The sequence below is a fragment of the Somniosus microcephalus genome, chromosome 1 (genome assembly GCF_052327205.1).
Source record: "Somniosus microcephalus isolate GS21.2 chromosome 1, FLI_Smic_1.0, whole genome shotgun sequence".
In the NCBI taxonomy this organism is placed as follows: domain Eukaryota; kingdom Metazoa; phylum Chordata; class Chondrichthyes; order Squaliformes; family Somniosidae; genus Somniosus; species Somniosus microcephalus.
Genome location: NC_140987.1, coordinates 136,363,459 through 136,495,820, shown reverse-complemented (window position 1 = coordinate 136,495,820; position 132,362 = coordinate 136,363,459). Strand labels below are relative to the sequence as shown.

Genomic DNA, 132,362 nt, shown 5'->3' with positions numbered 1-132,362 from the left:
AAACTCAAGAGCCACTAAAAGGTGTCAACAAACCATTAACTTAAGCAAGAATTGGCAAACACATGTTCAAAGGAAAGCCAATCAAGAACTAACTAGAGACAATAGAAACATAGAAGATAGGAGCAGGAGTAGGCTATTCAGCCCTTTGAGCCTGCTCCGCCATTCAATGAGATCATGGCTGATCATCCAAATTCAGTACCCTGTCCCTGCCTTCTCCCCATATCCCTTGATCCCTTTTGTGGTGTATGTAACTTGTTCCACCTTAAGAGAACTTAAACCTGTTCCACCTTAAGAGATGTACTACTTTCTCTGGCTGCTGTATACGGTAATACCGGTGGTGACCACACCGGTATATAAGTGCTGTGTAGTAATTTGCTGGGTAGTTCAGCCCTGACCTTCGACTAGTAAAGACCTGTGAAAGTTATTCTTGTGGTCTGTGTGCAGTGATTCATATTAACCATAACTGGAACACACAGACTTAACAGTGGCGACGAGTACGATCTCACCCTGCGGCAGAGATACATCCAAGGCAGTTTAACGGGCGTCGAGAAGAGGCATCCGCCCTCATCATCCTGCTGAGAAAAGACTCGGGTCTGAAGAGCAAAGGAAGAATCCTGACACGAAGCCTTCCATCAGCGACAGGCAGTGATCATCCCTTCTACCACGGTGGTGGGTAAGCCGATCAGCGACGAGCAGCAAGTCGGCCACGTTGGCTGTGGAGTAGGGGAGGGAAAATGGAGGATATAAGGGTGGAGAACTCGACCACGGCCGGGGAAAAGAGCCGGACAGAAGTCGGGGCCAGAGGCGCTGAGACTGGGGCAGCGTAAGGCACGGGAGCCGCGGTGAATGCAAACGCAGCCGGTGTAAAAGACCGGGCTGCAAGCGGGCTGGGAGACGCAACAGCGTCGAGAGAGCTCGACCGCGACCAGTGAAAAAGGCCGGGCAGCTACCGAGGCCACGAGGTGCAGCGACCGGGACAGCGTAAGGCGCGGGAGAAAATAAAAAAAACCGCGGAGAACTCAGCCGCAGCCGGTGGAAAGGACCGGACTGCAAGAGGGGCTGGGAGGCACGAATTGAGAACCGCTGGGGAGGCGCGAACGGCAGCAATACGGCAATCGCCATTACAGCCAGTGGGGGAGAAAGGCAAACACGGGAAGCCGCCATTTTTGTAGGCGGGGGAAGAAGACAAGCGCGGGAAACCGCCATTTTAAAATAAAAGAACATTTTTTTTGTTTCTCAAGAAGATTGCAAGGATGCCTAAGCGTGGTAACATCAACGAATTCGATGCCGACGTTGAAGATTGGGACACGTATGTAGAACGCATAGAAGTTTATTGTAAAGCAAATAAGATATCAGATGAGGATAAAGCACTAACCTTACTAAACTCAATGGGTGCAAAGACATACGGGCTATTGAAGCATCTTCTATCACCAGCTAAACCGGCGGATCAGACTTTCGTGAATATTGTTGCTGTCCTAAAGAATCATTTGAACCCCACACCGCTGAGGTTAGCGGAACGATTTAAATTTTATGCTAGAACGCAACTGAAAGAGGAAAGCAACGCGGAGTATTTAATTGAACTGCGTAAGCTAGCGAAGTACTGTCAGTTTGGGGAAAGACTAACAGAGGCGCTGAGAGACAAATTCGTGTGTGGATCGTCGAAAGAAGGAACACAAAAGCGGCTGCTTGAAGAGAATGATCTTACACTGGATAAGGCTGTCACTATTGCAGCATCACACGAAGCCGCAGCGAGAGACACTGCAGAAATGCAGCTGAAGTCATCGGTACTCAGCGCAGACCAAATGGCTTCGGGTACAGTGAAATGTTATCGTTGTGGAAAGACAACACACAATCAGAACCAATGCTGGTTTAAAAATCAGGAATGCAGAAAATGTGGCAAGCTTGGTCACATAGCTAAAGTATGCAGGTCAGGAAAGAAGACCAGCAACAAAAAGTCACCGCAGGAAAAGTGCAGAAAGGTACATAAGGTGGCTGAGAAGAATTCGGATTCAGACTCCAACAGCAAGGAACTGGGTAGTCTAAGAATTCACAATGTGAGTAATGAAGCTGACCTACAAACTATCTGGGTCACACTTCAGATAGCAGGAGTCCAAGTGAAGATGGAATTGGACACTGGATCGGCATTGACGGTCATGAATAAGAAAGATTACAAAAGGTTATTCCAACATATTCCCCTACGGGACACGGAGATTGTATTGAAAACATACACGGGGCAAAGAGTATACCCCATCGGAAAGATAGAGGTAAAGGTGGTCCACAAGGGCAAAGAAAGCCGAGGAATGGAGTTATATGTGCTACCTGAAGGAGGTCCACCACTACTGGGACGAGAGTGGATTAGAAAAATGAATATGGACTGGCATTCCTTAAAAGCACTAACGGTAGATGCCAGGGAAACAGATGTCAAACCTAAATGATTGTCCAGAATATTGGACGATGCTAAAGAGGTGTTCCAGCAGGGACTGGGAACACTGAGAGGAATTACGGCAAACATCAAGATTGAAGAACATGCACAACCAAAATTTTTCAAAGCCAGACCGGTACCCTATGCGATACGACCTGCTGTGGAAGCGGAGCTGGAAGCGCTAGAACGTTCAGGAGTACTGTCTAAGGTAGACTGGAGTGAGTGGGCTACGCCCATTGTTCCCGTGATGAAACGTCCTTCGAGCAACAAGCCGGGAGAACCAGGGAAGGTTCGCATCTGTGGAGATTTCAAGATCACTGTTAATCCGGTGCTTCACATGGTGCAGTATCCGCTTCCGCGGATTGAGGATATCTTCGCTTCATTGTCGGGCGGGAAACACTTCACCAAGATAGACCTGGCGCAGGCGTACTTACAGATGGAAGTTGAGGAAGAGTCACGCCAGTACCTCACGATCAACACGCATAGAGGCTTGTACCGGTATAATAGACTGGTTTTTGGAGTGGCATCGGCTCCAGCAATTTGGCAGAGGGCCATGGAGCAGGTATTACAGGGAATTCCAGGCACACAATGTTACCTGGACGATATTCTGATTACAGGAGATGGTGACGAGGAACACCTCGCAAATTTGGAACTGGTGCTCATCAGATTGAAAGAATATGAACTTCGAGTTAATCGGCAGAAATGTGAGTTCTTTCAGAAGCGGATCTCGTACTGTGGCCATGTCATTGACCAGGAGGGACTTCATAAGTCTCCTGACAAGATCGAAGCGGTTGTGAAGGCTCCCGCTCCGGTTAATGTATCTCAGTTGAGGTCGTTCCTAGGATTGATTAACTATTACCATAAGTTTCTGCCAAATTTATCCACGGTACTACACCCGCTGAACGCTCTTTTGCAGAAGGGAGTACCATGGGAGTGGAGCGAGGACTGTAAGAAGGCCTTTCGCAAAAGCAAGGAATTGATAACCTCAGAGGAAGTGTTGGCTCACTTCAACCCAACACTGCCTATTCGTTTGGCTTGTGATGCTTCTCCATATGGTATTGGGGCAGTACTCTCACACAAGTTGCCAAATGGCACGGAGAGGCCAGTCACGTTCGCATCCAGATCATTGACCTCCGCTGAGCGCAACTATGCTCAGATAGATAGGAAGGCTCTCAGCCTTGTGTGGGGAGTAAAGAAGTTTAATCATTACCTGCAGGGCCAAAAGTTTACACTTCTGACAGACCATCAGCCGTTGGTATCCATTTTTAACCCTAAGAAGGGTGTGTCGGTGATGACAGCACAGAGACTCCAGAGATGGTCCCTTTTCCTAGGGGCACATCAATATCAGATAGAATTCAAAGGTACAAAGCAGCATGGTAATGCTGATGGGCTGTCGCGCCTGCCACTACCTGAAGAAGAGGAGACAACGAAGGTTGACCCTGTTGAGTTATTTCGCTCGACCATCATCGAGTGTTTACCAGTCACCAATGCAAGTATTGAAAGAGAAACCAGGAACGACCCGACACTGTCCCGAGTCTACAAGGTGACAGTGAAGGGATGGCCAGCACATGGTGATTCTCTGTTACCGGCATTCTCGGCAAGACGAGACCAGCTGTCCGTCTGTCAAGGAACATTGATGTATGGAACGAGAGTGATTATTCCTCCTAAGTTAAGGGAAAGAGTTCTAAAGGAACTGCATGAAGGTCATCTGGCGGGAGTCAAGATGAAAAGCCTTGCTAGGGCTTATGTGTGGTGGCCGGGTATTGACCAACAGATAGAGGAGCTGACGAAAAGCTGCTCAGGGTGCCAAAAAGTGCAAAATGCACCTCCGATTGCACCGCTGCATCCATGGGAATGGCCTTCAGCCCCATGGCAACGCGTACATATTGACTTTGCTGGTCCATTCATGGACTCCATGTTTCTAATTGCGGTGGACGCACATTCTAAATGGCCAGAAGTGATCAAGATGACTACCACTACTTCAGAAAAGACAATTGCGGTGTTAAGAACGATATTCGCAAGGAACGGATTGCCAGAACAAATATGTTCTGACAACGGACCACAGTTCGTGTCAGAAGAATTCCAAAAATTCTTAAAGAAGAATGGGGTGAAACATTATACCTCTGCCCCATATCATCCGGCTACAAATGGGTTGGCCAAGAGATTTGTACAAACATTCAAAAAGGCAATAAAGGCCATGAGCGAAGATCAGATTCCACTACAACATAAGGTGGACAAGTTTCTACTGGCATATCGAAACGCCGCTCATGCAGTGACAAACCAAAGTCCTGCCATGATGTTTTATAACAGGAGGTTGCGGTCCAGGTTGGACTTGTTAAAACCAAATGTGCGGAGGGAAGTTGAAAACAAACAGTTCCAGCATATAAATAACAAGACCACTCGGAGTTTTGAGGTAGGACAACCAGTGTTGGCCAGGGACTATGGAAACGAGAAATGGCAATCCGGAACAATTCGGGCCAGACAAGGACCCCTGATGTACACGATAGATGTTGGTAAAAATGTAATACGGCGTCATGCTGACCAACTGGTAGAATCGAGAACAAGGGTCGAACCCATGGTTACGACAGAGACAACCGTGGAAGAAGTTAGTGAACCTGAAGCATCTACCTCGGCAGTGAATGTACCTGATGATGATGCCCAAGACATAAGAGACCAACTAGAGGAGTCACCTCAGCAACAAGAATCAGAGACCCCTGAAAGGCGTTATCCAACTCGAATCAGGAGGCCTCCTGAGAGACTGAACCTTTGAACTGTTTCTACATGAAGTTGTATATGTATATATGTTATTATGTTATGTTAAGTGGGGATATAACTGTTAAGCTAAAAAGGGAGGATTGTGGTGTATGTAACTTGTTCCACCTTAAGAGATGTACTACTTTCTCTGGCTGCTGTATACGGTAATACCGGTGGTGACCACACCAGTATATAAGTGTTGTGTAGTAATTTGCTGGGTAGTTCAGCCCTGACCTTCGACTAGTAAAGACCTGTGAAAGTTATTCTTGTGGTCTGTGTGCAGTGATTCATATTAACCATAACTGGAACACACAGACTTAACACCTTTAGCCATAAGAAATATATCCAACTCTTTCTTGAATATATTTAATGAACTGGCCTCCACCGTCCTCTGTGGCAGAGAATTCCACAGGTTCACCACTCTCTGGGTGAAGAAATTCCTCCTAATTTCAGTCCTAAATGGCTTACCCCTTATCCTTAGACTATGACCCCTGGTTCTGGACTCCCCAGCCATCAGAAACATCCTTCTTGCATCTAGTCTGTCCAGGCCTGACAGAATTTAATAGGTTTCGATGAGATCCCCTCTCAATCTTCTAAACTCCAGTGAGTATAAGCCTAATTGACACAATCTCTCCTCATACGTCATTCCTGCCATCCCAGGTATCAGCCTGGTGAATCTTCGCTGCACTCCTTCCATGGCAAGAACGTCCTTCCTCAGGTAAGGCGACCAAAACTGCACACAATACTCAAGGTGCGGTCTCACCAAGGCCCTGTACAACTGTAGCAAGACATCCTTGTTCCTGTACTCGAACCCTCTTGCTACGAAGGCCAACATACCATTTGCCTTCTTAACCGCCTGCTGCACCTGCATGCTTACCTTCAGCGACTTGTGCACAAGAACACCCAGGTCTCTTTGCACTTCCCCTTCTCCCAATCTATTGCCATTCAAATAATAATCTGCCTTCCTGTTTCTGCCACCAAAGTGGATAACCTCACATTTATCCACATTATAGTGCATTTGCCATGTTTCTGCCCAATCACCCAACCTGTCCAAATCGTACTGGAGTTTCACGACATCCTCCTCACAGCATACCCTCCCACCCAGCTTTGTGTCATCTGCAAATTTGGAGATATTACATCCAATTCCCTCATCCAGATCATTAATATATATTGTGAACAGCTGGGGTCCTAGACCGATCCTTGCGGTACCCCACTATTCACTGCCTGCCACTCAGAAAACGACCCGTTTATTCCAACTCTTTGCTTTCTGTCCGCCAACCAGTTCTCTATCCAAGTCAATACCTTGCCCCCAATCCCATGTGCCTTAATTTTGCATGCTAATCTCTTATGTGGGACCTTATCGAAAGCTTTCCGAAAGTCCAAATCCATTACACCCACTGGTTCTCCCTTATCTATTTTACCAGTTACATCCTCAAAAAATTCCAGTAGATTAGTCAAGCATGATTTACCTTTTGTAAATCCATGTTGACTTTTCCGATCCTGTCACTGCTTTCCAAGTGCTCTGCTATTACATCTTTTATAATGGACTCTAGCATTTTCCCCACTACCGATGTCAGGCTTACCGGTCTATAATTCCCCGCTTTTTCTCTACCACCTTTTTTGAATAGTGGGGTAACATTAGCTACCCTCCAATCCATGGGTACAGTTCCAGAGTCTATCGAGTTCTGGAAGATGGCCAGCAATGCATCTACTATTTCTAGGGCCACTTCCTTAAGTACCCTGGGATGTAGATTATCAGGCCCTGGGGATTTATCGGCCTTCAGTCCCATCAATTTTCCTAACACCATTTCCCTACAAATACTGATTTATTTCAGTTCCACCCTTTCATCAGACCCTATGTTCCCTGGCATCTCTGGGAGGTTATTTGTGTCCTCCTTTGTGAAGACAGAACCAAAATATGTATTTAGTTGGTCTGCCATTTCTTTGTTCCCCATTATAAATTCCCCTGATTCTGACTGCAAGGGACCTACGCTTGACTTCACCAATCTTTTTCTCTTCACATATCTATAAAAGCTTTAACAGTCAGTTTTTATGTTCCCTGCAAGCTTACTCTCATATTCTATTTTCCCTTTCTTAATTAATCCCTTTGTCCTCCTTTGTTGAATCCTAAACTGCTCCCAATCCTCAGGATTATTGCTTTTTCTGGCCAATTTATATGTCCTCTCCTTGGATCTTATGCTATCTCTAATTTCCCTTGTTAGCCACAGTTGAGTCACCTTTTTTGTTTTATTTTTATGCCAAACTGGGATGAACAAATTCTGTATGGACTTAAAAAGTTATAAAACAAAGAACCCAAAGGCTCTCTCTCTCTCTCTCTCTGGACGACCACGCGGAAGAACAAGAAGCCCTCCCTCTACAGACCAGACCAAGAAGCAAGGAACTCTACAGACCAGACCAAGAAGCAAGGAACTCTACAGACCAGACCAAGAAGCAAGGAACTCTACAGACCAGACCAAGAAGCAAGGAATTCTCCAGACCAGACCAAGAAGCAAGGAAAAAGGCCGCGTGCATTGCTTGACTCAGGGAGGTGCCAGTCTGTGTAAATTACCTTACATGTTGTAATCGAGTAGAGTCCATAAATACCAGTGGGCTGTTGTTTTGATGTGCATGAGTGTGTGTGTTTAATAAACTTATTCCAAATTGTTTCAAAAGAATTGGCCTTGCTGTCAATTTAATGCCAGTCAAAATAAAAAGCTTACAAAACTGGGGGCTCGTCCGGGATCTGGCGAGACAGCTTTAGATCATTCTTTTAAAGAATTGGAAATTTCGGGAGTTGCGATTCTAACCTGTGGTGTGAAGTTTAAAAGTAAATTCAAAAGACATAGGATGACGGGATCGGGGGCATACAAAAAGCCAGCAAAAGACGTAGCTGTAGCCTACCATGAAAAAATATATGAATAGGTCTCCATAAGGGACTTACAAGAGTTACGGGCCCGATACATCTGTAAGGGCCAACATGCGTCCTTTGGAGAGCTCGTGGCATTTATCCAGGAGAGGGTAGATGAGGGAAAGCTAAGGCCCAAACAGGCAAACGGTCTCTTGGCATTCGGGGCACATTACTGTGTTCGGAGAGATGAGGAATTAATGAGGCAGGATGCAAAAGAGATTCGAGATTTAAAGGGAGAGATACAAGATTTAAAAGAACTAAAAGCCAAAGAGATTCAACTAAAAGAAAAGATTCAAAGTATGAAAGAATAGAAAGAAGAAGGCATCCAGCTTGTTAGGCAGTTAAAGGAGGGAGAAATCCAGCATTTAAGACAAGAAATCGATCGATTAGGCCACAGTATCAGGCAACTAGAAAGAGGAGCCGAACAGGCAGCTTCATTGCTACAGCAACAAAGCCTCTCAAATTTAAATGCAAGAGCAGCAGTCGCAGCAGCAAATTAAATGACATTAGGGGGGCATTAAGGGAAGCAATTAAGGAGCCACATAGGGAGGCAGACCACTCCCAGTGCCACCTAGAAATAGCACGGCTAAAGAGTAAATTAGGGCAGCAACAGGCTCTAGTATCCGCAGTAACACGGGGAGCCATAACAAAGACAACAGAAGAGAATGAGGGGGAGACAGATTGGGAAGAGGAAGGCCGTCAGTATAATCCCCAGGAGGGCGGTGAAGGATGGAATACATTGCAGACACAAGGGCCAACTGTAGCAGTAGTGACCACCTCTTTACGGTGTAATGTGCATGGTCACATCACTAGTAGCCATACCAACTCACGGCCCATATATGGTGCTGACGCCATGGCGTGTAGCCACGAGTTGGGGCCCATTAATGATGGGGATGACCCACTGGTAGTTAATAGGAGGTGGGCAGATTTCAGGAGGGGTCACCCCGAGTTAGAAGAGGGAGACTTAACACGAGTCCTCCTCTTGGCCTGTTCCACTTCTTTAAAGAATTTGCCAGACGTGATCCTCCAGCGTGGCACAGCGATCGAAGCAGTCGTGACTGAGATCCTAAACCATTTAGGAATCCAAAACTTAAATTTAGTGGCTATGCTTAATCAGACCAAACAGCACCCAGATGAGACCCCTAGAGCCTTCAGTAATCACCTGTACGATATCTATGAGCATACCCAGAACCAGGCACCCGCAAATGCTGCAGAAGGAAAGAATCAGGAATAATTCAAAACGATGTTCCTGACCCAACTCCACTCTTTAGTTAAAACCACCTGAGGCCCACCGATCAGTGGACAGATATAGAGATTAACATTCAAAGAGCCTGGGAGATGGTAAAAGACCAGTTAAAGGTGAAGCCTCCACCCACCGCAAAGAAACCAGGGTCAGCGGTGGAGGGATCTAGGTACTACCCCTTTAGGGGACAGTGCTTTAAGTGTAAGAAGGAAGGTCACCTAGCAAAACACTGCAGGAGACCCAGACAGGCACCAGACCACGTTGCAACGCATAGATACCTCCCGAGGGATGAACCCAAACCCTCTGGGATGGAACAACAATTGGCTCAGTTAGTTACCCTTCTAAAAAAAGGACGAATCCAAGTCGTCTGGGACGGATCAACAATTGAACCAGTTCATAACCCTCATGAAAGCCCAAATTGTCACGGGGGAGATGCAAAATTATTTACCGGTGCATGTAATCGCCAATGCACACCCATTGGGAATGCAAAATCCTATTGTCAATGCACACCTATTGGAGGGAACCCTCCAAGGATCCATCCTATGACAGGGTTTGGCCCCCAAAGATTGGTTGGAAGTGGGGTTCCGACGTGATGGTAGTGGGAGACCAGTAGTCCTTGTTGTCTTAAAAGGGGGCCGGCAGCAGACTATGCTTATAGACACTGGCTCAGCCGTTACGGTCATCCACACCCCATACCTTGAATGCCATGCAGCGACGGGCAAGAGTTGTACGGCCCTTAAAGGGTTTAATGGTGATACAACCACCGCGTATGCAGGGAAGGCCTCTGAACTTCAGTTGGGAGACCTCACTTGTAAGGTCCCAGCGCTGATGCTGATGACCACACCCGACAGAAGGGGAATTTTAGGGACTGATGTGTTAGATCAGTATGGCACGGTAATAGATTACAATTGGGACTGTGTTCGGATGGGATTGAGAAATAATGCAAAAGTGATAGAAATTTCAGATGCTCACTCTGTTTTTGCTATTAAATAGCCATCCGACTATGACCCGCCGGGGAGCGAAAATGAAGCTGTGGCAAAACGAATTCAGGAACACCACGTGCAAGCATGATTGTGGAAAAATGGCAGGCGAAGAATCTATTGAGGGAACCCCCCACTCATTCACTAAACAGTATCCCATCCCAAGGGAGAGCCACCCTTACATCCGAGACACCATAAAATCCCTAGTCGAGCAGGGTGTTGTTAAGACAGGCACTTTCACAACCAATTCACCCACCTGGCCGGTTAAAAAGCCTGATAGCAGCTGGCAACTGATTATTGATTACAGAAAGTTAAATTCTGTAACGCCAGCCTGCACACCGGTAGTAAGAGAAGCTCCCACCATATTATCTCAAATTCCTGCTGGTTCCAAGTACTTCTCGACCCTCGACATCGCCAATGGATTCTGGAGTATCCCTGTTAAAAGGGAGGACCAGTACAAATACGCGTTCACATTTGAGGACCAGAGCTACACCTGGACATGCCTGCCTCAGGGATTCCACAATGCCCCCACGATCTCCCACAAAAGAATGGCTGCAGTTTTAAAAGACTTTTCCTGCCCTACCTGCTTGCTACAGTATGTAGACAATCTTCTGCTGGCAACCGATAGCATGGGGGAGCATCTGTCCCTTTTGCATGAACAGTTGACATTGTTGGCTCAGGCGGGACTAAAGGTGAATCCCCGTAAGGCTCAGTTGGTAAAGGAACGGGTCATCTTTCTGGGAGTGTCCATTTCTCCAGAGGGATTGTCCCCCGACTCCCACATGGTGGAGATAATACAGAGACTACCATTACCCACTTCCAAAACAGCCCTACAATCATTCTTGGGTTTGGTGGGGTACCAAAGGAACTTTATCCCAGGCTTTGCAGAGTGCGCAAAGCCCCTGTATGATTTGATAAAACTGCAGGGTGATGACATACGCCCGGCATGGACTGATGCTCACACCCAATCCGTGGCCAAATTAAAAACTGCAGTGATACAGGCCGCATGTCTGATTCCTTCGGATCCCACGCAGCCCTTCCATTTGGAGGTCGGGGCCATAGAACAAAGCCTTGCCGCAGTTCTGTGCCAAACGCGAGCTGATCGACTACAGCCCATTGCATGTGCATCTCGAATCCTGCCGGGGGCAGAGAAGACATATACAGGAAACTTTTTTATCCAGCACCGACGGGACCAGCGTGGTGCCGGTTGATCAAAAAGTCCGGATTACAGAGAGTTATAGTTAAAAGGTACGAGAGCTCCGTACACAGCAACAAATCCAGGCTTCCCTGTTGCTTAGCAACAGCTGCAGGAACCCCGGCTACAGACCAAGCATTCCTGTTGCTGCAGAAACCCCCGATTACACAGCCACAGATCCAGGAACGGCCACTAATATGAAGAAAAACTTAACTGAATCTACTCCTGAATTTTGCCGGTTAACCGAGTATTCCGGTTGTTTGGATGCCGGTAAATTGAGAGTTTCCTGTACTGCATGCGAGTGCCACCTGCTGGCCGTCTTCTGGGTGGTACATCATTTTACCTTTATTTCTGGGCTACAAGCGGCCATCCTTCACAGCGCTCACACGTCTCTAAACCTACTGATGAAACCTGGAGATTCACTAGTTTCCTCGCAGCACCTCAGCAAATGAACATTGGAATTTATGGAAAGAGACATTGGTATCATTTCCAAACCCACCACATTGCTGCCACAATTTCTGGTTTATGAGGGGGAGCTGCATGAATGTCCGCTACCCCTGATTAACTTTGAGACCCATCCTGTGCAGAAAGAGCCCATACAGGGAGCCACAGATGTCTACATCGATGGGTCCTCATATCACACCGAGGGATCCCCCACACCGGGTATGCTATGGTATTGCCAGAGAGAACCATCCAGCAACGATGCAACCGACAGTCCTCACAATATGCAGAAATCGTCGCACTTCTAACCGCCGTGAAAGAAACCTCAGATAGACCTGTGAATATTTGGTCTGATAGTGCGTATGCTATAAACACCATGCTCGCCTTGCCCCATACCACAAAAATGACTACCGTACAATAGACAGTAAGGCCCTGGTCCATGGGCCCTGGTCATGCCTGCTCTGGTCATACCTTAAACAGCGATCCCAGCCCTGCTTCATAGGAAAGATAGCAGCCCATAGAAAAGGGGGTCAACATAGTGAGGGAAATTCCAGAGCAGACAGAGCAGCCAAGGACGCTGTGATTAATGGGTAGATAGCGGATATAGTTGTTGAGCCCTGCAATGCTGTTAGCAAGGGCTCCCCAACAGATCACCTAGATTTAAAATCCCTGCAGCAGCAATACTGGCCATACGCCGTTGTAAGCGCCTGGCATGAGGAAAGCAGACCCCTTCCTCAACCGACAGCCTGGGCCCCCAATACCACACTAGCCACTGCCCCTGACTCAGCAGAGCAGTTGCTGAGGTTCAAAAGAAAGCCATACGCTGCTCGGTGGTGTGTGTTCCACCAGAATGGGTCAGGAACTGCTCTCCCTCTTTCACTTCCACCCCACGGCAGGGCACTATTCGGCCCTGGTAACCTTCTATAAGGTAGCATCCACAGTTTGGTGGCCTTCCATGAGGGAAACAATCAACCTATATGTGGCACAGTGCCTACCGTGCCTGCAGCACAATCCTCCCATGTGCACTAACCGAGTCTTGCTTCAAAGCGCGCCCCCACCTCAAGGGCCATGGACTCACCTCCAGATAGACTTCATTGGGCCACTTCCACAGGCACAAGGCAATTTTCAGCATGCCCTAGTGGTGGTGGATTAATTCACTAAATGGACCGAAGTATTCCCCTGCCACTCCAACACCGCAATCATGGCAGCCAAATCATGTGTTTTGTAGGTGGGCAGTACCGGTACAAATGGACAGTGATCAAGGTTCACACTTTACCGTGATCAAGGTTCACACTTTACCGGTAAGATTTTTACCCACCTGTAGGAAATGTTGAGGATAAAACACAAACTACATATTGCTCACCACCCCCAGTCATCCGGAGGGGTCGAAAGGGGGAACAGGACCCTCAAGTTAATGTTTAAAAAATTGTGTGCGGACCACCCCACTCAATGGGCTAACATACTGCCAATGTGCTTAATGGCAATGAAGTCCACACCTCATAAAACAACAGGAGTCTCCCCATATCAGGCCATGACAGGGAGACTCATGAGAACACCAGGTCAGCTAACACTAATGGGGATGAGCTCCTTGACAATGGAACCATGTAGTTCCAAGTGGTTGGAACAAGTGGTAGATCACAACGATCAGATGAATCGATTTGTGGCCACAAAATTGGGGAAGTCAAAAAGACAAATTAAAAGGTACTTTGACAAGAAAGTATATCCCTTTGAGTATCAGGTGGGGAACACCGTAATGATTCCAAATTATGGGAAAAAAGAAGCATGCCTTTGAGCCCAGGTGGTGGGGACCACATACGATTATAGACCGATTGAACCCCGTGGTTTATTTGATTCAGTTACCGGGGGAAAAGGGTGTTAAGTACAAGAAATGGTATCATATTAATCAGTTAAAAACTGCCAAAGAGTAAATGCTACACTGATCTTGTTTCCCATAGGACCATGATATGGATACAGATGACACAGTACAATGCCATAAACAGCAGAGCTATACAAAAGCTAGGAGTCAGCCCATGGTGGGAAACAATGTATAATGTAGGACAACACCCCTGGCTCAGAACCTTCTCAATGCTTATGATACTGGCACAAGCCATAATTGTAGTGGTGGGGATCATCATGATCTGCTACCTGAGAAAACTCCTTAGGAAACCATATGTGAGCCTTGAGGAGATAAACCACATGAGGGGTCAATAAGGATTTTCCCCCCTCAAGGCGGGGAATCTGTAAGAATAAAAATATATGTTTTGTATGTATGATGGACTTGAGACTATTAATATAAAATGTATGTAATAATAAAGATAAATTTGATGTGTACAGATCTCCCCTGGGTAAGGCAATGGTGCGAAACTTAACAAAGGAAACCTGCATAACAGGATAACCCCCCACAGAGACACCATCGAAACTCAAGAGCCACTAAAAGGTGTCAACAAACCATTAACTTAAGCAAGAAATGGCACCAGCCACTGCAGAAAGACACAAGTTCAAAGGAAAGCCAATCAAGAACTAACTAGAGACAATGGACTTAAAAAGATATAAAACAAAGAACCCAAAGGCTCTCTTTCTCTCTCTCTCTCTGGACAACCACGCGGAAGAACAAGAAGCCCTCCCTCTACAGAACAGACCAAGAAGCAAGGAAAAAGGCCGCATGCATTGCTTGACTCAGGGAGGTGCCAGTCTGTGTAAATTACCTAACATTTTGTAATCGAGTAGAGTCCATAAATACCAGTGGGCTGTTGTTTTGATGTGCATGAGTGTGTGTGTTTAATAAACTTGCATGAGTTTGTGTGTTTAATAAACTTATTCCAAATTGTTTCAAAAGAATTGGTCTTGCTGCCAATTTAATGCCAGTCGAAATAAAAAGCTTACAAAAGTTTCTGGTAAAGCATTTTCAGATGCAGTAATATAGTTTTTGTAAATATCTTTGACCTGTTAGGGATTTAATAAAGCCACTAATGAGGTTTATAAACCAAAAATAGCAACTCATGATTTCTTACCAAATCTTGTGATTTTTAAGAGTTTGTCTCCTGATTTATGAGACGGTGGGGTTGGCATTACTGTAACATGCAAAAAAAATCAATTTGGAACAAGACTCAAAAACTGCAAAATTCAGCCAGCACAATCACTAACATAAACACAGTTTGTCCCAACCAGCTGATATTGGCCCAGAAATTCCAGAACGGGACTTGCAGCGCGTGCAAGCCCCGTATTTACACTTACCCCGCGCTACTGCCGATCAGCTCCAGGGACGCCTGGAATTGGTGTTTCCAGAAGAAGAATCCCGGGCAGCGTATGACGTCACGCCGCCCAGGAGTGCAGCCAGCGCGAAGCCAGGAGCGTGCAGTGCAAGTGAGACACGCCCCTTGAGGTCTCAGTTTCACTGGACACGCCCCCAATGTTTCTGTCAAGCTGCTAACCATTTTTACATGCAAAGCAGCAGTTTAAATAGGTTTTTGGAAGTTTTTTGAAGATTTTGGTAACTTTTATAAACTTTTTAAAATGTTTACATTATTTTGAGTAATCTGAAGTAGTTTTAAACAGAATTAAAGCAATTTAAAGACTTTTAAAAGCCCTAAAATAATTTTTTAAATTCCATTTATTTATTTAGCAATGTCGTCGTCATACGTGTCTTCACACTGTTCCCTTTGGGGAACTGTATGAAGTGGTGGAAGGATTTATGGCCATGATTAATGCTCATTCCGTGACCGTAACCATCTTTGAACCAGGCATTAGGGCGGTTAGTCCTATGGCGGGGGGGTTTTACGGGCTCCCACAAGCTATACAAGGAGGGGGGGCCACCCACACCCACGGACGCAAATATCCCACTGGATGTCAACCCAGAATTTAGAGCCGGAGCTCCGACTCCACTTGCTGGGACTGTCTGGAGCGGGGTTCGAAACCCTACCCTGATCTGGCCCAGCGGCGGGGATCCTACCGCTATGACAAAGGCCCAATCCGATTAGCAACGTGAAATGGCAGCATAGGGCTCCAGTCACGGGGAGGGAAAAGGCGCAGGAAACGTATGGGTGTCACCTTTTGTGCGGAGTGGGCCTTTTGCGTAGCAGTAAGCATCCCCGCCGCTAGGCCAGAAGGAGTAGGGTTTTGAACCCCACTCCAGACAGTCCCGGCAAGTGGAGTCGGAGCTCCAACTTTAAATTCTGGGTGGACATCCAGCGGGATACTTTCGTCCGTGGGTGTTGGTGGCCCCCCCCCCTCAGATGGGTTGTGGGAGCCCGTAAAACCCTCCCGCCATAGGACTAACCACCCTAATGGCTGGTTCAAAGATGGTTACGGTCACGGAATGAGCGTTAATCACGGCCATAAATCCTTCCACCACTTCATACAGTTCCCCAAAGGGAACAGTGTGAGGATACGTACGATGATGACCTCTTGCGCAATGCACCTCCTTGGACCCTCAGTCGCAGATGCGAGGGGGCAAGTCGTGCAATTGTTAAATTTTTCATTTTATTGACATGTAAAATGTTGGCCCAGTAATTCCCTTCCAAATGCGCGAGTACGGTCGGGGTACTTACGCATCTGGCTGGATGAAATGCCGGTTTTCAGCATGCACAGTGCATGTGGGGAAAACCGGCATTTCCTGTCCTCTGAACGAAGGGGTTCAGAGGCAGAACGCGTGCGACTGCACAGGCAGCGCGTGCGCAGTATAATTCGCCGCTTTCATTAATGCTTTCAGTGAGGTCAAGTCATTACAACTTACACATGAAAAAAGCATGGGTACAGTTGCTCCAGAGGCTGCGGAGGAAGATATTTATTATCGTAGAGCTTCTGAAAGCATGTATGTCTGTATATATTCCTTTGCGTGTTATGTATATATTCCTTTACTTATGTGTATGAATGTATTATTTAATTATGACTTTCAGAGAAAGTAACTTATTGGAAAATCATAATTAAAAACATACATTCATACACATTAGTAAAGGAATATAAAACATACATACATATACGTAAAGGAATATATGTGGACATACATACATAACTCATTCTCACATTCCATTCACACAGCCACAATTGCTCCTTCTACCTACCGTTCTGAAAACCCTTAAAAAAAAAAAAATTTTAACTTTAAAACTTACTTAAAATTTCTTAAAATAACTTCCCTCCCTTTCCCAAACAAAAATATTGCATTTCAGAAGCTCCACGATAAAATGTTTCTTCCTCCGCAGCCAATGAACCGCTTTACACTTGCTTTTTTCAAGTGTAAATTCTGAGGACTTACCCTCACGGATTTCATGAATGAAATCTACGAAGTTCACTGCGCAAGCGCTGCCTGTGCAGTCGCACGCGCTCGAGGTCTGGAAATGTCGGCGGTCCCCGCATGCGCTGTTCATGCTGAACGCCGGCATTTCCAACGGCCAGATGCGTGAGTACCCTGAGCGCACTCACGCCTTTGGCCGCGAATTTCTGGCCCATTAAAACGCTGACGAAGTTCTGACGAAGGGTCATCGACCTGAAACGTTAACTCTGTTTCTCTCTTCACAGATGCTGCCTGACCTGCTGAGTTTCTCCAGCATTTTCTGTTTTTATTTCAGATTTCCAGCATCTGCAGTATTTTGCTTTTGATATTAAAACTCTATTGTGATTACTGGACCCAGGCAAAAAATGTTGACCAATTTTAGTGTAATTCTGGATTAGTTGTTCTCATTGTCATCCACTACTGGGTAAAATGCAAAATCAAGTTTCATTGTATATTTTGTAAGTTCCGAAATGTGGACTCTGCTGACTCATCCTCATCAACGAAAGTTGGCTTCCTCTTTAAGGACTGTGATACCGCATCTTGTCTCCACTATAACTGCACTTACAGACGTTGCTATGAGGAGTTTTAGCGAATTAGGGGGCGCCCAACTACTCTCCACACGTGTTCAGTGGAGCATCAGCAAGCGCAGCTAGCAGTGAACTGGAAAGCGAGAAGGAGAAATGTCCTCGCTCACTGCCTATTGAGCACCATTAGTCAGCTCCAGTTCAACCAGCAGCCACCTGGGGTACAGGAGACAACTGCAAGGAGAGCCCAGCGAAGGGAACAAAGCACAAGAACAGAAAGAGCACCGCAGAAGAAACGTATCGTCGGCGTCAGTTTCCTCCATTCTGCCAGCGGGTCAGTACATTTCACAGCCGCGGATTGTCTCTTTCACTGAGCGCTCTCACCAGCCGCCTTACTTACCTAAGGAGCCAAAAGGAACAAAATGAACCTCTTGCCCCCTCGATCTGGCCGCGAAGACGCGGTGAGCCCCAAACCTACCCGGGCGTTTATTTGATTGTAAGTTAACAGTTTCATCTTTCAGCTCGGTTTTTAAACTTTCAGTGTTGTTATAGTAATTTCAGCTGCAAATTTTCTGTGACAAATTTTGCATTTAATACAGTCTAATTTATTTGTGCAATCTTCGCATCGAAGTAGCGTGGTTAAATCTTTCACAGAATACACAGGCATATATTTTCCCTGTTTTATTGTACAGTTTCTAGGAGCTACAGATGTGTTCAGCCCTTCATTCATTATTTGGAGTTTAAATGGTCGCTTTTTTGACATTGGCTTTTTATGGTCAATAGAAAATAGTTCACTTATATGTCCAGTCTATTTCCCGCAATGCTGCTGAGCGGCTCTTCCTCTTTGACCTAAAGGGTAGTGAGTATGGGGCGCAGACTACCGGCACGGGTGGTGGAACAAGAAACATTAATGGGTTTTAAGAAGGAACTAGACAGGTTCTTGTCAACAAATAGGATTCCTGGTTATCAGAAATGTTCCACGGGAATACTGTGGATAGGTGGGTTAGATGGATGAACTCTTTGTCTGCCTGTAACTTACTATGTTTGAAGGAAAATTGCAATATTCTAGTATAGCATGAACTGTAATCTTTCCCAGAATTTGCTGGAGTGGGACATCTCGGTGTGCCCCTTTTAGTTAGGCTTTTTCCCTTGCCCTTCAGCTCACAATGTTTTTGCCCTGTAAGTTGCTGGAGGTGCGAGCTGATAATGTTGCGGTGAGGGCAATAGGGCATCTGGGACCTCAGTGAATGGCGGGACCAATAGTTTATCTCCTTAACCAATGAGTTTTAAGGATTGAGAAGGAAGGTGAATTAGAGTCAAATCAGGTACATAAAGTGAAACAATAAAGAAAGATTGAATTAAGAGAGAGAGAAAAAAGAGACAGAAAGGAAAAGTAAGATTTTTTCTTTGATTAACATTTAGAAAAGGTCTCAACAATTTATGACCTGAAGGAATGAGACTCCATAGTTTAAATTGTTCCATTGCTGGGCTGGAGAGGTTGATGGCATTGCAGGAACATAAATATCCTTATTTTAAAACAAAAAGTACTTGCGCTGTTAGGTACTAGCCCTAACTTTCTGCGGCAAGTTTAATGGGCAATTAATGTGCAAATACAGCAACTTCATGAAACTCGTGGGGGTTGAAGGCGAGCTGCCGTTTTCACAAGACTAATGGTGGAGCAGTGTAAATCGTCCAGTAACTTGTTTCACGTGTTATCTCTTCCTCACCGCAAGTTGCTGGATGATTTATACATTAATAACGGTAAGTGCCATTAATTCTGGGCCAAGGTGTGTTGCTACTTAAGCATGTTATACATTTAATAGGTAGCAACTATCACTGCAGAATATGTGTTCACATTTCTGTCCAATGCTTGGCTTGTGTTTGTCTATCCATTGGATGAATCGAACATCGCAACAGGAGTGAGTCATTCAGCCTCTTGAGCCTGTTCCTCCAGTCAATTAGATCATGGTTGGTCTGTACCTCCGCCTCATATGCCTGCCTTTGACCCATATCCCTTGAAACCTTTACCTAATAAAAAATCTATCGATCTCAGTCTTGAAAGTTTCAATTGACCTCCCATTCAGAGCCTTCTGGGAGAGCGAGTTCCAGGTTTCTACTATCCTTTATGTGAAGAAGTGCTTCCTGATTTCAGTCCAAAATGGCCTAGCTCTAATTTTAAGATTATACCCTCCTTATTCCGGATTCCTCCACCAGAGGAAATAGATTCTCTTTATCTACCCTATCCTTTTATCATTTGAAATACCTCAATTAGATCACCCATCAATCTTCTATACTCGAAGGAATTCAAGTGAAGTTTATGCAAGCTGCCCTCTAAATTTTAACCCCTTAAGGCCCAATATCATTCTGATAGGTGTTCCGGCTGACTGCTACTTTTGCATCCATGTGAAGTGATTGTGGGCGCATATCTACACAAAAGTGACAGCATAATTTTGGAGTCAGGCCTTGATCTCATTTGGAATGCACCACCTCCAGAGGGGTCATTATATACCTTTTGGGCTTGGCAATAGGTGCAGTATAAGAACATAAGAACATAAGAAGTAGGAACAGGAATAGGCCACTTGGCCCCTCGAGCCTGCTCCGCCATTCAATAAGATCGTGGCTGATCTTGGGCTCAAAGCCGCTTCCCTGCCCAGTCCCCATAACCCTTCACTCCCTTATCTTGCAAAAATCTGTCTACCTCCACCTTAAATGTATTTAATGACCCAGCCTCCACAGCTCTCTGAGGCAGAGAATTCCACAGATTTGCAACCCTCTGAGAGAAGAAATTCCTCCTCATCTCAGTTCTAAAAGGGCGACCCTTTATTCTGAAACTATGCCCTGGCGTTCTAGATTTCCCCACGAGGGAAAACATCTTCTCTGCATCTACCTTGTCGAGCCCCCTCAGTATCTTCTATGTTTCAATAAGATCACCTCTCATTCTTCTAAATTCCAATGATTATAGGCCCAACCTAGATAAGGGAGAACCAGTGGATGTGATGTATTTGGACATTCAGAAGGCTTTCGATAAGGTCCCGGATAAGAGATTAGCGTGTAAAGTTAAAGCACATGGGATTGGGGGTAAGGTACTGACCTGGATAGAGAACAGGAAGCAAAGAGTTGGAATAAACGGGTCTTTTTCCGAGTGGCAGGCAGTGACTAGTGGGGTACTGCAGGGATCAGTGCTAGGACCCCAGCTATTCACAATATATATAAATGATCTAGACGAGGGAACTAGATGTAATATCTCCAAGTTTGCAGACGACACAAAGCTGGGTGGGTGTGGGTGCTATGAGGAGGATGCCGAGAAACTCCAGTATGATTTGGACAGGTTGGGTGATTGAAACACAGAAACATAGAAGATAGGAGCAGGAGTAGGTCATTCGGCCCCTCAAGCCTGCTCCGCCATTCAATGCGATCATGGCTGATCATCCAAATTCAGTACCCGGTCCCTGCTTTCTCCCCATACCCCTTGATCCCTTTAGCATTAAGAAATATATCCAACTCCTTCTTGAATATATATAATGAACTGGCCTCCACCGCCTTCTGTGGTAGAGAGTTCCACAGGTTCACCACTCTCTGGGTGAAGAAATTCCTCCTTATTTCTGTCCTAAATGGCCTACCCTTTATCCTTAGGCTGTGTCCCCTGGTTCTGGACTCCTCGACCATCGGGAACATCCTTCCTGCATCTAGTCTGTCCTGTCCAGTCCTGTCAGAATTTTATAAGTTTCAATGAGATCCCCTCTCATTCTTCTAAACTCCAGCGAATACAAGTCCAATCGACCCAATCTCTCTTCATACGTCATTCCTGCCATCCCAGGTATCAGCCTGGTGAATCTTCGCTGAACTCCTTCCATGGCAAGAACATCCTTCCTCAGATAAGGTGACCAAAACTGCACACAATACTCAAGATGTGGTCTCACCAAGGCCCTGCACAACTGCAGCAAGACATCCTTGTTCCTGTATTCAAACCCTCTCGCTACGAAGGCCAACATACCATTTGCCTTCTTAACCGCCTACTGCACCTGCATGCTTACCTTCAGCAACTGGTGCACAAGAACACCCAGGTCTCGTTGCACTTCCCCTTCTCCCAATCTATTGCCATTTTAGATAATCTGCCTTCCTGTTTTTGCCACCAAAGTGGATAACCTCACATTTATCCACGTTATATTGCATCTGCCATGTTTCTGCCCAATCACCCAACATGTCCAAATCATCCTGGAGTTTCTCAACATCCTCCTCACAGCACACACGCCCACCCAGCTTTGTGTCGTCTGCAAATTTGGAGATATTACATCTAGTTCCCTTGTCCAGAACATTTATATATATATTGTGAATAGCTGGGGTCCAAGGACTGATCCCTGTGGTACCCCACTAGTCACTGCCTGCCATTCGGAAAAAGACCTGTTTATTCCAACTCTTTGCTTTCTGTCTGCTAACCAGTTCTCTATCCAAGTCAATACCTTGCCTCCAATCCCATGTGCCTTAACTTTACACACTAATCTCTTATGCGGGACCTTATCGAAGGCCTTCTGAAAGTCCAGATACACCACATCCACTGGTTCTCCCTTATCTATTTTACCAGTTACATCCTCAAAAAATTCCAGTAGATTAGTCAAGCACGATTTACCTTTTGTGAATCCATGTTGACTTTGTCCAATCCTGTCACTGTTTTCCAAGTGCTCTGCTATTACATCTTTTATAATGGACTCTAGCATTTTCCCCACTACCGATGTCAGGCTTACCGGTCTGTAATTCCCTGTTTTCTCTCTACCACCTTTTTTGAATAGTGGGGTAACATTAGCTACCCTCCAATCCATGGGTACTGTTCCAGATTCCATCGAATGTTGGAAGATGATCAGCAATGCATCTACTATTTCTAGGGCCACTTCCTTAAGTACCCTAGGATGTAGATTATCAGACCCTGGGGATTTATCGGCCTTCAGTCCCATCAATTTCCCTAACGCCATTCCCCTATAAATACTGATTTCTTTCAGTTCCACCCTTTCATCAGACCCTATGTTCCCTGCCATCTCTGGGAGGTTATTTGTGTCCTCCTTTGTGAAGACAGAACCAAAATATGTATTTAGTTTGTCAGCCATTTCTTTGTTCCCCATTATAAATTCCCCTGATTCTGACTGCAAGGGATCTATGCTTGACTTCACCAATCTTTTTCTCTTCACATATCTATAAAAGCTTTTACAGTCAGTTTTTATGTTCCCTGCAAGCTTACACTCATATATTTTATTTTCTCCTTCTTAATTAATCCCTATGTCCTCCTTTGTTGAATCCTAAACTGCTCCCAATCCTCAGGATTATTGCTTTTTCTGGCCAATTTATATGTCCTCTCCTTGGATATTATGCTATCCCTAATTTCCCTTGTTAGCCACGGTTGAGTCACCTTTTTTGTTTTATTTTTATGCCAAACTGGGATGAACAAATTCTGTAGCTCATCCATGCAGTCTTTGAATGTTTGCCATTGCCTATCCACCATCAACCCTTTTGAGTGACATTCCCCAATCAATCCTACCCAACTCGCGCCTCAGACCATCGTAGTTTCCTTTATTTAAATTTAGGACCCTAGATATGAGTGATGTATAAGTCCCGAGCTATGTGAAACTGGGTACTGGGCACTTCATATATTTAATTGTGCAGATGCATGGCAGATGCAGTATAATGTGGATAAATGTGAGGTTATCCACTGGTGGCAAAAACAGGAAGGCAGATTATTATCTGAACGGCAATAGATTGGGAGAAGGGGAAGTGCAACGAGACCATAAGAAGGCAAATGGTATGTTGGCCTTCATAGCGAGAGGATTCGAGTACAGGAGCAAGGATGTCTTGCTGCAGTTGTACAGGACCTTGGTGAGACCACACCTTGAGTATTGTGTGCAGTTTTGGTCACCTTACCTGAGGAAGGATGTTCTTGCCATGGAGGGAGTGCAGCAAAGATTCACCAGACTGATACCTGGGATGGCAGGAATGACGTATGAGGAGAGATTGGGTCGATTGTGCTTATATTCGCTGGAGTTTAGAAGAATGAGAGGGGATCTCATTGAAACTTATAAAATTCTAACAGGACTAGACAGACTAGATGCAGGAAGGATGTTCCCGCTGGTGGGTGAGTCCAGAACCAGGGGTCACAGTCTAAAGATAAGGGGTAAGCCATTTAGGACTGAGATGAGGAGGAATTTCTTCACCCAGTGAGTGGTGAACCTGTGGAATTCTCTACCACAAAAGGCAGTTGAGGCCAATTCATTAAATTTATTCAAGAAGGAGTTAGATATATTTCTTAAGGCCAAAACACAGTAAAATTTGTGCAATAAAAATGGAATTTTGCTTATTTGATCACCTTTAAAACTGTAACATTAATAATTTCCCTGTGGGGGGGAAAAAATCATAAAACCGATTATCAAGAAAAACAGAACCATTTTTTCCTCTATCAAAGAAAATCATCATTATATAGGAACAGGAGTTCCTAGTGAAAAAACTGAGTTCTGCTCAGGAATTTACCAAAGAACTTTAATGGAAAAACTTATTTTAACAGTAAACTACAGGAGACATCAAGTGTAGGTCTTTTCTCTTCAGAGGTTCCACGAGGACTGATTAGGAAACCCCGTAGCTGACGTCATGACGTCCTCCCGCCATGCGGTGATCACGTGACACACGGCATAACGTCATCACGTTTTGTCCGGGCTGTTAAAGCAACCGCGCTCTGTTAAGTTAAAGGTACAAATAATGTTACAGACAAGGTTGTGGCTAACAATCTGTTAAAGGCATTATGTAAAGACGGTCTGAGTCCGTTGTGGGCTCCACCACAATTATCATCAATCAATTATTCCCATTACGCAACAAAAGAAAAGAATAAATGCAAATCACTCATCTTCTCCTCCCCCGCCCCCCCCCCCCCCCCCACCACCACCAAAAGAAATCACAAAAATAAACCAAAAATCAGTGAGCTGTGCGTGTGAGATTATATACCACATTAGGTAATTATGAACCACCATTCATGCAATATGTGATCCAGTCAAATATTTACAATTGACATTCACCCAGATTTTTGGCATGCATGAACTGGAACTGGTTTTGCCCAAGAAAACTGTAGGCCGGGAAATTGGACCTGTTTGCACTGGCCGTTGAGGCCAGTTTGGAAGAAAAAGTGGTGATTGCCTCGATCCGCCTACATCTGGCGTAGAATGCAGTGGCCGCCATTTTGGGCAGGTCGGCAGCACTGCTGTTGTCTGCGCTCGCTCCAGTTATTTAGATGAGCCACATCATGGCGCCAATCAGTGTGCAACGCTGAATTGACGCACCATCTGGTATTTTGGACATTAGATTCAGGAGGTGGTTCTGTGATAGTGGATTGGCGGTTAGGATCAGATCAGCCATGATCTTATTGAATGGCGGAGCAGGCTCGAGGGGCCGATTGGCCTACTCCTGCTCCTATTTCTTATGTTCTTGTGCCACTCCTATTAATGCCCTCTCCAAAGCACGCACGGCAGAACATGCATGCAGCAGTATAACGGCCCCCCTACCAGCGCTTCTTAAAAGGACACATGCAACTTAGAATCATAGTATCATAGAATGGTTACAACATAGAAGGAGGCCATTCTGCCCATCGAGCCCGTGCTGGCTCTCTGCAAGAGCACTTCAGCTAGTCCCACTCCCCTGCCCTTTCCCCATAGCTCTGCAAATTTTTTTCCTTCGGGTACTTATCCAATTCCCCTTTGAAAGCCACGATTGAGTCTGCCTCCACCACTCTTTCAGACAGTGCATTCCAGATCCTCACCACTCGCTGTGTAAAAAAGTTTCCCCTCAGGTCGCCTTTGGTTATTTTGCTAATCACCTTGAATCTGTGTCCTCTGGTTCTCGACCCTTCTGCCAATGGGAACAGTTTCTCACTATCTACTCTGTCTAGACCCATCATGGTTTTGAACACCTCTATCAAATCTTCGCTCCACCTTCTCTGCTCCAAGAACAACAACCTCGGCTTCTCCAGTCTATCCATGTAACTGAAGTCCCTCATCCCTGGGACCATTTTTGTAAATCTTTTCTGCACTCTCTCTCTAAGGCCTTCACATCCTTCCTAAAGTGCGCTGCCCAGAATTGGACACAATACTCCAGTTGAGGCCGAATCGGTGTTTTATAAAGGTTCAGCATAACTTCCTTGCTTTTGTACGCTATGGCCCCGATTTTCTGCCAGCCGTCGGGTGGCTTTTCAGGCGGGTGGGGGGCCGAAAATCGGCAAAATAGGGGGTCGCGACCACCCCCCCCCCCCCCCCCCGCCTGATTCCCCACCCCATCCGACTTTCGGACAGCCGTTTCTCCACGAGCCGATTCAGTCCCGCCTGCCGCTGGCGGGACTGGCTGTCAGGACCCTAATGACCAATTATTGGCATGTTTAATGCCATTTTAGGGTGCCCTTGCAATTTTCAGGGGTTCCCCACGCTAAACACGCCTGCGGGGAACCCCGCTGATGAAACCTGGTGTGAAGCTTGCCGGCTTGCTTGCTCTCAGCTGCAGGTCATTCGGGAAAGCTGCGATTTAAAGGGACAGCATTTGTATGTTGAAGGACCTTGTTGTTGCAGGGTTGGGGCTACTTCTTCAAGGCTTAGGCACAGCTGTGGAAGGTTGGAGCCTCACACACTTCTCCAATGTGATCTCCTGGGAAGCCCCTCTCGCCACCCTCACTCAGCGCTTCCTCAGCGGAGACATCTACTAGAAGCATGGGTCACCTTTTTTTCCTTCCCTTCTTGCCATTAGAGAATCTCCAGCAGCAGCAGAACTAGGAACAGGAGGATGCGCACCAGGCTGCTGCTCACTCACCTGAAGCTGCACAGGCCAGAAGGGGCCAGCGCTTGGAAGTGGCTTGAGAGCACCTTGCTGCGCTTTAGGGGGCCATGGGGACCCGTATCTGCACTGGCAGTCCTACTCAGAAGGACTTCCATGAAGGTCTGGTTCTCTGTTCAATAGATGGCCAACGTTCCTCAAGAGATGTAATTCTCCTATGAGCACTCACCATGTTTTCCATACCCTGGCGAGTTATCTCCTCCATGGAGGTTGCCAACCTTTCCATGGTGATGCGTTCCTGCGCCAATGACTCCACAAAGGCTCTGCTCATGGTCGCTATGGACTCCTCCATTCGCTCCACACTCGCAGTGACCCTGGAGACAAAACCTGCCAGAGACTCCTGCATCTGTGCATGGAGATCCATCACCTCTTCTCTTGCGGATGGACCCAGAGGCAGAGGGTCGACATGCAGCGCAGCTGAGCTGAGCTGGCAGAGTCCTGCACCCTCCGACGAGGACTCTCCACTGCTGTCCCTGTCTCCAGAATCTGCTGAAGCTCACTTGTGAGCTGTGAAACACCAGGTGACAACACTACTCTATGTCCCGAAGGTCCCCCCGAAGTGTGAGTGTCTGCGCTGGTGCTGGGTGCGCTTACTTCTGCTGACGCTGTGCCCTCAGAGGTTGGAGCTTCCTCTGAGGAGTCTGGCTGCACAGCCTCTTCCTCCTCCACAGTGGGGACGGGGGCTCTGGATGGTCATGTGGGGGAGTAGAGGAAGGAGTTAGAGATGTGATGCCAAGGTTACATGCACATTCGAGTTGACATCTGCTGACACCTGCATCCATGCAGCCTTGGTCTCAGTGGGAGGCCTCTTCCTGCCTGACCTAGGGAAGAAGACCTCCCTGTGGGCCCTAACCCCATCCAATAATGCCTGCAGTGAAGCTTCATCGAATTTGGAGGCAGCTCGTGGTCTGGCACTGGCCACAGCTGCTGCAGGCTCCTCTGCCACCCTGTATGGTTCATTTGGAAGCCAACAGAGGAAGCAATGCTTGCTGTGGACCTTGAAAGCCTTAATTAATCCACACTTGTCCAAGTGATTGTTAATTTTGTCCCTGATTATCACTTCTAAAAGTTTCCCCACTACCGAGGTTAAACTAACTGGCCTGTATTTGCTGGGTTTATCCTTGCACCCTTTTTCAAACAAGGATGTAACATTTGCAATTTTCCAGTATTCTGGCACCACTACTGTATCTAAGAAGGATTGGAAGATTATGGCCAGTACTTCAGCAACTTCTACTTTAACTTCCCTCGGCATCCTAGGATGCATCCCATCTGGTCCTGTTGACTTATCTACTTTTAAGTACCACCAGCCTTTCTAGTACCTCTTTATTAATTTTTATCCCATCCAATATCTCCACTACCTCCTCTTTCACCATGACTTTGTCAGCATTTTCTTCCTTGGTGAAGACAGATACAAATACTCATTTAGTACCTCAGCCATGCCCTCTGCCTCCATGCATAGGTCTGCTTTTTAGTCCCTAATCGGCCCCACCCCTCCTCTTCCTACCTGTTTACTATTTACATGCCTATAGAAGACTTTTAAATTCCCTTTTTATGTTCGCTGCCAATCTATTCTCATACTCTCTCTTTACCCCTCTTATTTTCTTTTTCACTTCCCCTTTGAACTTGTTATATTCAGCCTGATTCTCACTTGTATTCTCAACCTGACACCTGTCATACACGCTCTTTTTCTGCTTCATCTTACTCTCTATCTCTTTCATCATCTGACTTTGGTTGCTCTATATTTCCCCCTCGTGGTAATGTACCTTGACTACCTGAACCATCTCCTTTTTAAAGGCAGCCCATTGTTCGGTTACAGTTTGCCTGCCAATCTGTTGGAATTCTGAAGGTTTCAGACTAGATACCAATTGGCTACAGTAAATCTTTTATTAGTATATACAGCAGAGATCAATACCTCTGTGTATGATGGCAATAATTTACAGTTCTGTGGTTATTACCCATTGAGTTGCTGGACAGAGTAGCGTGCATCATCTTCTTTAGCTAGGTAGGTGTTGGGCAGCATTACGTCCATCTGCACAAGCTCCATATCCCTCATGGATCTTCTATCTCTGTGCTTGAATGTTCGCAAACCCTCTCTTATTCCCCAAAGTTCTGATCGTATGACTTAAAAAGTCCAATTGTGTTTGTCCACATAATGTTTAAACTATTTTTAAATTGCTTATCAAGCAATTTCCACACATCTTGAGTTCAGTTGCAGCAGACTCCATTAATTGTCAATCATCTTTGCACAGATGTTAGTTTTAGTTAATAACGGGATGCATTCAAGGTCAAAGCTCGTTCTTGCTCAAAAATACTGCTCATTCAGCAAATAGCTATTAACTCTTTAAATTCTTACAAATCTTTGATTTCAATTTACCTGGGCCAGATCTGTTGTCAACCCACTGAAATTGGCCTTCCTCCAATTAAGTCTTTTTAGATAGCTCCCTGTCCTTTTCCATAGCTAATCTAAACCTTATGATACTATGATCACTGTTCCCTAAATGTGCCCCTATTGACACTTGCTCCACTTGACCCACCTCATTCCCCAGAACCAGATCCAGCAATGCCTCCTTCCTTGTTGGGCTGGAAACGTACTGATCAAGAATGTTCTCCTGAACACACTTCAGAAATTCTTCCCCCTCTCTGCCCTTTACACTATTACTAGCCCAGTTTATATTAGGATACTTGAAGTCTCCCATTATTACTACTCTATAGTTCTTGCATCTCTCTCTAATTTCTCTGCAAATTTGCTCCTCCATATTTTACCCACTAGTTGGTGGCCTATAGAATGCACCTAGTAGTGTAATGACACCTATTATTTCTTAACTCTAGCCATATAGATTCTGTCCTTGACCCCTCCAGTTTTCTTGAACACCGTTCTAATGGTATATCCTGGTGCCCATCCCCCTACCAAATTAACTTTCAGGTAAGTTTAGATTTTTACTTTGTACTGGTTTCTTTACATTTTATTGGAGTAGTGGCTTAGTGTAATACATTTTAAAAAGTTGTTAAAGGGAGTGCAGGGACTGCTGCTGGGCATTTGCAAGGCTTTGGCTCTTAAAGGAAGGCCTCTGAGAACACCACTTGCTCCCAGTCCTGGGAGCTCTAGTTGCAGTCCCCTTGGGCTGCAGCATGACTTGGCGATAGAGCAGAGGTGGCAAAGGGGACAAGCTGCTCAGAGGAAGAGGAGGAAGCAGAAGGAAGGAAGTAACCCAGGCAGCCCCTTTCTAGCTGGGATATCCAGGATCGAATCATCTGTCTGCAGTACTGGTGAACAAAACGCCAATTTCCCTTTCAACATTTGTCCCACACCTTACCTTCCCTCTGTTGCTGACCATCACAGTATCCTCTTGACCACAATGCTAAAATAAAAGCCACCATGAAGCAAACTTTCCCATCAAACTTTATCTATATATGCATCCAATATTGCATCAAAAAATCAACTAATCACCCTTGTGCATTCTCTTTTAGTGAGTGTTTTGCGTGTACGTTTGTCTATCCAAGTGCTCTTGCACAGTGCTATCCCAGTGGCTGCAGCATGGCTGGTGGAAGGCTGCTGACTTTCAGTGGGGGACACTGTAGATGGCCTTGCAGGACGACCTCGAGGAGCTGGTGGCTGGGAGTGTGAAATCGAGTGACGGTGTTTATTATTCTTCACTCTCCTCTCCCTCCTCTTGGTCAACCACTGGCTGGGCAGGCTGGATTTCTTGGGTGGCTGAAATGAGGAAGGCACAAGGGTAGGGTTGTGGTGAGGGGAGGGGGGTAAAACAAGAGGTGCAGCTTACTCCATGTGCAACTTGTAAATCAGAAGGGATGAGGGGGAAGTGAGATGTGAGAAGGAGGATAATGTAAGAGTATACCAGTATCTTGTATTTTTTTTCTACAAGGACAAGATGGCTCCTGGGCTGGCAGCTCCTTTCTGAGCTGCTCTTTTTAACTGCATCTGTGGTCATCCTTTGCCCTTTCTTCCCCCCAATCTCCTTTCTTCCATTGCTTAAGATATCCTGCCTCTGATAGTGAAGGCATTTCAACCCAAACTACAAGTTCAAACTACAAGTTTAAAGCTACCCTTGCAGTGTCCACTGCCCATCCCCTGTCTTTGTTCTCACTGAGCTCTTTCATCTGCCGGAACTCTGCTGAAACTTGACTTACATCATTGGTTCCTTGTGAAAAGAACTTTGTTGCTCCACTGACTACATGGTTTCACTCAGCAGCTGTGGCTTGTAAGATTTGAATCACAGGTCACACACACATTACCCAAAGGGTCTTACGAGTCATAGGTCATTTTATTGAGCGGCAGTTCAAATATAATCAAATACAACGGGCAATCAGGATAGACATAGTAGACATACAACCCGTAACAGATGAGAACGGTTTACCGGCCCCGGAACGGATGGACAAGCGGACCGAGGTTGAGACAGAATGGTGCTCTCGGATCCCTGCAGCCTGTGGCAGTGGCCTCTTCCTCTTTGGTCATCTCCTGAGGCTGGCGGAGGTGTTAAGCCAAAGCTAACATGAATCCACCCTGGGGAAGCCCTTCCCCTCTTTGCCTATTTTTCCCCTTTGTCTGTCCCTAGTTTCTCCTCCTTTGAGCATCTTGCCTTATTCCACCCCTCTTGCCTCTCATTTAAAATTCTCATTCTCTACCACCCACCCAAGTATAATAAAAATGTTATAATCAAGATATCTTCACCGAACGACTTCTCATCCTTGGTGATTTCAACCTCCATCTCAATTCATCGTGCTCACTCTCCTCTGAGTTCACTAACCTCCTACCCTCCGTTAATCTCTTCTTCCAAGTAAACACCCCAACCTATATTCACGGCCACCTCCTCGACCTTGCCATCTCTCATGGCCTCGCTACTCCCATCGTGTCAATCGCAGATAAGGCCATCTCTGACCACTTCCTCATATCACTCTCCACCCACACCCCCTTCCACCGCCCCAAACTCTACTTCCTTCTGTGTCCACCCCTGGAAAAAAAATGCTCTTACAACTGCACTTCTGAAATCCCAACTCTCCAGCCTTTGGCCCTTCATTCACCATGACATTTCTGCAGCTACCGATCTGCTCAACCACACCCTCACCACCACCTTTGATGCCCTAGTCCCTACTAAAACCATTACTCTCTCTCACCCTGGCCATTCCCCCTGGTACAGCCCACATCTTCACTCCCTTAAGTCCAAGGGACGCAGACTCAAACGGATATGGTGGACAACTGGTTTAGCCATTCACCACCAGATCTGGCTGGACCACATAAAGCACTATTGGGTCCTGGTCTCGTCTGCCAAAATTGCTCACTATTCCAGAATCATTCTGGAATGCAAAGATAAACCCCGGCTTCTATTCGTCACTGCTAACCGTCTTCTTAAACCCCTCTCCCCTGTCTCCTCCGACAACAAGTGTGAGGAGCTCATAGACTTTGTTTCTAAGATTGAGACCATCCGTTCAGCTGCCTCTGCCACTTCCTTTCCTTCCCCTAGCCCGCTGGGCCAAAGTTCCTCTAAGGTTCCCCCCTGCCCCAGCCCTGAACTCGCATCTTTCTCCAGTTTCTCTCAGATCTCCCCTCATGACCTCTCCGCACTCATCTTGTCCATGAGACCCACTTCCTGCTCTCTCAACCCTATTCCCACCAAACTGCTGACCACGCAACTTCCTTTTCTGGCTCCACGTTAGCTGACATTGTTAACGGTTCTCCTCAAGTACTGTTCCCCGCCTCCCTCAAATCTGCCGTCATCACCCCTCTGCTCAGAAAACCAACCCTTGACTCCTCCGTCCTTGCAAACTACTGCCCCATCTCCAACCTCCCTTTCCTCTCAAGTCCTTGAATGTGTTGTTGCCCCCCCCCCCCCCCCCAAATCCGTGCCCATCTTTCCTGTAACTCCATGTTTGAATCCCTCCAATCGGGTTTCCGCCCTTGCCACAGTACCGAAACGGCTCTCATCAAAGTCACAAATGACATCCTTTGTGACTGTAACAAAGGTAAACTATCCCTCCTCGTCCTTCTTGACTTGTCTGCAGCCTTTGACACGGTTGACCACTCCATCCTTCTCCACTGTCGTCCAGCTGGGTGGGACTGCGCTTGTCTGGTTCCATTCTTATTTATCTAATCGTAGCCAGAGAATCACCTGCAATGGCTTCTCTTCCCACTCCTACATCATTACCTCTGGTGTCCCCCAAGGATCTATCCTTGTCCCCCGACTATTCCTCATCTACATGTTGCCCCTTGGTGACATCATCTGAAAACACCGCGTCAGTTTCCACATATACACTGACGACATCCAGCTCTACCTCACTACCACTTCTCTTGACCCCTCCACGGTGTCTAAATTGTCAGACTGCTTGTCCGACATCCAGTTCTGGGTGAGCAAAAATTTTCTCCAATTAAATATTGGGATGACCAAAGCCATTGTTTTCAGTCCCCGCCACAGACTCCATTTCCTAGCCACTGACTCTATCCCTCTCCCTAATATCTGTCTGAGGCTGAACCACACTGTTTGCAACCTTGGTGCCATATTTGACCATGAAATGAGCTTCCGACCACATATCCGCGGCATAACTAAGACCGTCTACTTCCACCTCCGTAACACCGCCCGTCTCTGCCCTTGCCTCAGCTAATCTGCTGCTGAAACCTTCATCCATGCCTTTGCTATCTCTAGACTTGACTATTCCAACGCACTCCTGACTGGCCTCCCACATTCTACCCTATGTAAACGTAAGGTGATCCAAACCTTGGCTGCCCGTGTCCTAACTCGCACCAAGTCCTGTTCACCCATCACTCCTGTGCTCGCTGACCTACATTGGCTCCCGGTTAAGCAACGCCTCAATTTCAAAATTCTCATCCTTGTTTTCAAATCCCTCCATGGGCTTGCTGCTCCCTATGTCTGTAATCTCCTTCAGCCCCACAACCCCCCCAAGATATCTGCGTTCCTCTAATTCTGGCCTCTTGACCATCCCTGATTATAATCGCTCAACCATTGGTGGCTGTGCCTTCTGTTGCCTAGGCCCTAAGCTTTGGAATTCTCTTTCCTCCTTTAAGACGCTCCTTAAAACCTACCTCTTTGACCAAGCTTTTGGTCGTCTGCCCTAACTTCTTCTAATGTGGCTCGGTATCAAATTTTTTTGTCTTATAATACTCCTGTGAAGTGCCTTGGGACGTTTTACTATGTTAAAGGTGCCATATAAATACAAGTTTTTTCAGCCAAGCCGCTGGCCAAGGACTCAGCCATGCCCCAGCAAGAATGGCCAGCACCGTCTCCTCCAAGGGGGTGAGGTGAAGCTAGGAATGTGAGGTGTGCCTCGTGTTTGGTAGAGATTGTTAGTAGGTGAGTGATGGGGGTGGTTGTGCATTGAGCAGTGTGTGAGGCTAGCGGTGCAGTTGGTAGGAGGTTGAAGATGCATTCACTGACCTTGATCACTTAGAGTCATAGAGTCATAGAGTTATACAGCACGGATAGAGGCCCATCGTGTCCGCGCCGGCCATCACGCCCTGTCTAATCTAATCCCATATTCCAGCATTTGGTCCGTAGCCTTGTATGCTATGGCATTTCAAGTGCTCATCCAAATGCGTCTTGAATGTTGTGAGGGTTCCAGCCTCCACAACCCTTCCGGGCAGTGAGTTCCAGACTCCAACCACCCTCTGGGTGAAAAAGTTCTTTCTCAAATCCCCTCTAAACCTCCCGCCCTTTACCTTGAATCTGTGCCCCCTAGTTATTGACCCTTCTACTAAGGGAAAAAGCTCCTTAGTATCCATCCTATCTATGCCCCTCATAATTTTGTACACCTCAATCATGTCCCCCCTCAGCCTCCTCTGCTCCAAGGAAAACAAACCCAATCTGCTCAGTCTCTCTTCATAGCTGAAGCGTTCCAGCCCTGGTAGCATCCTGGTGAATCTCCTCTGCACCCTCTCCAAAGCTATCACATCCTTCCTGTAGTGTGGCGACCAGAACTGCACACAGTATTCCAGCTGTGGCCTAACCAGTGTTTTATACAGCTCCATCATAACCTCCTTGCTCTTATATTCTATGCCTCGGCTAATGAAGGCAAGTATCCCATATGCCTTTTTTACCACCTTATCCACCTGTTTCGCCGCCTTCAGGGATCTGTGTACTTGCACACCCAGATCCCTCTGACCCTCCGTCTTGCCTAGGGTCTTGCCATTCATTGTGTATTCCCTTGCCTTGTTAGTCCCCCCAAAGTGCATCACCTCGCACTTTTCCGGGTTAAATTCCATTTGCCACTGTTCCGCCCATCTGACCAACCCATCGATATCGTCCTGCAGACTGAGACTACCCTCCTCGCTATTTACCACCCTACCAATTTTTGTATCATCCGCGAACTTACTGATCATACCTTTTACATTCATATCCAAGTCATTAATATAGACCACAAACAGCAAGGGACCCAGCACCGATCCCTGTGGTACCCCACTGGCCACAGGCTTCCAGTCACAAAAACAACCTTCGACCATCACCCTCTGCCTTCTGCCACTAAGCCAGTTTTGTATCCAACGTGCCAAGGCACCCTGGATTCCATGGGCTCTTACCTTCTTGACCAGTCTCCTGTGCGGGACTTTATCGAAGGCCTTACTGAAATCCATGTATACCACATCCACTGCGTTACCCTCATCCACACACCTAGTCACCCCCTCAAAAAATTCAATCAAATTAGTCAGACATGATCTTCCCTTGACAAAGCCATGTTGACTATCCCTGATTAATCCTTGCCTCTCCAAGTGGAGACTGATTGATTTTGTCCCTCAGAATTTTTTCCAATAATTTTCCCACCACTGATGTTAGGCTCACTGGCCTGTAGTTCCCCGGTTTTTCCCTACTCCCCTTCTTGAATAATGGAACTACATTAGCGGTTCTCCAGTCCTCTGGCACATCCCCTGTGGCCAGAGAGGTTCTGAATATGTGTGTTAGAGCCCCCGCAATCTCTTCCTTTGCCTCACACAGCAGCCTGGGATACATTTCATCCGGGCCTGGGGATTTATCCATTTTTAGGCCTGCTAAAACCGCCAATACCTCTTCCCTCTCGATGTTAATGTGTTCGCGCATATCACAGTCCCCCCCGCCCTATTTCTATGTCTACATCGTCCCTCTCCATAGTGAAAACAGATGCAAAAAATTTATTTAGAACCCCTCCTACATCTTCCGGCTCCACACGCAGATTGCCACTTTTGTCCCTAATGGGCCCTATTTTTTCCCTAGTTATCCTCTTACCCTTAATATACTTATAAAACATCTTAGGATTTTCCTTTATTTTGCTCGCCAGTGTTATTTCATGGCCCCTCCTTGATCTCCTAATTTCTTTTTTAAGTATCCCCCTGCACTTTTTGTACTCCTCTAGGGCTTCCTCTGTCTTTAGCCTTTTGTATCTGCCAAAAGCCCTCCTTTTTTTTTCTAATCCATTCTCGTATATCCCCTGACATCCATGGTTCCCTGTGGTTTTTGGAACCACCCTTGACCTTTACGGGAACATGTTGCCATTGTATGATCTCAATCTCCCTTCTGAAAGCCTCCCATTGCTCCGATGCGGATTTTCCTACCAGTAGCTGATCCCAGTCCATTTTGGCCAGATCCTGCCTTATCCTATTAAAATCGGCCTTCCCCCAATTTAGAACCTTTATTTCCGGCCCATCCCTGTCCTTTTCCATGACCACCTTAAATCTCACCATATTATGGTCACTGTCACCAAAGTGCTCACCTACTAGCACTTCTTCCACTTGGCCGGCCACATTCCCTAGAATTAGGTCCAGTACCGCCCCCTCTCTTGTAGGACCTTCTACATGCTGGCTCAAAAAGCTCTCCTGGATGCACTTTACAAATTCTACACCCTCTGTGCCTTTCACACTCTGACTATCCCAGTTAATATTGGGGAAGTTGAAATCCCCCATTATTATTACCCTATTATTTGCACATTTCTCTGAGATTTGCCTACATATCTGTTCCTCTATCTCCCCCTGACTGTTTGGAGGCCTATAGTACACTCCCAGCAAAGTGCTTGCCCCCTTCTTGTTTTTAAGCTCCACCCATATGGCCTCATTAGAGGAACCTGCTAATATGTCATCCCTCCTTACTGCAGTAATTAACTCCTTAATTAATATTGCTACACCCCCTCCTCTTATACCCCCCCCCCCCCCCTCTGTCTCGCCTGAAGATTCTGTACTTGTCTGAGAACATGAAACTTCTTTGGGCACTGGAGCCAGGTCCTGGGAGTAGTGGCCTCTGCGAACTAGTCCCACATCCATCCTTCTTTCTTGAAGGCCTCCTGACCCCCTGTGGGTAGAGGACCTCTCTTCCAGTGTTGACCCCCTACGCAAAGCCCGAGTGCTGTGTCTGAGACCCTGTGTGCCCTTTCCCTGGCCTGTTGAGCCATTTGGGTTAGCGCTGAAGCACTTTTTACCATTTTTGATCAGCAGAAGACAGCTCACCTTTAGGAGATGTAAACTGCCTTTTCAGAGGAGCAACCTGGCTTTAAGTAAAGCTAGCCTCGCTCGAGCAACATGAACTTCGGTCCCCTGCTAAGTGCACAGCCTGTCAGCAGCGCATTCAGCACTGGTCTATACGCTGCAATCATAATTAGCAGGCAGTACAAAGTTGACATGCTGCTTGTGTTCTAGGTGTGGCCGTATCTCGCATTGTGGTGCCGCGCCCATTTTTTAGCGCTATCCAATTTCTAGGATGTAATGTTTAATCACAGTTCATAATTTACAGAATATGTTAAAAATACACAAAGTCCACCAGCATCTGTAAAGAGAAAAGACAAGTTACCATATTGGGTGTAAATCCTTTTGTCGAAATTGAAAGATAAGCAATTGTTTTAGTAAAAAGTGAAGTGGGGTGTGTGTGCTGAAGGAAGACACCGAAGGGGAGGAAGTTAATTGCTTGGTAGAAAAACAGGAAACTTAGATGCGATAAAAAAATCATCGCTAGTGAGGCAATTAAAATTCATTGACTCTGAATTTGTGGTCGGAGACGTACCAGATGACTACGCTTCCGAACTGAAAAAAAAAAAACCGCACGTACTTGGTGTCTCCGGAGCTTTAGACTCTTTGGGTCCTGGACCTGCAGGCGTAATAAATAAGTAAGTCCCCAAATAGATAAGTCACACCACTTAAATAAAAATAAATGATCGCATGTTCAAAATTAATTAAAAGACCCATTAATTAAGCATTTAAAATAAAAATTTAATTTTTTGAAAAATAAATGTAAACATTTTAAAATGGGCCAAAATTTACCTAAACTAATTTTTAAATTTATATTTTTTAATCATTTAAAAATTTTAATTTTAACATTTATTTTAACTCTTGTGCTGGTAAAAGAAGGCTTTACGCCTGCTTTTACCAGGTGTAAGGGTTTCATGGGCATTCGCCAGGCAGTAGTTAGGCAAATAGATCAACTCTGCGCCAGCATGTTCTTGCAGCAGATGTGAAGGATCTGTCAATGCAAAACTTGACAGATCGCAAGTTCCTGGTTTTCGTGCATGCGTAGCGCATGTGGAAACCCAGAACTTGCGGGGCCCTTTGAGCACTTGTGATAGCGTACGCCAAAATCGGCCACGTAAAATCTGGGCCATTAGGCGAGCATGTAAACAGCTAAGATGGTGCAAAAGACATGGGAAAGGCCCACACAAAGGGGATGAGTGTGATAAATGAGGAAGGGGAGGAGGGAAACCCTACGGGCTGGATTTTCTCAGTGGTGTTGGGATGGTGGTGGGAGAGCTGGCTGTCTGATTCCGAGCACCGATACAAAGCAGCTTCAGGCGGGCATCAACAAAAGTGTCAGTTTAACTCCGGAGTCAGATCTTGATCTGGCTCTCAGTGAAGCCAGAAGGTGAGAGACCACCTCTAGCAAAGGGCCCTGTACAATTTTAATATCGCCTTTCAATTTATAGATTTTTATACTTTTTGCTTTGCTATAATTGGAGGTGCTGTAGTTCAAATGAGGTTCAGCCTGTTCCTTTTGTTGAGGTGGATGTTAAAGACTCCATGGTATTATTTGAAGATGAGAAAGGAGTTCTCCTGCTGTCCTGGCAAAATGCTCCTTCCTCAATCAACAAGGAAAAAAATTGTTTAACTGATCATTCGTTCTATAGGTGTTTATAAGAGGTTGCTGGTGCAGAATTGTTGCCAAGTCTGCCTACTAAACAAAAGCTACTGCACTTCAAAAAGTATTTCATTATGTGAAGCTAAATTAAAACTAGTTAATCACTTTCCACTAATTCCCTGCCCCGCCAAAACTATAATCCTGTAGGACCACCTTACATACGAACAATGATGGACAGGCGAAGACCCTCTAGTCTATCAAGCCTGTCCCACACAATTGCAATACCATGTGTATCACAATATGTACTCTCCACCCCACCCGAAACCATGTGATCTCCTGGGAGAGCAGAAAAACCAGATTTAAAAAAAACCCAGGCCAATTTGGGGGGGGAAAAATCTGGGCAATTCCTCTGCGACCCATCTAGGCGATCGGAACTAGTCCAGGAGATTACACTATCCCTGAATTCCCTAAAGTACCTATCTTCTGTAAGAGGTGATCCCCGCCCTAGCCAGAAGCAGGACCAGCTCTCGCTTGAAGGAATTCAGTGAATCAGCATCCACCGCACGAGATGGCAGTCTGTCCCAGAGGTCCACTTTTCTCTGGGGGGGGGAAAAAACCACCTCCTGACATCTAGGCCCCGATTTTTCCTGGAGCCGTTGGGCGGGGTTTCAGGTGGGCGGGGGCTGAAAAATCGCAGAAATAGGGGGTCGCGACCCCCCCCCCCCCCCGCCCGACTTTCGCCCCGGTGTTTCAGCGCGACCCGAATCAGTCCCACCCACAGCCGGCGGGACTGGTCGTCTGGAGCCTAATGAGCAATAATTGGCAGCTGTAATCCAATTTTAAGGGGCCCTTGCAATTTTCAGCCTTTCCCCACGTAAACCACGCCTGGTGGGAACACCGCTGATGAAACCTGGCGTGAACAGGTTTGCTTACTTTCAGCTGCAGGTCAATCAGGAATGAAGAGATTTAATCAGACCGCATTGGTAGGCTGCAGGGCATTGTTGCTCCAGGTTTGGGGCAACTTGTTGAAGGCTTAGGCACAGCTGTGGAAGGTTGGAGCCTCACACGCTTCTCCAATGTGAGCTCCTGGGAAGCCCCTCTCACCACCCTCACTCAGCACTTCCTCAACGGAGGCATCTGCCAGAAGCATGGGAGGCCTTTTGTTCCTTCCCTTCTTGGCATTAGCGGATCTCCAGCAGCAGAGGAGGCTGGAGCAGATCCAGCAGCACCAGCAGGAGCGACAGGCTGCGGCTCAGCCACCTGAGGCAGCACAGGCCAGAAGGGGCCAGCGCATGGAAGGCCGTCGGCGCAGGAGATACCCCCCAAACAGGGTCTACAGACACAGGGTGAGCTAGCTCAACATGACTGAGCAGCAGTGCCAAAGGCGGTTCCGACTTACACGAGAGGTAGTGACTGACGTGCGCAATGCTACAGCAAGACCTGGAGCCCAGAGCACCAGGTTGACCCTCCTTACCAGTGGCCATCAAAGTCACCACCGCACTCAACTTTTATGCCTCAGGCTCCTTCCAGGGATCAGCAGCAGACATCAGCGGCATCTCCCAGGCGGCCGCACACACTTGCATCAAACAGGTCACCGATGCCCTCTTTGCCCTCGCGCACAATCACACCCATTTCACCAGGGATCGCGCAAGTGTGAGGGCGCGAGCGCTTGGATTAGCTCAGCTGGCAGACTTTCCAAGGGTGCAGGGCATCATTGACTGCACACGTGCATGTTTGTGCCAAGTACCCTGGCAGCTGCCATGACTCCCTCATACAGCGCCAGTCTACTGTGCCTCCGCTATTCAGACCACCAGACGAACTTCAGGGATGGCTACTTGGAGACGAGGGATATCCCCTGCGGTCTTGGCTAACGATGTCGTTGAGGAGACCAGCCAACGAAGCTGAGGAGCACTACAACTCCAGCCACATTTCCACCAGATGCATTATCAAGCAAGCCATCGGATTGCTAAAGATGCGCTTCAGATGCCTCGATAGATCAGGTGGAGCCCTACAGTACTCATCAGCCAGGGTCTCCAAAATCGTCGTGGTATGCTGTGTGCTTCACAACATGGCACAGCGTCGTGGCTTGGCGATTCCGCAGGACCAAGAGGCTCCTCACAGAGCCGCCTCGGATGAGGATGATGAGGAGGAGGAGGAGGAGGAGAAGGACGGAAACGAGCATCCTGCAGAGGCCCATCAACCAGCGGCACCAGAGTGCGAGAACATTGATGGGCGGAATGCAAGGAACGCACTCCTCCTGGACAGATTTGAGTAGCCTGGTACATCAAACACTGTAGCCTCGCTGCTTCTTAACTGACCATGGACAGTGGCCCATGCCTGTGCATTTCTACCTATTTGACCAGCTTGCTGACATCTGCAAGTAATCCTAAGGCCTCAATGTGATATCCCCATTTGCCAAATGACAGACACCACAACTGCAGCAGTTGCCACCAGATTTTTAATGTACAGGAAACTGATGGCATTAAAACTATATGCAAGACTTTTCACCCAAGTGACTACCCTTGTGATTAGTGGTGCTTTATTTTTCTCTTACGTGTGCTCCTATGTAGTGGTACTCCTGTGGCTTCATAGATGTGGAGGCCCCTTGCTCACTTTCCTGCTGCTCCTGTCTCGACACCTTTGGCGGGCGTCCTATGCCGGTGACGAGCCTGTGAGGGCTCGCCAGCCGTCTGCTGCTCCTGCGGCTGTGCAGGGGTTGAGACTCCTATCTCACTTGGGTGTGGACTCTGGCGGGGCTCTGACCGAGGGCTCTGAAGTGGCATGGAAGTGTGAGCGCATGGAGAGGAGCCCCCACTTCCTTGAGGTGTGCCAACAACCTCCCTCTCATGGGTCAGCTCCCCCTCAGCCCCTGCAAGTGGCTGGAGAGCACCTTGCTGCACATCAGGGGGGTCATGGGGACCTGTCTCTGCACTGGAAGTCCTGCTCAGAGGGACTTCCATGAAGGTCTGGTTTCGGTGCTCAATAGATGCCCATCGCTCCTCGAGATGTCATTCTATTCTGAGCACTCACCATGTTTTCGATACCCTGGTGACTAAGCTCCTCCATGGCCGCAGCCTCCCTCTCCTCGGCCGCAGCCCTCCTCTCCTCGGCCGCAGCGAGCCTTACCATGGAGGTAGCCATCCTTTCCGTGGTGATGCTTTCATGTGCCAATGACTCCAATAAGGCTGTGCTCATGCTCGCCATGGACTCCATTCGCTCCACACTCGCAGCGACCCTGGAGACAAAACCTGCCAGAGACTCCTGCATCTGTGCATGGAGATCCATCCCCTCCTGTCTTGTCTTGTGGGTGGACCCAGAGGCATAGGGTCGACATGCAGCTGAGCTGAGCTGGCAGAGGCCTGTGCCCTCCGACGAGGACTCTCCACTGCTGTTCCTGTCTCCACAATCTGCTGATGCTCACTTGTCAGCTGTGAAACACCAGGTGACAACACTATTCTATGTCCCGAAGGCTCCCCCCCCCCCCCCCCCCCCCCCGAGGTGAGTGTCTGCGCTGGTGCTGGGTGCGCTTACTTCTGCTGACGCTGCGCCCTCAGAGGCTGGAGCTTCCTCTGAGGAGTCTGGCTGCAAAGCCTCTTCCTCCTCGGCAGTGGCGACGGGGGCTCCAGATGGTCCTGTGGGGGAGTAAAGGAAAGAGTTAGAGATGTGATGCCAAGGCTACTTGCACATTGGATTTGGCAGATGCTCAAGTCCAAATGATGTAGCTTCAGAATCATATCAGCGACTCATGCTATGTCAATGAGAGAAATGGGAAACTATTCTGTCACCAGCTTGCGGGCTTGCTCCTGTCTCTCCTGCCCCAGCTTCCGCAGCCACGTCAGCCCCATCTCCATCACTGCTTCCTCCCAGGGGGTCAGGTGGGCGATTGAGGGTGGTCCTCCTCCAGTCCTCACTTGCGCTCTCCTATTATGAGCTCTCTCTTCCTGCAATGAGGGAGACAAGTGGAGTTTGAGTGAGAGTGCAGGAGTGAGTGTAGAGATTGCATAGCATAGATACTTAGAAGGAGACAAAGATGGTGTGAGGCTGCAAGACCAAGGGCCCTCCCTGTGTGTTGTCAATTGTATTCCAAGCATCAGAGTGAGAGGCAGTGTGAGGGCTGCATGGTGGAATAGTTATGTGAATGTGAGCATAGAGAGAGAGGGAATGGGTAAGGGTGCATGGATGTGACTCTGGAGGAAGTGATTGCTGAAGCTGAGTGCCTTTCCCCAACAGCAATGGGGATCAGGTTGAGGGTGATGGAAACTTCATACTTACTTTTCCTGTACGGTGAAGGTCATGGAAGCACTTCCTGCACTGCATCCAGGTCCGATGGGTGACTCCGAGAGTTGACCTCTGCAGCCACCTCCATCCATGCAGCCCTGGTCTCTTTGGGAGGCCTCTTCCTCCCTGAGCTAGGGAAGAGGACCTCCCTGTGGGCCCTAACCCCATCCACCAATGTCTGCAATGAGGTCTCATCAAATTTGTCGGCAGCTCGGGCTCTGCCGCTGGCAGCAGCTGGTGCAGGCTCCTCTGCCATTCTGTACGACTGGTTGGGAAGCCTGCAGAGGTTGAGAAGCTTGCTGGAGACTTTAAAAGCACCACGAATGATGACATCATACTGTGGGGCTTTCTGACTGGAAATGGACACTTAGCAAGGGTGCCCACATGCCGGAAATAAATTGGCCAATTGAGGGAAAATTGCGTGCAGCTGGCTGACCCATTTAGATTCGGGTCGGAAGCCGACATTCAGGGAACCCGACAATTCCCCACACCTTCGGGAAAATCGGGGCCCTAAACTAGATCTAGCCTTATACAACTTAAATTTGTGACCCCTGGTCCTCCCTAACCTATTTAATTGGAACAAACTGTCACTGGGACACAATCTATTCTCTTCATTATCTTTTAAACCTCAATCAGATCACCTCTAAGTCTACGTTTCTCTAAAGTGTGGAGTCCCAACTCCTTTAGCCTATCTTGATAACTAAGATGCTTTAAACTGTGAATTAGTCTCGTGGCCCTCCTCTGCACCCTTTCCAAAGCCTCAATATCACCCACCATGTGAGGAGACCAAAACTGGACACAATATTCCAAGTGAGGCCTGACCATGGTCTTGTACAAGGACAAAATAGTATGCCTCATCTTGTACTCAATTGTCCCAACACCCTATTTACTTGAGCTATCACTTCACGGCATTGCTCATATACCTTTAGAGATATATGCACTAGAATGCCCAAATCTCTTTCTATCTGCTGTCTTTACCCTGAAAGGTGTTTGAATGTTGAGCATTTGCCCTGCCCACATGCATAACACTGCACTTATCCAAGTTATACATCATTTGCCAGTCATGAGCCCAATCTCCCAACACATTAAGATCTGCCTGAAGCAGACAAGCACCGTCTACAGTCCTAACACTCCCACAGATCTTAGTATTATCTGTAAATTTGCAGATCGTGTGCCCAACACCTACATCCAAATCATTAAGAAAAATAGAAAACAGCAACGGTCCCAACACTGATCCCTGCTGGACACCACTGGTGGCTGGTCTCCAAACAGATCCAAATCCATCTAGAACTACTTTTTACCTACATCCCGCCAGCCAGTTCTCAATCCAGCTCAGTATATTACCACTAATAATTACTTCGATCTTATAGAGAAGCCTCTTGTGCAGTACCTTATCAAAAGCTTTTTGGAAGTCTTAAGTAGACAATGTCTACTGGGCTTCCTTCATCTACCAACTTTGTAACCTCTTCAAAAATTACATTAGTTTTGTAAGACATTAACTTTTTATGAAGCCATGTTGGGTGTACCTTCGTCTCTTCTTGGGGAGTCCATCGGAACTGAGGATGACTTGCTTCCACACTAAAAATGAGTTCTCAGGTGACTGATGAGTCCAATGTGGGAACTACAGTCTCTCTCACAGGTGGGGCAGACGGTGGTTGAAGGGGTGGGCAGGTGAGTGGGGTGCTTGGGTTGACGTGCGCTCCTTCTGCTGTTTGCGCTTGGCTTCCGCTTGCTCCCGGCGAAGAGACTTGAGGTGTTCGGCGCCTTCCTGGATGCTTCTCCTTCACTTTGTGCGGTCTTGGGCCAGGGATTCCCAGGTGTCGGTGGGGATGTTGCACTTTTTCAAGGAGGTTTTGAGGGTGTCCTTGAAGTGTTTCCTCTGCCCACCTGGGGTTCTCTTGCCGTGTCGGAGCTCCGAGTAGAGCGCTTTTTTTGGGAGTCTCGTATCGGGCATGCGGACGATGTGGTCCATCCATCAGAGCTGAACGAGCGTGGTCAAAGCTTCAATGCTGGGGATGTTGGCCTGAGCGAGAACACTGATGTTGGTGTGCCTATCCTGCCAATGGATTTGCAGGATCTTGCGGAGGCAGCGTTGGTGGTACCTCTCCAGTGCTTTGAGGTGCCTGCTGTACATGGTCCATGTCTCTGAAGCATACAGGAGGGAGGGTATCACTACTGCTCTGTAGACCAAGAGCCTGGTGCTGGGTTTGAGGTCCTGGTCTTCAAACACACTCTTCCGAAGGCTGCACTGGCACACTGTAGGCGGTGTTGGACCGCCATCGATATCTGTCCTTGTTGACAGTAGGTTCCCGAGGTATGGAAAGTGGTCCACATTGTCCAAGGCCTCGTCATAGATTTTGATAATCGGGGAGCAGTACTGTGTGGCGGGGGTAGGTTGGTAGAGGACCTTTGTCTTGCGGATGTTTAGTGTAAGGCCCATGCTCTCGTACGCTTCGGTGAAGGTGTTGACGATGGTTTTGAGTTCGACCTCGGAGTGTGCACTGACACAAGCGTCGTCTGCATACTGTAATTTGATGACAGAGGATGGGACGACCTTGAATCTGGACTGGAGGCAACGGAGGTTGAACAGTTCCCCGTTTGTTCTGTAGATTAGCTCCACTCCAGCAGGGAGCTTACTGAGGGTGAGATGGAGCATTGCAGCCACCCAGCATCTGTTCTTTAGGTCGCAGTTTTTTGTTGGACCTCAGCCTTCAGGCTTATGTAGAGCTGCTTTCTTGCTCTCGAGTTCTGTTGCTGTTTCCAGATCAGGAATGCCTTGCGCTTGCAGCTTATTAGCTCCTCGATCTTCTGGTCGTTCTCATCGAGCCAGTCTTGGTGTTTCCTGGTTGAGTGACCGAGCGTCTCTTCACAGGTGCTGATTATGCAGGCCTTGAGTGCAGACCAGGCCCTGTGGACACTCTGTGCCTCTGAATCACTGGGAGTCGCCAGGTTGGTTGTGAGGCGCAGGCTGAATAGGGCTTTCTTAGCAGGGGCTTTGAGTGCTCCAGCATTGGTTTTCCTGCGGCATTACTTCTGTTGCCGCCGCTGTTTTGGGGCTACATTGATGGAGATGACCGAGCACTGGAGAGATACCACCAACGTTGCCTCTGCAAGATCCTATATCAGAAATTCATGGGGGTGAATTTCCATGGGAGTTTTCCCACTCATCTGATGTAACTTCGGCAGAAGAGCTGTGACAACTCTGGAAAATGGCATAAACGGTGTTTATGCTTTGCACACACAAGGCTGGATTTTCTCAGCAGTGTCGGGATGAACATACGAATTAGGAGCAGGAGTAGGCCCCTCAAGCCTGCTCCACCATTCAATAAGATCATGGCTGACTATTGTTTGGAAGAAACACTCATTCAACTATTCTCGAATTTTTGAAATACTTATTACACAAGAGAATAGATTGACTGACTGTGAAAACATGAATTTTGAGCAGCACAAAAGACAATATCAACGAAACTACTTTTTGAGTCCTAGTTATGTAGCTAAAATAAGCAAACTCTTTGTTTTGTTAAAGCTTAATTCATCTAAGTTGTTGGACCTGTTTTGAAGAACTCCAGTGCTTGAGTTAAGAATTTATAGACAAGAAGATGTCTTTGTTTGTCATAGTGTAGTTTCAGTACATCGGCAGACATTTTGGCAATGGGTATAGCTTAAGAATTAAAGCACATACTGTGCTTAAACTTAAGTAAACACTGCACCTTGAAGGCCTGCAGTTATGGGTTACATACATGCCAACCTATAAAACTAGTAGCTTCAAAACAAGCATTTTTTAGGGGCTGCATTAGCTTCAAAAAACTAATATGGCCCATAAAACACTGGCTGTGAATATAGGCCTAAAGATTGATGAAGGCAATGAATTAAACTGAGTTCAGTGAGATCTGAATTTGTCATAAAACTAATTTGTAGATACTGTATACAGCATTTGATTTTTTTTTTATTGGTGGGGAGGAGGAATCCAAAGTGCAGTTTACAGCTATGGTGGGTTTAAAAATAAATAGTGACTGTTGAAGATGAGATTAATTTCCTAGCAAGGTTGGGGCCATACTTGAAATTTTAAATATTTTTCACACGCTACTTATTTATTTGGTGCATCTTTTGGCATTTTAATGCCTACTTTAATTCTGCCGTTAAAGCCAAAAATAATTATCCTGGAAAGATTAGATATTTATTTTAAGGATTAAATTAATTGAGGACTTGAATGAAACTTTCTTGGGACCAGTTCCTTTCATGGAGAATGTGTCTGTTCTCCTCTCTATCAAAACAGGCACAGCTTCAAACAAACTTTATGTAAAATACGTGAATAAATAGTATATACCTCCCAGAGTAAGACCAAAGCACAACTTTCTAATTCTTTGAACATTGGCTTACCTCCTCTAGCTAAGCTACCTGACTTAAACTTTAAAAAAAAAAGTAGATCGGTTCTTGCTGCAGCTGTGAGCCCATAGCTCACCTGATTTGAAGGGGAGAGAAAACTCTCCTCAAATCAGTGATTGGTGCTCCAGGTAATATTGGCAACAGATTATAGGACACATCTTCCTCTCTCGGTGTTGTCCAGGATCAATGTAGGTGCAACGCACCTGCAGTATAAACTTTGAGTCAGGCGTCATTAAAATAAAACTACATACGGGGGCGGACTATTGACGGTGCTTCAGGAATGAAATAGAAAGTCTGTCTGCTTTGTGACTTCAGTTCATGGACTGAGTGAGTTACAACATACAATTATCCTTCACCTCTTTTCCAATTTTCTTGTTTCAGTTTAGTTGTTTACTGCTGCTGGTGTTTCCTTACCACCATTAACAACTGTAGTTTTGTGCCTTGGGGCAGGAAAAGAGTTTATTTAAAAAAAAAAAAAAAATGATTTTAGGATCTATGGAACAGTGACTTTTAAAACAGTCGGCTGTTGATGAAATTTGGAGAGTCTGGAAATCCATTTTAACCAGCCAGAAGCTGTAACTTGCATTTCTGTGGTCTACATGTTTATTTAAATGTGTCACACTTTGTGAACGTGTGCATGCTGCTATGCCATGACTGGGATGGCAACAGCATCATGAGTAGGTGAAGGAACAGTGAAAATTCTAGAGGTATAGAATTCAAAAGTAGGGAAGTTATGCTAAACCTGTCTCGAACCTTGGTTAGACCACACTTAGAGTACTGCGTACAGTTCTGGTCGCCATATTATATAAAGGATATAGAGGCACTGGGGAGGGTGCAGAGAAGATTTACAAGGATGACAACAGAAATGCGAGGGTATATATATCAGGAAAGGATGAACAGGCTGGGTCTCTTTTCTCTTTGAAAAAAGAAGGCTGAGGGGTGATCTAATAGAGGTCTTTAAAATTATGAAAGGTTTTTGTTGGATCCGTGACTCAGTGGCTTTGCTATTATTAAATAATCACACGGATGCTGTACATTAACAAATAACAGGCCTTTATTGGAGGAGGGTAGTCTCTGGACTGGGGGTACAGAGGCATGCGCAAAGCTAATATACCGGTGTGGTCACTGCCGGTACTACAGTATACAGGAGCTGTAAAAGTAGTTCTGCCTGAAAGGCACATACACTACAATTCCTCCCCTTTTAGATTAGTAATACCCCTAATATTCAAATAACAATTAACATTTCAACATGTACATTAAACAACAAAAGTCCATTTATAGATTCAGTCTTTGGGGCGGCTTCCTGACCCTTCCGGGATAGTGCCTTTCCAGAGGTTCTTGTTCTTGGTGCAGAGGCGATTCTGACCCCTTTTCATCGGGTAGTTCATCGGGTTCCACTGCTACTGGGTCTGAAGTAGATGCTACCGGTATGTTGGGTTCATCCCCAGGTACGCGAGACATGGGGTTGACGCGTTCCTGTGACGCTAAGATCTGATCGACGTGGCGTCTCACAATGTTCTCCCCGACATCCACTGTGTACATTAATGGCCCCTGCCTTGTACATATCGTTCCGAGTTGCCACGTCTCTGTTCGATAGTCACGGGCCAAGACTGGTTGCCCTACATTGAAGCTCCTTGTCGGCTTCTCATTGGTGTGCTGGAATTGTTTGTCCTCCACATTTCTTCGCACATTTGGCCTGAGCAAGTCCAGACGAGATCTCAACCTTCGGTTAAAGAACATCATGGCCGTGGTCTGGTTGGTAACTGCATGTGTCGCGTTTCGGTAGGCTAATAAGAAATTGTCCATCTTATGCTGTAGTGGAATTTCATCGTCGCACATGGCCTTTATCGCCGCCTTAAAGGTTTGTATGAACCTCTCAGCCAATCCATTTGTGGCTGGATGATACGGGGCAGATGTGTAATGCCTTACCCCATTCCTTTTCATGAATTTTTGGAACTTGGACACAAACTGTGGTCCATTATCAGAGCAAATCTGCTCTGGCAAACCGTTTCTGGCAAATATGGTCTGTAGGACTGCAATCGTTTTCTCTGTAGTGGTTGAAGACATTTTTATCACCTCAGGCCACTTTGAATGAGCATCCACTGCTATTAAGAACATTGAGTCCATGAATGGACCAGCAAAATCAATATTCACCCGTTGCCATGGAGAGGAGGGCCACTCCCATGGGTGTAGAGGGGCATGTGGTGGTGCATTTTGGACCTTCTGGCATCCTAAGCAGCTCTTAGTTAGGTCTTCGATTTGTTGATCGATTCCCGGCCACCCCACAAGCCCTAGCAAGGCTTTTCATTTTCACTTCCCCCCCCCCCCCCCCCCCCCCCAGATGACCTTCCTGTAGCTCATTTAGCACTCTCTCCTTAACTTGGGTGGAATCACCACTCTGGATACACACATCACTGTCCCCTGGCATACTGACAGCTGTTCTCTTCTGGATGAGAATGCTGGCAACAGTGAGTCGCCATGTGTTGGCCATCCCCTCACAGTCAATTCATATACCCGTGACAGCGTCGGATCATTGCGGGTCTCTATATATGCGTTTGTTACTGGCAATCGTTCAATTATTGATGAATAAAATATCTCGATAGGGTCCACTGCTGGTGCTTCCTCCACAGTAGGCAGTGGCAGGCGTGATAGCCCATCAGCGTTCCCATGCTGTTTCGTGCCTTAATATTCTATTTCATATTGATTCGCCCCTAGAAACAGGGACCATCTTTGTAACCGCTGTGCAGTCATCACTAGAACGCCCTTCTTAGGATTAAAGATGGAGACAAGTGGTTGGTGGTCAGTCAGCAAGGTGAACTTCTGCCCATGCAGATAGTGGTTGAATTTTTTTACTCCCCATACTAGGCTGAGGGCCTCCCTGTCAATCTGGGCGTAGTTGCGCTCGGCTGAGGTTAGTGACCGAGACGCAAAGGCTACTGGCCTCTCCAACCCGTCTGGGAATTTGTGCGACAGCACCGCTCCAATACCGTAGGGTGATGCATCACATGCCAAACGAATTGGTAGTGCTGGGTTGAAATGGGCCAACACCTCTTTTGATGTGATCAATTCTTTACACTTCTGGAAAGCTCGTCTACGTTCGTCATCCCACTTCCATGGTACCCCTGTTTGCAGTAGGGTGTTCAGCGGGTGTAATACCGTAGACAAATTTGGTAAGAACTTGTGGTAGTAGTTTACCAGCCTGAGGAACGACCTCCGTTGCGACACATTTTCCCGTGCTGGAGCCTTGACTACTGCCTCAATCTTGTTAGGGGACTAATGTAACCCCCCTTCATCGATGACGTGGCCACAATACGAGATCTGCTTCTGGAAAAACTCGCACTTGTGGCGATTAGCTCGTAGCCCATATTCCTTTTAATCTGGTGAGCACCTTCTCCAAGTTGGCGAGGTGATCACCGTCATTTTCGCCCGTGACCAAGATGTCGTCCAAATAACACTGGGTCCCTGGAATCCCTTGCAGGACCTGATCCATCGCCCTTTGCCAGATAGCCGGAGCCGAGGCTACTCCAAACACCAGCCGGTTGTATTGATAGAGACCTTTATGAGTGTTGATCGTAAGGTAATGTTTCGAAGCATCTTCTACCTCCATTTGTAAGTACGCCTGGGCTAGATCAATTTTGGTGACGTGTTTACCTCCAGATAGCGAGGCGAAAATATCCTCAATTCGTGGAAGCGGATTTTTTTTTTTTTTTTTAATTCATTGATGGGATGTGGGCGTTGCTGGCTAGGCCTGCATTTAGTGCCCATCCCTAATTGCCCTTGAGAAGATGGTGGTGAGCCGCCGCCTTGAACCGCTGCAGTCCATATGGTGTAGGTACACCCACAATGCTGTTAGGAAGGGAGTTCTAGGATTTTGGCCCAGCGACAGTGAAGGATCGGCGATACAGGTCCAAGTCAGGATGGTGTGTGGCTTGGAGGGGAACTTGTAGGTGGTGATGTTCCCATGCGTCTGCTGCCCTTGTCCTTCTAAGTGGTAGAGGTCGTGGGTTTGGAAGGTGCTGTTGAAGGAGCTTTGACGAGTTGCTGCAGTGCTCTCCGTGTGAAGGACTGTCACCTTAAAATCCCCACAGATGCGGACCTTCTTTGGTTCCCCAGGCGTATTACTCAACGACCTCTTCATTACAGGAACGATGGGTGTAGCCCACTCGCTCCATTCCACTTTGGACAGTACTCCTGAACGTTCTAACCCTTCCAGCTCTGCTTCAAAAGCTGGTCTGGCCGTCAGAAACTTTGGGCTTGCATTTTCCTCTATTTTAATCGTTGCTGTTATTCCATTTAGTGTTCCTAGTCCCTCCTGGAACACTTCTTTTGCGTCAGTTAGCATTTTTGACAATCGTCCAGGTGTGACGTCGTCATCCTTTTTGGCCTCAACCTTCAGTGCCTGTATGGAATGCCAATCTAATTGTATCTTCCGGATCCATTCACGTCCTAGCAGTGGTGGTCCTCCATTTGGCAATACATATATATCCATTTTAGGTATTTCCTGGCCTTTATATGTCACTTTCACCCTTATTTTTCCTTTGGGGTAGACTTTTTGCCCCGTATACGTCTTCAAGACAATCTCTGTAGCCTTCAAGGGTATGTGTGAAAATAGCCGCTTGTAGTCTCTTTGATTTATGACTGTTAGCGCTGACCCTGTGTCCAATTCCATTTCCACTTGGACTCCGTCTATCTTGAGTGTAACCCAGATAGTCTGGTGATCCTCCATTTCGGTTACTTTATGTAGTTTCAGACAACCCAGCTCCTTGCTTCTGGAGTCTGTGTCACTTTTCTGTTCGTCTGAACCACTGTCCATCACCTGGTGTACCTTTTTGTACTTCTCCTGTGGAGATTTCTTACTGTTGGTTTTCTTCCCAGACCTGCAGACTCTTGCTATGTGTCCTGCTTTCCCACACTGCACACTTGGTCCTTGAACCAACAATCTTTCTGGTCATGTGTTGTTCTGCCGCAGCGATAGCACTTCCCTGTTCCATAGGACATTTCGTTGGTGCCATATTCTTGCGGTCTCTGTTGTATCTCTGCAGCGCCCCTTGCAGCTGCTTCGTGTGATACTGCCATACTGAAAGCTTTGTCCAGCGTAAGGTCCTTTTCTGATGGAACCCAGAAATGGCTTCTTTCACTTTGTACCCCACACACAAACTTGTCCCTTAACGTGTCTGCTAGTCCCGCTCCAAACTGGCAGTGTTTCAATAGCTTGCGCAGTTCCCTTAGGTACTCAGCTTTGCTTTCGTCTTTGTGTTGGTTCATTTTATGGAACTTAAATCGTTCTGCTCTCAGCAGAGGGGTGGGGTTTAAGTGGTCCTGTAGGATTTCTACTATGCTTTCAAAATTCTTGTTTACCGGCTTCTCTGGGGTTATTAGATTTTGCAGTAACCCATAAGTTTTTGCACCCATGGAATTTAACAGAACCAGTGCTTTATTAGCATCTGCTTCATTCACCCTGCAGTACCCCTCAATACGTTCCACATATGTCGCCCAATCTTCGACTTCATTGTCGAACGTAGAGATACTGCCACTCTTCTGCATCCTTGGGTGTGCGTTAACTATCACCAATGGCGCCTTCCGCGCTTCCCCTTCTTCTCCGCTGGCACAAAATGGCGTCTCCCGCGCTTTCCTTCCTTCCCGCGCTCGCCCTTCTTCTCCGCTGCGGCTTCTCAAAATGGCGTCTCCCACGCTCTTCCTTCTCCGCGGCTCAATGGCGTCTCCCGCGCTCTCCCTGCTTCTCCGCGGCTCAATGGCGCCTCCCCTTCGCCCAGCGGACCCTGTTCAGCCCGTGATCCCTGGCTGTGCTCTGCGCATTATCTTGATATTTGTCGATGCCGCTCAGTCTAGAACCCGGCTGTTTCTTAACCTCTCTCTCCCCGGTTTGTTTTATTTTCCTCGACGCCGCTCGGTGTTCAACCCCCGGCTGCGCCCTGCGCTCTTCACCCTCTGTCTTACCCCGTCGACGCTGCTCGGCTCTCTCTCCGCCATCAGTCGGCTCCAGCCGCCGCTGCTCGGGAAGGGTCTGCGCTGGACCGGTCGTCGGTCTCTTACTGCTCGTTGTGTCTGGGGATCCAAGCCCGGCTCTCCACAGCCTCCCCTGCGAAGTTGGATCTCTGCCTGCCTGCTGGGCGGTTGCTCGTGGTCGACGCCAGTGTTCCTCGAGGTCACTCTGTCGCTAATGAGCGGATAATGAGATGCTAATGAGCGGAATGTTAAGGTTTTTGGGATACCGCGGGTGCGATTTTAGCCCGGCTGAAACGTAAATATGCTTAAAACCGTCTCGGAAGCGTAAGCTTTCTTTGGAGGTAACGCGCGCGTAGGTACGCCCTGTAACTTTCGAGCGCATACCCGACAGACGCACACGCGATGACAGACAGACAGAATGACAGACAGACAGAAGTACCGATTTATATATATAATAAAGATGTTACTGTATAACTTTTATGTTCATTGTAAAATGAATAAAATAGCAATAACAAAGCCAACATATAAAAGCTAGTTGTCAACGTTTTTCTGATGTGGGGTTTGATAAGTTAAGACTTCCTCTTTAAATTACACACTGTGTGCACACTGCTGCAGTTGGGCGGTTATCTTCCCCTCCCATGCTTTGCAATATCAGAAAGAGCTTGGTTTCCATTCATGACTCACATTAGACCCACCAGCTTCACTTGAAAAGCTGTAGTAAAGTGCTGTGGCATTTATGATAATATCAGTGAGCACCTGCGGCTCTATGATTGCACTAATTTTACCATGTCAAATCATTTTCATGTTGCAGTTAATGCTCACAGCAAACAGTTACTATCAAAAGGGCTGGAACTGGGTAGTCAGGTGTTTTGCAAAGAAGCTAATCAACCACTCTCCAAATGTTAACAGTTTCCCTTATTAGTAAAGATAAGGCCAATCAGGGCTTCAACAGAAACAGTTTTAATTAGTTTAAGTTTCTTATAGGTTAGTTGTAATATGGTTGCTAAGGAAGCATTTATTGCTTTGCCTGAGACTGCTTGTGCAAATGAACAGAAAACTACGGTTGGATTTTAAACATTTAATACGTCTGCAATATCCACATAAAGAATCAGGATAGTTCCATACATTTCTCTGTAAATCAGGTTTCTGCCTCTTTTCCTTGACCTCTGCATTTAAGGAACTGGACATTTCTGGAGGAAAAGATCCGATAACCCACCTTCACATTTTGGCTGCGATTTCGCCGACCGAGCAGACCGGGGTCGGTAGCATGGCCCCAGCCCGCTGCCTGCTCCAGCCCGCTCTCTGCAAGTGATTTACATTGATTGGACTTGTTAAGCACGCCCTGTGAAGTTCCCAGCCAATTAAAAGGAAGCAGGTCAGATGACGTCATTTGTTGATGCGCCTTCAGCCGGTTTCCTTAAAGGGGCCAGGTCAAATTGATTGACAGTTGTGCTGTCAGTGTTCTACAGCATTGAGGTGCTGCAAACACTGACCAGCACTGCAGAGGTGCACTGCTGTACCCAAGCTCTCCAATGACTCCCCCCATATGCTTATGGAGGGAGTCACAGCACGCAAGGAGGTCCTCTTCCCTTCTATTTGGGCTGAAGAGACCTCCCCAGAGACCAACGCAGCCTGGTTGCACATTGCACAGGAGGTCACAAGCAGGGATGTGATCAGGAGTCCCTGGGTGCAGTGGCGTAAACCTTTCAATGATCTCAGTAGATCACGAAATGTTACTGCCAAGCCACACTCAACTAGGGGAGGCGGTGGCGTAATGGTTCTGTCACTAGACTAGTAAGCCAGAGGTTCAGTCAAATGCTCCGAGGATATGGGTTCAAATCCCACCACGGCAGCTGGTGGAATTTAAATTCAATTCAATTCTATTCTGGAATTAAATGTTAGTCTTAATAATGGCGACCATGGTACCATTGTCGATTGTTGCAAAAAAAAACATCTGGTTCACTAATGTCCTTTAGGGAAGGAAATCTGCCGTCCTTACCTGGTCTGGCCTACATGTGACTCCAGACCCACAGCAATGTGGTTGACTCTTAATGCCCTCTGAAATGGCCTAGCAAGCCACTCAGTTGTAAACAACTGCTACGAAAAACAAGAAGAATAAAACCGGTCGGACCACCCGGCATCGACCTCGGCACCGGAAATGACAACGACAACGGCAAACCCAGCCCTGTCGACCCTGCAAAGTCCTCCTTACCAACATCTGGGGACTTGTGCCAAAATTGGGTGAGCTGTCCCACAGACTAGTCAAGCAACAACCTGACATTGTCATAATTACCGAATCATACCTTACAACCAATGTCCCAGACACCACCATCACGATCCCTGGGTATGTCCTGTCCCACCGGCAGGACAGACCCACCAGAGGTGGTGGCACCGTGGTATACAGTCGGGAGGGAGTAGCCCTAGGAGTCCTCAACATTGACTCAGGACCCCATGAGGTCTCATGGCATCAAGTCAAACATGAGCAAGGAAACCTCCTGCTAATTACCACCTACCGCCCTCCCTCAGCTGATGAATCAGTACTCCTTCATGTTGAACACCAATTGGAAGAAGCACTGAGAGTAGCAAGGGCACAAAATGTCCTCTGGGTGGGAGACTTCAATGTCCATCACCAAGAGTGGCTCGGTAGCACCACAACTGACCGAGCTGGCTGCGTCCTAAAGGACATAGCTGCCAGTCTGGGTCTGCGACAGGTGGTGAGGGAACCAACAAGAGGGAAAAACCTACTTGATTTTGTCCTCACCAATCTACCTGCTGCAGATGCATCTGTCCATGACAGCATTGGTGGAAGTGACCACCGCACAGTCCTTGTGGAGAAGAAGTCCCGTCTTCATGTTGAGGATACCCTCCACCGTGTTGTGTGGCACTACCACCGTGCTAAATGGGACAGATTTCGAACAGATCTGGCAACTCAAAACTGGGCACCCATGAAGCACTGTGGGCCATCAGCAACAGCAGAATTGTATTCAACCACAATCTGTAACCTCATGGCACGGCATATCCCTCACTCTACCATTACCATCAAACCGGGAGATCAACCCTGGTTTAACGAAGAGTGCAGGAGAGCATGCCGGGAACAGCACCAGGCACACTGAAAAATGAGGTGTCAACCTGGTGAGGCTACAACACAGGACTACTTGCATGCCAAACAACAGAAGCAACATGCGATAGACAGAGCTAAGCGATGTCACAACCATCGGATCAAATCAAAGCGCTGCAGTCCTGCCACATCCAGTCGTGAGTGGTGGTGGACAATTAAACCAGTTAACAGGAGGAGGAGGCTCCAAAAATATCCCCATCCTCAATGATGGTGGAGCCCAGCACGTGAGTGCAAAAGACAAGGCTGAAGCATTTGCAACTATCTTCAGCCAGAAGTGCGAGTGGATGATCCATCTCGGCCTCCTCCTGAGGTCCCCAGCATCACAGATGCCAGTCTTCAGCCCATTCAATTCACTCCACGTGATGTCAAGAAACGGCTGAAGACACTGGATACTGCAAAGGCTATGGGCCCTGACAACATTCTGGCAATAGTACTGAAGGCTTGTGCTCCAGAACTAGCTGCGCCCCTAGCCAAGCTGTTCCAGTACAGCTACAACACTGGCATCTACTCGGCAATGTGGAAAATTGCCCAAGTATGTCCTGTCTACAAAAAGCAGGACAAATCCGACCCGGCCAATTACCATCCCATCAGTCTACTCTCAATCATCAGCAAAGTGATGGAAGGTGTCGTCGACAGTGCTATCAAGCGGCACTTACTCAGCAATAACCTGCTAACTGACGCCCAGTTTGGGTTCCGCCAGGGCCACTCAGCTCCTGACCTCATTACAGCCTTGGTCCAAACATGGACAAAAGAGCTGAACTCAAGAGGTGAGGTGAGAATGACTGCCCTTGACATCAAGGCAGCATTTGATCGAGTGTGGCATCAAGGAGCCCTAGCAAAACTGAAGTCAATGGGAATCAAGGGGAAAACACTCCATTGGTTGGAATCATACCTAGCACAAAGGAAGTTGGCTGTGGTTGTTGGAGGTCTTTCATCTCAATCACATGACATCACTGCAGGAGTTCCTCAGGGCAGTGTCCTAGACCCAACCATCTTCAGCTGTTTCATCAATGACCTTCCCTCCATCATAAGGTCAGAAGTGGGGATGTTCGCTTATGATTGCACACTGTTCAGCACCATTCGAGACTCGTCAGATACTGACGCAGTCCGTGTCCATATGCAGCAAGACCTGGACAACATTCAGACTTGGGCTGACGAGTGGCAAGTAACATTCGCACCACACAAGTGCCAGGCAATGACCATCTCCAACAAGCGAGACTCTAACCATCTCCCCTTGACATTCAATGGCATTACCAATCGCTGAATCCCCCACTATCAACATCCTGGGGGTTACCATTGATCAGAAACTGAACTGGACCAGCCATATAAATACTGTGGCTACAAGAGCAGGTCAGAGGCTGGGAATTCTGCAGCGAGTGCCTCACCTCCTGACTCCCCAAAGCCTTTCCACCATCTACAAGGCACAAGTCAGGAGTGTGATGGAATACTCTCCACTTGCCTGGATGAGTGCAGCTCCAACAACACTCAAGAAGCTCGACACCATTCAGGATAAAGCAGCCCGCTTGATTGGCACTCCATCCACCACCTTCAACATTCACTCCCTCCACCACCGGCGCACTGTGGCTGCAGTGTGTACCATCTACAAGATGCACTGCAGCAACTCGCCAAAGCTCCTTCAACAGCACCTTCCAAACCCGCGACCTCTACCACTTAGAAGGACAAGGGCAGCAGACGCATGGGAACATCACCACCTACAAGTTCCCCTCCAAGCCACACTCCATCCTGACTTGGACCTGTATCGCCGTTCCTTCACTGTCGCTGGGCCAAAATCCTGCAACTCCCTTCCCAACAGCATCGTGGGTGTACCTACACCATATGGACTGCAACGGTTCAAGGCGGCGGCTCACCACCATCTTCTCAAGGGCAATTAGGGATGGGCACTAAATGCAGGCCTAGCCAGCGATGCCCACATCCCATCAATGAATAATTTAAAAAAAACCTCATCCTGTTGTGCCACTCATCACATCCCCATCACTGTCTTCCCTACCCTGCTCCTGCACATCTTTACTCACACCAACTTACCTTGCACCTCCACCCATCCCTCTCTATCTACGTTATCACTTCCCCATCTCACTAGCCACCCCCTCACACTCACCCTCATCCTACTGCAAGCATACCAACTAACAACACACAAGGGTAGGCACTTGTGTATTTTAGCCAATGTTAATGTGAAGTCTCTGGTAATGTGCTGTCAAACATTGAAATCTTTATTTTCAACACTTTGCATTCTTGGACAGATTTGTGTGCACCTTTGGAAGTATCTTAATGAGTTCCAGTGAATGTTGAGACATAACTAACTTCCCCCCCCCCCCCCCCCCAAAAAATGGTGATGAGTGTGAAAGGAATGGCTTGGACATTGTAGGGATGCTTTATGGTGCTGGTGTGGGGTGGTGCCGACCTGGCGCATCATGTGGCAGCTGGGGTGTAAAATGTTAAGTGAAGCAACTCTGGACATGGTGAGGCCATTGCTGGTGTCCTGTGCAGCATTGATTGCAGAGAAGGTTGGTGTGGATGTTGATGCTGCTGGTGTGCCCGGTGATGCTGGTGTTGGGGCTGATCGTGGTGGGATTCTGAGGACCAAGGTGGGATATTTTCAAGGGCTCCTATACTGATGGAATAGATGGTAGCTGAACTTGAGATGGTAGAAGCGATGTCAATGGTGAGAGAGGTTGTTCCAATGAGGTGACAATGGATAGAGAGTTTGCTCCAATCACTTGCTAACTGCATAAAGCTCAATCTGTTTTCCAAATGCAGTAAGCAACAGCTTCTAACCTTGGAAAGTGAAGACCTATGAAATGGGAGCTTTCCTAGACCATTTGCAGCTGTCGGGTTAGTAAATCATTCCATGCTGACACAACACCTGACCTACTTACCTGACGTGATCCCTGCATGCTGGGAAACTCGTGGAAAAGCTGGTAAAATGGTAAGTACATGGGGAAATGGTGCTTAACTACCTTTTAAGTATCTAAATTGGCTGACCCGCCGCTTGGTGTTGGGTCTGTTCAGGGATGACAGACCCGACACTTGGGAAACTGACGAGGAGGTGGGTTGACAGCGGGATACTGACCCGCTCTCAATCTTTGATTTTGACAGCAGACCTGCCTCCGAACCCGCACGCCGAGCGCTGGTAAAATTCCAGCCTTTGAGTTTTTGTTCATTTAATAGTCTATTTTTTAAACTGGGAAATTGCCTGTTGCCAAGTGGATTCTACAGATCTTGGTAAGATATACAAGAGATAGAGCACAAAACATTGGTACTGTACCATCTGGATATAATTTAAATGCTAAATATTAAATTATAAACACCAATTAAAAATGTATACAGCAAGCTATATTAATATTGTGCTGAATTTTACAGGCTTCAATGTCACACAGGGATGGAGTATGCACTGCTTTTCTGAAAATTTATAGAACTAGCAACAAGAGTCCTACTTAACCAGACTAAAATTTGTACCAGAGCCACTGTTTTACATGCGAGCATCCTCCTCATCCAATCTCACAGACAGCTAATTGACTTATCTACAAGATTGTAAGAATGTTGACTGTGCCTGTTGACTACCTCACTTGTTGATCCAGGTGATACAGAATAATAGTTCAAGATATGAGTACCAGGTTGGCTTAGCTTATAACCCTCCTTCCTCTGGGTGAGAAGGTTGTGACATTGCACTCCACTACAAAGCTGAAGTACATAGACTTACGGTTATTTGCAAAATCCGGGCCAATCAGCGCTCATCATTATTAAAATGTAACTTGGACAGCAACTCCGGCAACCACAGATGTGCAGTTAAACGCATAAATCAGGAAGTTGCTGTCCGAGTTGCCCTGCTCCTCCAGAAAATGCGCTATGTATCTCACCGAGAGACTAGACATTGAAAAACATGGAATGATGTAAAATTGCTGTACTCACGGGATAGATGCACACTAAACTCGCCAAAATAAGTTTGGGCTTGTCTATTCCAGCGTAAGTAAATAATTATTGGTGCGATAAGTCTTAATTAGTGCCAAACAACCTCTCCGACACTGAAAATTAGCATTTACAAGTGTGGAGTCTTGTTCCTTCAGATTTTAATTACTGTTGGAGCATTAAAAAAATAAATTTTTTCCACTTTTTCTTTGTCTCTCATCGCTCTCTCTCTCTCTTAATCCTATCTTTCTTTCCCTCTTTATTTCGCTTTCTGTACATGATTTGGCATTGAATTAACTATTCGGCGCTGGAGCTGCGAATGGACTCACTCTGGAGCATACGCGATGCTGAGGATGTTGTGGATAGCACATTCAGTGAGTTGGTCACACCGCAGGTAAAGGCTAGCTCAGACAGTAAATGGGTGACCAAAAGGCAGGGTAAAGGCAGGAAGGTAGTGCAGGAGTCACCTGTGGTCATCTCCCTCCAAAACAGGTTTACCGTTTTGGGTACTGTTGGGGGAGATGACTTACCAGGGGAAGGCACCAGCAGCCAGGTTCAGGGCACCATGATTGGCTCTGCTGCACAGAAGGGAGGGAAAAAGAGGGATAGGGCTATAGTGATAGGGGATTCAATTGTAAGGGGGATAGATAGGAGTTTCTGTGGCCGAGACCGAGACTCCAAGATGGTATGTTGCCTCCCTGGTGCAAGGGTCAAGGATGTCTCGGAGCGGGTGCAGAGCATTCTGAAGGGGGAGGGGGATCAGCCAGTTGTCGTGGTACATGTAGGTACCAACGATGTAGGTAAAAAGAGGGAGGAGGTCCTACAAGCTGAATTTAGGGAGTTAGGAGCTAAATTGAAAAGTAGGACTTCAAAGGTAGTAATCTCTGGATTGCTACCAGTGCCACGAGCTAATAAGATTAGAGAGAGTAAGATAGATAAGCTAAATACGTGGCTTGAGCAGTGGTGCAAGGGAGAGGGATTTAAATTCTTGAGGCATTGGAACCAGTTCTTGGGGAGGAGTGACCTGTACCAAGGGGACGGTCTACACCTGAACTGTGAGGGAGCCGATGTCCTCGGGGTAATATTTTCTAGGACGGTTCGGGAGGATTTAAACTAATTTGGCAGGGGGATGGGAACCTAGGTAGTGGAAAAGAGGGAAGTCATATGAAGTCAGAAATAGATGGTAGAAAGGTGAGAAGCAATAAGCAAAGGAGAGAAACACAAAGGGCCAAACTAATTCATAATGAGAGTGTGAAAAAAGCAAGCCTGAAGGCTTTGTATCTTAATGCTAGAAGCATTAGGAACAAGGTGGATGAATTAGTTGTGGAAATAGAGGTAAACAAGTATGATTTGATTGGGATTACAGAAACGTGGCTGCAGGGTGGGCAAGGCTGGGAACTTAACATCCAGGGATATACAATATTTAGGAAGGATCGGCAAAAAGGTAGGGGAGGTGGGGTAGCATTGCTGGTAAAGGAGGGGATTAATGCAATGGAAAGGAAGGATATTAACTCGGATGAAACGGAATCTGTATGGGTAGAAATGAGAAATAGCAAGGGGAGAAAAACGTTAGTGGGTGTGATATATAGGCCTCCAAATAGTAATATGGAGGTGAGGGAAGGCATAAAAAGGGAAATTAGAGAAGCGTGCGATAAGAGCACAGCTGTCATCATGGGTGACTTTAATTTACATATTGATTGGACTACCCAAATTAGTAAAAATTCTGAGGAGGAGGAATTCCTGGAATGTTTTCGGGACAGTTATCTGGACCAATATGTCGAGGAGCCGACTCGAGATCAGGCCATTTTAGACTGGGTATTGTGCAATGAGAAGGGACTTATCACCAATCTTCTTGTACGAGGCCCCTTGGGTCAGAGCGATCATAATATGATCGAGCTCTCAGTCGAGATGGAGAGTGAGGAAATTGAATCAGAGACTAAGGTCCAGAACTTAAATAAAGGGAATTACGAGGGTATGAGACGGGAATTGGGTAAGATTGATTGGGTGGTGTTTCTGGGGGGATTGACAGTGGATAGACAATGGCAAGCATTCAAAGATAGAATGGAAGAATTCCAGAACATGTTTATACCGGTTTGGCATAAAAATAAACCTAAAAAGGTGACTCAACCGTGGATAACGAGGGAAATTAGGGACAGCATAAAATAAAAAAAAAGGGCATATCAACTGGCAAAAAAAAGCACCAGACCGGAAGATTGGGGGCAGTACAGGATACAGCAGAAGAGGACAAAGGGATTAATCAGGAAGGGGAAAATAGAATACGAAAGTAAACTTGCAGCAAAAATAAAGACAGACTGCAAAAGCTTTTATCGGTATATCAGGAGGAAAAGACTGGTAAAATCCCAAGTCGGTCCCCTGCAGTCCGATTCGGGAGAATATATAATGGAGAATAAGGAAATGGCAGACCAATTAAACTCATACTTTGGTTCTGTATTCACAAAGGAGGACACAAATAACCTCCCAGGAATATCGGCAAACATAGGGACTAATGAGAGGGAGGAGCTGACAGAAATTAGTATCTCTAGGGATATGGTGTTGGGTAAGTTGAGGGGACTGAAGGCCGACAAATCCCCGGGGCCTGATAAACTACATCCTAGGGTACTTAAGGAGGTGGCCCTGGAGATAGCAGATGCTCTAAGGATCATCTTCCGGAACTCCATTGACTCGGGAACAGTACCCGTGGATTGGAGGGTAGCTAATGTTACCCCAATATTTAAAAAGGGGGGTAGAGAGAAAGCAGGGAATTATAGACCAGTAAGCCTTACATCGGTTGTGGGCAAAATGCTAGAGTCCATTATTAAGGGTAAAATAGCGGAGCACTTGACAAATGGGGAAAGGATCGGACAGAGTCAACATGGATTTACAAAGGGTAAATCGTGTTTGACTAATCTGCTGGAATTTTTTGAGGAAGTAACTGGTAAAATAGATGGGGGAGAGCCAGTGGATGTGGTGTACCTTGACTTCCAGAAAGCCTTCGATAAGGTTCCACACAAAAGATTGTCATGCAAAATTAAGGCTCATGGGATTGGGGGCAAAGTATTAACGTGGATAGAGAACTGGCTGGCGGATAGAAAACAGAGAGTTGGAATAAACGGCTCGTTTTCGGAGTGGCAGGCAGTGACCAGCGGGGTGCCGCAAGGATCTGTCCTGGGACCCCAGCTGTTCACAATATATATAAATGATCTGGATCAGGGAATTGGATGCAATATTTCCAAATTCGCTGACGACACTAAACTAGGAGGAGGGGTGGGCTCTGATGAGGATGTCAGGAGGCTACAGTGCGATTTGGACAGGTTGGGGGAATGGGCGGATACGTGGCAGATGCACTATAATGTGGATAAATGCGAGGTTATCCACTTTGGGGGTAAAAACAGGAGGGTAGATTATTATCTAAATGGCAATAGATTGGGAGATGGGGAAGTGCAGAGGGACCTGGGTGTTCTTGTGCACCAGTCACTGAAGGAGAGCATGCAGGTGCAACAGGCGATTAAGAAGGCAAATGGTATGTTGGCCTTCATATCAAGGGGGTTCGAGTATAGGAATAGGGATACCTTACTACAGCTGTACAAGGTGCTGGTGAGACCGCATCTGGAGTATTGTGTACAGTTTTGGTCGCCCCATCTGCGGAAGGATGTTCTTGCCATGGAAAGAGTGCAACGGCGATTCACCAGGCTGATACCTGGAATGGCGGGAATGACCTACGAAGAGAGATTAAATAGTTTGGGCTTGTACTCACTGGAGTTTAGAAGATTGAGAGGGGATCTCATCGAAACATATAAAATTATGGCAGGCCTGGACAGGCTGAATTCAGAGAGAATGTTTCCAATGGCCAGGGAGCACAGAACCAGGGGCCACAGTCTAAAAATAGCGGGCAAATCATTTAAAACAGAGATGAGGAAGAATTTCTTCACTCAAAGAGTGGTGAGCCTGTGGAATTCCCTGCCACAGAGGGCTGTGAAGGCTAATTCAATAAATATTTTCAAGAGAGAATTGGATATATTTCTGAAGGCTAAGGGGATTAAGGGTTACGGAGAAAAGGCGGGGACGGGGTACTGAACTGGTAAGATCAGCTATGATCTCAGACGAGGATCAGCCATGATCTCATTGAATGGCGGAGCAGGCTCGAAGGGCCGAATGGCCTACTCCTGTTCCTATCTCTATGTTACTAACTTGGTTCAGACTCTGCGCTCCTCATTAACGATTCTTGAATCTGCTTAGAGAGATATAGGCAATGTTCCCGATAAGCTGCGCAGCGGTCTGGACATCCCATGCAGGCCGCTTGCTAACTTTACAATGGAAAAACCGCGCATGCACGGAGATTTGAATGGGCTGCGCAGCACTTAAAGGGGCTGGGCACCCAAAAAAATTTATAGGGAACATTGGATACAGTTAGAAATTTGTCTCGGATGACGGCACAAAGCGGGCGGTATCGGATGGGGCCCATTCTACGCAGCACCTGATATTCAATTCCATGGGCGCTGCATATAATGGGCGGACGATTTAATATCGCCTGTTTTGCACCATCGCCCGAAATGAATTTCTGGGCCACACAGTTGCTTACCCTGTTTACGCAGGTCCCAGATCCCCTATAGAGGGCGCTGCACCAAAATGACTTTCCAATCATAGAAATTTACAGCACAGAAGGTGGCCATTAGGCCCATCGTGTCTGTACCAGTCGAAGCCTAATCTCACTTTCCAGCTCTGGGTCCGTAGCCTTGTAGGTATTATGTCCGTGTATAATTGAGACACAGACTGCAGGAGTTGATTATAACAAGTCTTTAATGAATGGAGACAACCTGGAAACAAACTACAGAAGCCTGCCAGGGCCTTTTATACAGGGGTGGTCACTGCCGGTGCTGCAGTCTGAGACCAGTTATTCCCTTAAAAGGTACATACACAACAACTCCTCCCCTTTTAGATAAACAGTACATAACATTCATTTAACAACTAAATAATAACTAATTACAATTACGGTTGCTAGATACATTAGTTGAAGTTAAGCAATTCAGTCTTTGAGGAGGCTTCCTGATTCTGTCTGGATAACGCCTCTTTGGGATATCAGGTTCTTCTGGCAAGGTTGAGTCGGGATCAATGTCGTTGTTTGGTTCGTCTGCTTCCAATATCACCGATTCTGCGGTAGATGCAATTGGTACTTCAGTTTCATCGCCAGGTGTATCAGATCGTGGAGTTGACGTTTCCCAGTGACTCTAGAATCTGGTCAGCATGGCGTCTTACAATGCTTTCTCCAACGTCCACGGTATACATTAGAGGTCCTTGCTGTGTACAGATCGTTCCTGGCTGCCATTTCTCTGTGCGGTAGTCCCGGGCCAAAACTGGTTGACCTATCTTAAAACTCCTGGTCGTCCTTTCATTCATATTCTGAAACTGCCTGTTCTCCACATCTCTTCTGACGTTTGGCTTAACCAAACCCAAGCGGCATCGTAGTCTTCGATTGAAGAACATCATGGCTGGAGTTTGGTTGGTAACCGCATGTGTCGCATTCCGGTAGGCAAACAAGAAGTTATCCACCTTGTGTTGTAGGGGTATATCTTCTTTACACATTGCCTTGATAGCCTTCTTGAATGTTTGAACAAACCTCTCGGCCAATCCATTAGTGGCTGGATGATATGGGGCGGATGTGTAATGCTTAACACCATTGTTCTTTAAGAACCTCCGGAACTCTTCAGACACAAACTGTGGTCCATTGTCAGAGCAAATCTGTTCAGGCAACCCATTCCTGGCGAATATGGTTCGTAAGACTGTGGTAGTTTTTTCTGTGGTGGTTGAGGACATTTTTATTACCTCTGGCCACTTTGTGCATCCACCGCAATTAAAAACATCGAGTCCATAAAGGGACCAGCAAAATCAATGTGCACCCTTTGCCATGGAGATGAGGGCCACTCTCATGGATGTAGAGGGGCTTGTGGTGGGGCGTTTTGGACCTCCTGGCATCCTGTACAGCTCTTGGTCATCTCTTCGATTTCTCTATCGATTCCCGACCACCACACAAACGCTCTGGCTAAGTTCTTCATTTTTACCCCTCCCAGATGACCCTCATGAAGCTCATTGAGCACTCTATCCTTCAATTTGGGTGGAATTACTACTCTGGATCCACACATCAAGGTTCCTCTGCACACTGACAGCTGTTCTCTTCTCGGCGAGAATGCTGGCAGCAGTGGTTTGCCATGTGCTGGCCACCCCTTCACCGTTAAATCATAGACCCAGGAGTGTGTCGGGTCATTTCGTGTTTCCTTTTCTATGTTTGCATTCGTCACGGAGACATTCGACTATAGTCGAGTGGAATAACTCCACTGGATCCACTGCCAGTTCTTCTTCCACCATCGGCAACGGTAGGCGCGACAATCCATCAGCATTCCCATGCTGTTTAGTTCCTTTGTACTCGATGTCATATTGGTGTGCCCCTAGGAAAAGGGACCACCTCTGTAGCCGTTGTGCCATCATTATCGGTATGCCCTTCTGAGGGTTGAAAATGGAGATGAGAGGTTGATGATCAGTCAGTAGAGTAAATTTCTGACCGTGCAGGTAGTGATTGAAATTCTTCACACCCCCCCCCCCCCCCCCAACACCAGGCTGAGGGCCTCTCTGTCAATCTGGGCGTAGTTACGCTCGGCTGAAGTTAACGAGCGTGACGCAAAAGCTATCGGCCTCTCTGAACCATCAAGGAATTTATGTGACCGTACCGCCCCAATGCCGTAGGGAGACGCATCACACGCCAGTCTTATCGGTAGTGATGGGTTGTAGTGAGCCAATACTTCTCTTGAAGTGATTAGGTCCTTACTCTTCTGAAAGGCTCGCTTACATTCATCGCTCCATTTCCATGCTACTCCCGTTCGTAGTAGGGCGTTCAGTGAATGCAGAATTGTGGACAAATTCGGCAAAAACTTATGGTAGTAATTCACCAATCCGAGGAATGACCTCAGTTGCGACACATTTTCAGGCGCTGGAGCCTTAACTACCGCTTCAATTTTGTCAGGGGACTTATGCAACCCCTCTTCATCAATCACGTGGCCACAATACTATATCTGTTTCTTAAAAAACTCGCACTTGGGGCGATTGGCTCGTAGCCCATATTCACGTAGTCTAGTGAGCACCTGCTCTAGGTTGGCAAGGTGTTCACTGTCATCTTCACCTGTCACTAGGATGTCGTCCAAGTAACACTGAGTCCCCGGAATCCCTTGCAGGACTTGTTCCATCGCTCTTTGCCATATCGCCGGAGCTGATGCTACTCCGAATACCAGTCGATTATACTGGTAAAGGCCTTTGTGAGTGTTTATCGTGAGATACTTCCTAGAGGATTCTTCAACCTCCATCTGCAAATATGCTTGTGCTAGGTCAATTTTTGTAAAACGCTTCCCTCCAGATAGAGGCGAAGATATCTTCTATCCTTGGAAGAGGATATTGTACTGTGTGAAGGACTGCGTTCACCGTCACCTTGAAGTCCCCACAGATGCGAACCTTCCTTGGCTCCCCAGACTTATTGTTTAATGTTTCCTTCATGACAGGAACGATGGGTGTCGCCCACTCGCTCCAGTCTACCTTAGATAACACGCCTGCATTCTCAAGATCTGCCTCGACGGCTGGGCGAATTGCATATGGTACCGGCCTTGCTTTGGAAAAACTTGGGAATTGCATTCTCCTCTATTTTTATCAAGGCAGTTACGCCTTTAAGAGTGCCCAGTTCTTGTTGAAATACCTCTTTGGCGTCAGCTAAGATTGTTGACAATCATCCAGGAGTGACGTCGTCATCCTTTTTACCAGCCACCGTCAGTGCCTGAATGGAGTGCCAGTCTAAACTTTTAGCTTTCTGATCCATTCACGTCCCAATAACGGTGGTCCACCATCTTGCAGAATGTAGAGATACAATTTCCGTATTTTCTTGCCGTTGTATTCGACAGGGACCCTTATTTTTCCTCTGGGGTATACTTTTTGCCCCGTATACGTCCTCAAGACAATGGATGTCTCTTTCAAGGGTATGTGTGAGAATAGCCGCTCGTAGTCTCGTCGATTCATGACAGTTAGAGCTGATCCTGTATCCAATTCCATTTTGATTTGGGACACTGCTATCGTGAGGGTGACCCAAATGGTTCGGTGATCCTCTTTTGCGATTACGTTGTGAAGTTTGAGACAGCTTAGTCTCTTGTTCCCGGATTCATTATCGCTCATCTGGTCTTCGGAACTACTGTCCGTCATCTTTTGTACTTTCCTGTACGGTTCCTTAGTAGCCTTTTTGTTGTCGTTGGTCTTCTTCCCAGACCTGCAAACTCGTGCAATGTGTCCCATCTTTCCGCATTGCTTGCATATTTTGTCCTTGGACCAGCAGTCCTTGTGGTCATGGTTTGTTCTGCCGCAGCGATAACATTTTGCAAATCCCAGTGTCATTTCATGGGTGCCATATTCCTGTGGCTTTTGTTGTATTTCCGCAGCTCCCCTTGCTGCTGCTTCGTACGATACTGCCACGCTGAAAGCCTTATCTAGCGTCAGCTCTTTCTCCGAGAGTAACCTCTTCTGGGTTCCTTCACTCAGGAGTCCACAGACAAATTTGTCCTGTAGGGTATCTGCCAGTCCTGCTCCGAACTGGCAGTGCTTTGATAGCTTGCGTAGTTCCGTAAGGTAATCAGCATTGCTCTCATTTTTATGCCGATTTCTCCTGTGGAATTTAAATCTTTCTGCTATCAGCAGCGGTGTAGGATTTAGGTGTTCCTGCAGGATAGCAACAATTTCGTTAAAACTCTTCGCCTTCGGTTTGGCTGGAGTAATCAGGTCCCGCAATAGGCCATACGTTCTTGCGCCCATTAAATTTAGCAATACCGATGCCTTTTTCTCATCCGGCTATTTTGTTTGCCTCGCAATATACCTCGACTCTTTCCACATACGTGGTCCAGTCTTCTATTGCATTATCGAAGGCAGTGATATCGCCAGTCTTTGGCATCTTGAAAATTTAAGATGGCGCCTCCCGCACTTTGCCTTCTTCCCCGATGGATCAAAGTGGCGCCTCCCGCGCTTTTCCTTCTTCCCCGCCGAGTTAAGATGGCGCCTGCCGCGCTTTGCCGCCAACGCCGCTCTCCGCGGTATTTTAATTTTTCTATCTCGCTTCAGTATTTGCTCTGTTAATTGAAGAACCGTTCCCGTCGTGGAGCGGACCTTCTGGGACACTTCCCTCCCTCTTCTTAGGTCCGAATGCTGCCCGGCTGCGAAGCACCGGCCGCCCTGTGTGCTCCACCCTCTCTCTCTTTGCTTCCCGACTCGCTGCCCGGCCCCGTTGCAGAGCCACCCGATCGAGCTCTAGCCTGCCGCAGCCCAGGAAGGATCAGTGCACTACCTGCCACCAGCCCGATTAGCTGGGAAACCACAGACTGGAGACCAAGCCTGGCTCTCGACAGTCTCTCCTGCCCTTTTCAATTCGATGATTTGGAGGGCAGTTGCCCACGGTCGACGCCCGTTTCTCGAGTTTCTTTGGATTATTTTATTTTTTTTTCTTCTGGCTTCGATCTTCAATAACGTCGTCTGAGGTGCTGCCGAGTTGCAGGTAAGTTCATTTCTTACTCGTCGCCAGTATTATGTCCGTGTATAATTGAGACACGGACTGCAGGAGTTGATTATAACAAGTCTTTACTGAATGGAGACAACCTGGAAACTGAAACTACAGAAGCCTGCTAGGGCCTTTTATACAGGGGTGGTCACTGCCGGTACTGCAGTCTGAGACCAGTTATTCCCTTAAAGGTACATACACAACACCGACAACATCCTTGTAAATCTCCTCTGTACCCTCTCTAGTGCAATCACATCTTTCCTGTAATGTGGTGACCAGAACTGCACGCAGTACTCTAGCTGAGGCCTAACTAGTGTTTTATACAGTGGAAGCATAACCCCCCCCCCCCTGTATTCTATGCCACGGCTAATCAAGGCAAGCATTCCGTATGCCTTCTTAACCACCTTATCTACCTGGCCTGCTACCTTCAGTGACCTGTGGACATGCACTCCAAGATCCCTTTGTTCTTCTACTCTACTCAGTGTCCTACCATTTAATGTGTATTCCCTTTCCTTGTTAGCCCTCCCCAAATGCATTACCTCACACTTCTCCGGATTGAATTCCATTTGCCACTGTTCTGCTCACCTGACCAATTTATTGATATCTTCCTGCAGTCTACAGCTTCCTTCTTCAGTATCAACCACACAGCCGATTTTAGTATCATCTGCAAACTTCTTAATCATACCCCCTATATTCAAGTCTAGATCATTGATACATACCACAAAAACGAATGGACCTAGTACTGAGTGCTGCGGAACCCCATTGGAAACAGCCTTCCAGTCACCAAAACATCCATCAACCATTACCCTCTGCTTCCTGTCTCTGAGCCAGTTTTGAATCCAACTTGACACTTTGCCCTGGATCCAATGGGCTTTTAACTTCGTGACCAGTCTGCCATGTGAAACCTTATCAAAAGCCTTGCTAAAGTCCACGTAAACTACATCAAATGCACTACCCTCATCTACCCTCAAAAAATTCAATCAAGTTTGTCAGACACGACCTTCTCTTAACAAATCTGTGCTGACTATCCTCGATTAATCCGTATCTTTCTAAATGAAGATTTATCCTGTCCTTCAGAATTCTTTCCAATAATTTTCCCACCACCGAGGTTAGGCTGACTGGCCTGTAATTACTCGGTCTATCCTTTTCTCCCTTTTTAAACAAGGGTACCACATTAGCAGTCCTCCAGTCCTCCGGCACCACAACTGAAGCCAGAGAGGATTGAAAAATGATGTTCTTATGTAGTGCCTTTAAAGCAGTAAAACATCCCAAGGTGCTTCACAGGAGCATAATCAGATAAAATTTGACACCGAGTCAAAGAAGGAGACATTAGGACAGGCGGCCAAATGTTTGGTCAAAGAGGCGGGTTTGAACTTGTCCTAAAGGAGAAGAGAGAAGTGGAGTGACGAAGAGGATTGGGGAGGGAATTTCACAGCTTAGGGCCTAGATCATAGAAACATAGAAGATAGGAGTAGGAGTAGGCCATTCGGCCCCTCGAGCCTGCTCTGCCATTCAATACGATCATGGCTGATCATCCAAATTCAGTACCCTGTCCCTGCTTTCTCCCCATATCCCTTGATCCCTTTAGCCTTAAGAAATATATCCAACTCCTTCTTGAATATATTTAATGAATTGGCCTCTACTGCCTTCTGTGGTAGAGAATTCCACAGGTTCACCACTCTCTGGGTGAAGAAATTCCTCCTCATTTCAGTCCTAAATGGCTTACCCCTTATCCTCAGACTGTGACCCCTGGTTCTGGACTCCCCAACCATCGGGAACATCCTTCCTGCATCTAGTCTGTCCAGTCCTGTCAGAATTTTATAAGTTGAAGGAATGGCCGCCAGTGGTGGAGCGAGGGAATTGGGGGATGCTTAAGAGGAGGGTTTTAGGGCTGGAGGTGGGTACAAAGATAGGGAGGGGCAAGGCCATGGAGGGATTTGAACACGAGGATGAGAATTTTGCATTGATGGACCAGGAGCCAGTGTAGGTCAACGAGCACAGGCATGATCAAAACCTTTCCTCTTTTCACATATTGATGGCCATGCTGTGTATTTCTAGCATTTTCAGCTTTTATTTCAGATTTGCAACACTTTTTAATACTAAACCTTTATTCTCTTGGATTTGCCGTTTTTTTTCTTCAATGGCTAAATTACTGTCTATCGCTTATTTAAAAAAAAGTATTCCAATTTTTTCCTTAACCATCCCTGAAGGCAATGCTGGGAAACGTTCCACAGGTGACAGCAGCTCTCCAGTACTTCGACCGCCGGGCATCCCAAAGCACTCTACAGCTAATGAAGTACTTTTTGAAGTGCAGTCACTGTTGTAATGTAGGAAACGCGGCAACCAATTTGCACACAGCAAGCTCCCACAAACAGCAATGTGATAATGACTAGATAATCTTTTTTAGTGATGTTGATTGAGGGATAAATATTGGCCAGGACGCTGGTGATAACTCCACTGCTCTTCTTCACAATAGTACCATGGCATCTCATCCGAAAGACAGCACCTCCAACAGTGCAGCACTCCCTCAGTATTGCACTGGAGTGTCAGTCTAAATTTTTGTGCTCGGGTCTCTGGAGTGGGATTATGAACCCACAACCTTCTGACTCAGAAGCAAGGGTGCTACCAACTGAGCCATGGCTGACTACTGTTCGTATGTGAATTTTGGACAGTGAATGTCACAGGGCTATTTGACTTTGAAGTGTGTGTCTGTCTGTATGTGTGTGTATATATACATATATAAATAATACATGCACTCTCAAACAAGTGCAGGTACTTTCTTAGTTACTGCATTATTTTTGAAATTTTAATAATGCTAATTTCATGCTTTTTCCCCTCCATAGCATAACCGACAGATGTCTTGAGTGTAGTAAGGTGGCCTGACCTGAGTACAAGAGTAATAAAGGTGATAGTAACACAAGAGATAAAGGGGGAAAAATTTGGTTGATTTGCGCCTCCCTAACTGGGCGCAAAGCAACTAGTGCCCGGTCACAGCACTGCTAATGCCTCCCGCGAAATTCAGCAGGAGGTTAGCGGCGGCGGTAACCGTTAGCGCCCTGCGGTGCTACACCTCCGACGATGATGTCATTGCCGTGTGCAGCGTCCTGGCCACGATCTTCGGTAGCGCCCCCCTGACTTCTCGCCAGACGCTATGTCCGACAGGGTCAGGGGGGCCTACCTGCGGCCTAGGCGGCGCAAATTAAAGGGGAGGTGCCGGGCGGCCATTTTTGTTGCTGGCTGCCTGCCAGCACCTGCCCCCATTGCCGTCCCCGGCCTCCTGAGCAGACCCCCTGCAGAGTGCTGGCTGCGCTCCGTGAGCCCGGCACTCCTCTTGTGTGCCAGGCTCTTTTGTCGGCTCTCCGATTCCTGGTGGCACAGCTGAGCCCCGGGTCATGCTACGCTAGGCTCCTCCCCTTTAATAAGGGGAGGAAGGCCTGCAGTACCTTGGCGCTGCGGCACATAGCGTCGCAATATTCACTGGCAGCGCCCCTCTTGGGGCGCTACGTGAATTTTGGGTGCGGGGGCGCTAACTTTTCTGGGGTGCTAAATGTAGTGCCCCAGAGGGGGCGTGACCCAATTTTGCCCCCAAAGATGCATAGCATATGGTTGGTATCATAGAAATTAATTTTTCTCCCCTTGTAACAAAACACAAGAAAATGTAATAGATACTGAAATATTAAAAGTTTCACTTCAGCTTTCTCCTCTAATTGAAGTGATACCAATTAGTATTTCACATCCTCCCAAGAGATATTCCGGGCCTGTGAACACCACTAGGGCTATGCCCTATACTCACTCACTTCAGTAAATTCCAAAATGTCGGTAGGCCTATTTATGGAAGAAATCAGTTCTGCAACCAGCATGATATCATTGATGTGATGTTGGGAACACAATAAAACTCCACTGTCACTAGTGGAGGAAGTAAACCGAGGCTATCTAACTGCATATAGAAATGAAAACCATATCAGCTGTCACCTATCCCCTGTGAATTTGACCAACTTTGGCTTTGAGGCAAGTTTTCAAATTATCGTTGAGCTGGAAGAGGGAAAGTACTTTTCACGTCAAGTCAGATTCATGTTTGATGGGTTTCAATGAACGAAGTCGCTGTTCATTCATCCTTCAAACAAGCCATCTGCTCAGCACTATCCACCACAGTTGCATACTGTCGGTGCAAAATTGGGATCATTAGCACCTGTCTTTTGAGGGATACAAGTGCCTTTAGAGCGCCAAAATGGCGTCTGCAGCACGTGCGCGCACTTGTGAGGCGAATCACGCTGGACGCCATGCTGGTAAGGGCATTAGTGCGAGCGCAGTGAACATGCACTGGAAGTATGCAGTGCAGGTAGATCATGGCATCGATCAAAGTGCAACACTGATTTGACATCGGCGCTGCCATTTTGGAGCTCAACGCTCCAGCTAACGCCTTCTCTTTTAAACCTGCACAGCTGATCACACGTTCAGTAGCAGGAAGGACCCTCCACCAACGCTTTTTAAAGGGATCAACTACTTACAGGTTAGTTGCTGGATGATTTCTTCTGGCTGGTGGTATGATTCTGCAAGAGTTTGGTGCTTTCTGCAGTTGTTTCAAGTTGCAAAAGTCTATCGGGACTGGTGTGGCAGGTGCTAAAGGAAGTTTTACTGACTTCAACACTTCTGCACAATCCACTTCCTCCCAGAAATGGGGGCACTAGTAGGAATTCCCCTTGGAATACAGCATGACTTGGACAATGAACAGAGGTCTCAGAGCAGGACAAGCTGCAAGAAGAGGGAGGAGGGGGAAAAGGGGTCTCGGCAGGAGGGTATATCTGCCTAGGGTGTTCAGGGAGTGTTACGTCCGTGTAATAATAAGAAAAGGACTGCAGAGAACGGTGCAACAGGTGTTTATTCAACGTGGTTCAAACTGCAACTGAAACAACAGATTACTACTCAGCGTTATATACAGGTGTGGTCACTGCCGGTACTACAGTATACATGAGCTGTAGAAAGTAGTTACCCCCTTAAAGGTACATACATTACAGGGAGCAATTATCCTACCTGAACTTCAGTGACGACCGTGGCGATGAAACTTTGTGTGTCTGGCTCCTTCCAGGCTGGAGCTGGAGATATTTGCAACAACTCGCAGTTTGCTGTCCACTGTTGGGTAAGGGAGTTCTCTATTCAAAGGGAGCTGACTGCATTTCATTCTTGCCAGAGACCAAGAGGCAGAGCGAGCACGTGGCTTCGCTAGCATTGCAGGCCTCCCCATGGTGCAGGGTTCCATTGACTGCATGCACATCGCTTTGTGGGCGCTGCATGTCAACTGTGCCATATACCAGAACCGAAAGAGATTCCACTCCCTCACCATCCAGTTGGTGTGCGACCATAGGCAGCGAATCATGCAGGTCAATGCCTTCATTCTGCGGCAGTCCACTGTGCCAGCTGCATTTCGGCCATCAGGGCAAACCAAAGGGTGGCTACTGAGCGACCAGGGCTATCCGCAGATGACGTGGCTCATGACTCCAGTGCGCAACCCATGCACACGTGCGCAATATGCTTACAATGAAAGCCAAGCTGCCACACAAAATGTGACAGAGCAGATCATTGGCATGCAGAAACAATGCTTCCGCTGCCTGGACTGCTCTGGAGGAGCCCTGCAATACTCAGCAGGGCAGATGTCAAGATTCATGGTGGTCTGCTGCATGCTGGACAACCTCGCCATCATGAGGGCACAGCCCTTGCCACCAGCTATACGGTGAGCCGCAGAGGAAAAGGAAGGAAGGAGGCAACCTGGACAGTCCCTTTATAGGAACATAGGAACCGAGTAGGCCATTCAGTCCCTCGAGCCTGTTCTGCCATTCAATGAGATCATGGCTGATCTGTGACCTAACTCCATATACCTGCCTTTGGCCCATATCCCTTAATGCCTTTGGCTAACAAAAATCTGTCAATCTCAGATTTAAAATTAACAATTGATTCAGCATCAATTGCCGTTTGCAGAAGAGAGTTCCAAACCTTTACCACCGTTTGTGTGTAGAAATGTTTCCTAATTTTATTCCTGAAAGGTCTGGCTCTAATTTTCAGATTAGTCCTTAGTCCTAGATTCCCCAACATTGTTCCTGACCACCTCTTTTTCCTAATATAATTGTAAAAATTATTTGTGTTGATTTTGATATCCCTTGCAAGTTTCTTTTCATACTCCCTTTTTGTAGATCTTACGAGCTGTTTTGTCATCCTTTGCTGTTCTTTGTTTCATTCCCATTCACCAGGATCCAGTTTTTTTTTGTTGCATTTTTGCGTGCTTTTTGTCTTAGTTATATGTTGTCTCTTACTTCTAATCATCCATGACTGGTTTCTGTTGGCAAGTGGAACTCTTTCCCCTCGGGTATAAACTGGTTCTGTAACATTAAATTATTTTTTTGAACACCTCCCTCATCTGTCGTTATACCCATTAACAGATTTGCCCAGTTTTTAATGTCTCTCTCTTCCATCCCGTTGAGGTCGGCCATACCTAAATCTAGAATCTTAATAGCTGTTTCGCGTTTCTCCCTTTCAAACACTACGTTGAACTCGATCATGTTGTGATCGCTATTAGATAAATTTTCACGCACCGTTAGGCTGTTAACTAAATCTGGCTCATTACTAAATCTAATATGGCATGCCTTGTTGGTTCTAGGAAATATTGTTGAAGGAAAATATCTCAGACACACAAGAAATTCACTACCTTTCTGACAGGTGCTAATTTGCTTATCCCAATCTATATGAAAGTTAAAAGCAGTGTCCGTATCTGAGCTGGTGGCTGTGAGTGTGAAATCGAGTGACTGTGTGTCTTTACCATCACTCTCTTCTTACTCTTCCACCACTGCCTGGCCAGGTTGCAGATCTTGGGTATCTGAAAGGAGAAAGGCACAAGGATAAGGTTGTAGTGAGGAGTGGTTGGGGGGTGGGGAAGTAAGAGTTGCATGCTTACATCATCTGTAGCTTGTAAATCAGAAAAGGTTGTGGGATGAGGGGAAGTGGGATGTGAGAAGGAGAATTAGGTATGAGGGTACCATCATCTTCGATGGTTTCAGCTCCGCCACCGGCCTTGGCCTCAGGAATGGCTGTTCCAATAATGGCCAGCATCATCTCCTTTTAGGATATGCAAGCACGCCTGTCCCCTGTCAGTTAGCTTCTACTGCCTCCGGTTGTGCGCCACCTTGTCCTGCAAGAGAGAGGGATGTGTGTCTGAGTGTCGTTCAATTTGTTTGAGTGATGTGGCTGTCGTGGTTGAATAGCTGGCAGTATGTGCAAGATGTGAGTGTGAGGCTTGCAGTAGTGATCCTACCTGTCATTTGTGGGGTGGTTAATATTGGCTTGCAGTAGTGATCCTACCTGTCATTTGTGGGGTGGTTAATAGTGGCTTGCAGTAGTGATCCTACCTGTCATTTGTGGGGTGGTTAATATTGAGGCCATAATTTAGACTGACACTTCAGTGCAGTTCTGAGCAGGTGCTGCACTATCGGAGGTGCCATCTATCAACTGAGACATTAAACTAAATTCATCTGCCTGTTGAGATGGATGTAAAAGATCCCATGGCACTATTAGAAGAACAAAGGAGTTCTTCTGCTGTCCTGGCCAATATTTATTTCTTCACCACCACCACCACTAAAACCTGTTTAACTGGTGATTTATATCATTGTTGTCTGTGGGACTTTGCTTTGCACGAATTGGCTGTCATATCTGCCTATGTAACAACAGTGACTACACTTTGTTATTCCTCATTCGTTCACCTCCACATACAATTGAATAGTTCACCACCACAGTGTTTGGATGCCAACATTTTCCCCTGCAAGTATTTATTCTGTAAGCAATAGGGCACCATTTTGTTGATGACAGAGATATAAAATGGTAGAAAAGCACAGCTGGTCCATCATCAGCTGAAAGGGGAAAAAAAAGAGGCTGAAGTTTTCAGTTGGGACCCTTAAGCAGAAAAATTCTGACTTTTTTGGCTTTTGCATTGCATAGAATTACAAAGGGAGAGAAATTCATTATAGCCCCGTTTGGGGCGCTAAAACTTTGAAAGCTGAAAAATTAGCGTCAGGCGCTAATAGTCTCCCGCAAAATTTCAGTCATAGCGCACCCAAGAGGGAAGTGGAGCGCTAAATCAAGCGCTTCCACTTCCCTTAAAGCGCTAAAGCCGGCAAGAGGGGCGGTAGTGGTGCAGCACTGTCCAGTGTCGAGGGCAGCGCTGCCGGGAACGGAGACTCCTTCCGTCCCTTAAAGGGAAGAGTCATCGCTGCAGGCTCTACATTGAAACAAGGTCCCTCGTCGCCGATGGCAGCCACGATCTGACACGATCAGCCCCAAGCACTCTAGCAAAGTGCAGGGCTGATTGATTGCAGCCAAAGAAAATGCTGAAAAATGGACATAAGACATTAAGAATTTTTTTTTTCACACAATCATTATCACCTTTAAATACCGCTCCCCAAGCAGCCGGCCTCCCTGACAACGCCTCCTGCAGCTGTCGGTGTTGTCGCCCAGCGATGCTGCAGGAGGTGGAACTGAATTTCGGGTCTGGGGCGCTACCGGGGTGATGCGCGGTATGATGATGTCACGATCTCCGGGCGCAGGAGATCGTGACGCTAAGGGTTACCACCACCGCAAACCTCGATGGGAATTTTACGGGCATCGGCACTCTCGCCGCCACCAGTCGCAAAGCCGGTAGCGCCTGTTATCGCCGCCGCCCCCCCCCCCCCCCCCCCCACCGGAGACGCTAACAGGAGGCGAATTTCTAGCCCATTGAGTCTACAGCACAAACAGTCCAACTGGTCCATGACTGTCTTTATGCTCTACACGAGCCTTCTCACATCATCCTTCTTCTAACCCCATCAGCATAACCTTCCTCCCTCACGTGTTTATCTAGCTTCCCCTTAACTGCATCAAGATCATTTTATTCTAGGATCAGGAATGCTGCACGACCTATTTTTTTTTAATAACACATTTGTATCACAGCTGATTTGGCCAATCAGTTTGCAACAGAAATGAAACATTTTTTGTTCTCCAAAAAATCTTAGGTTGCAAGTTGTTATCCTGTGAAAGATAACTGACACGGGCTGGACTGAGAGTTCAGTGTGCTGAGCAATGAAATGTGAATTGGCTAACACTTTATCCCTTGGGTCAGGAATTCTATATAATGGCAGTGACTTGATGTATATTCCCCACATCATTTTATTCAAAGAGTTGCCCATTGGAATGTTGCAGAGTTTAACAGAACAATTTGCTTTTCAAACAATTGCAGATCAATAATGCACTATTAAAATTCTTTTGGAACAGTATTCGAGAAATTGTGGTGGATGCACAGTACTCATAAGCCAGGAAAGGGCTGTTGCGATGGGCAAAAGTAGGGACTGTTAACATAATACCCCCGAGAATAAATCTTCCTCTTTCTGCACCCCTCCATTGCCCACTGAGCAGAAATGGCTGAAACCTCCCTCAGCTCCTTCACTGACTGGAGGGGGTGGTTTTTGTTGGTCGTTATCTCAGAGTTCACAGCCACCCCATTCCCCCACTGAGCAGCAAATCCAGGAGTCCCTGTCCATCAACAGTAACAGATGAAAAGTGTGATGATCGAATGCGCACTAAAGTGATGAATAGTTGAAAACTAAAGAGTGTAAGAATGTATGAAGCAAGGTAAAAAACTGGAAGCCCTTGGTAGAAATTGGAGAATCTTTCCCCTATTCCCTCCCGTAGCTAAAATTGGAGCATTCACACTATACTGCCCACCTAATCAGAAGCAAAATTCCCCCACCTTCTGAGAAACCATTCATTACATACAACTCTTTGTGCTGGCCACTGATTTCCTTGTACTGTACCCATTTTGGGTTTTTGAATGCACTGCATAATGGAGATGAAGAAGGGGAGTTACTGAATGACCAAGAAATGCAGATACAATGAGATCCTCAGCTGTTTTGGCACAACAACAACAGCAACAACATCTTGTATTCATATAGCGCGTTTAACATAAACTTCCCAAGGCGCTTCACATGGACGTTATCAAATAAGAGCCACGTAAGCAGATATTCGGGCAGATGAAGATAGGTTTTAAGGAGCGTCTTAAAGGAGGAAAGTGAGGTGAAGAGGTTCAGGGAGGGAATTTCAGAGCTTAGGGCCTTGGCAGTTGAAGGCACGGCCGGCAATAGTTGAGTGGTTAAAATCAGGGAGGCTCAAGAGGCCAGAATTGGAAGAGCGCAGATATCTTGGAGGGTTGTAGGGCTGGTGGAGATTACAGAGATGGAGAGGGGAGGGGTGAGGCCAGGGAGGGATTTGAAAACCAGGATGAGAATTTTAAAATTGAAGTGTTGCTTAACTGGGGGCCAATGCAGGTCAGCAAGCATAGGGGGAGAGGTGAATGGGACTTGGTATGAGTTAGGACATGGACAGCAGAGTTTTCGATGACATCAAGTTTATGGTTGACCAGTCCATCCCTCTCCATCGTCATCCAGCTGGGTGGGACTGCACTCACCTGGTTCCATTCTTATCTATCTAATCATAACTAGAGAATCACCTGTAATGGCTTCTCTTCCCGCTCTCATATCGGATCTATCCTTGGCCCCCTCCTATTTCTCATCTACGTACTGCCCTTCAGCGACATCATCCGAAAACATAGTGTCAGTTTCCACATGTATGCGGATGACACCGAGCTCTACCTCACCACTTCTTTTGACCCCTCCACTGTCTCTTAAATTGTCAGACTGCTTGTCCGGCATCCAGTACTGGACGAGCTGACATTTTCTCCAATTAAATATTGGGAAGACCAAAGCCATTGTCTTTGGTTCCCACCACAAACTCCGTTCCCTGGCCATCGACTCCATCCCTCTCCCGAGCATCTGTCTGAGGCTGAACCACACTGTTTGCAACCTTGGTGTCATATTGGACCCTGAAATGAGCTTCTAACCACATATCCGTGCCATAACTAAGACTGCCTATTTCCACCTCTGTATCATTGCCCGTCTCCGCCCTGCCTCCGCTCATCTGCTGCTGAAACCCTCATCCATGCCTTTGTTACCTCTAGACTTGACTCTTCCAATGCACTCCTGGCTGGCCTCTCATGTTCTACCCTATGAAAACTTGGTCATCCAAAACTCTGCTGCCCATGTCCTAACTCATACCAAGTCCCATTCACCACTCACCCCTGTGCTCGCTGACCTACATTGGCTCCTGGTTAAGCAACGTCTCGATTTAAAAATTCTCATCCTTGATTTCAAATCCCTCCATGGCATCTCCTCTCCCTATCTCTGTAACCTCCTCCAGCCCCACAACCCCGAGATATCTGCGCTCCTCTAATTCTGGCCCCTTGAGAGCATCCCTGATTTTAATCACTCAACCATTGGTGGCCATGCCTTCAGCTGAATAGGCCCTAAGCTCTGGAATTCCTGGCCTAAGCCTCTCTACATCTCTTTCCTCCTTTTAAGCCTCTCCTTAATACCTACTGTAGTATGTGTACCTTTAAGAGGAGAACTACTTTTACAGCTCCTGTATACTGTAGTACCAGCAGTGACCACATCTGTATATAAACCCTGAGTAGGGATCTGTACTGTTTAGTTTTTGGAATACCCTCATCCAGTAAACACCTGTTGATTGTTCATCTGCAGCCTCTGTCTATTTATTGAAGAACACCATACCTTAAGATTCACGGATTTAACAGTGGCGACGAGGCCGATTCGAACTTACCTGCAACTCTGCATTTCCTCCCAGGGATTCGCTCCTGGAGGACAGTGGAAGAAAGTCGAGGCCAAAAGCACGGGCGTCGACCACGAGCAACCGCCCAGTCATCCAGCAGAGAGTGAGCATCGCAGGGGAGGCTGTTGAGAGCTGGGCTTGGTTCTCCAGTCACGACGATCCAGCACAACAGGCTGGCAACAGGTACGGCACAGACCCTTCCCGGACAGCGGCGGCTGGAGCCGACCGACGGCACAGAAAAGGCCGAGCAGCGTCGACGGGGTAAGAGAGAGGGTAAAGCGCACAGGGCTCAGCCACGGGTTGAAGACCGAGCGGCATCGACGGAAAACAAAAAGAGAGAGAGGGTAAAGCACAGCCGGGGTTCATGACCGAGCGGCGGCAACGAGAGAGGCACGCAGGAAAACGCGCAGAGCGCAGCCAGTGCTCAAGGGCTGAGCAGCGTCCGCGGGGGAAGAAAGGAAGCGCGGGAGACGCCATTTGAGCCGCAGCGGAGAAGGGAGGACGTGGGAGACGCCATTTTTGAAGCCGCAGCGGAGAAGAACATAAGAAATAGGAGCAGGAGTAGGCCAATCGGCCCCTCGAGCCTGCTCCGCCATTCAATAAGATCATGGCTGATCTGATCTTAACCGCCAATCCACTATCACAGAACCATCTCCTGAATCTAACAGAATTAGACACACGAAATAGGAGCAGGATCAGGCTACATGGCCCCTGGGCCCGCTCCGCTACCCACAGGGCCATGACCGATCCGAACCTAGACTCATGTCCAAATTCCTGCCCGCTCCCCGTAACCCTTAATTCCCTTTACTTCTAGGAAACACTCTATTTCTGTTTTAAATTTATGTAATGATGTAGCTTCTACAGCTTTTTGGGGCAGCATATTCCATGGACCTACCACCCTCTGAGTGAAGTAGTTCCTCCTCATCTCAGTTTTGAAAGAGCAGCCCCTTATTCTAAGACTATGCCCCCTAGTTCTAGTTTCACCCATCATCGGGAACATCTTCCCCGCATCCACCCGATCCAACCCCTTCACAATCTTATATGTTTCAATAAGATCGCCTCTCATTCTTCTGAACTCCAATGAGTAGAGTCCCAATCTACTCAACCTCTCCTCATATGTCCATCCCCGGGATTAACCGAGTGAACCTTCTTTGTACTGACTCGAGAGCAAGTATGTCCTTTCTTAAGTATGGACACCAAAACTGTACGCAGTAGTCCAGGTGCGGTCTCACCAATACCTTGTACAACTGAAGCAATACCTCCCTATTTTTATATTCTATCCCCCTAGCAATGAAAGCCAACATTCCATTGGCCTTCTTAATCACTTGCTGCACCTGCATACCAACCTTTTGAGTTTCGTGCACCAGGACCCCAAGATCCCTTTGTACTTCAGTACTTTCCAGTTTCTTGCCATTAAGATAATAACTTGCTCTACGAGTTTTCCTGCCAAAGTGCATAACCTCACACTTTCCAGTATTGTATTCCATCTGCCAAATCTCTGCCCACTTACTTAGCCTGTCTATGTCCCCTTGCAGGTTTTTTATGTCCTCACTCACTACTTTCCCTCCCATCTTAGTATCATCTGCAAACTTTGATATGTTACACTTGGTCCACTCCTCCAAATCGTTAATATAGATTGTAAAGAGTTGGGGACCCAGCACTGACCCCTGCGGAACACCACTAGTTACTGATTGCCAGTCTGAGAATGAACCATTTATCCCAACTCTCTGCCTTCTGTTAGATAGCCAATCCTCTATCCATGCCAGAATATTACCCCCAATCCTGTGATTTTTTATCTTAAGCAATAATCTTTTGTGTGGCACCTTGTCAAATGCCTTTTGGAAGTCTAAATACACTACGTCCACTGGTTCCCCTTTACCCACCCTATACGTTACTTCCTCAAAGAACTCCAGTAAATTTGTCAAACATGACTTCCCCTTCATAAAACCATGCTGACTTTGTCCTAATAAATTATGATTATCCAAATGTCCTGTTACTGTCTCCTTAATAATGGACTCCAAAATTTTACCTACCACAGATGTTAGGCTAACCGGTCTATAGTTTCCAGCCTTCTGCCTGCTGCCCTTTTTAAATAAGGGTGTTACATTTGCAGTTTTCCAGTCTGCCGGGACCTTTGCCGAGTCTCAGGGAGTTTTGGAAAATTATTACCAATGCATCCACAATCCCTACCGCCACTTCCCTCAAGACCCTAGGATGTAAGCCATCAGGTCCAGGTGATTTATCTGCCTTGCGTCCCATTATTTTACCGAGTACCACTTCCTTAGTGATTTTGATCGTGTTTAGCTCCTCCCCCCCCCCTTTAGCCCCTTGTTTGTCCGAGCGCGGGAAGAAAGGGAAGCGCGGGAGACGCCATTTTGTGCCAGCGGACAAGAAGGGAGAGCGCGGGAGACGCCATTTTAGCCAGTCTAACCACACCCAGGGATGCCGAAGAGTGGCAGTGTCACAGCGTTCGACAATGAAGTCGAAGATTGGGCATCATATGTAGAATGCATTGAAGTGTACTGCAAGGCGACTGAAGTGTACTGCAAGGCGACTGAAGTGCCAGATGCCAGGAAAGCACTGGTATTGTTGAATTCCATGGGTGCAAAAATGTATGGCTTACTGCGAAACCTAGTAACTCGAGAAGCCAGTGGATAAGGATTTTGAAAGCATAGTGGCAATCCTACAGGACCACTTAAACCCCACACTGCTGCTGATAGCAGAAAGATTTAAGTTTCACAAAAGGAACCAGCATAAAGACGAAAGTAATGCTGAGTATCTAATGGAACTGCGCAAGCTATCGAAACACTGCCAGTTTGGAATGGGACTAGCAGATACGTTAAGGGACAAGTTTGTGTGTGGGCTTCAAAGTGAAGGAACCCAGAAACGGCTTCTATCAGAAAAGGATCTTACGCTGGACAAGGCTTTCAGCATGGCAGTATCACACGAAGCAGCTGCATGGGGCGCTGCAGAGATACAACGGAGACCGCAAGAATATGGCACCAATGAAATGTCATATGGAGCAGTGAAGTGTTATTGCTGCGGCAGAACAACACACGACCAGAAGGATTGTTGGTTCAAGGACCAAGTGTGCAGACAGTGTGGAAAAGCAGGACACATAGCAAGAGTCTGCAGGTCGGGAAAGAAAACCAGCAGCAAGAAATCTCCACAGGAGAAGTACAAAAAGGTACATAAGGTGATGGAGAGTAGTTCAGACGAACAGAAAAGTGATACAGACTCCGGAAGCAAGGAGCTGGGTTGTCTGAAACAACATAATGTCATCAAAATGGAGGATCACCAAACTATCTGGGTCACGCTCAAGATAGACGGAGTCCAAGTGAAAATGGAATTGGACACAGGATCAGCCCTAACAGTTATAAACCGAAGGGACTACAAGTGGCTATTCTCACATATACCCTTGAGAGATAGAGATTGTCTTGAAGACGTACATGGGGCAAAAAGTCTACCCCAAAGGAAAAATAAGGGTGAACGTGATATACAACGGCAAGGAAACACCAAAAATGGACCTATATATATTGCCAGATGGAGAACCACCACTACTAGGACGTGAATGGATCTGGAAGATACAGTTAGATTGGCATTCCATACAGGCACTGACGGTAGAGGCCAAAAAGGATGACGACGTCACACCTGGACGACTGTCAAAAATGCTAACTGACGCACAAGAAGTGTTCCAGAAGGGACTCTGAACACTAAAAGGCATAACAGCGACGATCAAAATAGAGGAAAATACAAGCCCAAAGTTTTTTAAGGCCAGACCGGTGCCTTATGCGATCCGCCCAGCCGTCGAAGCAGAGCTGGAAGGTTTGGAACGTTCAGGAGTACTGTCCAAAGTGGACTGGAGCGAGTGGGCTACACCCATCGTTCCTGTAATGAAGAGGTCGTTGAGTAATACGCCTGGGGAACCAAAGAAGGTTCGCATCTGTGGGGACTTTAAGGTGACAGTGAACCCAGTCCTTCACACTGTACAATATCCACTTCCATGGGTTGAAGATATTTTCGCCTCGCTAACTGGAGGAAACGCTTCACTAAGATTGATCTGGCCCAGGCGTACCTGCAAATGGAGGTAGAAGAAGCCTCGAAACAGTACCTCACGATCAGCACTCATAAAGGTCTCTACCAATACAATCGGCTGGTGTTCGGGGTAGCATCAGCTCCGGCTATTTGGCAAAGGGCAATGGATCAAGTCCTGCAAGGGATTCCAGGGACCCAGTGTTATTTGGACGACATCCTGGTCATGGGCGAAAATGACAGTGATCACCTCGCCAACCTGGAGCAGGTGCTCACTAGATTGAAGGAATATGGGCTACGAGCTAATCGCCACAAATGCGAGTTTTTCCAGAAGCAGATCTCGTATTGTGGCCACGTTATTGATGAAGAGGGGTTACATAAGTCCCCTGAAAAGATTGAGGCAGTAGTCAAGGCTCCAGCACCGGAAAATGTGTCACAACTGAGGTCGTTCCTCGGGCTGGTGAACTACTACCATAAGTTCTTAACAAATTTGTCTACAGTATTACACCCACTGAACAGCCTACTGCAAACAGGGGTACCATGGAAGTGGAATGACTAATGTAAACAAGCTTTCCAGAAGTGCAAAGAATTGATCACATCAAAAGAGGTGTTGGATCATTTCAACCCAGCACTAACCATTCGGTTGGCGTGTGATGCATCACCCTATGGTATTGGAGCGGTGCTGTCGCACAAATTCCCAGACGGGTTGGAGAGGCCAGTAGCCTTTGCGTCTCGGTCACTAACCTCAGCCGAGCGCAACTACGCCCAGATTGACAGGGAGGCCCTCGGCCTATTATGGGGAGTGAAAAAGTTCAACCGCTATCTGCACGGGCAGAAGTTCACCTTGCTGACTGACCACCAACCACTTGTCTCCATCTTTAATCCAAAGAAGGGCGTTCCGGTGATGACTGCGCAACGGCTACAAAGATGGTCCCTGTTTCTAGGGGCGAGCCAATATGAAATAGAGTATAAGGGCACGAAACAGCATGGAAACGCTGATGGGCTATCACGCCTGCCACTGCCTACTGCGGAGGAAGTACCAGCAGTGGACCCTGTCGAAATATTTTATTCAACTATATTGAACACTTACCAGTAACTAACGCGGATATAGAGAAGGAGACCCAAAATGATGCGACACTGTCTCGGGTATATGATTTGACGGTGAAGGGATGGCCAACACATGGCGACTCACTGTTGCCAGCATTCTCATCCAGAAGAGAACAGCTGTCAGTATGCCAGGGGACATTGATGTGTGGATCCCGAGTGGTAATTCCACCCAAGTTAAGGGAGAGAGTGCTCAATGAGCTTCATGAAGGCCATCTGGGAGGGGTGAAAATGAAAAGCCTTGCTAGGGCTTGTGTGGTGGCCGGGGATCGATCAACAAATCGAGGACCTAACAAAGAGCTGCTCAGGGTGCCAGAAGATCCAAAATGCACCACCACATGCCCCTCTACACCCATGGGAGTGGCCCTCCTCTCCATGGCAATGGGTGCATATTGATTTTGCTGGTCCATTCATGGACTCAATGTTCTTAATAGCAGTGGATGTGCACTCAAAATGGCCTGAGGTGATCAAAATGTCCTCCACCACTACGGAGAAAACGATTGTAGTCCTATGGACTATATTTGCCAGGAACGGCTTGCCAGAACAGATTTGCTCTGATAACGGACCACAGTTTGTGTCCGAAGAGTTTCGGAAATTTATGAGAAGGAATGGGGTAAGGCATTACACATCCGCCCCGTATCATCCAGCCAAAAATGGATTGGCTGAGAGGTTCGTACAAACCTTTAAAAAGGCAGCAAGGGCCATGTGCGATGACGACATTCCACTGCAGCATAAGGTGGACAATTTCCTGTTAGCCTACAGAAATGCGACACATGCATTTACCAACCAGACCCCGGCCATGATGTTCTTTTAACAGAAGGTTGAGATCTCGTCTGGATTTGCTCAGACCGAATGTACGAAGAAATGTTGAGAATAAGCAATTCCAGCACATCAATGAGAAGCCAACAAGGAGCTTCAATGTAGGACAACCAGTCTTGGCCCGCGACTACCGAACAGAGAAATGGCAACCAGGAACGATATGCACACGGCAGGGGCCACTAATGTACACAGTGGATGTTGGGGAGAACATTGTGAGACGCCATGTTGACCAGATCCTAGCGTCACAGGAACGAGTCAACCCCATGTCTCGCATAGAGTCATAGTTATACAGCACAGAAAGAGGCCCTTCGGCCCATCGTGTCTGCGCCGTCCATCAATCCCTGTCCAGTCTAATCCCATTTTCCAGCATTTGGTCCATAGCCTTGTATGCAATGGCATTTCAAGTGCTCATCCAAATGCTTCTTGAATGTTGTGAGGGTTCCTGCCTCTACCACCCTTTCAGGCAGTGAGTTCCAGATTCCAACCACCCTCTGGGTGAAAAAGTTCCTCCTCAAATCCCCTCTAAACCTCCTGCCTCTTACCTTGAATCTATGCCCCCTTGTTATTGACCCCCTTACTAAGGGGAAAAGTTCCCCTTTATCTACCCTATCTATGCCCCTCATCATTTTGTACACCTCAATCAGGTCCCCCCTCAGCCTTCTTTGCTCCAAGGTAAACAACCCCAGCCTGTTTAGTCTTTCTTCATAGCTGAGGCGCTCCATCCCAGGTAACATCCTGGTGAATCTTCTCTGCACCCTCTCCAAAGCAATCACATCCTTCCTATAGTGAGGCGACCAGAATTGCACACAGTACTCCAGCTGTGGCGTACCTGGTGATGAACCGGACATACCGGTAGCATCTACCCCAGAAACAGTAGCATCGGAAGCTGATGAACTAACCGATGACGGGGCCAGAATCGCCTCCGCACCAAGAGCAAGACACTCAGGAAAGGCGCTATCCAGAAAGGATCAGGAAGCCGCCCCAAAGACTGAATCTATAAATGGACTATTTCAGTTAATGTGCATGTTAAAAGTGTTAACTGTTATTTGAATGTTATGGTACTGTTAATCTAAAAGGGGAGGAATTGTAGTGTATGTACCTTTAAGAGGAGAACTACTTTTACAGCTCCTGTATACTGTAGTACCGGCAGTGACCACACCTGTATATAAACCCTGAGTAGGGATCTGTACTGTTAGTTTTTAGAATACCCTCATCCAGTAAATACCTGTTGATCATCTGCAGTCTCCGTCTATTTATTGAAGAACACCATACCTTAAGATTCACAGATTTAACACCTACCTCATTGACCAAGCATTTGGTCATCTGCCCTAAAATCTCCTTATGTGGCTCGGTGTCACATTTTGTTTGATAATGCTGTTGTGATGCACTTTGGGATGTCTTACTAAGTTAAAGGCACTATATAAATACAAGTTGTTGTTAGGAGGCCAGCCAAGAGTGCATGGAATATTCAAGCCCAGAGGTAACAAAGGCATGAATGAGGATTTCAGCAGCATTTATCTTTTTATTAGCTTCAGGAGCTGGATTAGTTCCTTGCTGTAACTAATATCATTGTGCTTAAAAAGATAAGTTGAACTTTGTATGTACACTGTGGTCATGGTCACTCTAATCTCCTGGAACTTGTTTTGATTTCCTTAGTGTGTTAGGGATAAATTTGATTTTTAAACCGGTTTCAATTCCAGCCTGCCTTGTGGAATAAACATGCCTTGAAAAGGAATAAGTTTGTATATGCAGAAGGAACTGGTTGGATCTGCTGTTTAAAAATTTATCTCCTCTCAATTTTAATGCAAATATAGATTGGGGGAAGCATGGTGAAGGTTTGTGAATATTGACGCTGAAGTAGAGATTTTGGAGAAAGCTGCTTTTGGCTTTTTCAGCAGCTTCGATTTCCTGAAAACTTGTGTTTTTGTTTTGAGTGACTAGTAAATGACTTTAATGCTTTGATAAGATGATGGGAGTTGGCGAGTGGTGACCAGATAATGGTGAGTTTGCAAACTCTCTGGTTACTGCTTGTTATGTGCATTACGTAACTTCCTTCCCCTGGTTTCCCGCTGCCATTGTTTTCACAATGAATGTGCAAGAGCTTCCTTGCATAGTGAAATACTATTCTGAAGGGGGCATAACAATGTGTTCTTCAGTTTTTCTGATTTCCTGCCCAGCCTGCTCCACCTTTTTAAAATGAGTGTCAAATGCCAGCAAGGTTGCTCTCTGTTGGGAAGGTATTCCTTAAGGTACAGAGTCATTGGCCGCGATTTTCTCGATCGATGCGGCTTGGGAGCGGGTCAGCTAGTTTCCGGGTTCCAGTCCTGTCCCCAACTTCATCCGGCCCACCGACGTGATTTTACGTCAATTGGCCTTGTTAAGCCTGCCCTGCGGGCTTGCCGGTCAATTAAGAAGAAGCCGGTTAGATGACGCCATTTGATGACGCGTCATCTGCCGGCTTTGTTAAAGGGATCATGCACAATTTTTGTTTGACCGCTCATTTCTCAGTGTTTGACAGCATTGAGGTGATTAATATATATCAAAAAGAGCAGTGGTTCTAATGCCAACCCCTGGGGAACAACACTGTATACCTTCCTCCAGTCTGAAAAACAACTATTAACCACTGCTCTCTGGTTTCTGTCCCTTAGTCAATTTTGTATCCAAGCTGTCACTGTCTCTTTAATTCCATGGGCTTTAATTTTGCTAACAAGTCTATTATGTAGTACTTTATTAAATGCCTTTTGAAAGTCCAATACACATCAAGCATACTACCCTCATCAACCCTCTCTTCATCAAAGAACTCGAATCAAGTTGGTCGAACACAATTTTCCCTTTAACAAATTTGTTCTGAATTTAATCTATTAGCCCATACTTTCCCAAGTTCCAATTCCCCTTCACTGATGTTTGGCTGACTGGCTTGTAATTGCTGGGTTTATCCCTTTCCCCTTAAAGAGGTGTGTAACATTTGCAATCCTCCAGTCCTCTGGCACCGCCCCATTTCTAAGGAGACTCTACAATTTCCACCTTTACTCGGCAACCTAGGATGCATCCCATCTGGACCAGGTGACTTTTCTACTTTGAGTAAGTACCTCCTATTTTTATCCTATCCAATATCACTACTACCTCCTCCTTTACCGTGACATTGGCAGCATTCTCTTCTCTAGTGAAGACCAATACAAAGTATTCATTTAGTACCTCAGCCATGCCCTCTGCCTCCACAAGAAGATCTCATTTTTGTCCCTAATTGACCCTACCCTTCCTTTGACTACCCTTTTACTATTTTTATGTTTATAAAATACTTTTGGGTTCCCTCTTATGTTAGCCGCTAATCTATTCTCATGCTCTCACTTTGTCACTCTTGTTTCCTTTTTTTAGATCTCCTCTGTACTTTCTATAATCAGCTTGGTTCTCTACTGTATTCTGAACCTTACATTTGTCATAAGTCTCCTTTATCTGTTTCATTTTAATCCCTATATCTTTAGTCGTCCAGGGAGCTCTAGCTTTGCATTCCCTTTCTTTCCCCCTCATGGGAATGAGTCTACTCTGCACTCAAACCATCTCCTCCTTGAAGGCCTCCCATTGTTCAATTACCAGTTTGCCTACCAATTTTTGATTCCAATCCATCTGGGCAAGATCCCTTTTTATTTCACTGAAATTAGCTCTCCTCCAGTTAAGTATTTTTATGCTTGATTGTACCTTTTCCTTTTCCATAAGTACTCTAAACCTAATAATGGCCCAGAAATAAGGTTCGGGGGCTTGCCGCGCGTGCAAGCCCCCGATGTGCACTCACCTGGCGCGCCGACATCTGAAGCCTGGGCCTGCTTGGAATTCCTGTCACTGGCCCGGTTCAGATGTTGGCACGCTGTGCTTACCTGATCCAGCGGCGTAGTTAGTTCAATGTGCCGGCTGGGATCAGGTGAGCACTATGCAGCCAATCAGGGGAGGGGAAACTTCATTCATGAGTTTGATAGTAAGAACTGTCAAACTCATGAAAAGTACGGGCGCCCAAAAGACTAGTTTAACTTTAAATAACATTTTAAAAAACATCCCAATAATTAAATAAACTATAAATAATTTTTAAAAACTATTTTAAACAATTAATCAAATTTTTGAAAAAAATAATATAAAAAAAAAGGGTCTAAAACGACACATACCTGTGGAAATTTTTTTATAATTTTAAGTAATAGACCACTTACCTTAAAGAATGAAGTCCTTACATCTCCTTTTTACATTCGTAAAAAGGAGAGGCCCTTGCACACGCGCAAACCTGTGGGGGAAAAAAAGGAATTTCAGCGCGCACGCATTCGTCCTCTGAACCCCTTGGTTCAGAGGACAGGAAATACCGCTTTCCCGCGCATGCGCTGTGCATGCTGAAAACCGGCACTTCCATCGGGCCCACGCGTGAGTACCCCGTCCGAACTCGCGCGTTGGGCCCGGAATTACTGGGCCATTATGATCACTGTTCACCAAATGCTCTCCCAGTGAAACATGCTCCACTTGCCCCAGTTCAATCCCCAGAACTAGATTTGACACATCGTTCTTCCTCTTTGGGCGGGAAACACACTGATCAAGATATTTATCGTGTACACTTCAGGAATTCCTTTCCCTCTTTGACCTTTGCGCTGTTACTATCCCAGTCTATATTGGGATAATTGAAGTCCCCCTTTATCACTACAGGAAACGTTATATCCGGCACCGACGGGACCGAGCTGTTGCCGTCCCATCAAAACTGCCGGACACACCAGCGTTAATGTTGAAGCATACAGAGGTTTTCATCTCCGTATCTGACAACAAACACTGTTGCTTAGCAACAGCTTCAAACAGTCGGCCCATACCTTGGAAGCGTCTCTGTAGCTTAGCAACGGCTTCAGAGAGACTTTCCAGAGCCTGACTGTTGGGGAAAAAATACCTAACGAAACAGCTCCTGATTTCTGCCGGTAGATCGAGGTTTCTGGACATACAACCTCCGGATAAACCAGTGTCTCCTGTACTATGTAGTTCTTGCATCTTTCTGAAATTTACTCCGCTATAAAACACTTGTTAGGTCTCGGCTAGAGTACTGCGTGTAATTCTGGTCACCACATTACAGGAAAGATGTGATTGCACTAAAGAGGGTACAGAGGAGATTTACAAGGATGTTACCGGGAGCAGAGAATCCTAGCTATGAGGAAAGACTGGATAGACTGGGTCTGTTTTCCTTGGAACAGAGGAGGCTGAGGGGAAACCTTAGAGGTGTATAAAATTATGAGGGGCCTAGATAAAGTGGATGGAAAGGACCTATTTCCCTTAGCAGAGGGGTCAAAAAACCAGGGGGCACAGATTTAAAGTAATTGGTGGAAGGTTTAGAGGGGATTTGAGGGGAAATTTCTTCACCCAGAGGGTTGTGGGGGTCTGGAACTCACTGCCTGACAGGATGGTAGAGGCAAAAACCCTAACCACATTTAAAAAGTACTTGGATGTGCACTTGGGATGCTGTAGCCTGCAGGGCTATGGACCAAGAGCTGGGAAGTGGGATTAGGCTGGATAGCTCTTTGTTGGCCGGTGCTGACATGATGGGCTGAAATGGCCTCCTTCCGTGCTGTAACTTTCTACGATTCTATCTCCTTATCACTATTTGGTGGCCTATAGTAAACACCCAGTAGTGTAATAGCTCCTCTATTGTTCCTTAATTCTAACCAAATAGATTCTATCTTTGACCCCTCAACTACATCATCCCTTTCCAGTGATAGATTCTTTTATCAATACTGCTCCCCCTAATTTTGTTTCCTTCCCCATCTTTCCTGAATACCTTGCAGCCAGGAATATTAAGTGCCCTATTCTCCCCTTTGAGCCAGGTCTCTGTTATTGCTACTATATCATAGTTCCAAGTGGCGACTTGTGCCTGCAGCTCACCAACCTTATTGACCATGCTACGTGAATTTACACACACGCATTCCAAACTCATCTTAGACTGCCTCACATTTGCTCCCTGTCTGCTCTCTCCTATTTCTGAACTATTCATTACTTTAGTGCTATTTGTCTCTTCCAGTCCTCTATACCTTGCTTCTCCGCTCTAACATTTCATTCTGGTGCCTATCCCCCCTGCCAAATGAGTTTAAACTCATTTTCAAATAGTACTAGAAATGAAAATTTAGAAATGAAGAAACCCAGAAGTTGTGAAAACGTGTGGAATGGCAGACAAAGAAGATAGCAGGCTCGGCTAGGAGGTCTGGGGCTGCGGTGCAGAATTAGTACCGAGGCCAAGGGCGGGCTATAGAGCTAAAGTTTAGCTAGGAGCGTGAGAATTAATCTGTGGTAATCATGTGAGCAATCATATCATTATAATACTGGATAATGACTTACTGCTGAAATCATTGACTCATGGTAAGGTTGGTTGATCTTGCTGGCATATAAGGAATCATTTTACTAGTCCACACTATTGGTAGGAAGCTTTGCTTGCCGGCTGTGCATTTAAGAGATTTGGGGATGCAGAACCCAGATTTTTTGATCATTAATGACTGGAAAATTGTGGTCAGCATGTAACTGGGTTTCTGATGTGCACTGCTGAATGGCTAGTGATCATAATTTTCCAGTCATTCAGCAGTGCACAGATGCTAGAAAGAAAGTCATGGCTGCCTAGTTTGCTTCCCCATGCACAATCAGCAGCAGCATGACAGGGTGCTACAATTTTGCAGAGTGCCAGGATTAGCAAAGATCGAAAGGGTCATATAATACAGCGACTTGGCCCTACATGCTCCTTTGTTCAATGCCATTACCTGTGTCAACAGGAAAGGATTCCACTCATTCAAGTCTCTGAGTGGCTTTTGTAAGATTAAAGGCTATCCTTCAGTGGTGTGGCTCATGACACCTGTGGTTTCCCAGGACGTGAGCTGAGCACTTGTATAAAGAATTCCATTCATGTACCAGTATTATAATTGTGCGCACCATTGGGATGTTGAAGGTGTGCTTCAGGTGCCAGGATCAATCAGGAGCGTCCTGCAATATAGTCCAACTAGAAACTGCAGGATCATGGTTATCCTGAGAGACAGCATCCATGCCCTGTCTTGCCACTGATCTGCAGGAAAGCAAACCTAATGGTACCAATAAGACCAGGGAAGCCCTGCCTCATAATTGTCTAACCACTTGCCAAGCCTATCTAAGTTTTTCAGGGACCACCTTCAGCCACCTGGAGGAAGACACAAAAAAACGCCCAGAAATACGAGAAAACCAAGGGTGTGGCGAGAATGAGGAACTTAAATAAATTATTATTAGTTAAAAAACAGTACTAGCAAAATTAATGGGACTAAAAGTCATTAAATCCCAAGGACCAGATGACCTACATCCTAGCATTTTGGAAGAGGTGGCCATTGGGATAGTAGATGCATTGGTTGTCATCCTCCAAAATTCTATAGATTCTGGAACGGTTCCTGCAGATTGGAGGATAGCAAATGTAACCCCGCTATATAGGAAAGGAGGGAGAGAGAAAACGGGGAACTACAGACCTGTTGGCCTCACATCAGTAGTTGAGAAAATGCTGGAATCTATTACAGTATAAAGGATGCAATAACTGGGCACTTAGAAACTAATAGAAAGATTGAGCAGAGTCAACATGGATTTATGAAAGGGAAATCCTGTTTGACAAACTTATTGGAGTTCTTTGAGGATATAACTAGTGGAGTAGACAAAGGGGAACTGGTAGATATGGTGTATTTGGATTTTCAGAAGGCCTTTGATAAGGTCCCACACAAGAGGTTGGTGAACAAAATTAGAGCACATGGAATTGAGGGTAATATACTAGCATGGATTGAGAATTGGTTAACAGACAGAAAACAAAGAGTAGGGATAAATGGGTCTTTTTCAGGATGGCATGCTGTGACTAGTGGGGTACCGCAAGGATCGGTGCTTGGGGCCCAGGCTATTCAAAATCTATATCAATGATTTGGATGAGGGGACTAAATGTAACATTTCCAAATTTGCTGATGACACAAAGCTAGGTGGCAGTGTCATTTGCAAAGAGGCTTCAAGGGGATCTCGACAGCCTCAGTGAGTGAGCAAGAACATGGCAGATGGAATATAATGTGTGGATAAATGTGAAGTTATCCACTTTGGTAGAAAAAACAGAAAAGCAGAGTATTTCCTAAATGGTGACAGATTGGGGAATGCAGATGCTCAAAGGGACCTGGATGTCCTTGTACATGAGTCACTGAAAAGGAATGTGCAGGTGCAGCAAGCCATTAAGAAGGCAAATGGTATGCTGGCTTTCATTACAAGAGGATTTGAGTACAGGAGTAAAGAAGTCTTACTCCAATTATATAGGGCCTTGGTGAGACCACACCTGGAGTACTGTGAATAATTTTGGTCTCTTTTCCTAAGGAAGGATATACTTGCCATAGAGGGAGTGCAACAAAGGTTCACAAAATTGATTCCTGGGATGGCAGGACTGTCGTATGAGAAGAGATTGAGTAAACTAGGCCTATATTCTCTTGAATTCAGAAGAATGAGCAGGGATCTCATTGAAGCATACAAAATTATTACAGGGCTTGATGGGGTGGATGTTGGGAGAATGTTTCCCTTGGCTGAGGAGTCTAGAACCAGGGGCCACAGCCTTCGGATACAGGGTAGGCCATTCAGGACTGAGATGAGAAGAAATGTCTTCACACAGAGGGTGGTGAATCTTTGGAATTCTCTACCCCAGAGGGCTGTGGAGGCTCAGTCATTGGGTATCTTCAAAACAGAAGTCAATAGATTTCTGACTAGTAAGGGCATCAAGGGATATGGCAATAGGGCCGGTGAATGGAATTGAGGCAGAAGATTAGCCATGATCTCATTGAATGGCGGAGCAGGCTCAAAGGGCTGAATGGACTACTCCTGCTCCTACTTCTTGTTCTTATTCCACTCCTCTAACTTCCTTTTAAAACTTCCCTGAAACTCAACTCTTCAACAAAGCTTTTGCCACTTCCCTTAATATCTCCTTCTTTGGCTTGGCATCCGTTTTTTTAATGACATCTCTGTGAAACACTATGGAACTTTTTTTATGTTAAAGACATTATATAAATGCAAATGTTGTTGTTTCACTGCTGGGCCAGAAAACCCAAGGGCTCTCTGTTCTCCTGATGGATGTTTTCTCAAAAAAAATTACTTTGTACAGTAAAACGCATTATGATGATGCCTGCCCCTTCAGGCTGCCACAGGCCTTTAAATCCTAGTCCCACTGAGTGACCTCGCAATCTGTAGTATTTCTGTTGTCTGGAGCTTGTTTAAATTAGGCTGACCCTGGAAATTGTGGTGTGGTCAGTGCTCATGATGGTGATCGCGAGTGGTGCACCACTTTACTTCTAATCAGAAAATCTAGGCTTGGTCGCTTGGTTTTTTGTTGTTGCACCAGAAGCTTTGGCCTGGATATCTGACTTAGATAATGGCCCAGAACTTGGTGTCGGGGGCTTGCTGCGCGTGCAAGCCCCCGATGTGCGCTCACCCTGCGCGCCGACATCTGAAACCTGGCCCGCAGTTGATTTCCTTTCAGTGGCCAGGTTCTGATGTCGGCGCGCTGTGCTAACCTGACCCAGCGGCGTAGTTAGTGCGATGTACTGGCTGGGATCAGGTGAGCACTGTTCAGCCAATCAGGGGAGGGGAAACTTCATTCATAAGTTTGAGAGTAAGAACTGTCAAACTCATGAGAAGTACTGCACCCCAAAACACTACTTAAACTTTAAATAAAATTTTAAAAAACATCCCAATCATTAAATTAAGTATAAATAAGTTTTAAAAAAAAATAATTTAAACAATTTTTTTTTTTGAAAAAGTAAATTTTTAATAAAAAGGGTCTAAAACTAAACTTACCTTATTGTAGATTCTTTAAAATAATAAACCTGTGGGGGAAAAAAAAAAAATTCTAAATTACACTAAAACACCACTTACCTGTAAAAATAAATACTTACGTGTGCTTTTTACAAGCGTAAAGACCAGAGGCCTTTACACATGCGCAAATCCCCCAAAACAGAGGAAATCCAAGACGCACGCGCTGCCCCCTACAGCGCACGTGCTAGCCTCTTCAACTCTTGGGTGAGAGGAGAGGAAATGTCGGTTTTCAGCGCATGTGCTGTGCTTGCTGAAAACCGGCATTTCCTCCGGCCAGACGCGTGAGTACCCCTTCCGTACTCACGCGTTTGGGGAGGAATTTCTGCCCCATTGACATTTGATGCGTCTAGAAATAACCTTCCTGTTTTGTTTTGTATTTCAGTGCTGTTGCTATTACTTGTGGTCTCCATGCAGCTTCCTGTAAGGGTAAGGCCCATCATGTGGTTTAAGATACAGCAGAATAGGGGAAATAAATTTGAACACTCAGATTGTAATTTTCTTAAATGGATAGAGACCCTTTGGGATGGTGGCAGTACTCTGCTCTTATGTAGAGGTTGAACTTTCAAAGAATGAATAAGCCTCCTCTATCAAAACCAAAATTTTCCAGTATACAATTCCAAAAGTAGTATACTTATAAATCCCTATTATGAATGGCTTCCCATGCAATGTCCTCTTTTTAAATGGACACTAATGTCTCAAGCACTCAAATGCATTATAGTGCTTAGGCTTCATTAGCATATTTTTTCAGATTCTTAATCTTTAGCACAACAAGTTTCTCCGCACCATAGAGATTTGCTGGCACAGATTATCGCATGCCATGTACATGAGTGCTAAGCAGGCCTCAGTCAATACCCCATAATCTCCATAATGCTGGGGTGGTGGCCGATGCACATTACTATGGGTGCTGAAGTTTGTATTATGGGTCTCCACAAGTATTTAGAATTATGCATCTTACTGTTGGTCAATTTTTAACTGCTAGTATTTCAATGGCTAAAAAGAAAAGTAACTTAAAAAAAATCATGCAGTTTAAAGATACATTATAGAGGATCAGAAAAAGAACTTTGCACTAAAAATGGCCTGCTCTACAAACTATTGCCAACTGTTTGCCCTGACTTTCATTATATATAATGCTCTTCATTGTAGTGTACCATTTCTACTTAATGTTACAGGCTCATTTATATAATATAATATATGTATGTGCTCCATACAGTATAAGCTTTCTCACTTGGGGTTAACATTAATACCTATCTGGACTAGAAATTAGCTAAGTTACAACAGATGGAAGCTTCACAGCCTACCTTCACAATGCACATGTTGTATACTGTTCAAATTTAGTATTGTATTTAATTCAAATACTCCATAGACTAGCCCCCATCATTGAGCCTACCATTCCCAAGGAGCAAGCGGGTTTCTGGAGCGGCCGTAACAGCTGCAACCAAGTGCTTCCAGCAGGCTTCCAGCACCAGTTCAAGATTGCCGTAGCACTCATGGACCTGTCAGCGGCCTTTAAAACAGGTATGGAAGCATGGATTACTTTTCAAGTTCTCACCATTTTACTTTGCAGAATAACGATCCATCTTCTCAATTCCATGCTTAGCAACCGACGCTTCTGTGTATACTCTGGCACCCAGATTAGCAAATATAGGACATTGAACAATGGACTCCCACAGGGTTCTGTCCTAGCACCCATATTCAACGTTTAGACCAGTGACCTGCCCGAAACAAGAGTTCCGCAAGTTCATATACGTTGATGACATTGCCTTGGCCATGCAAAACATTCATCTGTCCATCACCGAGGAGACCCTGACCAGTGATTTAGAGGTTGGAGGCCTACTTCCGCCGATGGCGACTTCGGTCAAACCTGCAAAAGACCGTCGCCTCGACATTCCACCTCAACACCCATCAAGCAATCCAAGCTTTGAAAGTCTCCTTTTGCGATGCAGAGGTAAACCATGCCAAAAATCCCTCCTATTTAGGAGTTGCGCGTGATCACATCCTGTCCTATAGACAGCATCCCCAGAACCTTGGGAAGAAACTAAAGAGTAGGATCAACTTGATCCTGAAACTCGTTGGATCCACATGGGGAGAAGACATGCCGATCCAGGCCAACTTGAACAACCTACCACCGACCCGTCTCAAATCTAGAAGGCCATTTTGGACCATCACCGAAGCCCTTCAGTGATCTCCCCTCAGCCTTGATGACCGATGGCGAAATGCTTGGAAGAACTGTGACATACGGATTGGATTCCTTCTAGAGGACCCCACAGTACAACCTGAAGGATCAAACCTTCCTCGCAAACAGTGGACAACCATCAACCGCCTCAGAACCGGTCATGGTAGATGCTGGCACCTTCTCCATAGATGGAAGACTAAAGCATCCTCATCATGCGACTGTGGAGCTCCTAATCAGACCCTGGAGCACACCATTGAGCACTGCCCTCAGAGGAAATTTGCAGGCAGCCTACAAGATATCCATACTGTTGCACCGGAAACTTTGGCCTGGATACCTGACTTAGATATTGACATTTGATCTGCTTTGCTACTACCATACGGAAGAAGAAGAAGAAGACAACTGCTTTTTTTGCTGCAATGATGCTTTAGGGGGAAAGGAAGTTCTTTAAGCTGCACCTCCTCTGTTATCTGTGCCCATTCCACAATGGAACTGGCATTGGGGTAGATCTTGACTTTGTCTGATAGTGAGTCAGCAGCCCATTTTACATTTCTCCGGATTTTTATTTCCATTGATTTCAGGCTGCTGGAAGCTGGTCCCTCTGGGACAGTAGCCCCCCTGAGATGGGTTACCTCGGGCCTCTAAGGCTCCAGGAGAACGTTCCAGTCCTGCTGTTCAATCTCATCTCACTAAGGAAGCACTTTGTAGAAGTACTAGATTAGAAACTTGAGTAAGTAAGTTAGCTGACACAAAGGATAGTCAGAGTGTAGTTGTTAGTAGGGAGGATAGACTTTTTTGATACTTCCAGGTGAATTTTGTTGTGGCAGGGGTATGGGGGAGGGGTGGTAAAATAGCCTGATCACACAGAATTGGGAGTTCATTTCTGTGTATGCGCTCAAGTTTTAGGAATTTGGTAATGGCAAGGTAAGTAGAAATTTCTGTCTTATGATGGTTCTTGGCTGAAGTCTTGGAAAGTGAGGGACTTTGTGAGGGCGTGGTGGGGGTGAGAGAGTAGGTAGGGGGCACTGACTTTATTTGATGAGTAAACAGTTATTTATCAAAAGTTCTTAAGTATCAGCTGCATTCTCTTTGCTCAGGTTGCTGGCTGTCCTGTTCCACTTCCCCTCTTTTTGCTCATCCCGCTCATGCTGTGGGGATGCCGAAGACCTTGTTGGTCTATAGACCCTGGTAAGTAACTACAAGTAGGGAAGATATACCTTTTGTGATGCTTGACTATTGGCTCAGTTTTACCCTTCGCCGCACCTGATGAGAATGGATGAAAACGTTAGTTAGATCACTTTTTTGTGATTCTTTATAAATGGTTACACATTACATTCAGAGTTTTGGAGGGAATTTATCCTGTGCCACATCACCATACCCCAATATTTCACCCTCTGGACAAGGGCTACCCCCTACAGACGCAGCTCATGACACCCACCACACCTGAGCAACATGGGTATAATCCAGCCCAGGGAACCACCACGATCGTTATCAACCCTGCCATCAGGCTGCTGAAGAAGAGCTTCAGATGTCTCGACCGGTCTGGGGGCTCCCTAAATAAGAGACAAGAATGGTGTTCGCATGTTGGGTGAGGAGAGCAAAGGAAGATGTGAGTGTGTTTGGAATGAAAGAGAGGTCGTGCAGTGTGTCTTTATGGTGAAGGATGTGATGGAGGGGAGGGAATTGCTGAGTGTTGAAGAAGGGGATGAAACGCATGCTGTGAGGTGCTACTGAGAGTGTTGGAGAGACAAAGAGGTATATTCACACTTCCTGCTCTTGTGAAGCCACTGAACTTCTTTTGGCATTGAACCCAGGTCCTGGATTGATTCTGGTGGCACTGACCCTGTCTGTAATCTCTGTCTATGTTGAACCGCTGTGACCCTTTGGATGCTCCTGAACAGTGGTGGAAGAGGACCTCCCTCTTTAACCTGACTTCTTCAATGAGTACTTTCAGAGAAGCATCCGAGAAGAAGGGGCCAGCCCTTGGGCTCATTTCTCTCGCTCAACAAGGTTGGGAAATAAATTGTTCAGGGTAGAATCTTAAGCAAGGATGCAACCATTTTAAGAGATCCAGCTTCGCTTTAAATAGCTTACAGCTAGTGCACAAGAGTTGGCAGGCTGCCCGATTCACAATGGAATTGGGAATGCAAGCCACCATTCTCATTAAAATGAAGCCCGGAAATGAAAATGCCCTGGGTCGCACATTGGAAAGTCAGCCCTTCTCGCCACCCCCTCCCCCATTCCCATTGAGAAATCAATATCTAGAGTGTAAAGCAGTACTTTGAGTAGAGTAGTACAAATAGTAGGAAAAGTCTTAACTCGATTCCCAAAGTAGTAGAAAGATCACTATGCAGGCAAACAAACACCAACCTTCAGAAGCAGCACAAAATGGCCAACTCAGGGCTACCTTGCATCAACTTTTACTGCCACTGGTAGCTCTGTGAAGCTGTCAAACACTGACATTCTCTTTAGTTTGATGAGGCTTTGTGGTGAGGACTCCTCAAACCTTTCAACTTTGTAAATTTCACATGTCTGTAGGACACAGTGGGAATGTATACAGAGGAAGAATATGTAGGATGACATATTTAGAGCTTAAAAAGAATAAAAGTTCAAAGGCAAGAAAGGTTGTGATAGAAAGAAGTTGGAGGTGGGAGAGAGATCAATTATCAAGTTACTTCCTGTATCCTGTCCTGACATTGGAAAGTATTCAAATCCTGAATGGGTCTGAGCTTTATAAACTATTAAGTCATTTGGGAGTAAAATATATGTTTGGCACAAAAGAGGAAATTGAGCTTCTTGGAGTTAGTTTTAACAATAAAGGAAATGTGGGAGTTCCATTTGAAATCGGTAGAGATTGAGGCCAAGAGTGAAACTATTTATTTACGGGAGTTGTACACTGGCAAAATGTGACTCAAGTCTTGCCCAACATTGAGAAATGATAAAGGTTTATGAGCTGTATAAGAGCAGCCAAAGATTACGATGATGCATGACTCTACATACTGATGTAAAATTGGTCCATGCTTCATTGCTTGTATATATGAAAGCAAAGCTATTTACAAAAATAGTAAGTCTTTAACTTTTTATTTTAAAAGACACTGTTTTCATGAAAAAGTGTCAAGTCATTTATTTATAAACACTATAAATACTTGTATAATTTAAATCTGACCAAGTTATCACATCATGTGTGTGGTTACATTTTGCTGAAAATGGTGCATGTTTGTTTTGCCCTTTCTCCCTCCTCAAATTAATATAAGTGCTTTGGTGACACTTCTTTAATGGAATCTGCTTTTTACAGGAAACTTTGGTTTATCCGGAAGTTGTATGTCTGGAATACTCGATCTAACGGCAAAAATCAGGAGCCGTTTTCTATAAGTTTTTTTAGTTCTCGTTCTTTTTTTTTCCCCCCAGTCAAGCACTGCAAGGTCTGTAGCTATAGCAACAGCTTCAGCTAGAGACGCTTGCAGCTGAAGCCGACTCTTTAGAAGCTGTTGCTAAGCAACAGTGTTTGTTGTCAGATATGGAGATGAAAATCTCCGTATGCTTCAACATTAACTTTGTATGTCCGGCAGTTTTGATAGATCGGCAACACGCCGGTCCCGTCGGTGCTGGATAGCACAAAGTTTCCTGTATGTAGATTCTACTGTACACTTTCAGTATCAATTTCAGTGAAAACAGTCAGTAATCTCACATGGATCTACTATAGTCCTCTGGGTTATTTAGAGTCATAGGCCGTGATTTTATGCTTCAAGGCGGCTTGGGAGCGGGTTGGCTGCCTTCCAGGTTCCCATCCGGCCCATAGACATAATTTTACGTCAATTGGCCTTGTTAAGCCCGCCCTGCTGGCTTGCCGGCCAATTAAGAGGAAGCCGGTGTCAGATGACGGCATTTGATGATGTGTTATCTGCCCGTTTTCTTAAAGGGACCATGCACAATTTTTTTTGACAGTTGATTTTTCAGTGTTTGACAGCATTGAGGTGCTGCAAACACTGACAATCACTATTCACAGATGAGCTCTTGCACCCAGGCTCTCCAGTGACTCTCTCCTTAGGCTAGAACAGATGGCAGCTGCAGGTGAGGTTACAGAAGCGATCTGTCACTGGTGAGAGAGGTTCTCCCAATGAGGTGGGACTACACATACAATTCAAAACTTGTTACCTACAGAAAAGTCTAACTGCATTAAAAAATGAATTTCCCAACATTTTCTTATGTCTGAAACTCACCAGTGTACCATTGGATCCTTCACCCCACTTCTGCAGCTGTCATCAATGCATAAACATTACAGCAGACTGACAAAACTCCACACTTACCTGGCGTGGTGTCCAGATGTCGGGAAGCCCGCAATAGAAGTGTCAAAATTAGAAAAAGCCTGTTAAGTGCCTGTTAACAATCAGCAGTTAAGTGGCTATAATCCTCTTCCCGCCGCTAGGTGTCGGGTCCATGCGCAAATCGGGGACCTGACACTTGGGAAGATTGATTGGAGGCGGGTTGACGGCGGAGTTCCGAACCACTGTCAATCTTTGCAATTTTGCCGGATGTCCTGCCTCCAAACCTGCACCCTGAGCACTGGCAAAATTCAGGCCATAGTCATAACGGCACAGAAGGAGGCCATTCGCCCCGCCGAGTCTGTGCCGGCTCTCTGTAGAGCAATCCAGTCAGTCCCATTCCCCCACTTTATCCCCGTAGCCCTGCAAGTTTATTTCCCTCAAGTGCCTATCCAGTCTCCCCTTGAAAACATTGAATGTCTCCGCTTCCACCACTTCCGTTGGCAGCGAATTCCAGGTCATCACCACTCTCTGTGTAAAAAAGTTTTTCCTCACATTCCCCCTGTATCTCTTGCCCAAAACCTTAAATCTGTGTCCCCTAGTCCTTGTACCATCAACTAGTGGGAACAGCCTTTCCCTGCCTAGCCTATCCAAACCCATCATAATCTTGTACACCTCTATCAAATCACCCCTCAACCTCCTTTGCTCTAATGAAAACAAATCCAGCTTCTCCAACCTGTCCTTGTAGCTAAGATTCCCCCACCCCCGGAACCATTCTGGTAAACCTCTGCACCCTCTCAAGGGCCTTCACATCCTTCCTAAAGTGTGGTGACCAGAACTGGACTTATTTTCTGTTGATTGGGTGTAAAATGAACTTTGGGGTGAAATAATGCTCTCTGCCTTTGGCAGAGGGGATTAACACAGTCCAGATAATTTCTTCAATGCTTAAGTAAGTCATTAGTTCACTAGTCACTGGAACTTTCAACTGCACTCAAAATTTGTATATTAAATGGCTTTCATACAGTGTCTCTACCAGTTTATTATATAATTTTGCTTGCATGGATTTTTCATTACAATATTAGATTTTTTTATTAATGAGCTGTGCATTTTAAATCCAACCAACAGAAAATAAGGCCTCAAATTTAACTCTGGTTGCGGATCAGGGGGAGGGGGCGGGAGGCCCCATGACATAGTTGGTGTGAGGCCTGGGCAGTTTTAATTTCCATGGCTCATTTCCATTTGACTGACTGGTTGCCCTCCTGACCATGTCGAGAATCAGGCAGCCCATCCACATTTTGCCAACAAAGGTGAAGCAAAGAGATTGCACCCCCGGCCTGGCTTTTCTGATGCATCCAAGTGGAGGAAGTCAAGCCACGGGGCGGGGGGCATATTGTTTGCCTGTAGCCACCAAAGGATACACAAGTCCGCTATTAAGCAGGCCTAGGCAGAGGTGGCTGACAGGGTCAGTGCCACCAGTATCACCCTGAAGACCTGGTTTCAATTTAGAAAGAGTTGCAATGACCTTCCGAGAGCAGCAAGGATGAGTACACTTCTTCACCTTTCACCTCTCTCAACAACACCTGACAACACTCCTTTTGCCCCTCCCTCACCACTCTCGACAATTTCCTCCCCTTCAGCATACAATCACAAAGGCACACCTCTCTTTCTCATTCCAAACACATTCACCAAGTGTTTTGCTCTCTACACCACACACTAACACCATTGTCTTCTCACATCCTAGCACGTGCAAAACCAGCAACTCCTCCCACGGATGTTGCCTAGCCTGCTGAGTTTTTCCAGCATTTTCTGTTGTTATTCCTCCCACCACTCCTTCCTCATCACATACTCCACACATTTGCTTTTCCATTTATCACCTCCACATCCTCATTCCATCTTGCTGCTTCTTCAACTTTCAACACATGCAGCTACCAGGAGGAGGAGGCTCCATGAACATCCCCATCCTGAATGATGGCGGAGCCCAGCACGCAAATGCCAAGGAAAAGGCGAATGGAGCGTCTGTGACCTGCTTAATGCAGCTGTGTACTGCGGACATGCCTTCTGTAGCACACTGGAAGGACCCGGTGGCAAAGAAGTTAAGGGCTGTGGTGACTTTGACTGTATAAGAGCCACTGGCAAAGCTTGCTTCCCCTGCCTCCGCCCCCCCCCCGGTCAGCAGGCACAAGATCCTGTTGCTGGAGGCTGCAGTGGTCTGCGACTGCCAGCTTGGAGGAGCACAGACTCCTAAAGCACTGCAACTCCGATGGATCCAAGAAAATTACTCTTGGCCTGTACACTCTGTATGCTGGGTAATGCCTACAAGCAGTCACCCTCACCTGCTGTCTTCTACTCCTGCTTGTTTTCAAATCCCTCCATGGCCTCGCCCCTCCCTAACTCTCTAACATCCTCCAGTCCGACAATCCTCCAAGATCTATGCGCTTCTCCATTTCTGGCCTCTTGCCAGCGATTATAATCGCTCTGCCATTGGCGGCCATGCTTTCAGCTGCCTAGACCCTAAGCTCTGGAATTTCCTCCCAAAACCCCTCTGCCTCTCTACCTCTCCTCCTTTAAGGCACTCCTTAAAATCTGCCTCTTTGACCAAGGTTTTGATCACCTGTCCTAATGTCACTTTGTGGTTCGATGTCCAATTTTGTTTGATAATCGCTCATGTGAAATGCCATGAGATTTTTTTACTACGTTAAAGGCGCTATAAAAATGCAAGAAGTTGTTGCTGAGGATGCTGCTGTTCCTCCTTTCCAAGTGTTTTTCTGATAAAATGGAACTAGCAGTAATTGCATCCATGATATGCATAGAAAGCTTACTGAGGATGATATGTCAACAAAAAGTGTGAAAGATACAATCTGGAAGCTGGAAACTCTCTGGCAAACCAGACATCAAAAAGATCCTATGATCCACTGATCTGCAGTTCAGTGCCCCTTTAAATATAGCTTCAGTGGCTCTGCGAAACCAATCCCGAGGGATTCTCCGATTGTTAGTTAAAATTCCGATGAAGCCCTAATTGCATCGTAGGACCCTATTTTAATATATTCATGAGGCCCCGGCCTACCTATGGTGGGCGCCTGTTCCAGATCCAAAAACTACGTGGTTAAGGTGGCTGTGGGTGGGAGCATGTCGGGAATGCAGCAGTAAGTTCACAAAAGCTATTTTAATCACCCGCCTACACTATCCTTATCAGGCGATCAGGGCTCAAGTCTTTTGGGTAGATTTTGACTCTGCGATAATGTAGAATTTCAGCCCATTTTACATCTCTCCCGATTTTTATTTCTGTTAACTTCAATGGGAATAAATCGGGAGAGGTGTAGAACAGGCTGCTGCCTTGCTTTCACCCGTTTTATGCTATCGCACAAAGTCAAGATCTACCTCTCTGTATTTCACTGACATCCTAATTTCCATACAGTATATTTGGATACATGCAAACAGCAAGAAGTTTTCCCCTTTCAAAAAATGGGTCATGTTCAACAGAATAACAAATAGGAGCTTGCTTTGTTTATGTGGAAAAGTGATCCATTATTCATAACAAATGACTCCCCCGGGACCTGGGTTTTAAATGTCACTCCATTTTTTCGCAGTAAAGCTTCTGCACCTTTCAAACTTGATTCTCTTTTGAAACCTGAATGTTTTATGGATTTGTGACTGACTGCACAATGCTGCTGCCTACCAAAGAAATAGTGGCATTATTGTGTGAATTTCAGGTATGTTGTACAGCTTGGCACAGAAGTTTTTGATTTGTCTCGCCCTCTACACCTGTCTGAACCTGGACATCAGTTTGTTGATGCTCCATGCTGACTCCACCCTACCTACGTCAACTTTATCCCACCACGGGACCTTTGACTTTAACTCTGGACTCCCTCCTATTGTCGCCTCTATATCCCCTGTTTACTATGAGGATGTATGTATTCTAATCTTGCTACGTAACCAGACCTATGCAGCTTGAGCTTTCCTTGTGTTCATTGGCATGCACGTTTTAACTGGCGCTCCTGACCCGAGCCCATACATCTATTTCTGCTTCTTTCTCCCCCCTATTTTCTGCTTTTCTCTTTACCCATACAAGACCCCTCTCTCCTGTCACCATGCCTCCTTTCACTTCTCCCCTCTCAGATACTCTGCCCTCCCAAATCCCTACCCCAACCCTTCAGCATCATGTCAATCACAGATAATGCCATCTCTGATCACTTCCTTGTATCGCTATCCCCCTTCCCCCTCCCAACTGGACTTCCTTCTGTGTTCGCCCCTGGAAAAAAACTCTCCCATTTCACTTGCAACGGCTTTTGGCCCTCCATTCAACACAACATTTCTGCAGCTACCAATCTGCTCAAACACAACCTCACCTCTACTTTTGACACCCTAATCCTCATTAAAACCATTATTCTCTCTATCTCTCTCTCTCTCCCTGGTCGATCCCCCTGGTACGGTCCTCATCTCCGCTTCCTTAAGTCCAAGGGATGCAGGCTGCACCACATAAAGCACCATCGGGTCCTACTCTCCTCTGCCAAGACTGCTCACTATTCCAGGATCATTCTGGATTGCAAAGATAAACCCCAGCTTCTATTCGCTACTGCAAGCCATCTTCTTAAACCCCTCTCCCCTGCGTCCGACACCCTCACCTCCAACAACAAGTGTGAGGAGCTCATGAACTTCTTTGTCACCAAGATTGAGTCCATCCGTTCAACTGCCTCTGCTGCTTCCCTCCCTTCCCTTTGCCCATCCGGTCAAACTTCCTCTAAGATTCCACCCTGCCCTAGACCTGAAATCGCATCTTCTGATTCTCTCCTATCTCCCCTCATGCCCTCTCCGAACTCATCTTGTCCATGAAACTCACCTTCTGCAACCTCGACCCTATTTCTACTAAACTGCTGACCACCCAACTTCCCTTCCTGGCTCCCATGTTAGCTGATATTGTTAACTGTTCTCTCTCCTTGGCTACTGTCCCCCTCCCCTTCAAATCTGCCCTCATCGCCCCTCTCATCAAAAGAAATCCTTGACCCCTCTGTCCTTTCAAACTACTGCTCCATCTCCAACCTCCTTTCCTCTCCCAAGCTCTTGAACGTGCTGTTGTCTCCTAAATTCGTGCCCACCTTTCCCGGAACTCCATGTTTGAATCCCTTGTATCAGGGTTCCACCCCTGCCACAGTACCAAAGCGGCTTTTATCAAAGTCACAAATGACATCCTATGTGACGTTCTGTGGGAAACTATCGCTCCTCGTACTTCTCAACCTATCTGCAGCTTTTGACACTGTTGACCATACAATTCTCCTCCAACGCCTCTCCTCTGTCGTCCAGCTGGGTGGGACTGCACTTGCCTGGTTCTATTATCTATCCAGTCATAGCCAGAGAATGGCTTTTCTTCCCATTCCCGCACCTTTACATCTGGTGTCCCCCAGGGATCTATCCTTGGTCCCCTCCTATTTCTCATCTATGTGCTGCCCCTCGGTGACATCATACGCAACAGGTCAGGTTCCACATGTACGCTGGCAACACCCAGCTCTACCTCACCACCATCTCTCTTGACCCCTCCACTGTCTCTAAATTGTCAAACTGCTTATCCGACATCCAGTACTGGATGAGCAGAAATTTCCTCCAACTAAATATTGGGAAGACTGAAGCCAATGTCTTTGGTCCCTGCCACAAACTCCATTCCCCAGCCCCAACTCCATCCCTCTTCCTGGTAACTGTCTGAGGCTGGATCAGACTGTTCTCAACCTTGGTGGCGTATTTGACCCCGAGATGAGCTCCCAACCACATATCCGCGCCATCACTAAAACCGCCTATTTCTATCTCCATCGCCTGACACCGCCCCTGCCTGAGCTCATCTGCTGCAGAAACTCTCTTCCACGCCTTTGATACGTCTAGACTTGACTATTCCAATGCACTCCATCATTGGCAGCTGTCGAGGTCCTAAGCTCTGGAATTCTCTCCCTAAACACCTCTGTCTAGCTACCTCTCTTTCTTCCTTTTAAGATGCTCCTTTTAAACCTACCTCATCTGCCCTAATATCCCCTATGTGGCTTGGTGTCAAATTTTGTTTGATAACACTCCTGTGAAGCACCTTGGGATGTTTTTGCTATGTTAAAGGTGCTATATAAATGCAAATTTTTGTTTATTGTCTTTGAAAGGTTAGACTCAAGTTCAATGTCCATAATATACCGTGTGGTCAAGGACATGATTGCAATAATGTAAATTTTCTAAAGCTAATATTCAGTTGTATTAAATTATTGCATTCAGAAGTTGGCAATATTTGCTAGTTCTTGGTTGAAAAGTAGGAGGGAAATTGAACTGCACGGGAATTGTTGCCTGAAATAACGATAGAGGGTAGAGTAAGAATTGCAGTAATGAGAAAATAGTGGGAGTTGGATGGAACAGTATGTTACAAAGCTATCTCTTCATCTTTACAACCTGAATTTTGATTCACTTCAGATTTTTAATTCTATGAGTTTGTGCTCCAAGCTTGGAGCTGTGCCCATTGGACACCCGCCCAAAATTCTGATACGCACCCTTGACGGCCAAGCTATGCGTTGGGAGCACAAACTCATAAAATTGCCCATGTAGGGTTTCTGACTTTATCAGCTATAAAGGTCCTAAGTGAAATGAGTTTGGGGTGTCTCAATTCAGTTACCAGTGGATGTATGCCCACAGTAAGTAAAGAAGCCATGAACCCATTTCTAGTAATAGTCATTACATTAGAGGATGTAAGTTACTATTACATGGCTCCTGAAGACTGGATGTGTTGTTTAGCAATAGCATAAGGCTACAAGGAGTCTCGGTTGCAATAGCTATACTATTTGTTGAAGGAAACCTAAGCAGCATTCATCACAATGTGTCACAGTATGTGGTAATCTGTTCCAATGAAACTTGACTACTGCTTTAGTTTAAAGTGTCTGAATATGTTACAAAAGATTTCCTCCCACAGTCCAAAGATGTGCGGGTTAGGTTGATTGGCTATGATAAATTGACCCTTAGTGTTAGGGGGATTAAATACATGGGGTTACGGGGATAGGGTGGGATATGTGTTGGTGTAGGGGTTACGGGGATCGGGTGGGATATGTGTCGGTGCAGGCTCGATGGGCCGAAATGGCCTCTATCTGCACTGTGGTGTTTCTGTGATTCTGTGAAACAGGCTATTCGACCCAACAGGTCGAAGCCAGTGTTTATGCTCCACACGAGTCCCATCCCACCCCTCCTCTTCTACCCCCATCAGCATATCCTTCTTTCCTTTCTCCCTCATGTGCTTATCTAGCTTTCCATTGAATACATCTATGCTATTCACCTCAACTACTCCTTGTGGTAGCAAGTTCCACGTTATTTTTTTTTATCCACAATTTTTGTTTGGCCCCCCTTTTTTTTCCCTCCCAAATGGCAGCTGTCCTTCATTCTGCCAGCGCAATTCACACCCCATCTAGAGCCATCCTTTGTTCCTTAACCTGTCCTATTACCACCACCTCTCGCCTTGAATATCACTTAATGTCTCAATGTCTCTTAATCGCTCCTGCTTTCTATCCTATCACTGACCGTCCCTTTTGTTCTTTCATCCCCTCCCCCTTTTCCCAGCCCCTGAACCTGCTTTCCATTTCCTGCTTTTTTCCAGTTCTGACGAAAGGTCATCGACCTAGAAACATAGAAAGATAGGAGCAGGAGTAGGCCATTCGGCCCTTCGAGCCTGCTCCGCCATTCAACGAGATCATGGCTGATCATCCAAACCCTAGCACCCGGTCCCTACACCGCCAGCCATCCCACCCAAGCCCTATCCCCGTAACCCCACGTATTTAATCCCTCCTAACACTAAGGGTCAATTTTTATCATGGCCAATCAACCTAACCCGCACATCTTTGGACTGTGGGAGGAAACCGGAGCACCCGGAGGAAACCCACGCAAACACGGGGAGAATGTGCAAACTCCACACAGACAGTCACCCGAGGCCGGATTTGAACCCGGGTCCCTGGCGCTGTGAGGCAACAGTGCTAACCATTATGCCACCGTGCTGACCTGAAACGTTAACTCTGTTTCTCTCTCCACGGATGCTGCCCTGGCCTGCTGAGTTTTTCCAGCATTTTCTGTTGTTATTCCACATTCTAACCACTCTCTTTGTTAATGAAGTTTCACCTGAATTCCCTTTTGGATTTATTAGTGGCTACCTTATATTTATGGCCCCTAGTTTCGCCCACATGTGGAAACATTATCTCTACATCTACCCTATTAAGCCCTTTCATAATCTTGAAGACCTCTATCTCCTAGGAAGCCCTAGAGGAGTATAGAAAGTGCAGGGGGGTGCTTAAAAAAAGAAATTAGGAGCGCAAAGAGGGGGCATGAAAAAACACTGGCTGGCAAAATAAAGGAAAATCCCAAGGTGTTTTATAAGTATATTAAGGGCAAAAGGATAACCAGGGAAAGAGTAGGGCCCATTAGGGACCAAAGTGAAAATCTGTGTGTAGAGCCGGAAGAGGTAGGTGAGGTTTTAAATGAATATTTTGCATCTGTGTTCACTATGGAGAAGGATGATGTAGGCATAGAAATCAGGCAGGGGGATTGTGATATATTTGAACAAATTAGTATTGAGAGGGAGGAGGTACTAGCGGTTTTAGTGGGCTTTAAAGTGGATAAATCCCCAGGCCCAGACGAGATGTATCCCAGGCTGCTGTGAGGCAAGGGAGGAGATTGCAGGGGCTCTGACACAAATTTTCAGAACTTCTCTGGCCACATGGGGAGGTGCCAGAGGACTGAAGGACGGCTAACGTAGTACCATTATTCAAGAAGGGTAGTAGGGATAAACCAGGGAATTACAGGCCAGTGAGCCTAACATCAGTGGTAGGGAAATTATTGGAAAACATTGAGGGACAGAATTAGTCTCCACTTGGAGAGGCAAGGATAGTCAGCATAGCTTTGCCAGGAGGAGATCATGTCTAACCAATTTGATTGAATTTTGAGAGGGGGTGACCAGGTGTGGATGAGGGTAGTGCAGTTGATGTAGTCTACATGGACTTCAGTAAGGCTTTTGACAAAGTCCTGCATGGGAGGCTGGTCAAGAAGGTAAGAGCCCATGGAATCCAGGGCAATTTGGCACATTGGATCCAAAATTGGCTTAGTGGCAGGAGGCAGAGGGTGATGGTCGGGTTGTTTTTGTGACTGGAAGCTTGTGTCCAGTGGTGTACCGCAGGGATCAGTGCTGGGTCCTTTGCTGTTTGTAGTGTACGTTAATGATTTAGATATGAATGTAGGAGGTATGATCAGTAAGTTCGCAGATGACACGAAAATTGGTGGAGTGGTAAATAGTGAGGAGGGAAGCCTCAGGCTACAGGACGATATAGATGGGTTGGTCAGATGGGCAGAACAGTGGCAAATGGAATTTAACCCTGAAAAATGTGAGGTGATGCATTTTGTGAGGACTAACAAGGCAAGGGAATACACAATGAATGGTAGGATCCTAGGAAGGACAGAGGATCAGAGGGACCTTGGCGTGCATGTACATAGATCCCTGAAGGCAGCAGGGCAGATAGATAAGGTGGTTAAGAAGGCATATGAGATACTTGCCTTCATTAGCCGAGGCATAGAATATAAGAGCAGGGAGGTTATGATGGAGCTGTACAAAATGCTAGTTAGGCCACAGCTGGAATACTGTGTGCAGTTCTGGTTGCCACACTATAGGAAGGATGTGGTTGCATTGGAGAGGGTGCAGAGGAGATTCACCAAGATGTTACCTCTGCTGGAGTGTTTCAGCTATGAAGAGAGACTGGACAGGCTGGGGTTGTTTTCCTTAGAGCAGAGAAGGCTGAGGGGGGACCTGATTGAGGTGTACAAAATTATGAGGGGCATAGATAGGGTAGATAGAAAGGAACTTTTCCCCTTAGTAGAGGGGTCAATAACCAGGGGGGCATAGTTTCAAGATAAAGGGCAGGAGGTTTAGAGGGGATTTGAGGAAAAACTTTTTCACCCAGAGGGTGGTTGGAATCTGGAACTCACTGCCTGAAAGGGTGGTAGAGGCAGGAACCCTCACAACATTCAAGAAGCATTTAGATGAACACTTGAAACGCCATAGCATACAAGGCTACGGACCAAGTGCTGGAAAATGGGATTAGAATAGATGGGGCTTGATGGCCAGCACGGACACGATGGGCCAAAAGGCCTCTTTCTGTGCTGTATAATTCTATGGGCAGGATTTTCATTGGGCCGTGGAGGCGGGATTGGAGGTGTGTGGGGGGGTTAAAATCTTGAAATCGGGGGGCACGAACCCATCCCGCCCCCAACCCGCCTCCATGCCAGATTCAAAGGAGGCGAATTCCCGACCTGTGCTGGGAGTCGCCTCCCCGAGGCGGGAAGGGGATTAGTGCCAATTAACTGCCTGTTAACAGGTAGTTAACAAGCAGTTTTTAGCCTAATCCCTATTTTTATTCCTGAAGTGTGGGATTCCCGACGGCTCCAAACCACGCCAAGTTAGCGAGGTGGACCGTCGGGCTGAAGGGCTTGGAGGGTTCGAGATGTCCGTTGTTCAGGTGAGAGATGGGTGCATGAGTGCAGAGGTAAGTGTGTTTGGTGAGTGTAAAGTGTTCAAAAGTTTTACTTTACAGCCTTCCTTCCTTCAGGTCTCGGGAGTCCCTCATCTCACCGGCACAGAAAGCAGAATGGCCGCAAGCTGTCAAAAGTTACAGCATTCAGCTTTCTGTTCTGGAGAGATCCCTAAATTAGACTGAGAGGAAGGAGTTAACTTAGTGTACAGATTCAGTGTTTGACAGCTTCAAAGAGCTGTCAAACGCTGATATTTCATCTGTCAAAAGCTCTTGACAGATGAAATGTCAATCTGTGATGTCACCTGTTGCCGGGTGGCCCTTAATTGGCCTGTTGAGCCCGCTGGGCGGGCTCAACAAGGTCAATCAAGGGAAAATCACATGGGTTGGCCACAACTCGATTGAAGCGGGACTACAACCCCGAAAGTTGTAGCCCCGCCTCTTACACTCCTCCAGTATCAAAATCCAGCCCTATGACTCTATCAGGTTACCCCTCAGTCTTTTCTAGAGGAAAGAGCCCCAGCCTGTTCAGTCTTTCATGATGGGTATAAGCTCTCAGTTCTGGTATCATTCTAGTAAATCTTTTTTACATCTTCTCCAGTGCCTCTATCTTTTTTTTATAATATGCAGACCAGAACTGTTCACATTACTTTAAGTGTAGTCTTACCAATGTTCTACTATACAAGAGCAACAGAGATGGGAGACATCTCACATGGATGTATTAGGTTATTCTTATTAATAATATAAGAGCCAGTAATGTGATTGTAAGTGACAGACTTACTGAAGCACCTCTGGCACTCGCTCTAGTATTATCGGACATGGAGGCCTAAGATTTTCAATATGCCTGATCGAGTCAGCACAGCCCAATGCGGCGGACCAGTGCAAAGTCCGTTGAGAGTCTACACACAAACTGTGCATAAGGCTCATTAGGGCCAAGAAAATGATTGATGTTTGGGGACCAGTCCATAATGTGACTGGAATGCCTGAGGAGTGCTCTAGTGCCATGGCACCAGCTGGCAATTGATGCTGAAGGGAAGGCCTCTGTAAGAACCAAACAAATTCCCCTGGCTTGCTCTTTAGCCTTCTATTGCCTCTGCTCTCCCCACCACCTTCTTCCCCTTCACCTGAGAAAAACCTCCTGCCACTCGATCACAGCCAGCAGCCTGTTGCCTGGTGCCCAGAATTACAATCCCTGCCCCTCCTCCCCCAGCCACACCCTCCCAGACACTGCTCTTGGTGTATCATGAGTGACACGAAAGTGCAAGAAAAATATTGAAATAGGTTGGCCGTGCATTATGGGGTGAGGTCACTTCACCCATGCGTAGATGCCCAGATCTCTGAACAGTGCCCTGTAGTAATTTACCAGCTTGGTTTCAAAATGCAGATTTTTCATACTACTGTATCAAAATCCTACAACATTTCAGGCTAACTGGAAGGGATATTTACCTTTTTAAGAGAGGTCTGCTTAATGATCCTGTCGGCCCCAACTCGAAAGCAGCTGGTCTTCTTTTGTATGGTAGTAGCAAAAAACAAATTAAATATCAATATCTAAGTCAGATATCCAGGCCAAAGCTTCTCGTGTAACAGCGTGGAGATCTTGTAGGCTGCCTGCAAATTTCCTCTGAGGGCAGGGTTTGATGATGTGCTCTAGGGTCTGATTAGGAGCACATTTGCATGATGGGGATGCTTTAATCTTCCATCTATAGAGAAGGTGGCAGCATCTACCATGACCGGTTTTGAGGCGGTTGACGTTTGTCCATTGTTTGTGAGGAAGGTTTAATCCTTCAGGTTGTACTGTAGGGTCCTCTATAAGGACTCCATTCCGTATGTCACAGTTCTTCCAAGCATTTCACCATCAGTCATCAAGGCTGAGGGGTGATCGTTGAAGGGCTTTGGTGACTGGTAGAATAGATCTAAGGAAGGAAAGAGACGATGAGATTTTGTACGAATTTCAGAACGTGTTAATGTTTAATAATTTATAAAACATTGATAACTTGCAGGTTTGTCATGAAACTGAGAGAATGCATTCTCCAAAATGATCAAAACAGAAGTGAAAACTGCCACAGAAACATAACTACTTTTTATCTAGATGACAGTCTGCTGGTTGCTCACAGCCCACCTATACATATATTTATCAGCTGCTGCTCTAAAACAGCTAGTACAGAGCTCCAGTGTGTTTTATGTAGCAGAACAGTGTAATCATGCTAGAAACTTTCAGACACTCTGCCTTGGTTTCATCAGCTGATTCACAACAGTCCCATGTGAAAATATATTTATTTAATGCATTGAAATTTAATTAAATTACATACAGTATCTTGTACATGTCAATTGACTTTATGCACAATCAGCTGAAAGTGTAATTAGTCAGTTTTCATGCTGTTCACAACTCTTTTTCCCTGGGTCAGGACATGTTGTTGGAATCAAAAACAATTCTTGCAATCAGAGGCAGTTTGGTCAGCTGAGTATTGGCCTTTTGGATTTTCTGGACCAAATGCAAATTGCAACTGAGAATGCTGCCCATGTAAGTAAAACTATCATTGGCATGTAGCTTTGTTTCCACTATTATGATCTAGGGTACATTGTCAGATTGCAGACTGGTGCAAAACTTCAGTCTTTATTAAACTGCTGATCAACCTATAACACAAGGCTGACCCAAAAAGCATATCAACAATCCATAATGTTATAGGGGAAAAGCTTGGAATGAAAGTGGTTGAACCATGCATACAGGTCTGCTCAGTGATACAAATGGGGCCCACCTGGAGGTCCACGTCTGGATGACTATTAAAGCTCCTGCTCAATTATACATTTTGAGCCCTTTAGATAATGTGGTGGCTATTTTAAGGGAGTGGGTCATTGAAGGGCATTAATAGTTGGGACTGGTCAGATAGACAGCAGTCTTTCCTGTGTTCCTAATAACTTGTTATAGGTTGGCTGCTAAATGCATGAGTATCATACAGTTATTAATACATAAAAATTCAAAAATGGCATGTTCCCTTACCTAAGTTTTGACCCTTAATCTGACCAAAATGGTATGTAGCACTGTTCAGCCAATTTGTGAAAAGCACAGAAAAGGTTCAGGGTGAGTACACAGCCATACTTCACCTCATTTGATGAGAGAATTGGGTCAAATGTATTAACATCAGCAATGACTCTTTAAGGGAAACAATCCCAAGTGGTTTGATGTTAATGATATAGTATTCATTATGTTAAAATAATTCATAAAGGGCTTTAACATAAACATATTAACCAATGTACTAAGAATAATGAATAGAGAACATTAAGCCCTGTAGAAAGCAGAATTGGAGAAATGCATTGAATTTAAGAATACGTGGTAATCCAGACTACTCTTGAAAGTTATTAGTAAACTGCTAACAACTTGCACTCACATAGTGCCTTTAACATAATCATTTTGCAAGGTGCTTCACAGAGGTTGAAGGAAAAACTGGAGGGGATGACCAAATGCTTGGTCAAACTGGTGGGTTTTAAGGAGGGTCATAACGGAGAAGAGGGAAGTGGACAGGCAGAGGGGTTTAAGGAGGGAATTCCAGAGCATGAGTCTAGGCAGCTGAAGGCATAGCTACCTATGGTGAGTAAAGAGAGGAGAGGCTGCACCTGAGGCCAGAGCCAGAGGAATGGAAAATTTAGAGGGGGTGGGGTGGTTGTAGGGCTGGAGGTGATTACAAAAATAGGGAGGGTAAGGCAATGGAGGGACTTAAATTCAAGGATGAGAATTTTAAATTTGTGCCCTTGAAAGACCAAGAGCCAATGTATGGGGACGGGTTATGGGCAAGCTGGACTTAGTGCGAGATACGATATCGGCAGCAGAGATTTGGATGAGTGAAGTTTATGGCGGGTCAAGGATGGGAGGCCAGTCAGAAGACCATTGGAGTAATTGGGCTGGATTTTGATACTGGGGCGGGCTGGGGTCGTGTAATCCGCATTTCGTGTTAGCCACCCGATTCTAAATCGCTGTGGGAAAATGATGCTATTTTAAGTTAATTGGCCAATTGAGTTCCAACATGTGGGAACCCATGACCAATGAGTTTTCCCAGGTTGAAAGTCGCCTCCAGTGACGTCGTCATTGCTGCTGCATTTAAGGTCTGCAACAAGCCTTACTTCTTCTGCAGACTGCCAACCTTTTGCCCTTGCATGTTAGAGGCACCTGCAGGAAGAATGGCCAGCCAGAGACCTAGGTCTGCACCCTGCTTTGATGACGTTGCCCTGCAGGCTTTAGTAGAGGGAGCAAGAGCAAATAGAGGTGCTCTTCCCTTCAGGGAGGAAGAAGCCTCCCCAGCAAACTAAGGCTATGTGGATCCAGGTGGCAGAGGAGGTAAACTCTTTGTCAATAACCTGCAGAACCTGGCTTCAGTGCAGGAAGAGGTTTCATGACCACCTGCACACTGGAAAAGTGAGAGTGAATTTCACATTACCCTCAATCTGATCCCCATTGCCTCTCCTCACCAGCACTCCGCTTTAGCAATCTCTTCCTCCACATCCCACTTGACACTGACATCCATGCACCTTTACCCATTCCCTCTCTCTCTATATGGTCACATTCACCTAACTATTCGACTATGCAGCCCTCACACTCCCTATCACTGTGATGCAATTACAACTTCCAACACACAGGGAGGGCCCTTGGTCTTGCCACCTCACTCTATCTTTGTATCCTTCTAAGCATCTATGCTATGGATTCTCTACACTCACTCCTTCATTCTCACTCAAACCCCACTTGTCTCCCTCATTGCAGGAAAAGAGAGCTCACAATAAGAGGGAAAGAGTGAGGACAGGAGGAGGGCCACCCTCAGTTGCCCAGCTCACCACCTGGGAGGAGGCGGTCCTGGAGATCGTGGGAGTGGAGTAAGATTCCCAAGTGGGGGACGGACAGATGGGCGCATCACAGCAAGCTGATGACAGAATAGTTTTCCATCTCTCTCAATGACATGAGCCGCTGATAATGATTCTGAAGCTCTAACAGATGGACTTATGATCATCTGCAATATGCAAAGTGCATGTAACCTTGGCCTCACATCTCTGACTCTTTCCTTTACTCCCCCACAGGGCCATCGCAAGCACCCGTCCCCACTATCCAGGAGGACGAGTATGAGCCTCAAGACTCCTCGGAGGAAGCTGCAACCTCTGAGGGCGCAGCGTCAGCAGAATTCACCGCACCCAGCACCAGCGCAGACACTCACACCTCGGAGGGAACATCGCAAGATAGAGTAGTGTTGTCACCTGGCGTATCACAGCTCACAAGTGAGCATCAGCAGATTGTGGAGACAGGGACAGTAGTGGAGAGTCCTAGTCGGAGGGCGCAGGACTGTGCCAGCTCGGCTCACCTGCATGTCGACCCTCTGCCTCTGGGTCCATCCATAAGATCAGTGGTGCTGAAACTCCAGGAACAGATGCAGGAGTCTCTGGCAGGTTTTGTCTCCAGGGTCGCTGTGAGTGTGGAGCGAATGGAGGAGTCCATTGCGAACATGAGCAGAGCATTTGTGGAGTCATTGGCGCATGAACGCATCACCACGGAAAGGATGGCAACTTCCACGGAGGTGATAAGTTGCCAGAGTGCAGAAAACATGGTGAGTGTTCTGAATAGAATGACATCTCTGGAGGAGCGATGGTCAACTATTGAACAGAGAAAACAGACCTTCACGGAAGTCCTTCTGAGTAGGACTGCCAGTGCAGATATGGGTCCCCATGGCCCCCCTGATGTGCAGCAAGGTGCTCTCAAGCCATTTGCAAGCACTAAGGGGGAGCTGACCCATGAGAGGGAAGTTGGTGGCAGACATCAAGGAAGTGGGGGCTCCTCGCCAAGCGCTCACACTTCCATGCCACTGCATAGCCCTCGGTCAGCACCCCACCAGCGTCCACACCCAACTGAGATCGGCGTCTCAGCCGCTGCACAGCCGCAGGAGCAGCAGACTGTTGATGAGCCCTCAAGTTCGCAACCCCAGAGGACACCCACCAAAGGTGTCGAGACAGGAGCAGCAAGAAAGTGAGCAAGGGGCCTCCACATCTGCTGAAGCCACAGGGGAAGCACCACATAGGAGCACGCGTAAGAGAAAGATACTGCACAACTAGTCACTTGGGTGAAATTTGATGTTTTATGTTTAAAAGCCATCAGATGATTACTGTAAACAAAAAATCTGATGGCTACTGTTGTAGTTGTGGCGTGTGTCATTTCGCAAATGGGACTTCCACATTGAGGGCTTAGGATTACTTGCAATTGTCAGTATGGTGGTCAAATTGCTAGGAATCCGCTGGTCCTTGGCCATTGTCGATACTCGGGTAAGAAGCTGCGAGGCAAAAGTGCTTGATTAGTTGGTTAGGCTAAGCAAATCTGGCCAAGATGAGTGCGTTCCTTGCATCCCGGGCAGCAATGTTCTCGTGTACTGCTGCCGCTGGTTGATGGGCCTCTGCAAGATGTTCGTTTTCGCTCTCTTTTTCTCCTCCTCCTCCTCCTCCTCCTCGAGAGGATTCGAGTACAGGAACAAGGATGTCTTGCTGCAGTTGTACAGGGCCTTGGAGACCACACCTTGAGTATTGTGTGCAGTTTTGGTCGCCTTATCTGAGGAAGGATGTTCTTGCCATGGAGGGAGTGCAGCGAAGATTCACCAGATTGATACCTGGGATGGCAGGAATGACGTATGAGGAGAGATTGGGTCGATTGGGCTTATATTCGCTAGAGTTTAGAAGAATGAGAGGGGATCTCATTGAAACTTATAAAATTCTAACAGGACTAGACAGACTAGATGCAGGAAGGATGTTCCCGATGGCGAGGGAGTCTAGAGCCAGGGGTCACAGTCTAAAGATAAGGGGTAAGCCATTTAGGACAGAGATGATGCAGTCCGTGTCCATATGCAGCAAGACCTGGACAACATTCAGACTTGGGCTGACAAGTGGCAAGTAACATTCGCACCACACAAGTGCCAGGCAATGACCATCTCCAACAAGTGAGACTCTAACCATCTCCCCTTGACATTCAATGGCATTACCATCGCTGAATCCCCCACTATCAACATCCTGGGGGTTACCATTGATCAGAAACTGAACTGGACCAGCCATATAAATACTGTGGCTACAAGAGCAGGCCAGAGGCTGGGAATTCTGCGGCGAGTGTCTCGCCTCCTGACTCCCCAAAGCCTTTCCAACATCTACAAGGCACAAGTCAGGAGTGTGATGGAATACTCTCCACTTGCCTGGATGAGCGCAGCTCCAACAACACTCACCATTCAGGATAAAGCAGCCCACTTGATTGGCACTCCATCCACCACCTTCAACATTCACTCCCTCCACCACCAGCGCACTGTGGCTGCAGTGTGTACCATCTACAAGATGCACTGTAGCAACTCGCCAAAGCTCCTTCAACAGCACCTTCCAAACCCGTGACCTCTACCACTTAGAAGGACAAGGGCAGCAGACACATGGGAACATCACCACCTACAAGTTCCCCTCCAAGCCACACACCATCCTGACTTGGACCTGTATTGCCGTTCCTTCACTGTCGCTGTGCCAAAATCCTGGAACGCCCTTCCTAACAGCACTGTGGGTGTACCTACACCATATGGACTGCAGCGGTTCAAGAAGGCGGCTCATCACCATCTTCTCAAGGGCAATTAGGGATGGGCACTAAATGCAGGCCTAGCCAGCGATGCCCACATCCCATCAATGAATAAAAAAATAAAAAAATTCTTCACCCAGAGAGTGGTGAACCTGTGGAATTCTCTACCACAGAAGGCAGTTGAGGCCAATTCATTAAATATATTCAAGAAGGAGTTAGATATATTTCTTAAGGCTAAAGGGATCAAGGGGTATGGGGAGAAGGCAGGGACAGTGTACTGAGTTTGGATGATCAGCCATGACCTCATTGAATGGCGGAGCAGGCTCGAGGGGCCGAATGGCCTACTCCTGCTCCTATCTTCTATGTTTCATCTGAGGAGGTTATGTGACGAGCTACTTGGTCCTCAGGAATCTGCAAGACATGACGCTGTGCCATGTTGTGAAGTGTATTTGGATTTCCAGAAGGCATTCGATAAGGTGCCACATAAAAGGTTACTGCAGAAGATAAGATCTCACGGGGTTGGGGGTAATATATAGAATGTATTTTGGGATGGTTTCTTAGAACATTACATTGTGGAACCAACCAGGGAGCAAGCTATTTTAGATCTGGTAATGTGTAATGAGACAGGATTAATTAATGATCTCAGAGTAAAGGATCTCCTAGGGAAGAGTGATCATAGCATGATAGGATTTCAAATTCAGTTGAGGGTGAGAAACTTGGGTCTGAACCTAGTGTCCTAAACTTAAATAAAGACAATTACAAAGGTATGAAGACACTAAAAGCATCCCAATAACAATTGATAATCAAGGGGCTATAGGGAGGGAGGAACTTAAAACAATCACCATCACTAGAGAAAAAGTACTAGGCAAACTAATGGGACTAAAGGTGGACAAGTCCCCTGGACCTGATGGCCTACATCCTAGGGTCTTAAAAAGAAGTGGATGCAGAGATAGTAGATGCGTTGGTTGTAATCTACCAAAATTTCCTAGATTCTGGAGAGGTCCCAGCGGATTGGGAAACCACAAATGTAACGCCCCTATTCAAGAAAGGAGGGAGGCAGAAAGCAGGAAACTATAGGCCAGTTAGCCTAACATCTATCATTGGGAAAATGCTGGAATCCATTATTAAGGAAGTAAGAGGACATTTAGCAAATCATAATACAATCAAGCAGAGTCAATATGGTTTTATGAAAGGGAAATTGTGTTTGCCAAATTCACTAGAGTTCTTTGAGTGTAACGAGCAGGGAGGATAAAGGGGAACCAGTAGATGTCGTGTATTTGGATTTCCAGAAGGCATTCGATAAGGTGCCACATAAAAGATTACTGCATAAGATAAGATCTCACGGGATTGGGGGTAATATATTAGCATGGATAGGGGATTGGCTAACTAACAGAAAACAAAGTGTCAGGATAAATGGGTCATTTTCAGGTTGATTTACAATCTTATGCAAGTTCAGCAGAAGAGCTGCAGAATCCCTGACAAACAGTGTAAATGGTGCTTACAATATGTTTCTGGGATTTCTGCAGCTCTTCTGTTGAAGTTAACAATGAACAAGTGAGAGAACCTCCGCAGAAATTCACCCTAAAGTCTCAGACTGAAAAATTAAATGAGTCATATTCAGGGACTGAAAGCAAATTGAACCAATGGAATGAGTGATGAGATTGAGGAAAACCTGACCAGAAACACACACATTTATTTAAATGGTATATGTCATTTTTTATAGTGCAGATCAATTCACTGCAATTACCATTGAGTTGGAAGGCAACAGCCGAGAATGGCCAGTGAAAAATGCATTTCCCTCACCATCTAGGGTAGCACTTGCATCCCTTCAGGAATTTCTGAATTAACATTTACCAATAGCTTTTCAAGTAGAACAGAATCTCCATCAATCTGTTAGCTGATGTAATCGGCATATTTTTATTTTTGGTTTGTTTTCCATGCTGTCAAGTAATCAGCTGGAGCAACGGCCACGGAACTCACGCCTCAGGTTGACAGACATGGTTCCCGAGCTGCGTGAATCCTGTGCCCATGCAGGAAAATTTAAAAAGTAGGGGCAAAAGGCTCTTAAGTGCCTGTAAACTACCTCATAATCATTTCATTTGAGTCCCCCGCTGCTGCAGGTCGGGTCGGCTCCACGATGAGATGTGCCTGTGGGAAAGGCATGACTGAGCGAGATGGCAACGGGTTCCAGACCCGCTGTCAAAAATAACAACTTTACCACCCGACCCGCCACCCATCTCGCCCGCTACCACCCCAGAAAATTCAGTCCATTGTCTTTGGTCCCCGCAACTAACTCTGTTCCCTTGCCAGCATTTCCATCCCTCTCCTGGCAACTGTCTGGAAGCTGAGCCAGGACATTCACAACCTTGGTGATGTGCCTTCAATAACCACAAAACTAGAAGTTATAGACTTTAACAAGTTGGCTTTTAATCACTAAGATCAGAGCTAACATCTCAACACACCGACTGGCTCGCAGGAATGAGTCATACAGATCCTGGGATCTTTAAGTAAGAGAAGTCAGGGGCGGAGCCAAGAGCCAAGACCTGGAACCTTCCAGGTTAGTCAGGAAAGAGGAAGTGAAACTGTACACCGTGTGGGGGAGGGTAATATACATGAGTGCAAAACGAATACAGGCAAGACAAGCAGATTTCATTACACTTGGTATTGTGTTTGATGCCAAGATGATCTTCCAACCACAGATCTGCTCCATCACCAAGACTGCCTACTTCCATCTCCGACCCTGCCTCTAGACCTGACTCTTCCAATGCTCTCCTGGCCAGCCTCATATCATCCACCCTACATAAACTTCTGCTCATCCAAGACTCTGCTGCCCGTATCTTAACTTTCACCAAGTCCCATATGCCCATCACCCCTGTGTTTGCTGACCTACACTGTCTCCCGGTCTGGCAACACCTCAATTTTAAATTCCTCATCATTGTTTTCAGATTCCTCCGTAGCTTCACCACTCCCTAGCTCTGTAACCTCCTCCAGCCCTACAAGCCTTCAAGATATCTGCACTCCTCCAATTCTAGCATCTTGGGCATTCCAAATTTTAATCACCCCACCATTGGCAGCCGTGCTTTCGGCAGCTGTGCTTTCAGCTGTCTTGGCTTTGGAATTCCCACCCTAAACCTCTTTGCCTCTCCTCCTTTTAAGATGTTCCTTAAAACCTACCTCTTTGACCAAGCTTTTGGTCATCTGCCCTGATATCTCCTCCTGTGGCTTGGTGTCAAATTTTGATAATTTTCCCATGAAGCGCCTTGGGACATTTTGTTACATTAAAGGTGCTATATAAATGCAAGTTGTTGTTGTTGTTTAAAGGCACCAACTCAAGTGGATAAAGCCATAAAAAAAGCTAATGGAATTCTGAGTTTTAATGCAACTGGTATAGAATATAAAATTTGAGATGTAATGGTGAATTTATATAAAACCTTAGTAAGACCACAGTTAGAGTACTGTGCAGTTTTGTGCTCCACGCTATAAGAAAGATGCTGAGGTAATAGAGAGGTTACAGCACAGATTCACTAGGATCTGGTATGAGGAAATATGAAGAAATACTTGAACAATTGGGCTGGATTTTCATTCGGCAGTCGGGAAGGAGACGGGACTACAACTTTAGGGTTTTAGTCCCGCCTCCATCAACGTCCAGCCAATCGACGCGATTTTCCCTTGATTGACCTTGTTGAGCCCGCCCAGCGGGCTCAGCAGGCCAATTAAGGGCCACCCGGCAACAGGTGACGTCACAGACTGAAATTTCATCTGTCAAGAGTTTTTGACAGATGAAATATCAGTGTTTCACAGCTGTTTGAAGCTGTCAAACACTGACAGTCTGACTTCTAACCTGAGTCCTTCTACACAGACTCAGTTAGAACTGTCACCGGCAATGAAAGCTGCAGGCTGTCACTTTTGACAGATCGCCGCCATTCAGCTTTCAGTGCCGGCTGAGTGATGGACTCCCAACGCCTAGAAGAAGGAAGGCTGTTAAGGTAAGTACAGGTAATTTAAACTTCTTTACACACTTTAGACACACCAAACACACTTACCTTTGCACTCATGCACCCATCACTCACCTGAACACCGACATCGCGACCCCTCCAAGTCCTTCAACCCGACGGCCCGCCTACTCTAACCTGGCGTGGTTTGGAGCCGTCGGGAATCCCACACGACACCCCTCAAAATAGGGATTAGGCTAAAAACTGCTTGTTAACAGGCAGTTAATTGGCACAAATCCCTTCCCGCCTCGGGTCGGCGGATCCCAGTGCGGGGCGGGTACCCGTCTCCTCTGAAACTTACGTGGAGGTGGGTTTTGGGCGGGATGGTGTCGGGACCCCCGAATTCGGGATTTTTGCCCCCAGCACACCTAAAAGCCCACCTCACGGCACACTGAAAATCTGGCCCGTTGTGTCTGATTTTGTTATGAGAGAGATGAAGGGGTGATTTAATAGAGGTTTTTAAACTTATGAAGGGATAAGACAGGATAGATAGAAAGTGACTGTTTCAGTGATTGAGTGGTGTAGATATAAGATTAGATGTAAGAGAGTTAGAACAGAGAGCTGGAGAAACTTTTTTTAACCCAGAGAGTTGTGAGGCTCTAAATCAGAATTGGTGATTAAAACAGAGACCTTGTCGATGTTTAAGAATAGAGCGGATAGGCGGTTGAAGGGGAAGTGAATAAAGAGATATGGGAGTGGGTGGGCATGTGGGATTAGGTGGGCTTGTGTGGAGGATAACGCCAACATGGACTGGTTGGGCTGAGCAGTGTGCTTCTGTGTTGTAATTTCTATATAATTAACCAAAAATAAATTACTTTTTCAGTGTTGGAAAGTACCACACATAGCAAACATTCCTGTGATCTGATAAAGACTCAAAATTAGTTCCGCCTTCTATGTTTTTGCCCAACAATTAAAATTAAATCTGTAGTACCTGTCAAAAATATATCAAGAAAAACTTTTGTGGATGTAATGTGGGAGAGCTGCATATTTTCAAGATTCAAAATGTTCTTCACAACAACCATTACTGATGTACTTGGTATTCCATATTTATTCTCATTGTTAACATTACAGAAGTGCATTTATTCATCTTCATTATAGCAAGAAGTTAAAATTGTCTCTTAGCTACAAGAATTAGTAGGTTGTTACGCTGTTTACCTTACTCATAATGCTTAATCCTCTCAAAGCATTTTAGTTACATTTTGATTATAGGAATTGTAGTGTATATTTTCATACCATTGACAGTTTTGTGCATCGTTACAGCTTCAATTATTTATTGAACATACACTGTGATTTTTGTGTTTCTATTTTGTTACAGTTATCTCAATCTTTTATGAGAGCCAAAGATTACACTCTACAGTGAAGGCTTGATTGGCTAAGTGGAAAAGAAACTGATGACGAGCAAAAGATAAAGTTGAATATATTATAAGGGACCAGACATGTTGTACAGAAGACTGCGGTATTTCAAGTATAGGCTGTTTCAATGGATTCTGACAGGAATCTGCTGTTTAGTGACATTAATGTTTCTTGTAAGCCGTGACAAGGGTCCTGTAAACCAGTACCGAAATTTGCAGCTTGTTGAAGAGGACCCCAGATATTATGTAAACTGCACTGCCATTATCCGTGGAGATGAAGAGACAATAAAACTGGCTAAACTTCAGACCCTCTCAAACATATATAAAAAACGTCCTGTGCTGAGTGAGAAAGATTACATAGACTTGACCAAACACTGTGCCAACTTCACCAAGTTACAAAGATACATCACATTTCCACTTGGCAAAGAGGAAGAAGAATTTCCAATAGCATATTCAATAGTAATCCATCACAGAATTGACATGTTTGAAAAACTTTTACGGTCTATATATGCACCTCAGAATTTTTACTGTATTCATGTTGACAAAAAGTCACCTGAGACCTTCTTGGATGCAGTTAAGAGCATTGCCTCGTGCTTTGACAATGTCTTTATTGCCAGCCAGCTTGAGAGTGTAACCTATGCGTCCTGGAGCAGGGTTCAGGCCGATATAAACTGCATGAAAGACCTCCTTCAAAGGAATTCAACATGGAAATACTTGATCAATCTATGTGGCATGGATTTCCCCTTAAAAACTAATTTGGAAATAGTGGAAAAACTCAAGGCCTTAAAAGAAGTAAACAGCCTAGAAACAGAGAAGACCTCAACCCATAAAGAAAAGAGATGGAAACATCATTATACGGTGGTGGATGGGAAAATAAAGGATACGGAAACTAATAAAGAAACTCCTCCAATTGAAACACCAATGTTTTCAGGAAGTGCCTACTTTGTTGTTAGTAGAAGTTTTGTGGAATATTTATTTAGAAGCCCTAAAATACAGAATTTTATTGAATGGGAAAAGGACACTTTCAGTCCAGATGAACACATGTGGGCAACACTCCAAAGAATGCCTGATATTCCTGGATCAGTCCCTGTTAATAACAAATTTGATGTCTCTGACATGAACTCTTTAGCAAGGCTGGTAAAATGGAGCTACTTGGAAGGCGATGTTTCCAAAGGAGCACCTTATCCACCCTGCACTGGTATACACGTCCGTTCAGTGTGCGTATATGGAGCAGGGGATCTGAAATGGATGCTGCAACAGCATCACCTATTTGCCAATAAATTCGACACGGCAGTTGATGGCATTGCACTTCAATGCTTAGAGGAGCATCTAAGACGTAAAGCTGTTTTCAATCTTTTAAGCTATATGTAGGCATGATCTTCCTAAAGATCTGTGGGTGAAATTTCTCAATGGGAGCATGCCTGTTTTTCTTCATACTTAATGATGTACAAACACATCATGGGGGCATGTAGCTTTGAAACATATGGCCCCTGATATTGACTGGTGGGTTGCGGAGTTTTAGCTACACCGTGCATCTATTTTTTTCAATGGGAAGTAAGACACCTACTGCTGCGTTAGTGGGATCTTGAGGGGGGGGGGGGGGGGAGGTCCGATCTCCTTTCCCGGGGGATGGGTGGATCTGGGGGGGTCCGAGCCCCGATCCCAGGTGGGGGTCAGATCCCCGATCCTGGGGTTTGGGGTGGGGGGGCAGTGATGGCAGGGAAGAAGTTAGCTTGGTGGGCTGGCGGGAAGCAATCCTGCTCCTCCTGGCCCACATGCAGTGCTCTAAAGGCACTTCCCTTTTCCCTGAAGCTGTCCTCTCCTCCCTTGAGCTGCGCAGCCAGCCAGGGTTAAACCTGTAGGACAGGTAAAGTGTGAGGCTCCCAGCCTCATTATAATATTTAAATGGCCAACCCACCTCCTGAGAACGGGTTGGCTGCCCAACCCCTGTCCCGCCTCCGTTAAACCCGAAAGTGGGTGGGTTGGGGTCTAGTTTGAGATTTTAAAAAGTTTTACATCTCACCCAACCCACCCCTTTTTGGGGGTTAAAATCTGCAGGTCCTGCGCAGGCCGCTCAATAGTGTTATAATGGGAAAAACCGTGCATGCGCTAATTTTGGGGGGAGGGTCACGTGTCCCCTTAAAATTATCATGCATGCGCGGTTCTTTCCATTATAACGTCATTGAGTGGCCTGCGCGGGACCTGCAGATCTCTGCGCGGCCACGTGGCCAGGCATCTTAACGGGAACATTGCCCATGATTCCTGCAACTGCAAGTCTGTTTGCAGTTAGATATGGAGAAAAACAGGCACTCTCCTATATTTCATTTAAAGAGTAGTTCCATCAAATTTGCCAGGCTGGCACTGGTAGATGGCTCATAACTTTCCAGGTCACATGCAAGATCAGGCTACTTTTTGTAGAAGTCAAGCTTTTAAAAAGCACTGCCTCTGTGTTCACGGAACAGCATGCATGTGCACCTCCTTGCCAAATTGACATCAAGCTGAATATTTAAAGGAGAAAAGGCCGAGTCATTCATGTTACTCAGCAATACTAAATGCAAATTTGCATTATTGGTTTTTTAAATAATCTAACACCTTTGTTGGTTATAAAGCAGGGACCAGTTTATAGCCACTTGTTTTAAAATACTGTGATATTACAATATTATATTCAATAAATATCCTAATGACACCCAATATTCTCAATAGAGATGACTTCCCAATCTGGTTCAATCCAAATTTAGTAATTACAATTTATTTGAGTTTAGGCCCTTTGGACTCTGTTCCATGTACCACTTTAAGAAAAAGAGTACATACACAGTGGAAGTTTTGCAGACATTTGCACACTAATATCTGTGGTTAAAATGATTTACTGTCATGTAGTTCACTTTTTTTAGTTTTGTTCTAATTTTTAAGATGATCTTGTACTGTATGTGCGCACCACATCCAATTTACATAAAATGTTATAGTAATTACAGCACAGAAACAGGCCATTCAGCTCAACACCTCTATGCCGGTGTTTATGCTCCACACGAGCCTCCTTCCACCCTACTTCATCTCGCCCTATCAGCATATTCTTTTATTCCTTTCTCCCTCATGTATTATCTAGCTTCCCTTTAGTGGCATAGATGCATTTCTCCTCAACTGCTCCTTGTGGTAGCATGTTCCACATTCCAACCACTCTCTGAGTAAAGAATTTTACCTGGATGTCTAGTGCAGGAAGAAGCATCTAAATTGAAACCACATTTCATGTACCCTTTAGTGCAGTGTGTAGTTTTAAAAGAGCGCTCCTATGATTAATTGTAATAACTATTTAAATATCAGGAATGTGTTTTTTCATTGATACGTGTGTGTTTACATTAACATTGACATTGGTTTGGATGAATCACACTCTCTGAGTCTCCTCCCTTCTCCCCCTCCATATTTAAGTTGAAGCATTTTTTTAATAACTCACATCAGTTGAAGTTCTTGCAGACTGAGAAACGATGCAATTTTCTCACATATTCTGAGGTAATTCTTCACATTTTCAGTGGAGGGAACTAGCCTGCTATTGTGTTTTCTGGTGCTTATCTTTACCATAGCTCCATTTCTTTTTTTTTTGCCCCAATTCCACAGCTACCAACTGTCCAACAGCCTGGGAGGGGTCAACAATGCAGCCTGGTCATAGACTATGCCCCAGTTGCCCAATAGGAAGTAAGTTCCCACAGCAGCAAGCTTGTTTTGCCGTTTTACATCTTCTGCGCCCTTGCCCAATTTGTAATAGACTCAATGGAAAAAAGAACAATTTCCCATCCTCTTATAGATGTAAATTGTAAAATGATGCCTGTAACAGAGCTAAACCTTCTGTGTCAGGAGTTCAGTTTGATTCCAAATGGTGGCTTGCACTAGTGAGGAAGGGAAAATGGATGTTGCTTCATTAGGACAGGCACAAAGCATTTGGCAGTTTTCACTTCAATGAGTGATGAAATTGAGCAGAGGGGAAATCGATCTGCGGTGTCTAATTCACATGGACATTATTTGTTAAGAGGCATTTCAAAAAGTGATTCAGAAATTCAGTTTGGTTTATAGCTGTTTATCATGGGTATATTTACAGGTGTTTATTTTTTCACCTTGGAATTATTTCTGTGATTTCACATGATCATGGGTTTCTTGGGGTCATGAATCAGATGGATTAGCTTCAAGCAAGTTTCAGTTTATCAAGTGAATTATTTAAATTAAGTACACTGGGGAGTTGATGTAATTTAGCTCCCCCCATACACAAAATCAGCAATAAGGGTGTAGGTTAAATTCCTTACTTGCCTCGGTCTTTCATTCCTCCTACAATCCTTAGACTTTTAAAATCTAAGACATGTGTCACCTAATCATGCTTCCTGTTTTACCTTGTCTTCTCTTTGACACTTTTCAACATTGCCCTCCATCTTGATTTCTCAATTTTTTTTTTAAATGGGAGTTTTCTAATGCCGAGTACCATCCTGTTTTGAACTAGATTGTTGCTGTAGGTAATATTATTCACAATAATGTTTTCCAAATGATCCCTTGCAGTGCTACAGTTGTTGGGCTCTCTGGACTGCCAGCAGGTATACCCATTCAATATCTGTTCAATTACTGGAAAACGAAAAGGCTTCCTGAGAGCCAGGAGAAAGAAGAAAGATAAGCAAAAAGTTTCAAAGTTCATTTTTAAAGTTTAAAAAATGGTTAGAATCAGTAGAGTAGATTGGATCATGTAGCAGAAAAGGGAAAAGTATGATTTAAAATAGTGAACATGGGGGAAAAGGAATAGGAAAGAAGAGAAACAGGATAAAATAAAGACAGGGAAAGTAGAATAAAAATGTTTTCAATGTTTTATTTTTATTTTAAATTGTAGTTTACAGTTAATATAACAATAATGAAATCACTTTTGGGGCTAGATTTTCCTCAGTGGTGGATTTACATACTAAAATAGTACTGAAACTGCACTTTTGTCCAGCAATGTAACTCTGCTGAGAATCAGACCAATTTTGCTCAGTGCACCTTCATTATATATTTATGGTGAACTCCTGGGACTGTTAGCACCCTCTATAAATAGTCTTCCTCTTTTTGAGGTGGGGGTAAAGATTCATCAGTTGAGATGTTACTGTCTGAAATAAGGCACAGGAGTATCGAGATTTTTTTTGACTCTGA

The 132,362-nt window shown here is 46.1% G+C and overlaps 1 protein-coding gene across 5 annotated transcripts; it reads left to right on the top strand.

Annotated features, from left to right (window-relative positions):
• The first annotated feature begins 17,369 nt into the window (after positions 1-17,369).
• Positions 17,370-128,786, top strand: LOC147124369 (beta-1,3-galactosyl-O-glycosyl-glycoprotein beta-1,6-N-acetylglucosaminyltransferase-like). 5 transcript variants are annotated; one of them, XM_085986006.1, is made up of 4 exons: positions 17,370-18,232; positions 98,721-98,872; positions 100,625-100,715; positions 127,172-128,786. In XM_085986006.1, exon 4 carries the CDS (start codon positions 127,293-127,295, stop codon positions 128,577-128,579), a length of 1,287 nt encoding a protein of 428 aa, XP_085842132.1. In that variant the 5' UTR covers positions 17,370-18,232; positions 98,721-98,872; positions 100,625-100,715; positions 127,172-127,292; the 3' UTR covers positions 128,580-128,786. The 5 variants fall into 5 exon arrangements, with proteins under 5 accessions (XP_085842132.1, XP_085842152.1, XP_085842163.1 ...); XM_085986015.1 differs by lacking the exon at positions 17,370-18,232 and adding an exon at positions 97,683-97,783; XM_085986026.1 differs by lacking the exon at positions 100,625-100,715.
• The last annotated feature ends 3,576 nt before the right edge of the window (positions 128,787-132,362 follow it).

Coding starts and splice junctions, on each gene's coding strand:
- LOC147124369 (XM_085986037.1), top strand. CDS start 127,293: ATGTTGTACAGAAGACTGCGGTATTTCAAGTATAGGCTGTTTCAATGG.